Below are 144,179 nucleotides of genomic sequence, written 5' to 3' on the forward strand. Positions count from 1 at the left end.
GTGCATTTGTTGGAGTATATAAGAAATATTGTATACACATATCAAAATTTAATATATACTTTTCTTTTCTCCCAAATGGGTATTTTGCAATATCATTGAATTTGATAATGTCAAAATTTTGTGTTCTCATTCTAAACAAGCATTATACACCATGGTGGATGCTTCCTCCAAAAAAAATTCAAAAAAAATGCCACAAAAGGGGGCATGTTACACAGGTATGAATTTGAGCCAGATGGGGACCCTCGTCTGGCCCAAAAATCATGCCTGCATGTACATGCCCTCTTTTGGGGCATTTTTTAAAAATTGTTAATGGGGGAAGAATCCACCATGGTGTATTAGGTAGTAATATACCATGGGGGATGCTTCCCCCAAAAGAAAAATTTTAAAAAATTCCCTTGAAGGGGGTATGTGCATGCAAGCGTAACTTTGGGCCAGACGGGGGTCCCCATCTAGCCAAATTTTGTGCCTTTGCACACCCTCCCCACCGAGGGCTTTTTTTGAATTTTTTTCTTGGAGGGAAGCATTCCCCATGGTTTAGAAGCCCTAAATAATTCAAAGTATGGATATTTTGATACAAAATCTTTCATGCCCTTGATTGGGCCCTTTTTTTTGAAAACTTCCTTTGATGTGGAAGTCCTAATTTCACTACAAACATGCTAATTTGTCCAAAATATTATTAAAAAAGTAAAAAGTTTTAGAGAGAAGATTAAATTATTACACGAACACTCTGCACAGATCCAAATTATCAAGAAGAATTACAATGTCCAAATGTATTGTATTACTAAAAAATATCTACAAACCATCTTTGCACAAAATAGCTTCTGAAAACTAAAATTGGTGTCCATAGTCAATACAACAACAAAAAATGCTCTCTTGATTAGAGGCTCTTCACTCTTTTGATACTTTTTGATCTCAAGAAGCGTCTTCATTCCAGGATTTCCATGGTGCCTTCGTCTAGGCACTCCTCTACCTCCACCACCTCCACCTCTGCCTCCACCTCCACCACCACCACCTCATCTACTGTTGCGTTTGCCTTTCCCTTTTATGATTCACTTCACTTCTGTGGTAAAGTTTTCCCACCCTATGGATAGTCATGAGTGGCATTGTGTCATGCTGGTCATTGGTGGTTCTCCATTGTTGAGCCAATTGAATCCTTATCCACCTTGCATTTTCTTGTGCTTTGGCCCATTATTCCAATCTACATCTTTCGTGCTCTTGTTCTTTTGGTGTACTTTCTAGCTATTGAGGTGCCTTGGGTTGGTTCACTCTTGCTACTCCACTATGGCTGTCTCTCAGGGTTTGATTATTTCCCATTATCTCCTTCTTCATCCTTTGTGTGTTCATCACTTTCTATCCTCTCCTCTTGATCATGCCTCCTCTTTCGTCTATCTTCGATCATTGCATTGTATACATGTATTGTATACATGTACTAGGATTGGGAATCTTGTTCTTGAATCAGCCAGCCTTCCAGTCTACTTTGTTCTTGCCATATCGGTAATGGTGGGGCTATGGGAGATGTGAAGGTAGAAAGGAATGTACTAGTACAGAAAAGTATTGTGGTACTGAGATAATGAAGATATTTACATTTATATAGAGGTACATTTATTTTACACATCATTATTAATTACCCCTCCCCCCGCCTCTTTCTCATCCGCCACCTTCCCAAAACTCAAAGTTAAGCTCCCTTGTGCTTGTAACAATTATTGCTTGAATGTGTTGGAAGGTAAAAATTAAGTTTTGGGTCCACAAGTACATTATTTAATGCTTCTTTATTAAAAAGAAAATGAGCCAATTAATCAAATGTCCACAAGAAATATTGAAGTGCGATTTTGATGAAATCAATGTACATTTGGTTCAGCGATCCAATGCTTTCAAACATGACTTCTGGTTGCTCTCCAACTTCTATGTTTTTGGGAAGCTTGCGAAGATATCCATGAATGCCTTCTTTCATGCATTTGAGTTTGATGAGTTCTGCTTGGTCTAACTCCGTCTGCAAAGCTTTATTCCTTGCATAGGAGGACCCAATTATACCATGATAGAACCACTCAAACATCTCATGAAGAGCATTACTTCCATTAATCCCACCTCCATGCCATGTACTCTTGAAATAATCACCTTGAGCTCTATAATGAGACTTTTCCATCCCTTGGGCACTCCAAACATTCAACAAACCATATTGGTGAAGAAACCATGGACCATGAGCATAAAGAATGTGTTGCATACATCTGAAAAAACACAAGGTAAACAAGAAAAAGTTAATTGCAATTAAAATTTTGAAAAAGGCAAAGACCAAACACACCATGTAGTGAGTAATGTGGGATTCACACTCCACAAGTCGACATGCTTTGCTCCTTGTTGTCATAGTTGATCTAGTGTTTCTTTGTCGACGATCTTGTGGCCTTGTCATTGACGAGTCGTGGTTTACTCTGGTGTAACTTTGATGTGCAAGGTGCTTTTTCATGGCTTGCTGATGCTATCTTCCAATGGAGCCATGAGAGGGATTTAGAAATAGGATCTTGGATCAAAATTTAAAGGAGCAAAGATTTACGAGGATTAAGGATAGAAAAGGATTAATGGAAGTATGTTTAGGATCAAACAATGAGAAGAAATTGGATTTGGGTGTTGAAAACTGCTTACGGTAGAAGGAGTATGAACGAGGGATTGGAAGATGATTACAATGAGAAGGAGGAGGATAAATTGATCTGGGTGCATAGGCGTGATTTTGGGGGAAGGTTTGGAAGAGTTTTGGGCCATTTGGAAAATTTTCAATTTTTTTTTCTTGGGGGGGGGGTGTACCCGCCGCGAGATACTTTTTGGGAACGTGGACCAACAAAAGATTAAAAAAAGAGTTAAGTTTTTGAGAGTGGTAGGACCTTCCAAGAGGAAGATGGAGGTGCACTTTTGGGGACCACCAAGGGCCTAGGGAGATGTACTTTTTTATCCCCATTTGAGGGTGATGGGACCCTCTATAGGCCTTATTAGTTCTTAATCCCTTTTGCTAATCCACTCCTTATGAGGAACTTTTTAGTCCAAATTCCCCTAATGACTCCACCTTCTTGAAGATGTAGAATTGATTCACATCACTTAGAAGTTGTCAATACTTAAAAGCTTCTACTATGCACTTTGAAGCTTTCTTAAAGTGTTTTGCAAGCATGAGGCAAGAATCCACATCCAAGAACTTGCTGTGCAAATAGTAGATGATAGTGACGATTGCTTTGCCATTCTTCTTTGGATGTTGGGTAATGATACAATAATGTTTTACGGCCAATTTCTCTTCAAAGTGGCTGTGTTTGTGGTCCACATAGCTTTGTACTCCATGATAATCACGATGAGCATGGCGCTAGTGGACACTCTCATCTCAACCTTCATTGTAGATAGAGTGAGATGTAGGAAAATTCTCCTTCACATGATCTCTTTGGCGGCATTAATTATATCCCATGCAAAATCTAAGCAGGACATCCGATTAGTAGGCCAGAGTGATGGTATGCCTCAACATGCTCTTCAAGGTGGCACTTTTGGAAACGTTTGTGTCGATGCTATATGCGTTCAAGTATGGGACCTTCTTCTTTGCCCAAATGGCTAGTAGTGATGGGTGTTTTCACATTGCATTGCATTTTAGAGATGAAGCTTTGCTTAAGCTTTCATGGAGGAATGAAGCCCAAGAACAAATCTTTTCAACTGGTGATCAAGCACTGGGTCATGGTTTCCAAAGTGGTTTTTATGATTGAGTGATGTTTTCAAAATCAAAACTCATTGACTTATAAGTCCTACCAAGTCATGCAAGCAAGTCATACAAGCAAGTCATGAGTGCAAGTCAAGCAAGTTATGATTGATTAGTGTTTTGAAAATAAAAATTCACTGATTTATAAGTGCTACAAGAAAGTTATGAGTGCTCGCACTCTCATCTTCTTTTTTCTTTTCTCTTTCTCAACTATATCCAAGAACTCAAACCTACTTGCGCACAAAAGATGTATTGCCACAATCTTCTAGCGTCCTTGCAACCCAGTAGTAGAGCACCTCAGCAACGCCAACCACAAATGTGAATCAAATGGTACATAGAAGAGGTGGGTAGATCACCTACGAATGGGACCCTCTGAGATCGTATAGCTAGCATTGGATGCCACTCCTTTTGTGATGCATATGAAGCTCTACTGGTGGCAATTCTTGTAGTCTAAAGTGTTACAAACACTCAAAAGCAATCTCACAAGCAGAAACATCCCTTGGACAAATTGGTCATCCCAACAAAAAATAACTGAATTGTGTCAAAACATGTGTTCCTTAGGATATATGGAGAACTCTAATGTGGATGGAACCTATGTGGAAACATGATGAAGAGAATGCTCATGACATGTACCTCAAGTCAATTAGGTTCCAAGATAGATTAGCTTGGACTCATAAACAGAATCTTGAGTGAGAGTGCATTTTTCTCTACTCAACAATACATGATAGGCCTCTTATATAGAGAGTGCCCTTTGAATAGTCAACACTTGTGGGATCATTTAATCCACATCTCTCCTTGTGGATATCCTCAATCCACATCTCCACATCATGTAGTCCACATCCTAGGGTGGCTATTTTAATACATTCCTTATCACATACCTTTGCATCTAATTCATGTGCTCATGGCACCACAACTCTCAACACCTCCCCTTGGTGCCATGATCCTTTGGCTACTGCAAGGTGGTCAGATGTGAGTTACAAGATCAAATCCTCCCCTGGGTGCTTGTAAGAAAATAGTACGCAGCGGAAGATAACAACAAAACGCAAGTACACGATGGAAAGCTGGAGAGAATACAAAAAATTCTGATATACCAAACTGCTGATACAACTGATGGTTGGCTGTCCACCCGTGCGCTCTACAGACAGAGCTTCGATGGTGATCTAGACAGATGCTGGACGGAGGACTATGAGCGTGAAGAACTGGTGATCTGATGATAGGGGGTGGCCACTTATATAGTGTAAGTGGTTGACGGTCGGCCCTGTAATAGGCAGTCGGCCTAATAGACAGTCGGCCTGGAAGACCACCGACCCTTCAGAAAACATGCCGGCAGGCAGATGAAGGATCGCGCATAGGTCATACCGTCGGGCCTGGGGCTACCGGCAGCCCCCGGACCCTGCCGCTGGGGGCTTTGCCCCCAGACCCCCACCGGGGGCCTGCGCCCCCCGGACCCCCTGCTATCGGGGGGGCTATCGCCCCCCCGAACCCCCCCTTTGTGCAGACGGGTATCTACTCTTGGCTCCTAAGCCGTCTCATAACCATCTGGTCTACTCTAAGACCCCTTCCAGTGTCTAAACTGGGGATCCCTCCCAATATCTGATACCCATCATGGCTTCTCCTCATATGGGGGCCTTACAACATTGGGTACACAGAATATTGGTGGGTTACATGAGAGGTGGACATTTGAGCTAACTCTAACAGTGCTTACATGGCTACTCTTAGGTGGTCAGGTTTGATTTACAAACATATGGGCTGAAGGTGGCAAGGTTTTTTCTTCTCAATACATGTTGTTGATGTGGTTGTCTTCTTTGCTTGATGCATGATGCTTTGTTCTTCTATGTGTGGATGCCATGTTCTGTGCTATGGTCATCATCTCATGCAGTTGTGCTTTCGGCATGCTTATGATAGCCATGTGTGCATTCATGCTTTGATTTTCCATTTGTTGCAAAGGTCTTACCAATTGATTTCTTTCAATAATGGCAGTGTCTAATTGCTAACAATGCTTTTGATCTGATAGGCACGTAGAGCTTGAAAAGATGATCACTTTTCCTTTTGGAGCATGTGCAAATTCTTCCTAGATTGAAAGATATGGCTTGTTGAAGTTTCTGTGAAGAAGAGGACCTTGATGATGTGTCACAGGTTGTTTACATGCAACATACAAATTGTGCTTGGCAAGGGTTACAATGCTGAGGTAGCCCTATGCCATGTGGCAAACTTTTAACTCTACTGAGTTAACCTAGGGCTAGATGAACTTAACCATGGTATAACTAAACCAAGCAACCATAAACTTAACCAAGGTTTAACTGAACCACACCATACCCAACCTGATCTGCCATGTGTCCTGTCAAGGGACTACCCATGGCCTAAGGTTCAATCTTTGGAAAAAGGAAAAAGTTTGAAGCTTTCTCCGCGGGAGTTTTGACAACGCGACGCGAAGGAGATGATGGCACCTGGCAATGGAGATGAGGGTCGGCTACTGCTTCGATTGAGATAAAAGTTGTTCTAGATGAGATTGTAGATGCTTTTCTTGAGTAGCTCAGTATCGAGATGACTGGGTGGAGCCTTGGAGCAGAGAGCTTGACATTGAGCCTGCTCCATTGATGGTTGCAGTAGGTTGTTGTAGAGGGCATCTTTGGAGCTGAAAGTCGCGCGTTTAGTTCGCGGTTTGGCTGGTGTATGCTACCATTAGTGGAGACCCATGAAGCTGCAATTCAATGGAGATCTGGCACTTCATAGTCATTGTGGGAGCTTGGAGCCTTGGAGCCTTGGAGCTAGAGGAGAGTGTAGATGTTGCATGGGCAGGAGGTAGTTGAGGGGTAGTTGAGGCTCGTTATGGAGGTGGAAGCCCATCATTTTGGGAGTCCTTGTGTGTAGGAGCTTGTTGCAAAGTTGCGGGTAGGTAGGCCCTTGATGGCACTATTGGTTGAGATTTGGAGCTCAGGAGGAGAAGCCACTGAAGGTGTAGGTCATGAGCTGCTAGTGGCTACAGATATTGGAGCTTTGTGGAGCTTTCGGGTCTGTAGCTCAGGCCCTTTGGCTATGGGATGGCCATTGCATGGAGCACTATATCAGATGTTTTGAAGGTGCTTCATTAATGCAAGGAGAGGCGAGGCATTGAAGATGCTGTAGAGGTGCTGACTGAGACTTTTAGAGCTGGTCGAAAGGTAGGCTTAGTTGCCTTTGTAGATGGGTTGTGGCTGTGGCTATGAGCACAGCCTTAGTCGAGGTCACCCATATGGCAAAAATCGTAGGAGCCTTGTAGAAGTTGCCTATGCTTTAGCTGAAGGCTTTAGAAATTAGAAACTATGTCACTCTCTCTCTCCCTCAAAGGCTCACTAGTACTGAGAGAAATTATAGATCTCTCTTTGTCATAGGTTGAAAATCAGAAACCTCCCTCTCTCTCATAGAATAAGGAACACTCAAGCTCACAATGAGCTGAACGGAAATCCTTCAAATGAACATAATTTTATAAAGCGATGAATGGAAATCTTTCATCACAAAATGAAAGAATGGAAGCACTCAATCTCTTGATCGATCTCTCTCACTTTCATAAGAAGGATGGTGCCTTAGCGAAATGCAAAACCATGCTTTGATACTATGTCAAATCATGTGTTCCTTAGGATCTATGGAGCACTCTAAGGTGGATGGAACCTATGTGGAAACATGATGAAGAGAATGCTCATGACATGTACCTCAAGTCAATTAGGTTCCAAGATAGATTAGCTTGGACCCATAAATAGAATCTTGAGTGAGTGTGCATTTTTCTCTACTCAACAATACATGATAGGCCTCTTATATAGAGAGTGGCCTTTGAATAGTCAACACTTGTGGGATCATTTGATCCACATCTCTCCTTATGGATATCCTCAATCCACATCTCCACATCATGTAGTCCACATCCTAGGGTGGCTACTTTAATACATTCCTTATCACATACCTTTGCCTCTAATTCATGTGCTCATGGCACCACAACTCTCAACAAATTGTCCTTATCCCATTTGTAGCATAAAGGATTTGTCATGGCTACGGTGGACAACTTTGATGGTTACCTCCATCTCCAGTAGATTCAGCTTTCATGACTATCTCCATCCAAACAACAACATACATTAAGCTAGAATGGGCAAATCGATTGTGAACAGGTCCTCCGAGCTCATAAAGCTAGCATTGGATGCCACTTCTTTGGTGATCTAGATTCTTGTAGCCTAAAGTGTTACAAATGATCGAAAGCAAGATCACATGCAGAAACCTCCCCTGGCAAAATCAGTCACCCCAACAAAACATAGGCTACAACGGGATTGTTCTTAGCCCATTAGCATCAGAAAGAATATCTCATGGCTATGGCAGACATTCCATGGTTACCTCCATCTTTAAGACTAGATCCAGATCTCATGATTGCCTCCATCCACACAACAACGAATGGTGAGCTTCCCCACTACCATGGACCAACACCCTCACATCATCGCCTATATTGCCTTTTGTGTCGCATAGACTCTCCTCAATGCCACTACACATCAAGGTGCAGCGGGGGCCAAAGAAGCTAGTTGGAGAGGAGAGATGAAGGTAGAGAGGCAAGAGCAGTAGAGCAGAAAGAAGAACAACTGAGCAAAGGGAGGAGGAAATGAATCTGGCAAGTGCAGGAAGGAGTGGGAAATAAGAAACTGAGAACCTTGAAGTCTCCATAGAAGGAAGAGGAAGCACATGAAGGAGTGTGCAGAAAACCTTAAAGACTCCATCGTGTCATACAGGCAGAGCCACATACTGTGACTTAGTGGAGAAGGCTCAAGAATAGATAGTGGAGAGATGTCAGAGCTCGCTGTGGACCACCAAGCCCACAACTCCCCTTCAAGCCCTTTGGTCCATGCCACAAATGCCACATGTGCTAGTTTTTGAAGGAGGCAAATCTTTGGAAATTTTCCAACCATTGGATCAAGAGTGTGCATCTAAGGGATCGCATGAGGCACTTACTCTCAGCCATACATATCAATATCCATCTAATCATACAAATTAGGCACCTTTTCTTAATGATGGTACATCGAGCTTGTCTCGAAGTGGGGTGTCGACATGCATATTGATCTATTGGCCATTGGATCAAAATAGATCAATGGATTCTATACACCACCTTCAAGATGAATGTCTCCCATCCTCTTCCCAAATCACCCTCCTATTCCCTCCTCCCTACTCCACATGGCTTGTGGCTCCTCTTCTCCTAAAACTCCAGACCTACTCCACGTGGCTCTCTTCCCGAATCTCCCTCCTCCTCCCCAAAGCTCCAAACCTACTCCACATGGCTCCTGCTCAAGTATACCCCAAAACATGTCTTAAAGAAGTAGTTAGATTAGATGCATGTTACACACACACACACACACAAACATGCATGCATGTATGTATGTATGACTTAAGTATCTACTTTCAAGACAATTAATACACCCATGGCTACATATGAATGTTTAACATGTTGTCTCTTAATCTGTCTAACAACCATGGTGCAAGTTGACTCATTCATATAACAAGTGAATTGTGTCTTTGTGCATAATTTTTATGAGATGTAATTTTGATGGTCGCATCTCCTTTTGAAGTTTGTTATTTTAAGGTAACACCAAGTAGATAGCACTTAATAGGATCATTAGGGGAGAAATGGAGTCTCAAAAGAGCCCCATAAGGAATGGATTAAGAAATGGAATAGTCCTAATGAAAGGGCCATGGTAGGGCCCAAAATGTCCTAACAGGCCCCTCACCTAGGTAGGTTACCACAAGTGACCCCACCTCTTACACCTCTTACACAACTCTTACTCCTAGGTGTGACCCATCAAATTCAAAATTCAAAATTCAAATTTTGAATTCCATCCCTCCTCTCTTCTCCCTTCCTCCCTTCCTCCCCCCTCCCTTCCTCCTGAGTTCCTCCCCCTCCCCCTCCTCATTCCCTCCTCCCCCTCCCTCTTCCTCCCCCTCCCTCCTCCTCCTCCCCCCTTCCTCCTCCTCTCCCTCCCTCCTCCTCCATGCTCTCTTGCTCCTCCCTCCTCCTCCATGCTTGCTCCTCCTCCCCTTCCACACCAACTGGTCCTCCCCCTTCCCTCCTCCTCCATGCTTGCTGGTCCTCCCCCTCCATCCCTCCTCTTCAAGTGTTGGTCCTCCCTTGTGTATCCCTCCTCCTCCTCGCCCTCCCCCTTCCTACGTTCTAATCCTTCAAGCCAACTTCTTCACACCTTGTCCTTATCTATGCCTCCTATCTATGCCTCCTCTACACTCCTTCATTAAAGGATGTCTCTAACAAGTACCAGGTTCAGTTAGAGTTGGAGGCTGAATATACAAGCACACGTAGTTTGGGATAGAGGGAAGATTCCAACATCCACAGTTTTTGTTTACAAGGAAATAAGGATCTTGACCTTTGGGTAGAAGGGTCCTTGTATCCTTTAGATCCTACCAACCAAAGGATCCCTCCTTTTCATACAATTCATGATCTAGTTCAGTTTGTTGGAAATGGTCATGCAAGCAAGAAAGATGCACAGAGCCCAACAATGTCTACTTAGATGTTGAGAAACTACAATAAGCAATGGTCAAATTCTATGGCATGAGAGAAGATGGTAAGAGGAAATCCATTACAACATTGCGGTTCATTGCCTATATTGACTTTATCCTAACTATTTCTCTCTTTTGTTGTACATAATGCAATGGCAAGCTCATGCTTGTCATCAAAATGGATGAAGCTCAATTAGAGAGAGTGAGCATCTACATTATGTGAACAAAGCCTTAGCCTTAGTTCAAGGGAACATGGATATAGAACAAGATTTCTCAATTCAATCAAAGAAAGATATATAGTGGCTTGCAGCATTTGAGACCAAAAGAGTGCCACGAGACATTGCATTGGGTTCTAGACATAGAACATGAATCCCATCAATGATTCGAAGATAAGAGTAAGGTCAAACACTGACAGTAGATGGCCCAGGAGCATTTTGAGTTGAATGGCATCTTGCTGGTGATTTCAAAACCCTCATCTGCTTGCATGGTTGTGATACAGGGGCAAATGAAATGTTCACATGCCTCTATTGCATGTGTTCTCAATGTAAGAAAAAGACTGGATTACAATGGGAGAATGGCATTCTCTCTTATACCCAAACGCAAGCTCCCAATCATGACAAGAAGAATACAAAGTGGGATCCCATCTTGCCCATCCCATTGAAGAGAGAGTACATATGTGTACTTTACATGCAGAACTACATGCACTTGATAAGTTGTTGTATTTGCATCTTATTTATGCTTGGAATTTACTTCCATAAGAAGTATCCGCATGGTGCATTGCTGAAGCTGAGAAGCTGCTCTTAGAGATGGGATTCCATGGAGAACATTTCAAATGTAAGGAGGACAAGAAAGTGTTTAGAGCAACAAAAAATCTTCCTACCAAAATGTCCATGGGTGAAGCAATAGCAAGGAGATTCCTCGGGGGGTGTAGTACTAAGAAACCCTATGTATCACATGCATTCAAGGGGTATTTAAAAAACCCCTCAACTAGAAATTTTCACCCAATAAAAATCCCATCTTTACTTATGAACTAAATGGATTTTTTCAAAAATTGAATTAAAAAACCCATCCTATTATTGTAATGCTGTTAAATTTTTTCAATAAGTTGAATTAACATACCCCTCCTTTTGAATGCACGTGGTACACAAAAATTTAGTGAGGTGAACCCCTCGAGGGAGATTCCTATCTGACCACAATCTCAACAAAGGCAAACATACATTGTCTCAAAGCAACTTGGGTTGGGAATACTGGAAAGCACTGTGTGAATGCATGACCAATAAGGCTTCTCATCCTCAAGTAGCAACTTTGAGAGCTAAAGTATGGACAATGGCACATGCATTTATTAAATTTCTTCACCAGGTTCAAATCGGTGAGATGTATTATGGAAGGTTTAGGATGGATGTGAAAGAGTTTATGCAATTAATGGTGACAGCATGGGGGGAGTCACACATCACACATTACATGGTAATCTTGTTCACCATCATGATATTTAGCACTTGCTTTATTCAAGTTGTTTGTTGCTGAAATGATGGTCACCATGTTTGTAGCATATTCTCTATGCACACAGACCATGGTTTGTATAGAATTGGGGCCCTTTGTCCATTTGGAATACGCAAGGCATGGAGAAGTCACAATATAGAGCCTAGGCAGCCTACTTCAAGAACTCAAGGCATGGTGGTGGTGTCACTTGTAGCAATGTATTGCATGAGATGTTCGACTGGTTTTTTAGACTGGTTTTTTAGATGTTCACTAGGTAACAATTTGAAGTCTAAAAAGGCAAAGGCATCAGAACTTGCAAAAGTAGTTCAAATTTAATCAAAGAATAGAAGCTATAGTGCTTGGAAAGAATCCATAGGGAGTCGAGGAGTTGCACATTGGTTGCAAGCTAGAGTGAAATAAAGGAGCATATGGGTCCAACCAAAAATAGAAGCTATGGTGTAACTGTATACAGTTATGAAATGAATATCTTGCTTATGTTGACTACAATTTGTGTACTCACTCTTGGAGTCTTGGGTTTGTGTGAGGTAAGGAGGTTGGGGAAGGTGGGGGTAGGGTGAGGGAAGGGGGCAAGAGTGGGGGGATGGGGGGGAATAGGGGCGACGAAGGGAGCGAGGGTGGAGGGGTTAGGGCGGGGGGCAAGGTGAACCCTAAACATAATTAAAAGGGGTCTAAAAAGATGATGGGCCTATATAAAACATTAAAAAAAACCCTAACTCTCATTATTTGATGGCATGAGTCAAGAACACTATTAGACCCATAGGATGCCATCTCCACCCTTTCTCCTGTGGCTCCACAACTTGCAGGGCATCTGTGCACACAAACCTCTTTGGGTCTGGTGGCACCTAACCTAGCTCTTAAGAGCCCTCCCCCAACTCTTTTGAGCCCTCCCAAGACTCTCGTGAGCCCTTCCCCAACTCTCGTGAGCCCTCCCTCAACTCTGAAGAGTGTGATCCCTCCCCTAGGCCCTCCCCTTTGCATGAGCCTTCTCCTCTACATGAGCCTTCCCCTCCGCATGTGCTTTTTCCCTTGCGTGATTCCTCCCCCAAGTCCCAAGACTATGTGCCCTCCAACAAATCCCATGAGACCTCCCCCAAATCCCATGAGACAACCCCCTACTTCGAGGAGGGTCAAGATGGGTATCGTGGCTCCCCTGATAACTGTCAAGCAACCACCTTCTTATCTTCTTCCCATGAGATACATGTCACCCCTCTCCATGAGAGGAATCCCCCAAATGAGTAGAATGTTTTTGAGAACCTCCCCGATATCAAGAAACTTTCAGAGAGGATTCAACAAACTGCTAATACCATCATTCCTGTCCCATTTATCTACCGTTAGTTCATCAGTCAGTAGCCTTGGATGTTCAAGTGTTTCCAAGACCGTATTAGATAATTCGGGAAAAACCCAATTCCCAGAATGGCAGTTTTGGAAGAAATTGTAGCTCCCCTCAATGAAAAAACAGGAGAAATATGTGAAAATAGACTAGATAGCCATTCATGAAGTGTGAAATATTAACTACATTCTCAAATAATAAATAGAATATCAGTGTCTAAACTACGTTATCATCAACAAAATAATAAACTTTGAAACCCATTTGAGTTAGATTCATCTCGTGATTCATAGTGATGTTCAAAAACACCTTCATAATAGCAAGTCTCTGGAATTTCCATTGATATTGAGACTCGCTTTTGTTGTGAGCATTCTCATTTGAAAATCTCTAAAACACCGTTTAAAAAATGTAGAGTGTAATTAATAACCATGAGTATTGTAATGAAAACGCACAGGCTCTTTAACTTAGTAAGATATGTAGTTGATGGAAAATCAAGATATGTAGTTGAGGAGAATGAATGCAAGATATTTAGTTGATGGAAAATCAATGGGCAATGACAAGCATTTGATGTAATTTAGGTGGCAATGACAATCATTTATTGTGCACTTTCAATGTTTAGACTGACTAGCATTATTGTAACGATAACTTTACATGTCATGTTGATTACTCATTGCAAAGTAAAAAAGTACACTTTAGGATGAAAACATAACAACTTGTTGATACACCATTGAAATCCCTGAAATAAATCATGATTCCAAAGAAACTCTCAATTTCTAGCCCTAAAGAGAATGGCACCGGAAAGAATGGCATGAGAGACACTCCTTCAAAATACATTATGAATGTAGTTATGAACATGTTTGCATATTATTCACACACAACAATTACGCACCAATTTACATAGTTGGCAAGAAAGTAGTAATTCCCATAAGTAATGATTGTATAAAGAAATACAATGTTGTTATTCAAACCTCATAGTCTGCAAATAGCTCCTCTCCTGCATGTATATCATCTATGGATTCAATACAAATGTGACCATATTCTACAATATCTATGTTCATCATGGGGTCATACCAAGGTGGAACATCAAGGGAAAATACATAACAAACATTTGGCTTTACATTGGTATTTCTATTGCTGTTAATAAATCCTGCCACATTGCCATATTGAACATCACCATATTGCCATATTTAATAAAAATATCCTGCGCACATCTTTAGTCTCATCGAGTTGTAGTAAGTACGGCATCAACTCTCTCAGTAGAATATTATCATCCTTGTCTTGTACATCAAACTTTGAAGGAAATATGCAATTTGATGGAGGGCTAATGCAAGCCTTGTATGGGGAGTCATCAACAAGGATCTAGCATCACATCCAAATGCCTTTGAGATTTTTGCTAAAGGGTTTGAACATTGCCTCAACACCAACCTTGTCAGGCCTATTTATCCTCGTCTTACTGTAAGTGTAGCATCCTTGCTAAGACCATATAACAAAGAAAGGGAGGCTCTCATTTGCATAATTTTGCAGCTTTCCTACCATATCAAGTACGTTATACTCCATCGCAGTTGACCAGATACCTACATTAAATCTTTGTAGCAAGATTTTAAGAAATTCTATGCACCTAGGACGAACAACCATATAACTATTTTTGCCATGCATAATAGATGGATGTATTGGAGACTTGAATAGGCAGCGACTTAATAACAGGCCATTCAAGTCTAATATGATTGTTAATCATGGCATATCGAAAGAAATTGTATGTGGATATAGATCCAAATTCTCCTTGAAGTTGCTGGCTTATGACTCATCCAAATTGTCAGGTGCTATGATTTCATACATGTTTGCAACAACAATAAGATTATCTAGTTTTGTCCCCAATGTTGAGACAGTACGTTCATCCATGTTCTCTTCTAAAAGTATAGTATTTGTGATATTCCTTGCAATTTTCTCCATTTTTGGGGTTATGTTTTTGTTGGCTCTTTCATGGTGGGTATTCTATGTTGCAGGGTTCCGAGGCTTTTTGTCACCTACAGATATATTGGGATTGTCGTTGTAGTATATATGTAGCTTAGGACCTCGAGTCGTGTTCCGGTGAGAGACGTAGGCTTAAGTGTGGTGAGTAAACATAATGCAAGCATGTGTAAAAGGCACGTAAACCATTGTTGTTGGGGTAATGAAGGCTTTCGCCTTCATTGGGGGTTGTAGGGTTTAGGAGGAGTTTAAGGGTTCAGAAGGAGGTTCCAGGGTTTAGGAAGAGTTCAAGGGTTCAGAAGGAGGTTCCAGGGTTTAGAAAGAGTTCAGGGTTAGAAAGAGTTCCAGGGTTCAGAAGGAGGTTCCAAGGTTTAGAAGGAGTTCAGGGTTAGGAGGAGGATCCAAGGTTCAGAGTATAGTACATGGTGGAGAACTCGTCTCCCTCGTAGATCATTGAGTTTAAGGGTTTAGGAAAGCATAGGAGTGGGAGAGGAAGAAGGTGTAAGAGCATGGGTGAAGTAAGAGAGAGAGGAGGAAGGAGGAGGAGGGAAGAGGAGGTGGGAGAGGGAGGAGAGAGGAGGAGGAGGAGGAGGAAGGAGGAGGAGGAGGAGGAGGAGGGAGGAGGAGGGAGGAGGAGGAGGAGGAGGAGGAGGGAGAAGGGAGGAGGAGAGGGAGAGGATGGGTTGCAGGGTTGGAGGAGAGGGGAGAAGGGTTGCAAGGTTAGGACATGCTTTTGGACGTGCAGTGCAAGGAAGCATGGACACTTGAGACAAATGCTTGGAATACCAATGTAGACTCAACACAATGCCCCAAGAGTGTGGGCTTCATTCCATTATGGGGTATTTATACAAGTTGGAGAGCTTCCCTCTCTGCATGTAACACAAAGTCGTATCACAAAGTTGTAACACAAAGTTGTGTCACAAAGTCGTAACACATTCTCTCTCTTCATGTAGAAGATGTAACACAAAGTTGTTACACAAAGTTGTTACACAAAGTTGTTACACAAAGTTGTAACATAAACTTGTAACACAAACTTGCAACACAAAGTTGTTACACAAAGTCGTAACATAAAGTTGTGTCTAGAAGTTGTAACACAAAGTTGTAACACCTTCTCTTTCTTCATAAGTTCATGTTGGCACAGTGTCAACATACCCCCGGATCCATTTTATTACCCGTCCTCGGGTTATGGCTTATTGCGATCACGTACCTGGGTTGCCATGTTTTTAGTCCAGTGGCTGTGGAACTTGTGTCATGCCAGACGGTCCTGCTGTAGAGCCTTAGCACCATACAATTTTTGCGCAGTTTCCAGGTAGCCTGTATCCACCATTTGCTCGAACAGAGATATGTGGCGTGCCTCTAAGAAGATCACTCTTTGGTATAGTCTGCTTGTAATCTGAGCATCAATCCGTTCATTGGGATTAAAGCTGAGTGGAGGCAAATGGGAATCAAGGTAGCATGGGACTTCCAGAATTAATGCTAATGTTTTGCAGAATATGGCACTTTGGCGAAGGAAGCGATCAATGTTGCCGCGCATTGTTTGTTCATGCTGCTGAAGTGCTCAGATCATGGCGCCTTGGATAGTCCATTCTACACCAGAGTAGGATTCGATCATTGGCCAATTAATGACTCGATCTTCAGCCAAAGTGTGTATGTTGGCTTCCCATCTTTTACGCCGTGGAACTGCATAGAACTTGGGATGGGTTCTGAGACATGGAGGTGCCCGTAAGTACTCCTTTAAGAAGCTTACATCAAAGAGCTTGGGACGGCGCCAATCAGGTTGTGGATCCAATTTGCTAATCCAAGCTTCACTTATTTGGTGCTGACGAAGATTGGTAGGAAAGTTACCCAGGGTCCATCCACTGCGAGTTTTCATATCAGGATATTTGCTCCAAAATTCCTTGATGGGGTTACTGGGAAGTGGTATCTCATCAAAATCATACTCATCATTGGAACTTGGCATGGGTGTACGAATTGGATTATCCGGATCCTGATATTCAAAATCAAATACTGCATCATTTTCTGCTGATGGCAGCACCAGAAGTGTCGGAGGTGATGACGGGGCCGGGAGAGAAGCAGGGGACATGGGGGAGAAATATGGCTGAGTGATAGTGGCGGAAGGGGGAGCAGAGGGGAGGGGGGGAAGAAATGGGCAAATGGTTTGAGCAGCTTGGTAATCCTCAAGGGTAGGATTAGCAAGGGAGGGGAAAAAGCTAGGTGTGAGGGGCTCGTAAGTTTGGGACTGTTGGGTGAGTTGAAAATGGTGAGAGGCATGAGCAAAGAGACGATGGAGGGAATAGATGTTAGGATGGAGCTCGGGGAAGGTTAAGAGGGTGGCAGCAGCAAGGGGAAGTGAGGTTATGATGTTGGCAGAAAGAGTGGTTAGATATGGGAAGTTGGATGTGAGATAGTCCTTGTCATCGTCCGACACTTCTTTTTGCTGGTGCGATGGGATGATCAGCTGCATGGGTTGGATGCTCGTTATGTCATGCCGTGCAAATAATAGGGATGGCCTTTGCAGCAACGGCAACAAACCTGCAATAACCCTGAGGGGAGGACTACCCATGAGGCAGGCATATGCAATGAAAGCATCTGTCCTGAGAGTTATAAACCCGGCATGTGTAGACAGGCAGAAGATATTCTTCTCATCTTCAGACAAGTCTTGGCAAATGATGTGCAGGGTTTTAATCCCGATGGATCGTTTCCAGTCGATTGTTGGATGAGCAGCTATGATCTTGAGTTGGAGTTGCTTCCATTAGATCAGCACGCGTGCGTGGAGGTGATCTTCCATTTGGAGAGCAGTCACAAGCTCTTCATACACCACGGTTGTGCATTGTAGTGGGCCGTCATTGGTGTTGGCTTCCAATGCCTCATTGTTATGCACTAGCAATTGGAGTTCAAGCTTGGAGATGGCTATTTTTTGGGAGTGCATCTCATTCATCTTTTCTTTGTACTGATGGTAGATGCTGGTGTATGCCTCTTTAAGCTTTTTCATTTGCAAGGTGACCTGTGCCTGTTGAGGGATGTCTTCAGTGGTATTGGACCATTGGTCCAAGAACTGGGCTTGTAAAGTGCTGGCCTCTTGAACAGTAGCAAGTTGGTCTTTTAAGAGTCGGCATTCCCTTGTAAGCTCATCAATGCTAAAGGCACGTACTGCCAAAGATTGTTGCATGTCTTCAAGCTTGTCCTTGCAATCCTGGAGCTCGTCTTCTTTGTGAATGAGAGTGAGTCGAGCTTGTGCCACTTCCTCTGTTTGTTGCGCATGTGCAGTTGTCAGGGAGTTATAGGAGGTCTGTAGGATTGCCATTGCTTCGACTGCCGCAGTCAGCTGTGTTTGACTTTGATGGAGGTTGGAGGTCACATCCCTTACGGCCTTCTCTTGAGCTTGGAGAGCCTGGTTCATGCGCACTTCTTCTACCTCCTTCTCATCTATCTGTGCCCGAAGAGCCTTGACCTCGATGGCGATTGCCTAGAATTGGTCTTCGATTTCTGATGCCGTCTGCCTTTCCAATTCTCTTGCATATGCTTCCTTAGCCAAGCTAGTGAAGAGTTCGGACATTTGGATCATTTGGCTAGCTTGATGCTGGAGAATGACAGATGGTGATGAGGTCTGGCGATATTGCTAATACAAGTGGTGCCCATGTAGCCATCCCGAGGGTTCTGTAGTACTTGGGGGAGGTTGTTCCAATGGCATTTCACTCCCTTGTGGACAATAGTCATACTGCTGATCTGGCACGAGCTCTCCTTGAGGCTCATCGACTGGCATGACGTCGATGGGCGGTTCGAGTGCTGATGTGGTCTCAAGCTCTGGTGCTGATCGTTCCTCAGGTTCGGGTGCCAACCTTGTCTCGAGCTCGGGTGGGTGCTGTTGGGGGAGACTTAGTGGTTGCAATTGTGCACCGAGCTGAAGCATTTCCTGAGGCAATTCTGCAATCCTGCTTTCCAAAATAGGTACTTCTGTTAAGGCATCTGTACTTATCAATGTGATAGCTAGAGCAGTTGATGATGGCTCCCATACTGGTGAGAAGGGTATGTCCAACTCCTCAATTGGCTTTGGAGACTGGGGCAGAGTCATTTCTCTTTGTTGTAGTTCCTTTTTGATGATGATAGCCAATAAGTGCGGAATTTTACATTTCTGGCCTGAAGAACCATCGAGTTTTTTGGTAAAGAAAATGACAAAGTGTTGGACCCAGTCTTGTTTGAGCTTCCTACTCAGCAAAACAAATGTGCGGAGTGGAAGGGAGCGTTCCTTGCCGTTCTTTATTCCCAGGATGGTGGATAGAAATTGTGCTGCTTCCTTGAGATGAGGGTCAAGGATTGTGCGAAGCAAGATGCCATCTCTATGGATCAGGGTACCCTTGGTGAGGAGAGACTGTACTTCAATAAACTTTGCATCCGCAGACCTTTTAGGGTATTCGCCACCTTGCCTTGGCAGAGAGAAAGCCCTTTGAATGACTGTACTGTCGAGGATAATGTTCAGTGGGCTCTGCTGTACAGTGATTGTACCGTACTTGCCATCTGTTGCATTGCTAGAGTAGTAAGAGTGGAGAAAGTCCTTGATGTAGGTGGTCATGATAGGACTATCCTCCAAGGATTTGAGGCTCTCATGCAAATTGCCTAGACCCCGTTGCTCTAAGTAAGATGTTGCTTCCTGGGAAAGAGCATAAGTCGAGGTGGGTGGCCAGACAAGTTCCAATGATTGGGCCTTGTTAACAGTTGTGCACGCCGGCTGTGACTGGGGTGGCATTTGTTCTGCTTGGGCATGCACTGGATCCTCTTCGGAGCTATCGCTTTGGACCACGAACGCCTGTGGTCTCCGTGGTTGAGAGGATGTAGATGGCTGCGAACTCTGGAGGGGGTCCCGTGGTTGAGGCGGTGGGCTCTTTCTGCGCATCCTCTTTAGTGGCGGCATCTTTTCTGAACCTGCATCCATGTACATGTAGTGTACCATTGATCATTACATTGATTGGCATGCCTGTATGACCTTTCTGTGTGTATGTGGGAGAGAGATCCTTTAAAAAAAAAAAAAAAAAAAAAAAAAACATCTTTTGAGAGTGTGGAATGAAAGTGTGTTGTACAATTATTCATGCAATCATCTATGTGTCTAAGCGAAAGCGTGTGAGTGCACGTGACCTAGTAGCTAAGTAGGGACTAACTATATGCTTTTTTTGCTGGGATTTTCATAGGGCAGCTAGAACTCATTCACCAATCCTGAGCTCTAGGTAAAATCGATTGAGGCTACCTATATGTGCGAAGACGTACATATGCAAGTGAGTGCTCGTGATACAATCTAATCCTAACTAAGGAAGACTTGGTTTCACAAATCTTCGTTTTTGTCGGGGATGGCTCGCGTGTTGATGTAGTAGCGCTTCAGTCGGCTCCCGTTTATTGTTGTGTTGAATTGGACTCCATCGAGTGTTTCAAGTAGCACAGCTCCAATGGGATTCATCTTTCGTACTCGGTAGGGTCCTTGACCTAGATACTTCAGTTTTCCCTTTTGTACTTTGGCATTGTATAACAGGACTAAGTCGCCTTCCTTGATGTCTTTAGCTTTCAAATTCCTGTCAAACCATGCCTTTCTTCGACGTTTTTCTGTTGTCATGGCATGATAAGCGACTAGTCTTATCTCTGTATGCTTTTCCAACTGACAGAGCCTTTCTTTCAAGGACTCATGATCACCCATGCGTTCTTGTATTGCGATGCACAGACTTGGTATTATAAATTCAAGTGGAACCACGGCTTCAAGGCCGTACACCAATTGAAAAGGTGTGTTCCCTGTACTGACCTTGAATGTGGTTCTGTATGCCCATAAGGCTACATTTAGTTTCTCTGCCCAATCAGAACGCTGCGGTTCTACTACCTTGGTGAGGATATTGCATATGATTTTGTTTGTGGATTCTGCTAATCCATTCCCTTGGGGGTAGTAGGGTGTGCTTTTTCTATGAATGACCATGAAGCCAGACAAGAGTTCTTGGATTACCTCATTGACAAAATGTGTGCCTCTATCTGACACAATTTCAAGGGGGCATCCGAATCGGGTGATCACATGTTCGTACAAGAATCTTGCTGTGCTTTTGGCATCTGCCTTTCTGACTGCCTTAGCTTCAGCCCATTTTGTAAAGTAATCAGTGGCCACAATGATGTAGCGTGCCTGTGTTCCTTTTGCTGCTGGATGTATGGGACCCACATAATCAATCCCCCATTTTTCAAATGGCTGTTGTGCAACAACTGTAGCTAGAGGATTGAAGTCTTTGTGTTGTGGTTTAATAGTTCGTTGGCATACATCACAGCCTTTTACATATTCATAGGCATCTGCCCATAGTGTTGGCCACCAGTAGCCTGCGAGGAGAACTTTTCTTGCTGTGGCTTCCCCTTGGAAGTGTCCTCCTGCAATGCCTTCATGGACTTCACTCAGGATTGGCAGGATTTCATGAGGCATTACACATCTTCTTAATATCTGGTCCTTGCCCATCTTGTATAGTTGTCCTGCAATGAGTTGATATGGTGCAGCCTTTAGAATCAATTTTCTGGCATCTACTGCTTTCATGTCAGGGGGTGGTCTTCCTGCCATCAAGTACCCAATGATATCTCCACACCATTCTGGAACAGCATCTATTTGAAATAGTGTGGCATCTGGTAAGTCATCTTCTACTCCAGTGGCTTCTTCCCCTGTCTTGACTCGAGACATGTGATCGGCAATGTAGTGTTGGGCACCTTGGCGGACCACAATTTTGAAGTTGAATTCTTGCAGCAAGAGGAGCCATCTGGTTATTCTTCCGGTGGTACACGGACGGTTCACAAGATATAGCAATGCTTGATGGTCGGTGTAGAAGACAAAATCATTTGCGAGAAGATAGTGCCGAAATTTCTTTACACTATACACCATTGCTAGGGCTTCTCTTTCTGTGGTTGTATAGTTGATCTCTGCATCATTGAGTTGTCGACTGGCGAAGTAGACGGGGTAGTCTTTCTTATGTTCACCCGGTTGACAAAGCACACTCCCAATTGCATACTTGGATCCATCAGTATGAACATGAAAATCAATATCCCAATTGGGAGATAGAAGGATGGGTGCTGTGATTAGGCGCCACTTTAAAAGCTCAAAGGCTTGGTCGCACTCTTCGGTCCATAAGAACTCCACTAATAACTTGTAAAGTGGTCTAGCTATCATGGCATACCGCAATATAAATCTTCTATAATAGCCGGCATGTCCCATAAAGACCTGTACACCTTTGGAATTTGTAGGAGGAGGCAATTCCATGATGATTTTGATTTTGTCCATGTCAGTTGCAATCCCATGTTGAGAGACGATGTGTCCTAAAACAACTCCGTGGGTGACCATGAACTAGCATTTTGTTGGATTTAGGGAGATGCCATACTCCCTGCATTTGATTAGTACTTCTTCCAGACATTTGAAGTGGTCCTGTTTGGTTGAATGGATGCACAAATCATCCAAGAACACCTGTAAAAACTTATTCAAGAATGACTTGAAAGCTGTGAACATGACTCGCTGGAATGTGGCGGGGGCATTACAAAGGCCGAATGGCATGACTCTATATGCAAAAATACCCCATTCTGTAGCAAATGCTGTTTTTGATTGGTCTTGAGGAGCAATTTGTACCTGGTTATAGCCACTGAAGCCATCCAAGAAGCTATAAATTTCGGATCCTGCCACCTTTTCCAACACTGTTTTTGTTAAGGGTAGGGGGTAGTGATCCCTAATTGTGGCGGCATTCACATTTTTCAAGTTTACGCATATTCTGAGCTTCTTGTTGCGTTTAGGCACAATGACAATGGGTGAAACCCAATCAGTGTGCTCTATCTCGTAGATGAATCCGGCATCTAGGAGTTTTTCCAGCTCGTCATAAACCATGGTGCCATATTTAGGATTTGTGCGATAAGGTCCACATACCTTAGGGCGAGCACCTTCCCTTATAGGGATCGTGTGAACTGCCACTTCTGGTGAAATTCCTTTCATCTCTTTGTATGACCATGCGAGGCAGTCACGGTATTCCATTAGGAGGTCTTTGAGTTTGATTTCATCTTCTTGACGGAGCTGTTTCCCAATGAAAACCAACTTTTCTTCCTCCCCTTCAAGGGCGAGGTTTATTGTGCGTGTTTTTGCCGGTCCCTCATAGATTGGAGTTTCTCCAATGCTATCGGTTTCTTGAACTTCAGATTCTCTGATTGGTCTTGGCATTGCTATTGGTGCACTTCCACTTGTATAATTCTTAAAGTATTCTGGCACTGCTCGAAGATCGGCCTCTGATGGGGTTGAACTAGCCTGAGATGTGTCATGAGTACTGGGTGGCATAGTTGCATTAAGTAATTTGTTAGGCTCTTCTTTCCTTTCTTTTTCTGAAGTCTCTTGATCGAGCTTCATCCGCACATGCGGCTTATATTTCCGAAACTTCTTACGTTGGGAACTGTGGGGTAACTTTTCCACTGGTAAGGTGTTTCCAAGTAAGGGTTCATGTGCTGCACATACTCCTTCCAGTCCTTCAGGGGACCATTCAAGAGGTGGTGGTTTTGACTTTGAGGGGACTGCCTTTGCAAGATACAATTCCACAATCCGTGTTTGGACTCGTTCGAATTCATTGAAGTGCTCGGCCTTGGCTTTTCTGCGATTTCCTCCGGCAGCTTTCTTGCGGGATCTTCTACTGTTATGCAACTGTGGAGGTTCAACTTTTGGGAGCTCAACTGCCATTAGGGCATGCAGAATGGCTAGGTCATTATCAAAGATTTGATCTTCAATTTCAGCATTTGCAGCCTCTGTTTCAAGATCCCAAGGAAAATCTGAGTCATCATTGGTATGGGTACCTTCTTCAGGTTCATTTTCCCATTCGAGGTCAGCCATAAAGAAAGGCATCTCTAGATCGATTGGTTCTTCATGCGTCGGTGGAGGATCGACCTGTAGTGCGTTAACATCTATCTGTGAGAAGATGGGGTCTAATGAATGGCAGTTGTCGATGGTTGCCAATGTTTGTATCCAGTTATTGACATTGCTTTGTGAGTCACCTGCTATGGCATGCTGTTGCAAGGGATCTGATTTGCTCGAGATTGTCGTGGAAGATGTGTCATCCAATGCTCTAGGAACAATTGGTTTAATAACTCCTGTCCCCACATTCACCCTGACTGCAGTGTCTCGATTTTGGATTGTCAATCTATCCGTTCCCCAGTCATGGAGGACTGATGCTTCCCGTAACCAAGGACGTCCCAGTAAGATTTGATAGGATTTTTTGGGGAGATCCAAGATTGTGAATTGAAGGGAAAAGCGGACTCCTGCGATTTTTGTGGACACGCCATTCACTATTCCCAAGGGTTTAGCCCGTGAATCATCGGCAAGGCGTATGTTGAAATTAGCCTTTTGCATTGGTGGGAGACCCCATTCTTCGTAAAGCTCCTTTGATAGGACATTGACACCTGCTCCACCATCCACTATGGCTTGGATTTCATTATATGCCTTGTGGATCAAAGGCACAGTGATGTTGCGTATGTCATCTTTCTCACCCATCCGCACAGGGATATCATCAATGTCGTTCATAGGTGGAGGGGGAGTTGCGAGTTCAATCCATCCTTTGAAACTCTCCCAGAGATTGGGACAATTTCGTAAGAGGATTCCGATGGGAATGGACACAGGGCAACTCAGGATGCTAGAGAGTGCAGCTCCTTCAAGTTGACGTGGCGGTACATTCTGTTGTGGAGTTTGTTGTTGGAACAAGGGCTCGAGTACAGTATCAATACTTTGTGGGGCCAAGTCATGGAGTGGGTCTTGAGCTTGTTTCTGAGCCTCAAATTGAGCTTGTTCATTTTGGACCCATTGCTGAAGTGCCTGAAAACGAGCCTTTTCCACCTCTGCATTCGGGAATGGAGCTTCTTTTATTCGAGGCTCGGGAGTTGATGTGGATGAACTCGGCTGCTCATTGCTTGGCGGAGGTGGAGGCACTTGTGCTTTCTTTCTCAGAAGTCGCTTCGGTTGGATCGGAATGATAGGGTCCTTCGTAGCCGCTTTCTGTTGGCGTGTAATTACATTGATAGGTTGTGACCTTAGACTTGCTGGACCCAGACTTTGATGGTCCACCCCAATGATGCCGATGGGAACGTCGGGCTTAACCTCTGTTTGTTCTGGGACCTTATTTTTCATGGGACAATCCATACAGGCATGTCCTATGCCACAATCTCTGCAGAGTGGTTGGAAAGTGGCTGGGCTACCGCGATGAGGGCACTCTGCGATTCTATGATTTTCTCCACAACCGTAACACTTGATTGGTGCGCGAAATGTGTTGGGTCGCACTTGATTTGCATAGACTGGTATTAAACCCTCTGCACCTTCGACGTAGTACACTGGGTACTCTGCTTCATACTCAAATAGCGAGTCGACTTCCTCGGCTTGTAATTGATGTATTGGAACTGCCTGAGGAGCTGGATTTGCTGCTCTTGGATACGGTCGTGGATTCGGATTCCTGAGTAGTTGGGGGACTTGTGTCCGAGTGGGTACAGGATTTAGTCTCGGAGCTGGGGGCGCTTGTGCAAGTGCCGGTTGCCTGTATACTGGCATGGGTGCCGCTTGGTATTGTGGTGGTCGAGGTGGATTGTTGCGCATGTTGAAGATGCAACTGGTCTCATCATGGCCGCCGACGACACAGATATGGCACCACAACCGTGGCGGTGGATTTGCTTGTGCATTGATTCTTGCTCTTAGGACTGGGCATTCATTTGCTGTATGATTTGCCAAGCAGTGTGGGCACCAGACATTTTCTCGCCGTGGATATGTTTGAGTTGGCGGCTGAGACAAGTGAAGTTTTTGATCCATGGCCTGCATCATATCTTCTTTCAGCTTCAAGGTCAGGGCCTCGAGGCGATCTTCATTGGATGTTTCGGCAGTGTCCTTTGATTTACCTTTTTTTGAGCGCTTATCTCGTGTATTTGATCTGGCATCATCACTGCTAGTGTTTGAATCGGTCATGCCATCTTCGATGTCAATGGCTGCCGCATGAGCAGCACTGAATGTTTCATAGCTACTTATCTTTTTCATATCCTTGCGGATTTTCTTTCTTAGACCTGCTATGAACCATGCCGTGAGGTACTTTGCATCTGGGCGTGGGTCACATTTGGCGATCAATCTCTTCATCTTTCCCAGGTATGTGCGTACATCTTCCCTCCGGCCTTGTTCGATCTTGCTGAGTTGGAGAGCGGGATCATCTTGTAGCCTTTCCGTTTGAAAGCGACGTTTGAATTCGGTTTGAAGTAGGTCCCATGTGGCACGTTCTTCCACAAGAAGGTCGAGGTACCATTCTGACGCCTCATCAGTTAAGGCCATTGGAAACCAAGCCACCTTAGTTTCATGGGATTGATCACCACCTGCTCGACATGCGGCATCAAAATGTTGGAGGAAGCGAGCAGGGTCTCCCCTACCATTATATTTGGAAAGTTCCAGTTTTCCCAAGGGGCGTCGGCCGTGATTGTTGTGATTTCGTCGATTGAAGAAGTTGTCAGCCTCGGCATCGAGCTCGATGTCCCCATCATGCTCAGGACGACGTCCAGCCATGTTGGGGCGTGGAGGAGTTAAAGGAAGTTGTTGAACCTCAGGGGGGAATTCGGGGTAGAGGATTGGCGAGGGCGGTTGTTGCACTGGAGTTAGTTGCGGATTGGGCGAGCGTTGGAGTCGAAGTCGTTGGCCGGAACGTAACTGCATGCAGATGGTGCGTGATTTGCCAAGGGGATCGCTACCCCAAGGGCGGGCGTGGAGGTGGTGTCGTTAGGAGGGTTAGAGTGATGTTAGTTTGTGGAGGGACTGTCGTGTTAATAATGTGCCTAGGATTGTCCTACGTGTGTAGGCAAATGTGCCGGTGCAGACAGATCGTTAATCAGAGGTCGCGGCGTGAAAATACGAGTGAATTAATGCAAAATGAGGCCCACACGGGGGCGCAAACGAACGTGTTCTAGGGATGCCAAAATGGTGTGCAATGGGCTGGAAAAATACCTCGTAACGTGGTGTTTCCGTGTGTGAAATCTGGGTTCAAACGGGGTTCAATTTGGGTCCCAAACGGATGAGTTTCGAGGGGTTAAAGGAGGGGTAAATTTGGCGTTTGGGGGGGTCCTAATGGTGGTGTGAATGGACTTTAAGTTTAACCGAGGGGTTGAAACCAAGTGACTCTAGTTAGACTAACTAACCTAGATCCTCCCAGTTACTGTAACTGGGAGGTTTAACTAACTATAGTTAGATACTAACTGAAGAGTTAGTCTAACCTAACTGGGGGTTAACTAACCTAACCTCAGTTACTACTAACCTAACCTACGTCAACTAATCTAACCGAGGTTAACTAACTAGTCTGGGGTTAACTAACCTAACTAACCTAACCTAACTGTAGTTAGGACTAACTAACCTAAGGTTAATCGTTTAACCTAACCGAACCTAACCTAGGTTAACCACTAACCTAACTACAGTTACTAACGAACCGGAGGTTAGTTTAGGTTAGGTTTAGTTTTTTTTTTTTTTTTTTTTTTTTTTTTGCTCTGGGGGCTGCCCGACGGCGGCGCCTGGAGAGGAGGGGGGGGGGGGTTTCGCAAGGGGGGGCGCAGGGGGGGGGAAAGGGGAGAGAGGAGAGCAGAGCAGGGGGTGGGGTGCGGTCGCGGGCGCGGGGCGGGAGGCGCGGGCGGGGTGGGTGGTGGCGTGGGGCGTGGAGGGGAGAGCGCAGGGGGGTGAGGGGGTCCGAGGGGGTGGCGGGGGAGGGCGCAAGGGGGGGGGAAGGGGCGTGAGAGGGGGGTGGCGGGGGAGGGCGGCGAGGGGAGAGAGGAGAGCAGAGCAGGGGGTGGGGTGTGGGCGGCGGCGTGGGGCGCCGCCGCGGGGCGGCGGGCGGTTGGCTGCGCGCGGGGTGCGTGGTGGCGCGGGGTGCGTGGTGGCGTGGTTCCGAGGCTTTTTGTCACCTACAGATATATTGGGATTGTCGTTGTAGTATATATGTAGCTTAGGACCTCGAGTCGTGTTCCGGTGAGAGACGTAGGCTTAAGTGTGGTGAGTAAACATAATGCAAGCATGTGTAAAAGGCACGTAAACCATTGTTGTTGGGGTAATGAAGGCTTTCGCCTTCATTGGGGGTTGTAGGGTTTAGGAGGAGTTTAAGGGTTCAGAAGGAGGTTCCAGGGTTTAGGAAGAGTTCAAGGGTTCAGAAGGAGGTTCCAGGGTTTAGAAAGAGTTCAGGGTTAGAAAGAGTTCCAGGGTTCAGAAGGAGGTTCCAAGGTTTAGAAGGAGTTCAGGGTTAGGAGGAGGATCCAAGGTTCAGAGTATAGTACATGGTGGAGAACTCGTCTCCCTCGTAGATCATTGAGTTTAAGGGTTTAGGAAAGCATAGGAGTGGGAGAGGAAGAAGGTGTAAGAGCATGGGTGAAGTAAGAGAGAGAGGAGGAAGGAGGAGGAGGGAAGAGGAGGTGGGAGAGGGAGGAGAGAGGAGGAGGAGGAGGAGGAAGGAGGAGGAGGAGGAGGAGGAGGGAGGAGGAGGGAGGAGGAGGAGGAGGAGGAGGAGGGAGAAGGGAGGAGGAGAGGGAGAGGATGGGTTGCAGGGTTGGAGGAGAGGGGAGAAGGGTTGCAAGGTTAGGACATGCTTTTGGACGTGCAGTGCAAGGAAGCATGGACACTTGAGACAAATGCTTGGAATACCAATGTAGACTCAACACAATGCCCCAAGAGTGTGGGCTTCATTCCATTATGGGGTATTTATACAAGTTGGAGAGCTTCCCTCTCTGCATGTAACACAAAGTCGTATCACAAAGTTGTAACACAAAGTTGTGTCACAAAGTCGTAACACATTCTCTCTCTTCATGTAGAAGATGTAACACAAAGTTGTTACACAAAGTTTTTACACAAAGTTGTTACACAAAGTTGTAACATAAACTTGTAACACAAACTTGCAACACAAAGTTGTTACACAAAGTCGTAACATAAAGTTGTGTCTAGAAGTTGTAACACAAAGTTGTAACACCTTCTCTTTCTTCATAAGTTCATGTTGGCACAGAGTCAACAGTTTTCTTCTATACCTCCTGTATCCATCGCGTAATTGATAGTCCCCATTTTGGGTGGTATGTTGTCCTCTACATTTGATGTCTCCATATCCTTCCATGCATCATTGGTCCCTGTGGAAGTTGAGGAATATAGAAATATTTTGATTCTTTAGAGTGTATTCAACAATGTCGAAGCACAAAAGCATATGAAACTAATAAATAACAATAAAGTATGAACATTATCCATCATCGTTCGCTGATTCCATTGTCTTTTTGGGGAATGGCAAAAGTGCCAATCTCTCTAAAGGTCAATTGAGAATGCAAATAGTGCAACCTTTATCTCTGAACTCATAGAGAGAATGGCAATAGTGCCATTCTTCTCTTGGGGTGGTGCTAGTGCCATTTTACATATAAGGTTATGGAGAATGCCACTAGTGCCTTTTCTATACCCTCATTGGGAGGAGAGAATACTACTAGTGCCTCCCCCCATGTCCCAAAAGAAATGTACAATGCATGATCTGAAAGCATAGATACTGTATTACTTTGGTCCAATAGATTTGTAGAAAGCACCCAAATCAAAACTTTGGTAGCATAGTTAATACTATACAATTTTTAATTTCTGTAATGCTTTCAACTAACATAGATTCAAGAAAGGAACATAACAGTATTACCATTTCTACATAACCACAAAGAGAGAATGGCACTAGTGCCATTCTCCATATGAGGTCACATAAAATGTTAATAGTACCTCTTATGTATAACCCGACATAGGGAGAACGACACTAGTACCATTCCCCATGTCATTATGTCACACAATTTTATCATACCTAATGTTTAATCTCTTTAATATAATGAGAGTATGTGCAATCGAGAAAATCCATAAAAGTCATATTATTTTGAAACTGAATACACAAGGCATAAATGAGTAGCTAAAGACCTTGCTCCAAATCTTCCAATGTAATCTTTGGGATAGCTTCAAGATTTGCTTAGTTAAAGGTCACAAGTCTTCAATGTGATGCTCACCCTCTTTAATTCCTTCATCGATAGGTGAATCAGCTCTATGTGTCTCAAGAGGCCTCTCAATGCTAGACCAAATCTTAATATGGGGATTATTTGATGCATGTGCCACACACATAGCCTCGACCTCTGTCGCCTGTTGGGATGTCTTCACCAATGAGATCACTTTTCTTTTGCTTGACAATTCTTGTAATGCCACACATCCATTAGTAAAGACATCAACAACTTCATGTTCCCTACTACAATAGCACCTGATGCACTCCTTGATGATGCCATGCTTCACAACTGCCTCTTTTTCATACTCATCATCCTCATCAGAATAAAGAATATTGTCCTCAATTATTGTGTATGGCCTTGTGTTTTCTAACATGTGCTCAAATCCAACAAACCCATCATGTGAGCTGACAAATGACAAAAAACAAAAGGTCTCAGAGAAACCCTTTTGTGCACTATCCGATCCATGGATAACACCCACAAACCTTCTATGCCAAAATCGAGCCTCTATCATTGCTTCCTTGAGATTTACCATCTCTATCATTGTCATAAATGATAGCAATACATACTGTGACGGAGTGGCAACGGTCTCCATCAAGCCACAGAGCAACTTCTTGAAGGCATCCGTATCCCAACACATGCCTTTGGCAGATCCCTCTAAGGTGTCAAGCACACACAAGCTGATTGGAAGTTGTCCCTTGGAGTGACGTGTTAGAAAGCTCTCCCCCTCCATCTCCATGTTCACTTGAATAATTGTCCAAGGAAAACAAGACTGTGATGTAGACTTGTTACCCTCTATTGAACTAATCACCCAATCAACATAGATTGATGCGGCTTTTGGGAAATCAGGTGTGGACTTGCCAACTTGCAGCTTCTCTTTGACCCATGACTCACATGAACCCTTGAAGCTCTGATAAACAATTGAATCAATTTTGAAGTAAGTTGCAAGGGCATCCCATGTTTGATGTTGGGGCGAAGGGTGACGTGAGTTGAACTCCTTGATGAGCGCTTCTTTCAGGGCTCTATCATGCTTAATCTCCATTGCCCATTGAGACATTTCAATGGAGTCCTTCTCTTTGCTTGACTTGACCAAGACTATTTCTTTAGACTCAATCTCTGCTTGAAGTGCACGTACATCTTCATCTTCCAATCCTAGCAGACACCTCATATATGTTATTATGGGATTTCGACCCTCAAGATCACCCTGCTTCACCAATGTCAAAATCCTAATCCATTGTTTGTAGATGTCATCATCGTATGTGACCATGTGTGTGTCCTTGGGGTAGCAAAGTTTGTGCCCATCGATACGCTTGCAACTCCTACAAAATTCTATATAAAAAAATCAAAATCATCTTAGACATTCTTCTAATCCAAATCATGATCCAAATCATGTAATAGAGATAATAATGACACTAGTGCGATTCTCCCATTACCATGTCAAAAGCATGACTTGGTAACTAGAAGAATGGCACTAGTGCCATTCTCACATTAGGGAATTGACACTACTATCATTTCTTTTACAAAGCCATAAACATTCTTGAAATAAAAAATGCATACAAAACAAAGTTTATTACTCACATCCCAACTTTGTCGATCTTTATGCCCTTTGACAAGGCCTTGGGCTGGTTTCTTTGGTCATCCGAATGCAATCCACTGTGCCCTTAGGTGTTGTAAGATATCGATATATGGTTGATTTTTCAAAACGGTCTGTGCCTCCATGTTGGCCATTGATGATATCTTACAACTTGCTTCAACTGGTGCATTGACAACAATTCTCGCCTTCCTACATGTATAGAAACCTTTTCGTTGATTGAAGGCTTCTCCATGTGCTTTAGTTATAAACATCCTTGCAGCATAAATCGAATGCTGCCCTGCGAGAATCCAATAATTATACTCCTTTAACTTTTCCACCTTTATCTCTTCCTTGCACATCGGAGTATTTGTGCCTGTGTGGTAAGGCATAAGATATGCACATGTTGCAGGAGGTCGTGCATTCATTTCAAAACTCTTGACCAAGTCACTGACATAGCTAAGGGTCAATGTCCTGTACATATATTGGCTTGGTGCTCTAAAGCAATTCATCACTGGGATCAACACCTCAAACTCCAAACCAAATGGAAAGTACTCTACATACTCCATCAAGCCTGTCATACTTGTGTCCTTCCTTTCCAATTTCTTTTGTAGTCCCTTAAAGTCAACATCTGGTTGGATTTTCTTATACAGGATAATAGTTGCTTCAGATGATTTCTCACCATGTCCTGTTATATGTGTCTCACCACTCCCCATTGCATCACCTCCACTTCCAGTTCCATCAGTGACTATTCCCATACCTCCCTGTTTTCCTACTAAAGTTGTCTCTTTGTCTTTAGCCTCCAGTATATCTCCAATGCTTCTTTTTCCATCTGACCTTATTTCCTTCTCACCTGTTGTTTCCTCCTCACCGGTCTCTCTAGCCTTCTCTTTCAATGTGTTCTGAGACACTTGAGAGCTTGATCCCTCAACATCACTTTTCTTGGTCCTTTTCGAAACTTTTCTACTCTTTTTTATATCTTGCTTTATCCCTTTTGTTACCAAATCAAAGCTTTCTAATATCTGTTTATTGGTATAATTTTTTGGCTCATTAATCCAACCCCTAGATATCATCGTGTCCTCCCCAGTAGCATTCATCCTCGCATGATCAAAACAAGCAGGATCCAATTGATACACATTGCCTCCCAATGTATGAATTTTGAGACAAGGAACGTTGTATTTCTCGGTATCCTCCATCTCTTTAACTTGTCCAACGTCTTCAAAAGTTGTTCCTTGGATGTTCACAAAACAATGCACTTTATGGAGACTTTATGGAGTTCTTGGAGTTCGTTATTGTATATATCCAAAAACCATCCTCTTCCAGAACTAACTCCATCATAAATTGACACATCTCGAACCTTTCTCTTTCCCTTGCTAGCCATTCTTGCAATGTTCTGTTAACAAAAGAACCAAGGACACAATGAAATGTATAATAGAAAATCATAACTGTAGTAGGAAATATTACAACCACAATGCAACTTCTATTAACAAAATAACCAAGGCGAAGCAACTTATATATGCATTATGAAAAACTACACCAACACAGTAAGCAAATATACATAATATCAAAGTTAAGATGGTTATAATAAAGAATGGTATTGGTGCCATTCTCCAACATAATATGATGTTAGAAGAGTGTCACAAATGCCATTGAACACATGGATTGTGAGTTTGTTCAGAATGGCACAAGTGCCATCCTCCGTGAGAGTTTGAGGATAATGCCACTGGTGCCATCCTCCATAATGTTAAGGAGAATGGCAGAAGTTCGATTCATCACATGGCACCACTACCATTCTCCACTGGTGGCATTCTACACAGAGATTGACACAATTCCATATGATCTCTACATAGCAGAGACAGTGATCACTACATAGAAGAATGCACATTTGAGTTTAGGATTCCTTATGCATGTTTTCAGGTCATGGTATGAGATTGGCACCACTACCATTCTCTACTGGTGGCATTCTCCACATAGATTGACACAATTCCATATGATCTCTACACAGAGGAGACAGTGAACACTACATAGAAGAATGCACATGTGAGTTTAGCATTCCTTGTGCATGTTTTTAGGTCATGGTATGAGATTGGCACCACTGCCATTCTCCACTGGTGGCATTCTCCACAGAGATTGACACAAATCCATATGATCTCTGCACATGTGAGTTTAGGCTTCTCAATGCCATTTCTTAGGGCCTAATAAGAGATTGGCACCACTGCCATTCTCCATTTGTACAGATGTTTACCCTACTATTCTAGGAGGGGTATTCCAGTGATCATAGGAGAGTGGTGTCCTATTCCATTCCACATGTGAGTTTGATGATCTCAGTGTCATTATGTAGTTGCCAGCATGAGATTGGCATCACTGCCATTCTCCGCTAGTGGTAGTCTAGAAAAACTAAACCTATAGATTGACATTCCACTAATTTTATTGGCTGCAGTAGGATATAATGGCAAAAGTGCCAATGCACATGTGAGTTTAGGATTCCTTGTGCATGTTTTCAGGTCATGGATACAGATTGGCACCACTGCCATTCTCCACTGGTGGCATTCTCCACAGAGATTGACACAATTCCATATGATCTCTACACAGCGGAGACAGTGATCACTACATAGAAGAATGCACATGTGAGTTTAGGCTTCTCAATGCCATTGCCTAATAACAGATTGGCACCACAACCATTCTCCACTTGTACAAATGTTTACCCTACTATTCTAGGAGGGGTATTCCAGTGATCATAGGAGAGTGGTGTCTGATTCCAAATACACATGTGAGTCTGATGATCTCAGTGTCATTATGTAGGTGCCACCATGAGTTTGGCATCACTGCCATTCTCCACTAGTGGTTGTCTAGACAAACTAAACCTATAGATTGACATTCCAAGGCCTAATAAGAGATTGACACAATTCCATATGATCTCTAACAGCGGAGATAGTGATCACTACATAGAAGAATGCACATGTGAGTTTAGGCTTCTCAATGCCATTTCTTAGGGCCGAATAAGAGATTGGCACCACTGCCATTCTCCACTTGTACAAATGTTTTCCCTACTATTCTAGGAGGGGTATTCCATTGATCATAGGAGAGTGGTGTCCGATTCCAATCCACATGTGAGTCTGATGATCTCAGTGTCATTATGTAGGTGCCACCATGAGTTTGGCATCACTGCTATTGTCTACTAGTGGTAGTCTAGACAAATTAAACCTATATATTGACATTCGAAGGCCTAATAAGAGGTTAACACAATTCCATATGGTCTGTACACAGCGGAGATAGTGATCACTACATAGAAGAATGCACATGTGAGATTAGGCTTCTCAATGCCATTTCTTAGGGCCTAATAAGAGATTGGCATCACTGCCATTCTCCACTAGTGGTAATATAGACAAACTGAACAAAATTAACATTCCACTAATTTTATTGGCTGGAGTAGGATAATGGCAAAAGTGCCAATGCACATGTGAGTTTAGGATTCCTTGTGCATGTTTTCAGGTCATGGTATGAGATTGGCACCACTGCCATTCTCCACTGGTGGCATTCTCCACCGAGATTGACATAATTCTATATGATCTCTACACAGCGGAGACAGTGATCACTACATAGAAAAATGCACATTACCACTAGCGGAGAATGGCAGTAGGATAATGGCAAAAGTGCCAATGCACATGTGAGTTTAGGATTCCTTGTGCATGTTTTCAGGTCATCACTACATAGAAGAATGCACATGTGAGTTTAAGCTTCCCAATGCCATTTCTTAGGGCCTAATAAGAGATTGGCACCATTGCCATTCTCCACTTGTACAAATGTTTACCCTACTATTCTAAGTTTAGGCTTCACAGTGCCATTTTCTAGAGCCTAATAAGAGATTGGCACCACTGCCATTCTCCGCTTGTACAAATGTTTACCCTAATATTCTAGGAGGGGTATTCCAAGGATCATAGGATAATGGTGCCCGATTCCAATCCACATGTGAGTTTGAGGATCTCAGTGTCATTATATAGTTGCCTGCATGAGATTGGCATCACTTCAATTCTCCACTAGTGGCAGTCTAGATAAACTAAACTTGTAGATTGACATTCCACAAATTTTATTGGCTGTAGTAGTATAATGGCAAAAGTGCCAATGCACATGTGAGTGTAGGATTCCTTGTGCCATTTTTAAGGTCTTGGTACACTACCATTCTCCACTGGTGGCATTCTCCACAGAGATTGACACAATTCCATATGATATCTACACAGCGGAGACAGTGATCACTACATAGAAGAATGCACATGTGAGTTTGATGGTCTTAGTGTCATTATGTATTTGCCAGCATGAGATTGGCATCACTGCAATTCTCCAGTAGTGGTAATCCAGACAAACTAAACCTGTAGATTGACATTCCACTATATTTATTGGCTGTAGTAGGATAATGGCAAAAGTTTCAATGCACATGTGAGTTTGATGATCTCATTGTCATTATGTAGTTGCCAACATGAGATTGGCATCTTTGCCATTCTCCACTAGTGGTAGTGCCAATGCACATGTGAGTTTAGGATTCCTTGTGCATGTTTTCAGGTCATGGTATGAGATTGGCACCACTGCCATTCTCCACTGATGGCATTCTCTATAGAGATTGACACAAATCCATATGATCTCTACACAGCGGAGACAGTGATCACTACATAGAAGAATGCACATGTGAGTTTAGGCTTCTCAATGCCATTTATTAGGGCCTAATAAGAGATTGGCACCACTGCCATTCTCCACTTGTACAAATGTTTACCCTACTATTTTAGGAGGGGTATTCCAGTGATCATAGGAGAGTGGTGTCCTATTCCATTACACATGTGAGTTTGATGATCTCAGAGATTGACACAATTCCATATGATCTCTACACAGCGGAGACAGTGATCACTACATAGAAGAATGCACATTACCACTAGCGGAGAATGGCAGTAGGATAATGGCAAAAGTGCCAATGCACATGTGAGTTTAGGATTCCTTGTGCAGGTTTTCAGGTCATGGTATGAGATTGGCACCACTACCATTCTCCACTGGTGGAATTCTCCACAGAGATTGGCACAATTCCATATGATCTCTGCACGTGAGTTTAGGATTATCAATGACATTTGTTAGGGCCTAATAAGAGATTGGCACCACTACCATTCTTCACTTGTACAAATGTTTACCCTACTATTCTAGGAGGGGTATTCCAGTGATCATAGGAGAGTGGTGTCCGATTCCAATCCACATGTGAGTTTGATGATCTCAGAGATTGACACAATTCCATATGATCTCTACACAGCCTCGGGGGGGTCACACATCATATGTAACCCTATCACGTGAGTTCAAAAGAAGGATATTTTTTATTCCTAAAATTTACAGAAATAAATATACATAAGGGACTATTTAAAATAGTTTTGGAAAAAATTTACAGATTTGTATAGAAAAGGGATACATTTTATTAATGAAAAAATTTACAGATAAGGGATTTTAAATATAGGCCTTGAACGCACGTGATATAGAGGGTTTATACATAGTGACCCCCCCGAGTACACAGCAGAGACAGTGATCACTACATAAAAGAATGCACATGTGAGTTTAGGATTCCTTGCGCACCACTGCCATTCTCCACTGGTGGCATTCTATTATGGCAAAACTGCCAATCCACATGTGAGTTTATGATTCCTTGTGCATGTTTTTAGGTCATGGTATGAGATTAGCACCACTGCCATTCTCCACTGGTGGCATTCTCCACAGAGATTCACACGATTCCATATGATATCTACACAGCGGAGACAGTGATAACTACATAGAAGAATGCACATGTGAGTTTAGGCTTCTCAATGCCATTTCTTAGGGCCTAATAAGAGATTGGCACCACTACCATTCTCTTGTACAAATGTTTACCCTACTATTCTAGGAGGGGTATTCCAGTGATCATAGGAGAGTGGTGTTGTTTGATTCCAATCCACATGTGAGTCTGATGATCTCAGTATCATTATGTAGGTGCCACCATGAGTTTGGCATCACTGCCATTCTCCACTAGTGGTTGTCTAGACAAACTAAACCTATAGATTGACATTCCAAGGCCTAATAAGAGATTGACACAATTCCATATGATCTCTACATAGCGGAGATAGTGATCACTACATAGAAGAATGCACATGTGAGTTTAGGCTTCTCAATGCCATTTCTTAGGGCCTAATAAGAGATTGGCACCACTGCCATTCTCCACTTGTACAAATGTTCACCCTTCTATTCTAGGAGGGGTATTCCAATGATCATAGGAGAGTGGTGTCCGATTCCAATCCACATGTGAGTTTGATGAACTCAAAGATTGACACAATTCCATATGATCCCTACACAGCGGAGACAGTGATCTCTACATAGAAGAATGCACATGTGAGTTTAGGATTCCTTGTGCATGTTAGCAGGTCATGGTATGAGATTGGCACCACTACCATTCTCCACTGGTGGCATTCTCCATAGAGATTGACACAATTCGATATGATCTCTACACAGCGGAGACAGTGATCACTACATAGAAGAATGCACATTACCACTAGCAGACAATGGTAGTAGGATAATGGAAAAAGTGCTAATGCACATGTGACTTTAGGATGGCATGTTTCAGGTCATGGTATGAGATTGGCATCATTGCCATTTTCCACTGGTGGCATTCTCCACAGAGATTGACACAATTCCATATGATCTCTATACAATAGAGACAATGATCACTACATAGAAGAATGCACATGTGAGTTTAGGCTTCTCAATGCCATTTCTTAGGGCCTAATGAGAGATTGGCACCGCTGCCATTCTCCACTTGTACAAGTGTTCACCCTACTATTCTAGGAAGGGTATTCTAGTGATCATTGGAGAGTGGCATTCGATTCCAATCCACATGTGAGTTTGATGATCTCAGAGATTGACACAATTCCCCTTCTTCTACATGTGAGTTTAGGATTCCATATGATCTCTACACAGCGGAGACAGTGATCACTACATAGAAGAATGCACATGTGAGTTTAGGATTCCTTGTGCATGTTTTCAGGTCATGGTATGAGATTGGCACCACTACCATTCTCCACTGGTGGCATTCTCCACAGAGATTGACACAATTCCATATGATCTCTGCACATGTGAGTTTAGGCTTCTCAATGCCATTTCTTAGGGCCTAATAAGAGATTGGCACCACTTGTACAAATGTTTACCCTACTATTCTAGGAGGGTTATTCAAGTGATCATAGGAGAGTGGTGTCCTATTCCATTCCACATGTGACTTTGATGATCTCAGTGTCATTATGTAGTTGCCATCGTGAGATTGGCATCACTGCCATTCTCCACATGTGGTAATCTAGACAAACTGAACCTATAGATTGACATTCCACTAATTTTATTAGCTGTAATATGATAATGGCAAAAGTGCCAATGCACATGTGAGATTAGGATTCCCTGTGCATGTTTTCAAGTCATGGTATGAGATTGGCACCACTGCCATTCTCCACTGGTGGCATTCTCCATAGAGATTGACACATATGCATATGATCTTTGCACAGCGGAGATAGTGATCACTACATAGAAGAATGCACATGTGAATTTAGGCTTCTCAATGCCATTTCTTAGGGCCTAATAATAGATTGGCACCACTGCCATTCTCCACTTGTACAAATGTTTACCCTACTATTCTAGGAGGGGTATTCTAGTGATCATAGGAGAGTAGTGTCCGATTCCAATCCACATGTAAGTTTGATGAACTCAGTGTCATTATGTAGGTGCCAGCATGAGTTTGGCATCACTGCCATTCTCCATTAGTGGTAGTCTAGACAAACTAAACCTGTAGATTGACATTCCAGGGCCTAATAAGAGTTTGACACAATTCCATATGATCTCTACATAGTAGAGACAGTGATCACTACATAGAAGAATGCACATGTGAGTTTAGGCTTCTCAATGACATTTCTTAGGGCCTAATAAGAGAGTGGCACCATTGCCATTCTCCACTTGTACAAATGTTCACCCTGCTATTCTAGGAGGGGTTTTCCAGTGATCATAGGAGTGGTGTCCGATTCCAATCCACATGTGAGTTTGATGAACTCAGAGATTGACACAATTCCATATGATCTCTACACAGCGGAGACAGTGATCTCTACATAGAAGAATGCACATGTGAGTTTAGGATTCCTTGTGCATGTTTGCAGGTCATGGTATGAGATTGGCACCACTACCATTCTCCACTGGTGGCATTCTCCACAGAGATTGACACAATTCGATATGATCTCTACACAGCGGAGACAGTGATCACTACATAGAAGAATGCACATGTGAGTTTAGGCTTCTCAATGACATTTCTTAGGGCCTAATAAGAGATTGGCACCACTGCCATTCTCCACTTGTACAAATGTTTATCCTACTATTCTAGGAGGGGTATTCCAGTGATCATAGGAGAGTGGTGTCCGATTCCAATCCACATGTGAGTTGGATGATCTCAGAGATTGACACAATTCCATATGATCTCTACATAGCGGAGACAGTGATCACTACATAGAAGAATGCACATGTGAGTTTAGGATTCCTTGTGCACCACTGCCATTCTCCACTGGTGGCATTCTATAATGGCAAAAGTGCCAATGCACATGTGAGTTCAGGATTCCTTATGCATGTTATTAGGTCATGGTATGAGATTGGCACCAGTGCCATTCTCCACTGGTGGCATTCTCCACAGAGATTGACACAATTGCATATGATCTTTGCACAGCGGAGACAGTGATCACTACATAGAAGAATGCACATGTGAGTTTAGGCTTCTCAATGCCATTTCTTAGGGCCTAATGAGAGATTGGCACCGCTGCCATTCTCCACTTGTACAAGTGTTCACCCTGCTATTCTAGGAAGGGTATTCTAGTGATCATTGGAGAGTGGCATTCGATTCCAATCCACATGTGAGTTTGATGATCTCAGAGATTGACACAATTCCCCTTCTTCTACATGTGAGTTTAGGATTCCATATGATCTCTACACAGCGGAGACAGTGATCACTACATAGAAGAATGCACATGTGAGTTTAGGATTCCTTGTGCATGTTTTCAGGTCATGGTATGAGATTGGCACCACTGCCATTCTCCACTCGTGGCATTCTCCACAGAGATTGACACAATTCCATATGATCTATGCACATGTGAGTTTAGGCTTCGCAATGCCATTTCTTAGGGCCTAATAAGAGATTGGCACCACTTGTACAAATGTTTACTCCACTGGTGGCATTCTCCACAGAGATTGACACAATTCCATATGATCTCTGCACAGCGGAGACAGTGATCACTACATAGAAGAATGCACATGTGAGTTTAGGCTTCTCAATGCCATTTCTTAGGGCCTAATAAGAGATTGGCACCATTTCCATTCTCCACTTGTACAAATGTTCACCCTACTATTCTAGGAGGGGTATTCCAGTGATCATAGGAGAGTGGTGTCCGATTCCAATCCACATGTGAGTTTGATGAACTCAGAGAGTGACACAATTCCATATGATCTCTACACAGTGGAGACAGTGATCTCTACATAGAAGAATGCACACGTGAGTTTAGGATTCCTTGTGCATGTTTGCAAGTCAGAAATTGGCACCACTACCATTCTCCACTGGTGGCATTCTCCACAGAGATTGACACAATTCCATATGATCTCTGCACAGCGGAGAAAGTGATCATTACATAGAAGAATGCACATGTGAGTTTAGGCTTCTCAATGACAAATGTTTACCCTACTATTCTAGGAGGGGTATTCCTGTGATCATAGGAGAGTGGGGTCCGATTCCATTCCACATGTGAGTTTGATGATCTGAGTGTCATTATGTAGGTGCCATCATGAGTTTGGCATCACTACCATTCTCCACTAGTGGTAGTCTAGATAAACTAAACCTATAGATTGACATTCCAAGGCCTAATAAGAGATTGACACAATTCCATATGATCTCTACACTGTGGAGATAGTGATCATTACATAGAAGAATGCACATGTGAGTTTAGGCTTCTCAATGCCATTTCTTAGGGCCTAATAAGAGATTGGCACCACTTCCATTCTCCGCTAGTGGTAATCTAGACAAACTAAACCTATAGATTGACATTCCACTAATTTTATTGGCTGCAGTAGGATAATGGCAAAAGTGCCAATGCACATGTGAGTTTATGATTCCTGGTGCATGTTATCAGGTCATGGTATGAGATTGGCACCACTGCGATTCTCCACTGGTGGCATTCTCCGCAGAGATTGACACAATTCCATATGATCTCTGCACATGTGAGTTTAGACTTCTCAATGCCATTTCTTAGGCCCTAATAAGAGATTGGCACCACTGCCATTCTCCACTAATAAGAGATTGACATTCCACTAATTTTATTGGCATCACTGCCATTCTCCACTAGTGGTAGTCTAGACAAACTAAACCTATAGATTGACATTCCAGGGCCTAATAAGAGATTGACACAATTCCATTTGATCTCTACATAGCGGATACAGTGATCACTACATAGAAGAATGCACATGTGAGTTTAGGCTTCTCAATGCCATTTCTTAGGGCCTAATAAGAGATTGGCACCACTGCCATTCTCTGCTAGTGGTAATCTAGACAAACTAAACCTATAGATTGACATTCCACTAATTTTATTGGCTGCAGTATAATAATGGCAAAAGTGCCAATGCACATGTGAGTTTAGGATTCCTTGTGCATGTTTTCAGGTCATGGTATGAGATTGACACCACTACCATTCTCCACTGGTTGCATTCTCCACAGAGATTGACACAATTCCATATGATCTCTGCACATGTGAGTTTAGACTTCTCAATGCCATTTCTTAGGCCCTAATAAGAGATTGGCACCACTGCCATTCTCCACTAATAAGAGATTGACATTCCACTAATTTTATTGGCATCACTGCCATTATCCACTAGTGGTAGTCTAGACAAACTAAACCTATAGATTGACATTCCAGGGCCTAATAAGAGATTGACACAATTCCATTTGATCTCTACACAGCGGATACAGTGATCACTACATAGAAGAATGCACATGTGAGTTTAGGCTTCTCAATGCCATTTCTTAGGGCCTAATAAGAGATTGGCACCACTGCCATTCTCTGCTAGTGGTAATCTAGAAAAACTAAACCTATAGATTGACATTCCACTAATTTTATTGGCTGCAGTAGGATAATGGCAAAAGTGCCAATGTACATGTGAGTTTAGGATTCCTTGTGCATGTTTTCAGGTCATGGTATGAGATTGGCACCACTACCATTCTCCACTGATGGCATTCTCCACAGATTGACACAATTCCATATGATCTCTGCACATGTGAGTTTAGGCTTCTCCACAGAGATTGACACAATTCCATATGATTTCTACACAGCAGAGACAGTGATCACTACATAGAAGAATGCACATGTGAGTTTAGGATACCTTGTGCACCACTGCCATTCTCCACTAGTGGCATTCCTATAATGGCAAAAGTGCCAATCCACATGTGAGTTTAGGATTCCTTGTGCATGTTTTCAGGTCATGGTATGAGATTGGCACCACTGCCATTCTCCACTGGTGGCATTCTCCACAGAGATTGACACAAATCCATATGATCTCTACACAGCGGAGACAGTGATCACTACATAGAAGAATGCACATGTGAGTTTAGGCTTCTCAATGCCATTTATTAGGGCTTAATAAGAGATTGGCACCACTGCCATTCTCCACTTGTACAAATGTTTATCCTACTATTCTAGGAGGGATATTCCAGTGATCATAGGAGAGTGGTGTCCGATTCCAATCCAAAGGTGAGTTTAGGATTCCATATGATCTCTACACAGTGGGACACTGATCACTACATAGAAGAATGCACATGTGAGTTTAGGATTCCTTGTGCATGTTTTCAGGTCTATGAGATTGGCACCACTGCCATTCTCCATTGGTGGCATTCTCCACAGAGATTGACACAATTCCATATGATCTCTGCACATGTGAGTTTAGGCTGCTCAATGCCATCTCTTAGGGTCTAATAAGAGATTGGCACCACTACCATTCTCCACTTGTACAAATGTTTACCCTACTATTCTAGGAGGGTATTCCAGTGATCATAGGAGAGTGGTGTCCTATTCCATTCCACATGTGAGTTTGATGATCTCAGTGTCTTTATGTAGTTGCCATCATGGGATTGGCATCACTGCCATTCTCTGCTAGTGGTAATCTAGACAAACTGAACCTATAGATTGACATTCCACTAATTTTATTAGCTGCAGTAGGATAATGGCAAAAGTGCCAATGCACATGTGAGTTTAGGATTCCTTGTGCATGTTTTCAGGTCATGGTATGAGATTGGAACCACTGCCATTCTCCACTTGTACAAATGTTTACCCTGCTATTCTAGGACGGGTATTCTAGTGATCATAGGAGAGTGGTGAACATTTGTACACAACGGAGACAGTGATCACTACATAGAAGAATGCACATGTGAGTTTAGGCTTCTCCACTAGTGGTAATCTAGACAAACTAAACCTATAGATTGACATTCCACTAATTTTATTGGCTGCACATGTGAGTTTAGGCTTCACAGTGCCATTTCCTAGGGCCTAATAAGAGATTGGCACCACTGCCATTCTCCGCTAGTACAAATGTTTACCCTAATATTCTAGGAGGGGTATTCCAAGGATCATAGGAGAATGGTGCCCGATTCCAATCCACATGTGAGTCTGAGGATCTCAGTGTCATTATGTAGTTGCCTGCATGTGATTGGCATCAGTTCGATTCTCCACTGGTGGTAGTCTAGATAAACTAAACTTGTAGATTGACATTCCACAAATTTTATTGGGTGCAGTAGTATAATGGCAAAAGTGCCAATGCACATGTGAGTTTAGGATTCCTTGTGCCATTTTTAAGGTCTTGGTATGAGATTGGCACCACTGCCATTCTCCACTGGTGGCATTCTCCACAAAGATTGACACAAATCCATTCTCTAGTGGTGCCAATCTCTTATTAGGCCCTAGAAAATGGCATTGAGAAGCATGCACATGTGAGTTTAGGCTTCTCAATGCCATTTTCTAGGGCCTAATAATAGATTGGCACCCTGCCATTCTCCACTTGTACAAATGTTTACCCTACTATTCTAGGTGGGGTATTCCAGTGATCATAGGAGAATGGTGTCCGATTCCAATCCACATGTGAGTTTGTTGATCTTAGTGTCATTATGTAGGTGCCTGCATGAGATTGGCATCACTGCCATTCTCCACTAGTGGTAATCTAGACAAACTAAACCTATAGATTGACATTCCACTAATTTTATTGGCTGCAGTAGGATAATGGCAAAAGTGTTATTGCACATGTGAGTTTAGGATTCCTTGTGCATGTTTTAGAGAATGGCACCACTGCCATTCTCCACCGGTGGAACATAGAAGAATGGCATATGAGTTTAGGCTTCTCAATGCCATTTTCTAGGGCCCAATAAGAGATTGGCACCACTACCATTCTCCCTTGGTACAGTTGTTTACCCTAATATTATAGGAGGGGTATTCCAACGATCATAGGAGAATGGTGCTAGGTTCCAATACACATGTGAGTTTGGGGATCTAAGTTCCATTATGTAGATCCCAGTGGAAATCTACACAAACTCAACATGTAGATTGGCATTCCATTGATTTTATTGGTAGTGTATCATTGATATTTTTATTTTGGTACCAAATCTTACACAAATCTTGACTAGTTTTGCAAGTCTTTCAATTTATCTCAAGGGATATTGGCACTAGTGTCACTCTCAAGGACTTCTTATGAGGTCTTGGAGAATGGCACTAGTGCCATTCTCCATTTAAAATTAGAATTTCAATCTCTAAATTTGCCATTCAATCATGAAAATCAAAATTGAGATTGAAGTTTAACTTGAAATCAAAATTTGAAAACTAGAATTTAGGTTTTGAAATACAATTTCAAAAGAATAATTTCAATTTGAAATACAAATTGAAATTAAAAATATCAATATGAATTTGAATTTAAATTTAATATTGGAGAGAATGGCATAAGTGCCACTCTATATATCCAAAATTCAAAAGGGAACGATGGCAGGAAGAGCTATATTTCAAAATTTGAATTATTTAGTAGTTTCAAACTATCACTTTTAACTTTCAAATCTACTTTTTAGACAAATCAAGACCTTTTCTCTCATTTTAATTGATGCCTTTCCCTCATTCACTTTCTATTCATTCCAAACAAATTGGAGAGGAGTCTCAGAGTCTCAGAGTTTTACTCACCACAACTCACATGGAGAGTCTTGAGGCAAGAAGGCAACCAACGACTCGACAGTTTGAACTCCACCGGAGCTGTGAAGTTGATGGAGCTGGAAGGAAACAACACAATTGATGCTCAATCAGTTCGGTAGCTTCCTCTTTAATTTTCGGATTTTTTGCTTTCTTTCTTGCAATTTGGCTTCCTCCTCCACCATCGATGTAACAAGATAACAGAAGGGTTGAAAGAAAGAGAGGAGAGATATACCCATGACGGACTCAGACTATTCGATGCTCTTGATCGAAGACTCACTACTACGAACGAAGCGTCGATTACTTGTAGTAGCGATTGGAACAGAAGGCAACCAGATTATCCAATCTTGCAAGAACGAGGCGGGCTGATTTTCTATTCTTTAAGGAGGCGTCCACAAATGAAGCGCTCCTTTGGATTCGCCATAGCCAATTCCTATATCTTATTAAGCTTTCCATAGTTGGATTCGCCATAGCCAACTCCCCGCCATAGCCACTCTTATCTTAGAGTCTATGCTCAGACTCTATGAGAGCCTTGAGGAAAAGATATGCTTGAGGAAAAGCGTCCATGGCAGTCTCGTCGAACACCTTCTTATCGCATCTAAGAACAGCAAAGGGTGCGCTAATCAAATAGCAAAAAATTGCAGCATACGAAAGTTTTGTCAGGGGATTACAGCTAAGAGAACACTTGCATGAAGGCTCAAGCGACTTAAGTACGGCTAAGAGAGCACCTGCATGAAGGCTCAAGCGACTTAACTACAACAAGAATGGTGAGCATGACCAAACGCATAAAGATTTAGGTGGTGAAACACAGGAATTGTTTCCGTTTTTGGGCGAATCCCTTCATATCTTTGGATGCACAGCAATTTCCATATGGACGGGGAAGACAAAACGCAAAGAGACATGAAAAGCGAGCCCAAAACGGGCGAGCTTGAGTAGATGAAGCAAAAGGCAGAAGAAAGGTAAGCTAAAGGGAGGAACCCAAAAAGCAAAGGGGCAAGGAAAGTGGAGACGCACTGGTAGGATTTACTTGTGAGAACTATGCTTAAGGAATCTACACACACAAGGAGATCCACTGTAGCACGGCATGCGAGGCAATCAACATAGGGCAACGAGCGAAATGAAAGAGAAGGTACTAGGGTTTTTCAAATTTTTACCTTCATTAGTTTAACCTTTTGCATTTTGTTAAAAAACAAATTTAACACGTTTAATATATCCTACCTATGCACTTTTTTTTAATGTAACAAAGATAGAGATGTGTCATTGAGCTTCAAGTATACACTTGGGCTCCATAAACCACACAAGGCTCTAGAGCCACCATTCCAAAAGTTGCCAGAGAACTTGCTACTCCAACTAGATAATTGTGGGTCTGAGAACAAAAATAGATACTTGTTTGCATACCTTTCTCTTCTTGTAGCAAGGGGCAATTTCAAGACAGTTCAATTGGGCTTCTTGATGGTAGGGCACACACATGAGGACATTGATGCAATGTTCAGTAGGTTTTCCGAGAGCTTGCGGGTGGGACAAACATTCACTTTCCCGCATCTCATGGATACATTCAAAAAATGTACATCATCTTCACTGGCACCATTTGTTCTTACACGGGTTCCTAACTTCAAGGATTATGTAGATGGCTACCTATGTGATGGGCAAGAAATGCTAGTTGGACATGCAAAGCCATTACAATTTCGATTTTACATGCAAGGTGACATACCAATGATGCAGTACAAGGTGCATCCAAAATCACCGAATTGGATGCCCATTGAAGGGGGAATTGAGCTATGGAAGAAAGATAGTGAGGGTCGATCATTGTTGCCAACAGGTTGTCCGGATATACTGCCAATGGCTGCATTTGTGAGAGATCACTTGCAAGTAATATTAGGGATAAAGGATTACATTAAGTTTTGGGAGAAATGTGCAAGTGGAAAGAATGCATCCTATGAGTCCTACATTAGGCCAGTGATAGACTTTTGGAAAACCATGATCGGTGAGCTCGAATAGGAAAACATCTCAGAGATAGGAGTGTACAGAGAGTTTTGGCCAAGAACACAATCTCCTGATGAGGAGGATGATATAGATGCTTGCATTAACGATTTCCAAGGCTATGAGGAATGGGATGATCACTATTGTGGGCCTCTAAAAGGTAAGCCGAGGGAAGAGTTTAGACCAATGGTGGATGTTAAGCAAGGTGACTTCGTCTTGGTGAGGCCATCAGATCCTATATACCCCATATGGCTTGGGGTTGCCATATCAAGTGCCGAGATGGATGCTGCTTCTCCTAATTTCAAGAAATTATTAATTCAGTATTGGGCACCATCAGTTAAGAGAAAGGGGCTCAGTGATACAGATGCCTATGTTGATTGCTGGAACAAGTATTGGGCAGAGAATAGGTTGGATCCATAGGTATGGGAGTGTATTGATGCAATTATCTGGTCATGGACATCAAAATCCATAAATAGACCCAAGAAGATCAAGATTCCACAGAGCATATGTATCAAAGCACGGGAGAGCTTGCTTGGTATCAGAGCATAGAAAATGGTGTCGATTTTCTCCCTCTTAATCTCCCAAACTTCCATTGTAAGGTGTGTTCTCATGTGATGTTTCTCAATTGTTGTTATCTTGTCAATGGGTATTTGCATATTATTAATATGACAATTTTCAGAAGCTGACCTTCACCAACAATTGCTTTGTTTCTAGTGGAACTCACTATGCATGGTGTTTGTTAACACCACCAACTGGTGTTTATTAACACCTCAAGTAAAATATACATGTTGTCCCTAGACGGTGTTTATTAACATCATCAAATACATGATTTTCAAACTCTGCCACAAATGCTTTGTTCCGATTTTTATACGCAATGAACTGTTTCACAACCAATGAAGTTTTTCATAATCATTGGAATTCCAAATATTAGCTTATTCAATATTGGTAAAATTCCCACAATCAATGGAAATTTTCCCAAATTTAATGAAGCCTTTCCCAATTTTAATGAAATCCACCCAATTTCAAAATTCCCAAAATGCAACTTTTGTCCCACTTTATCTAATACTGTGTTTTCCTTAAGCAAGGCCATTTGATTATGTTGTTTGATTTTGGAATTACATGCCTTGGCTTCTTTGATGGTCTGACATTTCATTCGAGCTACCTCAGCCTTAAGCTCCTTTTCCCTATGGATGGCCTGGAGGGTCTGCAAGGTGAGGTGGACATGTTGGGATATCTCAAGGTGTATGCCTCAGGCACACCTTATGTTTCTATGTGTGAGTGCTAGAGGCACAGTTAGGTGCCCACAAGCACAGTTAGGTGGTGGAAAGCCACATAGGATGATTGAGTGAATCTAGGAGCAGATTGAGGAGATGATTGTGGAGCTCTGAAGTCATCAGTGATGTCAGTGACCTTATATGAGGTGCCTACTTAAGGACCTCTTTCTTCTTCATTCTATAAGCAAGTATTCTGATTTTTTGTCAACTCTACTCTTTCCTTTCAGTGTTCCAACATGGTATCAGAGCCATTTGATCCCCCTTGAGCCCATTTTTGCCACATCATCATCTTCTTCCTCTTCTTCTTCTTCACCATCTCTCCCTCTTCTTCCAAAAATTTGCTTGAGCTTGTTCTCCTCCAATTCTCACCCATTTCCCACGCCCTTCCAGCTGGAGATCCCTCTTGTTAGGGCGAATTTCGGGCTGCAAGCAATTGGAGAATAACCAGCTCTGCTGGTCGCCATTGCACGAAATTCATCGAATCTTCTTCCTGCATTTTCTCTGCACCTGCTCTGTCTTTGTCTAATTCCTTTCAGGGCAAGCTTCTCCATACCTAGAGCTACCTTGTGCTGAAATCTGAGCAGCAATGGCTACATATTGAAGGAGAAAACAGAGAAAAACCAGTCGACTTTGTTCAAGAAGGTGAAGGCGACCTGACGCATATTTTCGCCTCTTCTTCCCAAAGGATCTACTGTGGTATACCGGCTTTCTTTTGCCTTAGAAAGCCCCCTTTCTTTTGCTTTGAAGAGTGTGATATGAGCCCTCCAAGTTCAGCTCTCTAGTTTTGACAGTTTTGACATACTTTTGAAAATGATGCTACATAAAATGCTACTCTAGCATTTCTGGTCTTTTGAAGTTTTCAATAACTTCACTACAAGTATTGCTTCAGTTTTGTTTTGACTTTCTAGACCTAGTTGTGATTGGAAAGTGTTTATTTCATCCACTCCTATGAAGCATGCAAAAAGTAGCATCATTGTTTGAAAACTAGTCACTACTATTTGCTACATCAAGTGCCTATACTTTGGAAGCATTTCAGTTATTTTTGCCTTGTAAGAGAGATAGACACTGCCCAATATTTGGGTTAGACCCTCTCATGGCTACCTTATATAATCTTGAGAAGTTCAATGGAAAGGGATTCCATACATGGCAAATGAAGGTAAAATTTGCATTGATGCGGGAGAACTTATGGGGACTTGTCAAACCTACTCCTACCGCTTCTTCTACGGCCTCAAATGCTGGACAATCTTCAACTCTGACACGACTGGCAAGGGATCCAGCAAGAGAAGAAAAAGCATATGGTATAATTGCTTTAGCTTTGGGTGATGATTACATACATCATATCTCTGACTTGGAGTCTCCATCGGAAGCATGGTAGAAGCTAGACTTGATTTTTGGTGCAAGCTCTCATATATCTAAACTATCACTTAAAATCTCTTTCTTTGAATTAAAGATGGCAAGTGATACTACTTTAGCTGCTCATGTCAACTATATGCGGAGTCTTATGACTCAATTAGCTTCTATCAACTCTCCTATCACCCCTGATGATGCTATGGCAGTGCTACTTAAGAGTATGCCTAAAAGTTTTGATCACATTGTTAGCACTTTGAAGAATCTTCCCAATCCAAACCTTGAAGGCATTATCTCAGCTCTCCAAGAAGAAGAAAGACATATGGAGTTAAGGAAAGGCAATGACACTGCTTATGTTATGAAATTCCAGAAGGGCAAGTATTCTCCTTGCAATCATTGTGGAAAGACAAATCACCTTTCAAAGGACTGCTTCAAAGTTAATCCATGCAAGCATTGTGGCAAGAACAACCATCATGAGAAGTTTTGCAGAGCCAAAGCAAAGACAGAAAATGCAAATCTACTTATAGTTAATGAGCCTCCACAAGATGAGGCATCCTTTGAAGATTATGCATTTTAAACACATCTCTATGTATGCTCCAGATCTCTCTTTTTATGTCAAGGTACTCAGCCTGGATAGTCCTCCAAAATGAATGAAAATAAACTATTGTGTTTTGTGTGTTTTGTACACACCTCTGGTCACCTTATGATGTAGGCCATGTGTATGTTTTGCTCCATGGTACCTCCTGCAGACATTGTGTGCATGTACATACAGGGGAGATAACCATTGGAAGGTCTGTTTGTATCCCTTTCTGTTTACCTTACACCCAAGGGAACCCTTGCTAGCATGAGAACCTAGCCATAGATTTATCCTCGACCACCATGAGATGGCATGAGAAACTATGAGACTAGATGTATCCTTGACATAGCCTGAGGCATTTCCTTGAGGGGGGGTTTGTTGGGATATCTCAAGGTGTATGCCTCAGGCACACCTTATGTTTCTATGTGTGAGTGCTAGAGGCACAGTTAGGACATAGTATCTTTTCAATTTACTCCTGTTGAGGTAGCCATCCATTTCCTCTCCATCCAAGGTAGCCATTTGGCATGCCCCTTGTGGAGTACTCTCCACTAAGTGGTAGGGACCCATGCCTCTATATTTAAGTTTACATTTGGTGTTGCACATGCTATAGAGGATGCGAGATCTACAAAAAATGGCTAACATGGTGGATGGCCTTAATGATGATGTGGAGGAAGAGTTACTATGGGCAAATCTAGATCTTGTGCCTCTGTTCATAGTAGATGTCCAAGAAATCTCGACATAGTACATGATGCCCCAACCTTTTGCAAGCATGGTAACTCCACCATTGTAGGCCATGTCAATGGACAATCTAGCCCCGACCGATTTGGATTTGTGGGATGTGTTTGAGTAGGAAAGGGAGTTCAAGGAATGCATGACATGAGTGACCCTCGTGTCCAAGTTGACAGAGCCATGCAAGAGATCTTTGGGCCATACTTGATGGCATTTATGAGGATCTTCCTAGATGATTTTAGTATGTGTGGTGCATGGTTGAGTCACTTAGAACACTTGTGGCTATGTTTTGAATGCTATCAAGAAGTGCCCTTCAGCCTTACTCGATAAAGTGTGCATTCACAGTTTGTAGTGGGGCAGTTTTCTTGGCCATGTCATTAGTGCAGAGGGCATTACAGTCGACCCAGACAAAGTGGCAGTAATCATGTAGGCACCTACATCATCAAATCGGAAGGAGTGTTTGTGGGTTCTAAGGTAGATCCAGTGGCACAATCGACACTTGTAATTCCTTGCTCACATGGCCCATTAGGAAAAAAGGGAGCTCATTTTGGGGCCTTTTAGTGTTTGCGAAAAATTTCTCTTGACCAATGAGGAGAAGGCCAATGTAATGTAGAAATTCCACAAAAAAAGCAAAAATATGAAAAAGAAAATAGTACTTTATGTTGCTACAAGCATGTGGCATTAATGAAAAGATTTGTTTTGACTCTTTTACGGTTCGCCTGTCCTATCAAGAGATGTGGACCCAAAATCGAAATAGAGCTCCATTTTGAAACCTTCCCACATGGTGACCCAAAACAACCATCCACTGAGCATCCACTTTCTCTTGTTCTCAGGTGCCATTCTCTCTTCAACAATCATTCCTCTACTTTTGCCACCACGAGCCATTCTAGTCTCTCTTTGACAAGCATTCCTCGTTGCATTACTATTGTTGTGATGCTCTTAAGCTTTCAATACAATAAGCTCCTTTCACCTTTTATTCTCTTGTTCTCAGTTTCGTTCAGTTTTGTTAATGTATTACTAGTTTGCTGCATGTTTCTTTAACTTCACAGGTATTAGAGTGAGGATTTCATATGGCAACCAAAAACTTTTGTCATGCCACTAGGAAATGGTATGTTGCTCTACTTGGTGAAGATGTGGATGTACAAATTATCTCTTTGCCACAAAGACCTACCTCACTAATCTCATGTGTAGAAGTTTCCAATATTGTGACTGTGGACAGTAGCTGGAAAAGGATAGTAGTGGCGAAAGGAGATTGGGTGCTAATGCAACCCAACAAGCGGAGAAAGCAACATTCAACTAACACTTTTTGGCTTCTTGGAAGGGTAGAGTGAAATATTTTAGAGTAAAAAAGGAAGACACAAGATGCGTCAGAGAGGTTTGGTTACAACATGTCTACATGCACTGAGAACTTGTATTATGAGATTATCCTACTTATCTTCCACACCATAGACCCAATTGTAAGTGTATTTGTGTAATGAAATAGTTGAAACGAAATAATTGTTGCTTTCTATGATAGACAATATCTTTGTTTTGGTTCAAATACCCCATCATATGAAGAGTGGCAACCAATGCAGTGCATACTAGGATTCTTTGATGCTTTACATGGTGTTATTGAGGACCTACAATACAAAGGTAGAAACTCAACAATGTTGGCTGAATCGGGTATATTTTTTAATGATCACTTTTATCAATTGATGGACAATGCTCACTCACATGGTTTATTAAAAAAGCAAGATCTCACGATGTGGAATATAGTTGATTGGCCAGTCCTTGATGGTAGCATCATAGAATCATATAGAGACAAACTATTTTTGGAAGTATAGCATTCCCTAAAACTAGATATTGCTATGAGGATAGTTATCAATGTGTTCATGCCACTTACAATTTTTGTAGAAATTTTTTAGGATTATCCAGTTAAAGTTTGTAAGCCAATGTTGCCTTTCTTATAGTTTTTGTGGAACTCTTTTAGGACTATCCAGTTAAAGTTTGTAAGACAATGTTGACTTTCAAAGCAAAAGAATATGATGAAATTCCAATTCCAAAAATTTTGGATAATGGTTGGGATAGAATGGTGGCCAACAATGTGTATTATGAGGTTGCTCATAACTCCGTCAACATTAAGTACATGATTGCCTCACAAAACTTTATATTCTCTCTTTACTATAAGCACAATAGGATGTTAGGCACAAAACTTATGGCAATGACCAAGACAAGAGGTCTTTAGGTCCAATAATTGAAATAAATGTTATCGAGAATAACATCCTTCTAACATCCATCTCACTGGGACAATGCTGGACTCTCTCTCAATTACGCAAACGCAATAACATTATTATGGAGACTGAGAACAATATCCGTAAAGAATTTTTATTCATTTTGAACAACAAGAAAGTAAGTTGGTTTCCACCCTGTGTTTCTCCTAAATCGATTCTCTTTACATTTGCATAATACATTTACATATTGTTAAAAATTTATTTTTGAAGATACTTAAAAGGAGAAAAAGCAAAATTCAATGCAAGGACATTGTAAAATAGAACAATTCAGATAATTCAAAGCTATTGACTCCAGGTATTACTTGCAATCCAAAAAAAAAGTTGACATTTAATGTATTAATACAAGATGATTATGAGTTTCATGTGTCTTTTTATTGTTTCTCAAAATCTCTCTCTTGAATTTTTTGTTGTGGAGACTCCTTCTAAGAAGAGTTGTCTTTAGCTTCTTCCACATGCTACTTAGGTTTGTTGCTGATGTACATTGTGCTGCTGTACTTCCTTCGTGGGTACTACCTCCTCATGCATTGACTCCTCATGCTCCTTTGGTGTCCTTGCTTCCTCGTGCATGGGCTCAAGGTCATGCTGCTTTGATTTCTCTGCCTCCTCATGCATACGCTCGGGCTTTTCTAATAGTGGTGCCTAGAAAGGATCAACTGTGGCTTCTCCTTCCTCATCCTTCAAGAATTATTTGAGTAGCTCATCAACACCAACACCTTCTAGAATATCTTCTAGATTGCTAGTGACAGGGACATTTTGAGCCTCTTGTTCAACCTTGAGATCTTCAAGGCCTTTTGAGCCCTCTCCTTTATGGATTGTTTGGTCTAGTGCTAGTGGACAAGGGAAAGAGATCTCTAGCAACTTCAAAATTGTCTTTTCTTTGAAGCTATTTACATATTGAGAGCCAAAACTATCCTCTTTCATCTACAATAAAAACAAAGAATGTTTTTAATATTTTTTGTATCAATGCATTGAATTTAGAACTTCTTAAACAGTATGCAATAAAAGTACTTACAAATTCAGGTTGTATTTCTAAAAAGTATGTGTCCATCATGTATTTTGCACTTATTAGAGTCCTCCATCCATAAGAGAAAGGATCCTCTTGTTGTGGTGTCTGTTTTATCAAAATAGGAAGCCAAGATGTATATTTGACTATGAAGAGTGCAAAAATAAGAGAAAGATTAAGATAAGTGACTACGATTACTGTACCTACAATTGCATTGGTTGAATTGAATCTAACATATTTAAATTTGGATCACGGAATTCTAGTGCATCCATTAGTCTTTTGAGATAGTTGTTGCAATGGGAATGAAGGGCAACAAAATATAAAATTCATACTTTTGCATGTAAAAGCAATAAACACCTATTTCATTAATTTTGGACTTTTTGTGTTGTTTTTGGATGAAGCCCAAAAATCCTTCCCAAATGAAAACTTTACTTTGTGAAAATATCCTTCCCAAATCAAAATTTTACTTTCTGAAAATATTCTTCCCAAATCAAAAGTTCACTTTGTGGCACTATCATATTCACATAAAAATATTGTTTTTTCAATCTATACTTTTGCACCAACATGCAAGAATTTGAAATAATCCTATATTAGAAATTCTAGCTATATCTAAGTTATTTGTTAATTTAAATATTTTTAATATTTTTCCTTGTCGTTTTTCCTTGACATGATAAATTTATAAATCCATGAAAGGAGACTTAAATATTTCATGAAAATAACATTGTCACTCGCAATATGCACAAAATTTTTAAAACTTTTAATAAATAGAAAAAAGACATGATGCCATAAGACCCAAGTTTTGTATTGAACCAAAGAGGTATAATAGCAATTATAGCTATTATTATATGATTACATTGAGAGATGTTGCTCTCAGCTAGAGTCTTTATATCCAAAATGATCTAGATTGAACATATATTTACAATTTAAATTGTTGCTCTTAAAGAGCCTCAATTCGTGCCATCTGCATAATTTGACTCCCCATTGTCTTATTGCTCAATGTCACGATAGTCCCTTGCCAGGTGCCATCTGCATAATTTGACTCCCACTTATCTTGCCAAGCCTTGCCCCTTGGGTGCATTGACTCCCCATTGTCTTATTGCTCAATGCGATAGTCCCTTGCCAGGTGCCATCTGCATTAACTCCCTATTGTCTTGCCAAGCCGTCTTGCCAAGCCTTGACCCTTGGGTGAAATCCAGTGCAAAATACAGGTGCCATCTGCATTAACTCCCACAAGTTATCTTGCCAAGCCTTGCCCCTTGGGTGCATTGACTCCCCATTGTCTTATTGCTCAATGTGATAGTCTCTTGCCAGGTGCCATCTGCATTAACTCCCTATTGTCTTGGCAAGCCTTGACCTTGGGTGACATCCAGTGCATATTTTGACTCTCATTTGACATAGGAGGTGATGACTCTGATTATAATTGTCTTGGATTGGCTTCTTGACCAGTACCCAAATAAAATCCTTCAATGGACTTCAATACAAAGCGTTAATCATGGACATTCTTCATTTGCGCCATCTCCTTCTACTTCCTCCATGGCGAGCATCCTTTAAAATTCGTGTATATGCAAAATAGTTTGCTGTGGTATTTTTATTTTTCCTTCTACCTCATATCCCATGTGCTTCTTTGATTTCTTTGCCCTTGAATGCCAAGACACTATGATTGTCTCCGTCGAAACTTGAGAGACTGCTTCATCATTTGGGACCCACTCCTTCATTATACAATTAGTATACAATGTGTTGTTATCCATATTCTCCTTCCTGCCCTTTGGCTCATACCATACCGCTGTAAATGTTGTAGCTCTCCCTTGGTCATCTCTTTGCACATCAACTACTTTTGTAACCCAAAACTTCACATTCTCATATTCATCATCCGATGGCCGAACCACAACAAAACAATCGACCTCTATATCTACTTGTGGCATAAACTCTTTCTTCTTTGATCCACAATATGGATGTGGGAGTAATGATACAAATTCATTTTCAAAGACTGGAGCTAGGTGCAAATCGTTATGAGCATTTGGCCAAAACATATTGCATTCTTCCTTGACATCCTTTGAGCCTCGCATTCTCTCAAGCTCCTTTATTAAATTTCGGAGAAATTTCGTGTCTTGTTAATTACAGTGGTAGTGTGTTTTCTCCAAGTAGGCTTCGAATCAGGATATCTCCGGAGCATTTCCTCTTTGTATGTAATAAATTCTTTTAATCCTTCTATTTCATAGTTCGACCTCTCATTGAATTCTATAGGAGCCCATGTTGGATACCTTTTCTTGATAGGAATTGAAGTTAAGAGACTATAAGGTTCTTCAGGTTCCCATTTTGTATCATGAGAATACTGTTGCCATTGCATTACGGGCTTTTCATCTTTAAAAAAAAAATGAAAGTAGTGTGGATTGGTATGACCTGTCAATGCATCACCACCCATTTGTATGAAAGGTAGAATGAAGCTCTTCCAATCATACATTCTTTCGAGCCTCTCACATACTGTACTTTCCTTATGACCACCAACTTGCGTACCACATCTTCTTACCAAGTCATCTATTGTCTCCACATCCTTGCATTTAAGCTCCCTTGAGACTGTGCTAAAAACCTGATCGGTATCCTCATGTGTATGCCCAACATACAAAAATCCACATTCGACCTCATTGAAGATTCGATGGGCAACTACCATGGAGCAGAATGCAAACATGAGTACATTCTTATTTTCTCGCCAGCAATTATCAGCTTGTATTCTCAAAGTCGGTGGTAGGCGACCTTTTTTTGCATGTACATTGCGAATTGCCTTCATAATAGATGTTACAACTTGATTGCTATCATGTAGATGCAAGGAATCAATCCATATATCTGCAAAGAACTTAATTCCATGCACTAACACTCCACATATATGTGTCTTTAGAAAGTGCTTTCCTTGTAATTTAGGTGGAGTGGCAACAAAACGAGGCAATGTTGTTGTATTTTGATCCATGCCATCTACAATAAGGCACATGTAGTCATCAGGATGTGAAATAGCTTGCTCCTTCCAAAATGCATATTTTGGTCTGGAATGTCGAATAAGGTTATGATGAGATTTTTGGTTTTTTTTGTATAATTCCCTTTGATTTGGACATGTTGCACTCTCAATCGCTCACTTTAAATCATCACAGACATTGCACTTTGACATTTTTTGCCTCCTTGGGATTTTAACATATCCAAAGTTCTTCTTCCAAAGAGTATACAAAGTATGAGAAGAAGCTACGGCATCCCCTCTTTGCCTTTGCTTTTCTGCAATAGAGTCAAGTACTTCGAGCTTTGTCAAGCCCATTGGAAGGTGCATTTCAGTGATCGCATCACCGTTAGGGAGTTTGGTAGATATATGGGGTTGAGGTAAAGCATTTTCATGTATGAAGTCTTGCAAAATTGCTGCTACCCTGACAGTTGAGATTCTTGATTTGGACCTTCCTCTATTACCGTGAATGCTAAATTTGTTGCCGCCCTTTGCCTTGCTGACTAAATCCCAATATGTACCATGGGATAATCCAATAATATTGCGATATGCCTTATTGCAAATCCTTTTTCCATTTACGATAGGTTTTACCTTTTGTCTTGAACTTAGCTTTTTATTACCATTTTGAAGAAAGCAAGAGCTCTAGACTTGTGAGAAGGTATTCATTTCTTTTGCTTCCTCTTCTTTGCCACACATGTCCTCTACATTCCCTGATGTCTGCAAGATCAATGAAGTGCATACATCTTCGCTTGCAACGTAGATATCCCAATGCATTTAACATGTTCTCCTCCTTCATTACTCTCTTCCTCTTTGGTTGCTTTTGTGGATCTACCTGGATTCGCTTTCTCTTCATGCATATGTATGACCGTTTTCGTTCCTCGTGCACATTGTTATCTGTATTTATGCACTTCTTCTCCTCACATTTGTTTGTAACCAAGCATCCATGATTGGTCGTTGCATCCTTGTCCATATCACAATCAAAGTTAAATATTGAATTATCCTCTATTGATCTCATCCTCGTTTTTAACATACTCTTAGGACCATTCAATGAATTCAATATTCTATGAGAGTATTGAGAACCTTGAAACTCTTCCACTCCTGAGAGAACATCACTCATTGGGATATCTTGCATGGCTTTCACAAATCCATAAGCTTGATTGACACCAGGTTTGTTAATATGCATGAACTCATCCACACTTAACAAGACATTGCTATTGAAACCTTTGCCCTTCTCACTGTGCAAGAATTCATCCACCCCAGATAAGGCTTCGCTTCTAAAATCATTTTGTTTCTCGGAACCAATGAACTCGTCCACTCCAGATAAGATGGCACTTTTATAATTGAGTATATTGAAATCATCCACATTTGAAGTGATAGAGCCTGGCACATGGGCATGCTTTTTAGGTCCTTTGATATTGTAGTATACCTTGTCTTTATCATTGAAAACCATGTGCCTCTTTCTCATGTTTAAAAATTGCATGCTCCATCTCATATTCTTGCCTACCTCATAGTAGGGATCACATAAGGATGTTATGTTATCAACCATACCATCATTAGTGACTTTTAGAATCCTCATCTGTGCAAATGACCATTGCTCCACTTGTTCAAATCCCAATACTTCACCTTCTCCTACAGTCTTATTTGCAAATGATCTCATTTGTAAAATGTCCCCTATAGTAAAATCCAAGGTGGTGGACTTTGTATTCTTGATAATGCCTGTTGCATAAGTCTCATCTTTGTCCCATGCTATAAATGATTTGTTGGATGTATTGTAGGGCATAACATCTCCAAGTGTTTCCATATCTCCACATTCATACTTTAGCTCAACATGTGCGCTAAGAATCTTTGATACAGTAACTGCCACCTTATCTTCGCCAAGTCTTCGAAAGTGGCAAATTGAATTGGGATCACTATCATGGATTGTAGCAAATGCAACTACTTCTCTTTTGCTACATAAAATCACATCCATCCTTGGAACAAAATCTATAGCCATCTCCTTTGTGAGAGTCCTTCGCAAGCAAGCTGCAGTAGCAACAATTACATAAATATTAGTCTCTTTTTAAAAATCTACTCATTTATTATAATTTTTAATTAGTACTTAATTTAGTGGTGGGAGAAGTTATCCGATCGAGTACTCATCAGATGGAAATGCCAAGTTATCCTTTGCATGGTCGATCAAGCATGAAATACTATTTTTGCTCTAGTGTCATGCACATCCGTAAAAAAACACGAGCCTGCTAGGTATGTTATCCAATCAAACACTTATGGGATGGGTGTGCCACTTTGCATGTAAGTCAATTCCACCTAGTTGAAGGTGTGTGCAAAGTATTATACCCATCAGATATGCTTTGCATTGTCGATCAAGCATAAAACACCATTTTTGCCTTAGTGTCATGCACAACCATGAAAAAACATGGTCCTAAGTGTGTTAATCAAACAAGTACTTATTGGATGGGGAGTCCACTTTTCACGCAAGTCTGTTTAAACTAGGTTGAGATGCATGCAAAGTATTGTCACCATCAGATATGCTCTGCATGGTCGATTACGCATTATACAACGTTCTTCCCATAGTAATATGCACATCTGCAAAAAAACACGCCCTTAGGTATGTTATCTAACCAAGTACTACTTATCGGATGGGTGTGCCTCTTTGAGAAAATTTCAATACCACCTAGGTTAAGGCGTAGGAAAAGTATTGTTCCCATCGGATATGCTTTGCATGGTTGATCCAGCATTAAATACTATTTTTGCTCTAGTGTCATGTACATCTGTAAAAAAAACACGCTGCTAGGTGTGTTATCCGATCAAGTACTTATGCGATGGGAATGCCACTTTGCATGTAAGTCAATTCCACCTGGTTGAAGGTGTGTGTAAAGTATTGTGCCCATCGGATATGCTTTGCATTGTCGATCAACAATAAAACACCATTTTTGCCTTTGTGTCATGCACAACCATATAAAAACACGGCCATAGGTGTGTTATTCAAATAAGTACTTATCGGATGGGGGCTCCACTTTGCACGCAAGTCGATTTCAACCACATTGAGGTGCGTGCAAAGTATTGTCACCATTGGATATGCTTTGCATGGTCGATCACACCTTATACACCATTTTTTCCCTAGTGATATGGACATCTGCAAAAAAACATGCCATTAGGTGTGTTATCTAGCCAAGTACTTATTGGATGGGTGTGTCTCATTGAGAACATTTCAATACCACCTAGGTTGAGGTGTACGAAAAGTGTTGTGGCCATCGAATATCCTTTGCATGGTCGATCGAGCATTAAAATACTATATTTGCTCTAGTGTCATGCACATTCGTAAAAAAACACGCTGCTAGGTATGTTATCCGATCAAGCACTTATGGGATGCTTTGCATTGTCGATCAAGCATAAAACATCGTTTTTGCCTTAGTGTCATGCACAACCATGAAAAAACACGGTCCTAGGTGTGTTATTTAAACAAGTACTTATCGGATGGGGGCTCCACTTTGCACGCAAGTCTGTTTCAACTACATTGAGGTGTGTGCAAAGTATTGTCACCATCGGATATGATTTGCATGGTCGATCAAGCATAAAACATCGTTTTTGCCTTAGTGTCATGCACAACCATGAAAAAACACGGTCCTAGGTGTGTTATTCAAACAAGTACTTATCGGATGGGGGACTCCACTTTGCACGCAAGTCTCTTTCAACTACATTGAGGTGTGTGCAAAGTATTGTCACCATCGGATATGCTTTGCATGGTCGATCACGCCTTATACACCATTTTTTCTCTATTGATATGCACATTCGCAAAAAAACACGCCCTTAGGTGTGTTATCTGACCAAGTACTTATCGGATGGGTGTGCCTCTTTGAGAACATTTCAATACCACCTAGGTTAAGGGGTACGACTCGGGGGGGTCACTCATCATATGTAACCCTATCACGTGAGTTCAACAGAAGGATTTTTTTAATTTCTTAAATTTACAGAAATTAATATACATAAGGGACTATTTAAAATAGTTTTGGAAAAAATTTACAGATTTGTATAGAAAAGGGGTACATTTTATTAATGAAATTTTTTACAGATAAGGGACTTTAAATATAGGCTTTGAACGCACGTGATATAGAGGGTTTATACATAGTGACCCCCCCGAGGGGTACGAAAAGTGTTGTGCCGATCAGATATCCTTTGCATGATTGATTGAGCAATAAATACTATTTTTGCTCTAGTGTCATGCACATCTGTAAAAAAACACGCTACTAGGTATGTTATCCGATCAAGCACTTATGGGCTGGGAGTGCCACTTTGCATGTAAGTCAATTCCACCTAGTTGAAGGTGTGTGCAAAGTATTGTGCCCATCGGATATGCTTTGCATTGTCGATCAAGCATAAAATACCGTTTTTTCCTTATTTTCATGCACAGCCAGGAAAAAACACGGTCCTAAGTGTGTTAATCAAACAAGTACTTATCGGATGGGGGCTCTAGTTTGCACGCAAGTCTGTTTCAACTAGGTTGAGATGCGTGCAAAGTATTGTCACCATCGGATATGCTCTGCACGGTCGATTATGCATTATACAACGTTTTTCCCGTAGTGATATGCACATCCGCAAAAAAACATGCCCTTAGGTATGTTATCTGACCAAGTACTTATCGGATGGATGTGCTTCTTTGAGAACATTTCAATACCACCTAGGTTAAGGTGTAGGAAAAGTATTGTGCCCATCGGATATGCTTTGCATGGTCGATTGAGCATTAAATACCATTTTTACCTTAGTGTCATGCACATCCATAAAAAAACACGCTACTAGGTGTGTTATCCGATCAAGTACTTATGCGATAGTGTGCAAAGTATTTTGCCAATCGGATATGCTTTGCATTGTCGATCAAGCATAAAACACCGTTTTTGCCTTTGTGTCATGCACAACCATATAAAAACATGGCCGTAGGTGTGTTATTCAAATAAGTACTTATCGGATGGGTGCTCCACTTTGCACACAAGTCTGTTTCAACTAAGTTAAAATGCATGCAAAGTATTGTCACCATCGGATATGCTTTGCATGGTCGATCATGCATTATACACCATTTTTTCCCTGGTGATATGGACATCTGCAAAAGAACACGACATTAGGTGTGTTATCTGACCAAGTAGTTATCGGATGGGTGTGCCTCATTGAGAACATTTCAATACCACCTAGGTTGAGGTGTACAAAAACTTTTGTGACCATCGGATATCCTTTTCATGGTCGATCGAGCATTAAATACTATTTTTGCTCTAGTGTCATGCACATCCGTAAAAAAAACACGTTGCTAGGTATGTTATCCGATCAAGCAATTATGGGATGGGTGTGCCACTTTGCATGTAAGTCAATTCCACTTAGTTGAAGGTGTGTGCAAAGTATTGTGCCCATCGGATATGCTTTGCATTGTCAATCAAGCATAAAACACCATTTTTGCCTTAGTGTCATGCACAACCATGAAAAAACACGGTCCTAGGTGTGTTATTCAAACAAGTACTCATCGGATGGGGGCTCCACTTTGCACGCAAGTCCTTTTCAACTACTTTGAGGTGTGTGCAAAGTATTGTCACCATCGGATATGATTTGCATGGTCGATCACGCATTATACACCGTTTTTTCCCTAGTGGTATGCACATCTGCAAAAAAACACGCCCTTAGGTGTGTTATCTGACCAAGTACTTATCGGATGGGTGTGCCTCTTTGAGAACATTTCAATACCACCTAGGTTGCAATATAGTAAAAGTATTGTGCCCATCGGATATCCTTTGCATGGTCGATCGAGCATTAAATACTATTTTTGCTCTAGTGTCATGCACATCCGTAAAAAAAACACGCTACTAGGTATGTTATCCGATGAAGCACTTATGGGATGGGTGTGCAACTTTGCATGTAATTCAATTCCACCTAGTTAAAGGTGTGTGCAAAGTATTGTGCTTATCGGATATGCTTTGCATTGCCGATCAAGCATAAAACACCGTTTTTGCCTTAGTGTCATGCACAACCATGAAAAAACATGGTTCTAAGTGTGTTAATCAAACAAGTACTTATTGGATGGGGGCTCCACTTTGCACGCAAGTCCGTTTCAACTAGGTTGAGATGCGTGCAAAGTATTGTTGCCATCAGATATACTCTCCATGGTCAATTACGCATTATACAATGTTTTTCCCGTAGTGATATGCACATTCGCAAAAAAACATGCCCTTAGGTATGCTATCTGACCAAGTACTTATCGGATGGGTGTGCCTCTTTGAGAACATTTCAATACCACCTAGGTTGAGGTATAGGAAAAGTGTTGTACCCATCGGATATGCTTTGCATGCTTGATCGAGCATTAAATACCATTTTTGCCTTAGTGTCATGCACATCCGTAAAAAAACACGCTGCTAGGTGTGTTATCCGATCAAGCACTTATGAGATGGGAATGCCACTTTGCATGTAAGTTAATTCCACCTAGTTGAAGGTGTGTGCAAAGTATTGTGCCCATCCGATATGCTTTGCATTGTTGATCAAGCATAAAACACCGTTTTTGCCTTTGTGTCATGCACAACCATATAAAAACATGGTCCTAGGTGTGTTATTCAAACTAGTACGTATCGGATGGGGGCTCCAATTTGCACACAAGTCCGTTTCAACTAAGTTTAGAAGTGTGCAAAGTATTGTCACCATCGGATATGCTTTGCATGGTCGATCATGCATTATACACCATTTTTTCCCTAGTGATATCCACATCCACAAAAAAACACGCCCTTAGGTGTGTTATCTGACCAAGTACTTATCAAATGGGTGTGCCTCATTGAGAACATTTCAATACCACATAGGTTGAGGTGTACAAAAAGTGTTGTGTCCATCGGATATCCTTTGCATGGTCGATCGAGCATTAAATACTATTTTTGCTCGTGTCATGCACATTCATAAAAAAACATGCTGCTAGGTATGTGATCCGATCAAGAACTTAGGGGATGGGGGTGCCACTTTGCATGTAAGTCAATTCCACCTATTTGAAGGTGTGTGCAAAGTATTGTGCCCATCGAATATGCTTTGCATTGTCGATCAAGCATAAAACACCGTTTTTGCCTTAGTGTCATGCACAACCATGAAAAAACACGGTCCTAGGTGTGTTATTCAAACAAGTACTTATCGGACGGGGGCTCCACTTTGCACGCATGTCCGTTTCAACTACGTTGAGGTGTGTGCAAAGTATTGTGACCATCAGATATGATTTGCATGGTTGATCATGCATTATACACCATTTTTTCCCTAGTGATATGCACATCTGCAAAAAAACACGCCCTTAGGTGTGTTATCTGACCAAGTACTTATCGGATGGGTATACCTCTTTGAGAACATTTTAATACCACCTAGGTTGAGGTGTGTGCAAAGTATTGTCACCATCATCGTTTTTTCCCTAGTGGTATGCACATCCGCAAAAAAACACGCCCTTAGGTGTGTTATCTGACCAAGTACTTATTGCATGGGTGTGCCTCTTTGAGAACATTTAAATACAACCTAGGTTGAGGTGTATGAAAAGTTTTGTGCCCATTGGATATCCTTTGCATGGTCGATCGAGCATTAAATACTATTTTTGCTCTAGTGTCATGCACATCCATAAAAGAACATGCTGCTAGGTATGTTATCCGATCAAGCACTTATGGGATGGGCATGCCACTTTGCATGTAAGTCAATTTCAGCTATTTGAAGGTGTGTGCAAAGTATTGTGCCCATCAGATATGCTTTGCATTGTCGATCAAGCAAAAAACACCGTTTTTGCCTTAGTGTCATGCACAACCATATAAAAACACGGCCGTAGGTGTGTTATTCAAATAAGTACTTATCGGATGGGGGCTCCACTTTGCACGCAAGTCTGTTTCAACTATGTTCAGGTGCGTGCAAAGTATTTTCACCATCGGATATGCTTTGCATGGTCGATAACGCATTATACACCATTTTTTCCCTAGTGATATGCACATTCGCAAAAAAACACGCCCTTAGGTGTGTTATCTGACCAAGTACTTATCGGATGGGTGTGCCTCTTTGAGAACATTTTAATACCACCTAGGTTGAGGTGTACGAAAAGTGTTGTGCCCATCGGATATCCTTTGCATGGTCGATCGAGCATTAAATACTATTTTTGCTCTAGTGTTGACATGCACATCCGTAAAAAATCGTGCGCTGCTAGGTATGTTATCCGATCAAGCACTTATGGGATGGGCATGCCACTTTGTATGTAAGTCAATTCTACCTATTTGAAGGTGTGTGCAAAGTATTGTGCCCATCGAATATGCTTTGCATTGTCAATCAAGCATAAAACCCTGTTTTTGCCTTAGTGTCATGCACAACTATGAAAAAACACGGTCCTAGGTGTGTTATTAAAAAAAGTACTTATCAGATGGGGGCTCCACTTTGCACGCATGTCTGTTTCAACTACTTTGAGGTGTGTGCAAAGTATTGTCACCATCCGATATGATTTGCATGGTCGATCACGCATTATACACCGTTTTTTCCCTAGGGGTATGCACATCCATAAAAAAACACGCCCTTAGGTGTGTTATCTGACCAAGTACTTATCGCATGGGTGTGCCTCTTTGAGAACATTTCAATACCACCTAGGTTGAGGTGTAGGAAAAGTGTTGTGTCCATTGGATATCCTTTGCATGGTCGATCGAGCATTAAATACTATTTTTGCTCTAGTGTCATGCACATCCGTAAAAAAACGTGCGCTGCTAGGTATGTTATCCGATCAAGCACTTATGGGATGGGCATGCCACGTTGCATGTAAGTCAATTCGGCCTTGTTGAAGGTGTGTGCAAATTATTGTGCCCATCGGATATGCTTTGCATTTTTTATCAAGCATAAAACACCGTTTTTGCCTTAGTGTATGAAAAAACACGGTCCTAAGTGTGTTATTCAAACAAGGATGGGGGCTCGACTTTCCACCCAAGTCTGTTTCAACTACCTTAAGGTGCGTGCAAAGTAATGTCACCATCGGATATGATTTGCATGGTCGATCACGCATTAAACACCGTTTTTGGCCTTGGTGTCATGTACAACCGTCAAAAAACACAGCCGTAGGTGTGTTATTCAAATAAGTACTTATCGGATGGGGGCTCCACTTTGGACACAAGTCTGTTTCAACTACGTTGAGGCGCATGCAAAGTATTGTCACCATCGGATATGCTTTGAATGGTTGATCATGCATTATACACCATTTTTTCCCTAGTGATATGGACATGCGCAAAAAAACACGCCATTAGGTGTGTTATCTGACCAAGTACTTATCAGACGGGTGTGCCTCATTGAGAACATTTCAATACCACCTAGGTTGAGGTGTACAAAAAGTGTTGTGACCATCGGATATCCTTTTGATCAAGCATTAAATACTATTTTTGCTCTAGTGTCATGCACATCTGTAAAAAAACATGCTGCTAGGTATGTTATCCGATCAAGCACTTATGGGATGGGCGTGCCACTTTGCATGTAAGTTGATTCCACCTAGTTGAAGGTGTGTGCAAATTATTGTGCCCATCGGATATGCTTTGCATTGTCGATCAAGCATAAAACACCGTTTTTGCCTTAGTGTCATGCACAACCATATAAAAACACGGCCGTAGGTGTGTTATTCAAATAAGTACTTATCGGATGGGGGATCCAATTTGCACACAAGTCTGTTTCAACTAAGTTCAGGTGCGTGCGAAGTATTGTCACCATCGGATATGCTTTGCATGGTCGATCACGCATTATACACCATTTTTTCCCTAGTGATATGCACGTTCGCAAAAAAAGACGCCCTTAGGTGTGTTATCTGACCAAGTACTTATCGGATGGGTGTGCCTCTTTGAGAACATTTCAATACCACCTAGGTGGAGGTGTACGAAAAGTGTTGTGCCCATCGGATATCCTTTGCATGGTCGATCGAGCATTAAATACTATTTTTGCACTAGTGTCATGCACATCTGTAAAAAACACGCTGCTAGGTATGTTATCCGATCAAGCACTTATGGGATGGGCGTGCCACTTTGCATGTATGTCAATTCCACCTATTTGAAGGTGTGTGCAAAGTATTGTGCGTATCGAATATGCTTTGCATTGTCGATCAAGCATAAAACACCGTTTTTGCCTTAGTGTCATGCACAACCATGAAAAAACACGGTCCTAGGTGTGTTATTCAAACAAGTAGTTATCGGGTGGGGGCTCCACTTTGCACGCATGTCTGTTTCAACTACGTTGAGGTGTGTGCAAAGTATTTTCACCATCAGATATTATTTGCATGGTCGATCATGCATTATACACCGTTTTTTCTCTAGTGGTATGCATATCCGCAAAAAAACATGCCCTTAGGTGTGTTATCTGACCAAGTACTTATCGCATGGGTGTGCCTCTTTGAGAAAATTTAAATACCACCTAGGTTGAGTTCTACGAAAAGTGTTGTGCCCATCGGATATCTTTTGCATGGTCGATCGAGCATTAAATACTATTTTTGCTCTAGTGTCATGCACATCCATAAAAAAACACACTCCTAGGTATGTTATCTGATCAAGCACTTATGGGATCGGCATGCCACTTTGCATGTAAGTCAATTCCACTTAGTTGAAGGTGTGTGCAAAGTATTGTGCCCATCGGATATGCTTTGCATTGTCGACCAAGCATAAAACACCGTTTTTGCCTTAGTGTCATGCACAACCATATAAAAACACGGCCGTAGGTGTGTTATTCAAATAAGTACTTATCGGATGGGGGATCCACTTTGCATGCAAGTCTGTTTCAACTACCTTCAGGTGTGTGCAAAGTATTGTCACCATCGGATATGCTTTGCATGGTCGATCACGCATTATACACCATTTTTTCCCTAGTGATATGCACATCCGCAAAAAAACACGCCCTTAGGTGTGTTATTTGACCAAGTACTTATCAGATGGGTGTGCCTCTTTGAGAACATTTCAATACCACCTAGGTTGAGGCGTATGAATAGTGTTGTCCCCATCAGATATCCTTTACATGGTCCATCGAGCATTAAATACTATTTTTGCTCGTGTCATGCACATCCGTAAAAAAACGTGCGCTGCTAGGTATGTTATCCGCCGATCAAGCACTTATGGGATCGGCATGCCACTTTGCATGTAAGTCAATCACACCTAGTTGAAGGTGCGTGCAAGGTATTGTGCCCATCGAATATGCTTTGCATTGTCGATCAAGCATAAAACACTGTTTTTGCCTTAGTGTCATGCACAACCATGAAAAAACATGGTCCTAGGTGTGTTATTCAAACAAGTACTTATCGGATGGGGGCTCCACTTTGTACGCATTTCTGTTTCAACTATGTTGAGGTGTTTGCAAAGTATTGTCACCATCGGATATGATTTGAATGGTCGATCACGCATTATACACCGTTTTTTCCCTAGTGGTATGCACATCTGCAAAAAAACACGCCCTTAGGTGTGTTATCTGACCAAGTACTTATCGCATGTGTGTGCCTCTTTGAGAACATTTCAATACCACCTATGTTGAGGTGTACGAAAAGTGTTGTGGCCATCGGATATCCTTTGCAGGGTTGATCGAGCATTAAATACTATTTTTGCTCGTGTCATGCACATCTGTAAAAAAACACGCTACTAGGTATGTTATCCGATCAAGCACTTATGGGATGGGCATGCCACTTTGCATGTAAGTTGATTCTGCCTTGCTAAAGGTGTGTGCACAGTATTGTGCCCATCGGATATGCTTTGCATTGTTGATCAAGCATAAAACACCGTTTTTGCCTCAATGTCATGCACAACCATGAAAAAACATGGTCCTAAGTGTGTTATTCAAACAAGTACTTATCGGATGGGGGATCGACTTTCCATGCAAGTCCGTTTCATCTACCTTGAGGTGCGTGCAAAGTAATGTCACCACCAGATATGATTTGCATGGTCGATCACGCGCATTATACACCGTTTTTGGCCTTGGTGTCATGTACAACCGTCAAAAAACACGGCCGTAGGTATGTTATTCAAATAAGTACTTATCGGATGGGGGATCCACTTTGTTTGCAAGTCTGTTTCAACTATGTTGAGGTGTGTGCAAAGTATTGTCACCATCGGATATGCTTTGCATGGTCGATCACGCATTATTTACCATTTTTTCCCTAGTGATATGGACATCCGCAAAAAAACATGCCATTAGGTGTGTTATCTGACCAAGTACTTATCAGATGGGTGTGCCTCATTGAGAACATTTCAATACCACCTAGGTGGAGGCATAAGAAAAGTGTTGTGCCCATCGGATATCCTTTGCATGGTCGATCGAGCATTAAATACTATTTTTGCTCTAGTGTCATGCACATACGTAAAAAAACACGTTGCTAGGTATGTTATCTGATTAAGCACTTATGGGATGGGTGTGCCACTTTGCATGTAAGTCGATTCCACCTAGTTGAAGGTGTGTGCAAAGTATTGTGCCCATCGGATATGCTTTGAATTGTCGATCAAGCATAAAACACCGTTTTTGCCTTAGTGTCATGCATAACCATGAAAAAACATGGCCCTAGGTGTGGTATTCAAACAAGCACTTATCAGATGGGGGCTCCACTTTGCACGCAAGTCCGTTTCAACTACATTGAGGTGCATGCAAAGTATTGTCACCATGAGATATGCTTTGCATGGTCGATCACACATTATACACCATTTTTTCCCGAGTGATATGCAATCTCTTGTCTCTCTCCCTCCCTACTCTTCTCTCTCATTTCTCATTCTGTCTCTCCCTTTGGCGGCCACGGCCCCGAAGAGCCCCTCTTCTCTCTCTTAGTTTATGTCTTTCCCTCTCTGCTCTCACCACGTTTCATTCTGATAAACATCTCTCTCTCTCCCTCTCTCTCCCTCTCTCTCTTTCTCTCTCTCTCCCTCTCTCTCTTTCCCTCTCTCTCTCTTTCTCTCTCTCCCTCTCTCTCTTTCTCTCTCTCTCCCTCTCTCTCCCTACTCTCTCCCTCCCTCAAGTAGCCACGGCCCCCAGGAGACCCTCTTCTCTCTCTTAATCTCTCTCCCCCTCTCTCCTCTCTCTTTCTTTCCCTCCCTACTCTTCTCTATAATTTAAGGAGCCCCTCTTCTCTCTGTGAATCTCTCTCTCTCTCTCCCTCTCTCCTCTCTCTGTTTCTCTCCCTCCCTACTCCTCTCATTTCTCATTCTCTCTCTCCCTTTGGCGGCCACAGCTGCCAAGAGCCCCTCTTCTCTCTCTTAATTTCTCTCTTTCCCTCTCTCCTCTCTCCTCTCTCTTTCTCTCCCTTCCTATTCTCTCATTTCTCAAATTTACAAACTCAAATATAAATAAAAAACTAATCAAAATAGAACTCAAAAACTCAAATAAGAAACTAATTTAAAAAGAATTGTAATGCCTTCTAAAAGACCCCCCTCCTCAAAAACTTTAACAATAAACTAATTGAAAAAGAATTGTAAGTAAAGAAAAAGAATTACAAGATGAATTTTAAGAAATAGAACTCAAAAACTTTAACAAGAAACTAATTGAAAAAGAATTGTAAGTAAAGAAAAGGAATTACAAGATGAATGAAAAAGAATGCAAGAACCTAGAAAAAGTGAAAAAAGTAAGGCTCCGCTTATCCTTTCTCTTTCGCTCTTGGTTGCTTCAATGAAATGAGGAGAGAGTTAGAATGAATGAATGGAAAGAAAAGTATATATAAGAAAAACTAGCCCACTCCTCCTATGCATAAATTTGAATTTTCAAAAAAGAGAGGGAAATTTGAATTCATTATAAATTTGAATTCAAATTTGTGTTCAACATTCTTCTCATACTTTCTTCTCGTACGTTCCTTTTGAATTCAAATTTGTGTTCAACATTCTTCTTGATACTTTCTTCAACATTCTTCTTGATACTTTCTTCTCGTAAGTCCTTTTCATTCTTCTCGTAAGTCAAATCTTATTTGTCGCTCTAGCTTGTGATAGTAAGTCAAATCTTATTTGTCGCTCTTGCTTGTGATAGTAATCTTATTTGAGCAAGAATCCTATTTGTCACTCTAGTAAGTCAAATCTTATTTAAGCAAGAATCTTATTTGTCGCTCTTGCTCGTGATAGTTCTACTCTTAGTTGTAAGAATTCAAATTTGTGTTCAACATTCTTCTTGATACTTTCTTCTAGTAAGTACCTTTCATTCTTTTCCTAAGTCAAATCTTAGTTGTCGCTCTTGTAAGAATTCGACCTCTCTCCCTCTACTCCCTTGTTTCTCTCTCCCTCACACACTCTCTCTCTCCCATACCTTCCCCCCACACACTCTCTCTCTCTCTTTCTCTCTCCCTCCCCTCACTCTCTCTCTCACTCCCCTCCCTCCTCTCCCCTCTCTCTCCTTCTGCTCCCTCCTCTCCTCTCCCTCTCTCTCTCCTCTCTCTCCTTCCACTCCCCTCCCTCCCTCCCTCCCTCGACCCCCTGCCCTCCCTCCCTCCCCTCCCCTCCCTTCCCCTCCCCTCCCCTCCCTCTGTCGCCAAAACCCTCCCCCCCTCCCCTCCCGCTCCCCCCTCCCCTTCCCCCTCTGCCCCCCCTCCCACTCCCCCCCTCCCCTTTCCCCTCTGCTCTCCCCATCCCACCCCCCTTCCCCCCTTCCCTAGGGGCCGCCAGCCCCCCCTACCCCCTTTCCCCTCGGCCCCGTCCCACCCCTTCCCCCTCCACCCCCCCTTCCCCCTTCCCCCCTTCCCCAGGGTTGGCGACCGTGGCCCGCCAGCCCCCCCCTCCCCCCTTTCCCCCCCGTCCCACCCCCTTCGCCCTCTGCTCTCCCTGTCCCACCCCCTTCCCCCTCCATCCCCCCTTCCCCAGGGCTGGCGGCTGTGGCCGCCAGCCCCCCCCTACCCCCTTTCCCCCCCTCCCCCTACCCCCTTTCTCCCCTGCCCATGTCCCACCCCCTTCCCCCTCCACCCCCCTTCCCCAGGGGGGATTATGCTTTTTTTACTCTCTTTTGCACGCATGTCTTGTACTAACATATTCATGCACGCGTGCAGGGCTTGTTACAAGTGGGTACCATGCTTGTCCTATTTGTGGACCCGCTCTGAAATCGCTTGCACGCTACTCCAAACACATGAGGAAAAATGTTTATGAAGGTCATGCTCGATACCTTCCGCTCGACCATCTCGCACGTGGAGGTCAGCTTGATCCACCACCATCATATTTGAAAGCAAGTGATTGGATTCAAGCTTGGAGGGAGAATGGAGAGGAACCTCCTCCTGGTATGAAGAGGCTATCGATCTTTCACGAGCTTCCTTATTGGGGTCAGTTACAAATCAATCATCTCTTGGATCCCATGCATATCTTTAAGAATGTGGGGGCTACCATTTGGGCACACTTGGTTGGTTCCAAGGACTCGAGAGGAGTGCGAGAAGACTTGCGTGCTATGAATAGGATGTCTCGTTTGTGGCCCCAAGTGCATGCTTCAGGAAAAGTTGTCCTCCCGAAAGCAACGTGGATCCTCTCTACGAGGGAGGAGGCAGCGATCAAGGCAGACATTGCCTCTTTTCAAACACCGACAGGGTACATGCGTTGCTTGAAAGGAGCATTTTCAAAGGACAATAAGCTTAGTGGCCTCAAGTCCCATGATTGGCACAAGGTCTTACAGGTATTCTAAGTAGAATTAGTGTACCGATAATAGTGATGCATTAGCGTAATTATTATTATGTTATATTGTTGACATGATTTCATTGTTGCTTTGATAGTTCATCCTTCCAATTACAATAAAAGGGTGCTTACAAGAAGATGTTAGAAATGCTATATTCAAGATCTGTGGTATTGTGAGGTATGCTTACTATCAATTCGCATTATGTATTTTCTTCATGGACATGTGAAATAGGTGGATATCTCAAATATCTTACATATCCATGGACATGTGAAATAGGTGGATATCTCAAAAAGAGATCTCTATATCGAGCATCGAGAAGGCTAGGGTGGAATCCATCGAAGCCGTATGCTTGCTTGAGAAGCACTTTCCCTCAAGCATTATGACAACTCAAGTCCACTTGCTTGTGCACATAGTTGATGAGGTGGCTATAGCAGGTACCGTTCATAATCGATGGATGTTTTTTCTCGAGCGGTTTATGAAAACTTTAAAGGGGTTTGTAAGACAAAGAGCAAGACCAGAAGCAAGCATGGCAGAGGGATGGCTTGTGCAAGAGTCATTAGTATATATCATAGAGTTTCTTGCATCCACGGATCCTGATATGCCGCAAGCTTGGCACAACAAGGATGATGATCGCATCATTGGCGAGGTCCCCAAGGAAAAGGGATTGAAAGAAAGATGAGCGAAGAGAAAATGGAGAAATTCAATAAGTTTTGTATCCTCAATAGCCCTGAGATGCAGAAGTGGATTGAGAGATATGAAGTGGCCAAAGCAGAAAGAATAAATGCAAGACGAGATTCAGAGTAATGTACAGGCGATCACAACCATATCCACGAGATCTGGCTCTTCTCCCTACTCACATGTCACTTGATTGGCTACAACTAGCTATACGTAAAGCCGAACGTGATGGAGAGACAATAAACGAGCGCGAGCGGGAGTTATCATCTGGATGTATGGTGCATGTCCCCCCCCCCTCCCCCCCTTCCGCCACCCCCCCCCTCCCCCCTTCCCCCCGCCAGTCCCCCCCCCTCCCCCCCTTCCGCCAGCCCCCCCCCTCCCCCCTTCCGCCCCTCCAGGGGAGACTGTCCCAGTCCCCCCCTCCCCCCCGCCCCCCTTCCCTCCTCCTTTCCCCCCTCTACTCCGCCCCTGCCTCTCCCTCCCTTCCTCCTCCCTTCCCTCCAGCCCCTCCATCCTCTTCTTCTCCTCCCCTCAACCTTTCTCTCTCTAGTTCCTCTCTCTTCAAATTTTTAAAAAAAATCTAGATAAAGAATTAATCATTAAAATTTGCAAGTACCTGGAAAAAGTTTGTAAGTTTTCTCTTTCTTGCTTTCTTGCTCTTCCTTCCTTGCTCTCTTGATCGTCCTTGCTTTCTTGCTTCAATGAATGAAATGAGGGGAGAATGAATGAAGAAGGAAGACTATATATAAGAAAAATTAGGTTTTCCTCCTCCTCTCCTATTGGCTTTCCATTCCTCCCCTCTCTCCTATTGGCTTTTCATTTATCCCCTCTCCCATTGGCTCCCATTACTCCCCCTCTCCCATTGGACCCCCATCCCTCATCCCAATCTTCCATTAGCCCTCCCCCCATCCATCCATTTCTTCTTCCTCCCCATTGCCACCACTCCCATCCCACATTTCCACCACGTCCCATACTCCTCCCATTTCCCAAAATCCCATATTTCCCCATGTCACCCTCCTCTTTTTCATCCCCTATTAATCCCTCACTCATTTCACTCCCTTATTATCCTACTCCCCTATTACCTTCCCCTCTCCCATTCCATTCTTCCCTCCCCACTCTCACTTCCACTTCCCATTACTCACTTGCCATTTGAAAATTATTAATATATTATTATACTATTTTTTATACTTATTATCATATACCCCTATTACTTCCCTCTCCCATTCCACTCCTCCCTCCTCACTCCCACTTCCACTTCCCATTACTCACTTGCTATACACATTTGCAAACTATTAATATATTATTATATTTTTTATATTATTTGCAAACTTACATGTGGGCAAAATCACAGGTGTCAAAGCGATCCTATTGTGGTCATACAACAACTGTGCTTTTATTCAAGGGCATATTTATCCTCATCAACAAGCTTATTTACTCAAGGTATGAAGTGCATAATTTGTGCACTAGGTGTTTACTTTGTTGTATCAAAATTGTTTGCCACACACACACACATATACACATACTGAGAATTTTCTAATATTATCGCATCTACATTTCTCCGATGGGCACAAAACTTTGTACACGCCTCAACCTAGGTCTTATTGACTTGCATACAAAGTGGTGCACCCATCCCATAAGTACTTGTTCGCATAACACACCTCCAAACGTATTTTATGACGATTGTGCATAACACTAGGAACAAAATGTTGTATCATGTGAGATCGACTATGCAAAGCATATCCAATGGACACAAGACTTTGCACGTTCCTCAACCTAGGCAGTATTAACTTGTGTGCAAAGTGGCATCCCCATCCAATAAGTACTTGTTTGAAAAATACACCTACGATCGTGTTTTTTGACCGTTGTATGTGACACCAAGGCCAAAAACGGTATTTAATACTCAATCTACCATGTAAAGCATATCCGATGGGCACAATACTTTGCACGTGCCTCAAAAGAAGTGGTATGGTATTCCATGCAAAGTGGAACGTCCATTCAATAAGTACTTTTTAGAATATCACACCTAGGACCATGTTTTTTATTGGTTGTTGTCCATGACACTAAGGTAAAAACGCTGATTTATGCTTAATCGACAATGCAATGCATATGCGATCATCACACTAATTTGCACACATCTCAACCTAGGTATTATTGACTTACATGCAAAGTGGCGTGCCCATCCCATAAGTACTTAGTCGAATAACACATCTAGGACCGCATTTTTTGACGATTGTGCATGACACTAAGGCCAAAATACTGTTTAATGCTTGTTCAACAATGCAAAGCATATCCGATGGGCACAATACTTTGCACACACCTTCAACTAGGTGGAATTGACTTACATGCAAAGTGGCACTCCCATCCCATAAGTGCTTGATCGGATAACATACCTCGCAGTGTGTTTTTTTACGGATGTGCATGACACTAGAGCAAAAATAGTATTTAATGCTCAACCGACCATGAAAAGGATATCCGATGGGCACAACACTTTTCATACACCTCAACCTAGGTGGTATTGAAATGTTCTCAATGAGGCACAACCATCCGATAAGTACTTGGTCAGATAACACACCTAAGGGCATGTTTTTTTGTGGATGTCCATATCACTAGGGAAAAAATGGTGTACAATGCGTGATGGACCATGCAAAGCATATCAGATGGTGACAATACTTTGCGCGCACCTCAACATAGTTGAAATGGACTTGTGCGCAAAGTGGAGCCCCCATCCGATAAGTACTTGTTTAATTAACACACTTAGGACCGTGTTTTTTCATGGTTGTGCATGACACTAAGGCAAAAACGGTGTTTTATGCTTGATCGACAATGCAAAGCATATCCAATAGGCACAATACTTTGCACACACCTTCAACTAGGTGGAATTGACTTACATGCAAAGTGGCACTCCGATCCCATAAGTGCTTGATCGGATAACATACCTAGCAGCATGTTTTTTTACGAATGTGCATGACACTAGAGCAAAAATAGTATTTATTGCTCGATCGATCATGCAAAGGATATCCGATGGGCACAACACTTTTCGTACACCTTAACCTAGGTGGTATTGGAATGTTCTCAAAGAGGCACACCCATCCGATAAGTACTTGGTCAGATAACATACCTAAGGGTGGAGAGAGAAGAGGAGGGAGGGAGAGAAAGAGAGAGAGGGAGAGAGAGAATGAGAAATGAGAGAGAATAGGGAGGGAGAGAAAGAGAGAGGGAGAGAGACAAGAGATTAAGAGAGAGAAGAGGGGCTCCTTAAATGAGAGAGAAGGGTAGGGAGGGAAAGAAAGAGAGAGCTGAGAGAGGGAGAGAGAGAAGAGAGTCTCCTCACAACAATGAGAGAGAAGAGTAGGGAGGGAAAGAAAGAGAGGGAGGGAGAGGGAGAGAGAGAGAGAGAAGAGAAGAGGGAGACCTAGGGAGAGAGAAAGAGAGAGAGGGAGAGAGAGAGAGAGAGAGAGAGAGAGAGAGAAAGAGAGAGAGGGAGAGAGAGGGAATGAAACTTCTCTAAAGAAAGAGAGGGAGGGAGAGGGAGAGAGAGAGAGAGAGAAGAGAAGAGGGAGACTTAGGGAGAGAGAGAGAGAGAGAGGGAGAGAGGGAGAGAGAGAGAGAGAGAGAGAGAGAGAGAGAGAGAGAGAGAGAGAGAGAGAGAAAGAGAGAGAGGGAGAGAGAGGGAGGAATGAAACTTCTATGCTAGAGGGAGGGAGAGAGTCGGGAGGGAGAGGGAGAGAGAGAGAGAGAAGAGAGGAGGGAGACTTAGGGAGAGAGAAAGAGAGAGAGGGAGAGAGAGAGAGAGAGAGAGAGAGAGAGAGAGAGAGAGAGAAGAGAGGAGGGAGACTTAGGGAGAGAGAGATAAAGAGAGAGGGAGAGAGAATGAAATTTCTAGCGGCCATGGCTCCCAAGAGAGGGAGGTAGAGAGAGAGAGAGAGAGAGAGAGAGAGAGAGAAAGAGAGAGAGAGAGAGAGAGAGAGAGAGAGAATTCTCGCGGCCGTAGCCGCCAAGGGAGGGAGGGAGGGAGGGAGGAAGGCTGAGAGAGATTAAGAGAGAGAATTCAGAGAGAGAGAGAGAGAGAGACATAGAGAGGGAAAGAATGACAAATCCTAGCGGCCAAGAGGATAGAGGTAGGGAGGTAGAGAGGGTAAGAGAGAGAGAGAGAGAGGGAGAGAGAGAGAAGAGGAGAGAGAGAGAGAGAGGAGAGAGATGGAGAGAGAGAAAGAAATAATTACAAATCCTTGGGAGAGAGAGAAAGAATGAAAAATCTTAGCTGCCATGGGAGGGAGAGAAAGAGAGAGTTGAGATAAACTAAGAGAGAGAATAAGTGGGATGAGGATAGAGAGGGAAACACATAAGAGTTGTCAGAGAGAGAGAGAGAGAGATTAAGAGAGAGAATGAGGTGTCTTGACTATGGCTAGAGAGAGATTTAGGAGTAGAGAGAGAGAGAGAGAAAGTAAAGAGAGTTTTATATATTTACATGTTTTATATTATGCTTTTAAAAAATTATAAAAGAGTGAATTTATGGTTTGTTTTAAAGGTGAGATAATATTTTTATATATATTCATCTTTTAAATTGAAAAATGTTAACTTTTCTTTAGATACTTGTTCTTCATTTATCTCACATGCAGGTTTAGCCTCTACATCAAAACCCCTTCTTTTGCATATTTAAGCCTCTTAAACCCCAGCACATTAAGATGAACACAGAAAAAGAAATTATTTATTGCTTTTCTTCGCTTCGACGATTGATTTAGCATAGTTTAGCATAGATTAGATTGCCTTAGAGGAGAGACAATTCTCCAAGTTGCCAATCGAAGTCATGCTCAAATTTTTCTAACTAGTTCCTAATCGTTGTTAGTCCCTTTGCTCACATGCGGTTTAACACTCATAACATGCTATTGAATAAGACCTTTTACCATTTACCAAGAAGTTTATCAGTGGGCAGATTGCATGAGCAGATATCAGTGGACAGATTACATATATCAGTGGACAGATTACATGTCATGGGACATATTGGAGCTTGATGATTATTGGTTATTTTTATTGCATTTGTATAAATATTTAAGCTCCTTTATTGTCATAAAAACCCTTGTAAAGCCTTCTATGCTATTTTTTACATTTATTGTCATATGAAGCACCTTGTAATAAACCCGACCATCTTGACCATTCACTATTTAATGAGTATCAGTGGGATGCATAAGTGGATATCATGTGGGCTGCATAAGTGGATATCAGTGAAACAGTCTTTAGTGTGTAGATTACATCAGTTGGGTATCAGTGCACAGATATCAATGGATGGACAGATTACATGTCATCACGAAGATTGAAGCTTTATGACTAGAGGGAAAATCAATGGATGGATAGATTACATGTCTTCATGAAGATTGAAGCTTTATCACTAGATGACATTTTATATTACTGTAAAGCTTTATTGGCTAAATTTTTTACATTTGTACAAATATTTAAGCCTTGTAAAGCCTTCTAGGCTATTTCCCACATTTATTGCCAATGAAGCCTTGTAAAGCCTTTTGGGCTATTTCCCACATTTATTGTATCAAGGGTTGTATATTGTACTTTACTTGTATGTATCTAAATTCTTCATTATCTTTTCTTGTAGGATTATGGAGCAATCAACTAATGTGGTGGCTATCCTAAATGACTCTGAGATCAGAGAATGGGTTTCTGATGTCACTTTGAATTTCAAAGGAAAGGAATATAGCCCCAATGGCTTTTGTAGGTGGACTCGATATCACATGGGCAGAAGAGCTTGGTTTCTTCATCAAAAGGAAAAGAGACTCTTTCTACTTATGTCAAAAAGGGAGTTCAATGGTGTTAAAGATCCATGGGATGCTACTTTCTTCAAAAAAGATATGACTTCAAGCCTTGTGGTAGGCATAATGATAGAGCCAAAAGAGACCTTTGTGGATATTTTTACAAAGAGTTCAGATCCTGAAGTTGGCAGTATTCATATTGTTGTGTCAAGGAGAGACTCAAAGACCTTTGTGATGCCTCCTCCTCAACCATCAAAGTTTCCAGAGCTGTAAAGTGCATTGGAGACTCTTTTATATACTTGGGAGCAATTTCCTAGTGTGGTGGCAAAAAGGATGGCACATGCAAAGATAATGTTTGAGTACTTTCAAGATGCAGAATATGCTCCTCATATTCAAGGATCTTCACATGAAGGAGATCAAAAAGCTCAGACTTCGATGCAGGGACAAGAAGAACAGGCACACTGTCACAAACGTGTAGAACATGAGCGCAAACTTCTAGAGCAAGAAATGGTGGATGTAACTAAGGATGATGAAACATAAGCCTTGAGTGCACGAGAATTAAAAAAAATTAAAGAAGATCAAGGTCGATCCACTGCAGTTATGCTAGAAGGTCTTGCTAGCAAACCACGACATGAAATGCAAAAGGCTAGTACTGTAAGAGCCACGGTTGCAAGCAGTACAAAAAGACATCGTTCCACTGTAGAGAGAGATAATGTGAATGAAAAACGGTTAAAAGAAGAGAAAGATGAAGAAGACTCAGAACCCGACGCTGAAGATAATCAGGATGAACTCACATCAATAAAAAATCTTAATCTGCATCTTAATAAAGCAATTACAGATGATGATGTGGGATATATCTGGGGTCAAAGGACGTGGTTTGTGAATGCCAAAGATGTGGAAGCTGTAGCTCTCTTTACTAATAGCTGAAGCCTTGATATATCCTATGCAATGCAAATATACGAGGCTTTGAGAGATGGTAAGAAACTTGTAGCAAGCAATGTGGTCTTGCGCCCAATAATGTTTTGTCCAACCAAAAATAGTTTTCTGGATCAAAGAACATTTATAGGGCCTACACATTTCGAGGAAACCTTCAGTCGATTCTTTAAAGACACTCTTAAAAATATTCCACATGAACAAGGTGAAGAAGCACAAGGTGAGAATATGCTAAAGGAAGCAAAGAAGGAATTCCTCCTTCATTGCAGATTCCAGCCCATTGATGGTCAACATTGGGCTTATGCTTGTAATCAGATCGCAAGGGAATCAAAGGAGGTCAAAAGACTCACTCCAGAACAATTTGCAAAGATAAGTTCATTCCATTATTATCCTGCAACAATCTGTATATTCAAGCATGAGATCAAGTATTTGATTGAGGCCGAAAGACTTAATCATTATGTCCATGGAAAGCATAAGATATCCTCAACATCAGAGGTCTTACAGAAGGCAAGGGTTATATGGACAACATTTGGTTCTCCAAATCCTGATTTGAAGTGAAAGGTCACAAAAGCATACGCCGACACACTCATGAACTTATATACTTCTTTGAGTGCAGTTGTGCCTAGGGGAACTCAAGAGCAAGAAGAAAGTATGACAAGCCTCAAGGTGGTGAGGGACAGATATGCCGACTACACTTCTATCATATTTCGTCCTGTTGAAGTGTTCAATGAGATGCTTGAAACGTGCATTGCTTGTGAGCGTGGACAGTTGATCTATGAAGCTCCTTTGTTTATCTCCAGAAAGTCAAAGGTAATGGATAAGGAGTTGATGGCAAGGATGTGGAGGCCTATAAAGTACTTACCTGACAAGTATGCATCCATGGCAGCACAAAAAATTTTAAAGAAAGAATGGTTTTTTGGAAAAAAAGACAAATACCATTGCATGGAAGAATGCATCAATGTACAAGTGAGGCGTGATGCAGTGCATAGTGCCATTAAGTATTTGCTGTCAGAGAAACAAATTCCACTTACTCATTGTAACATTGACTATAATGTGGTGAAGCATATAGCTTCTTTGTCAACACCTAAGGTAAAGCTATGGGCAAACACGTGGATTAAAAAGGATGAAGATGGGTCAGAAATAGTAACCTCTTATATGAGAAAAGAAATCCCACAACAGGTGGTTGCATATGTGGAAAGATTAATCAGCGAGATAAGGATGACGATAGATATGCACCAAAGCTTTCAATTCAATGTAGAGGTTACGGCAGAGTCTAGAAAGCTTGTGAACTTCAGGGGAGTCTCAGAAGATGACTTCTTCAAGAATGAGTCAGCATGGGATAAGCCACAACTATTCTTTATCAATGAAGTTTCTAGTGATGATATCCATAACTTCATTGATAGAATAGTACATACCACCATTAGCAAAGTGGCAATTTGCAACATTGTCATTTTTGTTTATAAAAAAGACAAAGAAGCCATGCAGGTTACTCTAGAGCGAGCATATTCATCAGATTTGAAGATCTATAGTGGTGTTTATGCAGCAAAGAGAGGCAAGAGAGAATGTGTCATAGCAATTCAATCTCTTGAATCATTCTTTTTGTGTATGCGGAGTCCCAACCCTGATCACTCCTTAGAAAAGAACATAAGAGGGAATTCAAATAATTTGAGATTGATGCTAGAAGAGCAAGATATTCCCAGGTCTATACATTATAAAAAAAGCAACTATGGAAGTCCTGCAAAAAGTGGGAGTCTCTTGCTTACCATGATGGAGAATTTGCTACCGGCAGGTTGGGAGGTCACCTTGTGCAGGATGGGATATTTATTTGAGGATCTCCTCAGAAAAGGCAACTCCACAAATATTATTGAAAATAAGCATTTCATGGCTTATTTTCAGCTTCAAGCAGATCTAACCACAGGCTATGAAAAACAGATAGACCACAAGGACACCAATGACGTGGATGATTACCTTGAAGATCATAATGTCCTAGTTGATGATGATGAAAAGATGGACTTACATGACTTGTTCAGAGAGAGGTTGGTGGATGAAGACAAACATGATGATGCCTTCTTTGATAATTATGGCTCGCAGGGTTATGAAAAAAGGCCACTATGACAATACTTAGCGGCATGAACTCTCTATTTCTCAACTAAATACAATTTTTTAAATAAGATTTAAATTTAAAGATAATGAATCTAATCTCTCATATTTGTTTACAGGCAATAGAGGGAGAAGAAATGGATGAAGTCAATACGGAGGCACTCCCTTCTACTTCAACAATGCAACCACCTCTAAATTTGATTGAAGAATCAAATTTAGCTACATTGGATAAAATGGAGAGCTCATTTGAAGTTAGGATCGTTTTGAAATGAGAACCTCAGTATTTGAGCTTTGGTAGAGAGGAGGTTTCAATCCTCTCCAATCCTTTAAAAGAGGTTAATGACAATGTTATCTTGGCCATTCTTAGGTAATGTTTGTTTATTTCTTGCTACTTCAATGAGCTAACATTTGTTTATTTATTCATAGTATAGTTATATATCAGTTTCCTAGTGCAGAATGCAAATCAGTTCTATGAGCTAACGTTTGTTTATTTCTTGGTGCAGTGTAGTTATTTCTCAGCTTCCTAGTGCAGTGCAACATCGTGTCTACATGCTCGATGCTCTCCTTTCTTCTATTCTTAGCTCTCCTCAAAAGACTATAGAAGATGTTTGTACTTGGTTAAGCCCTTTGAATTTAGATGGGGTGCGAGTCATCTTAATGCCTTATCATGAGGTGTAAGTATCAACTCTAACCTTATTTTTACTATTTCTTTGGCAAGTTTGTGTAAAACAATAATCATTTTTATTCTGGTCGTGTAGCTCACATTGGAGTCTGATCTTCTGGGACCTTGAACTCAACCGTTTGTGGTTTGTGAATTCAATGGAAGGCTATCATGCCAACTCCCCAAGGTAATTATTCTCTTAATATTTTTGATACTTTCTTATTTTGTATCTTATGATCATGACATATTAATATATTTAATATGTCATGATGGACAGTGCTGCATATCGGCTAGTATCTGCTATCAGAAAACCACGGAGCAACAAGATCAAGTAGAATTCAAAAGACGTCTGCCAGTGGAGCAAAAAGATGGGCACAGCTGTGGGTGGAGAGTTGCCTACAACTGCATATTGTTTCTTAGAGAGATTTTTGATTTGGAGTTACCAGTCAAAATGGAATCATATACAGAAGCCGATCTGCTAGCATTTCGGGCTGAGAGTATTCACTGTCTAATTACTACCATTGGGAAACAACCTGAAAAATATGACTACATTGTAGCATGTATTAAACCTTATCTTTATACTTGTATGCTTGTTCAAGCCTTTAATTGGGATGTGTAGATCTCATAACTTTTTTATATTTTCCTCCAAGAGGAGAAGAGACTGAGTCTAATGAAAGCATGCTATCTTTATACTTCTATGATTATTTAAACCTTTATTTTTATTTGGGATGTGTAAATCTCATAACTTTTTAAAAATTTCCTCCAAGAGGAGGAGAGACTCACTCTAATGAAAGCATGTATGAAACCTTACTTTTTAAATTTTTGCTCCAAGCAGAGGAGAGACTCACTCTAATGAAAGCATGTATGAAACCTTATCTGCGTGTTTAAGCCTTTATTTGGGATGTGTACATCGCATAACTTTTTTATATTTTTATAGCAGAAGGAGGATGTAGAAGACATAGCAAGTGAAGAAGAATATGATGTAGACTACTCTCTCAATAAGATGAGTCATGAAAATATGAATCTATTGGAGCAGATTGGAAGTTCATTCACCGCTATGTTGTTAATTCGACAACAACCTCATTTTTTTGAATTTGGTGAAGAAGAGATTTCAATCCTCTTGAATCCTAAGAAAGAGGTTAATGTTAAAGTCATTACAACCATCCTCAGGTTTGATGCAGCCTTTTCCTTGGCTTTATACTTTGCTTATTTTGATTAAACCCAAGAAACTAATTCTTTTTTTTAAAATATAGTAATGTTATAGCAAATTTTTCGCAAAATATACAAAGCGTTTCATATATGCTCAATCCTCGTATTTCAGAAGTGCTTAGCAACAAAGAAGAAACCATAGAGGATGTTTGCAAGTGGTTGAAGCACGTTCCTATGAATGACGCACGAGTTATTTTTACAGCATATTATGAGAAGTAAGCATCAAACCCTACTTGTTTTTTCTATTGCATTGCTAGAATTGTCTCAAACATAGTAATTATTCTTTATTGATAATGCAGCTCACATTGGAGTCTGGTAGTCGTGGACATCCTTGCGAAGAAGTGCTTTTTTGCCAACTCAATGATATCCATCCATGGCAATGTGTTAGAGTAAGTATAGACTACACTTGTTATCACTTCTTAACATGTAGATTGATATGCAATGCACATATTCACTGTTGTTATATGTTTTGATGTGCAGATCAGCTCGAAAGTTAGTAGGTGCTATCGACATAATAGTAATGCGGCAATGTGACTTGGCACAACAAATAGAGTATATAACATGTCAGGTATCACATCAAGAGAATAGCCACATCTATAATTGTGGATGGAGGGTGGGCTATTGCTTTTTGGTACTTGGTCAAATTTTTGAGATACAAAATGGCACCACACTGTCAACATATACGGATTTGCATCTCTATGCATTTATAACATGTACCATTCGAGCAATCATTAAGGGCGACATTATGGACCCTCCCACAAGGCAAATAGATAATGGCTCAGAGGAGTGCGAAATGAATGCCGTCAAAGAGTAAAAGGGGATAGAAGACCTCAACTCTACAAACATGGCTTCATTGGAAGAATTGGGAAGCTCTTTTAATGTTAGGGTTATGATTCAACATAGACCTCAGTATCTTGAATTTGGGGGAGAGAAGATTTCAATCCTAATTATTCGTGTAGGGAACATTGGAGTCTGGTGGTTTGGGACCTTGAAGACAACTATTGTTGGTTTGTTAACTCGATTGCAGGCTTTCATGGCTCAGTGCAAACATAAGTATTCTATTAATCTGTTGTTACTTCTATATTATGTACCTTATGTAATAGACACACTAAGTTTTTTTAATATGTCATGATGAGTAGGTCGATTGAGAAGTTGGTATCTGCTATTAGAGAAACAAAACAGTACAAAGACTCGGTAGACTTCCAAAAGTGTTTAGTAGTAGAGCAGGAAGATGGGCATACTTGTGGGTGGAGAGTTGCCTACAACTGCATGTTGATTTTCAAAGAAATTTTCTCACTTAAGACACAAATCTCATCGGAAGACTCTTTGGAGCTCAAATATTCAGAGGAGGATATACAATTGTTTAGGGCTGAAATCATTCGAGACCTAATTGCTACCATTAGAAAACAACGTGCAACTGAAGCAATATTAGAGCTTGCATTTAAGGAAGAGGAGACTGAGTCTACTGTGAAAGCACTACACACTACAGAAGAAGTAGAGACCCAGTGTACACCTACAGCACCATAGCCTCCACTGGAAGCATCAGAAGAGTTGCCACAGCCTCTGCTTGCATTTAAGGAAGAGGATACTGAGTCTACTCCAAAAGCACTACATACTACAGAGACTGAGTGTACATCTAGAGCACCACAGCCTCCATTGGAAGCATTAGAAGAGTTGCCACAGTCTCCACTAGAAGCATCAGAAGAGTTGTGATGCATGCATGATGTTGTGTTTGTATATATGCATGAGGAGCATATTCTCATGATGTTGTTTACTCCATGAATATTATGGTTGACATTTATTTGTTGCAATGTATGAATCATGATGTAGTTTTTGTTGATTATACACCAATTTCTGACTTATTACTTAAGTGGCATTTAGTCATGATATTTATATATTTATTTCATGCACACAATTTTATGATATGAATGTGTGATGATGTGATTATTAGGAAATATAACCTTCTGTGATGAGAATTTTGATATGAATATGTGATGATGTAATATTTGTAATATATTTCATGGAAAAGTATCAATTCCCAATGCTCCACTCACTTAAAGTACAGCATTCCCAATGCTCTACAAGATTTTATTCAGTTGCACAGTCTCCACTCACTTAAAGTAGAGCATTTCCAATGCTTCTCTCACTTTATTCCAACCCTTATCCTTATCATAGCGGACACATCGTGCCTTAGTGCACTTGTAATCTTCCATCGTAGTCCTTCCACAAACACTCTCTTATTTCTTACATCCTAGTCCTTCTGATTAACTTGTATTCATCTTTCACTTTACGTCTTCCCTCACTTTCTATCACTCTTGAAGGAGGGGCAGCTCACTGTGCATCCCTCGCTATTGCTCCCTCACTCTCCTTCTCCCACTTTCCCTCTAAGACAATGACTACTTACTACCCGACTTCATTTACTGAACTCAAATTCTGTCTTAGATCTCTTTTGTATGGACCAATGAAGGGAAAATCATTCAAGGAGGATATGTTACGCACATGGCTGCTTGATTTGAACTCAGCAGAAGAGGTGAATATCCTTAGCTTTCTTTTTTGCTAAGTCTTTTAATCACGTACTTCTTATGCGAACGAGTTAAATTTTCATACAGGATATGGCAATGGCTAGAAGCTGTATTGAAAAAAATGGTGAAGATGAGGAAAGCCAAGAGAGAAAAGAAGAGTTGTTGAATGCTTGCAAGTTGGCGGAAGATTCGAAACAAGTTGTGAGGAGAGTCTGTGAGGAGATCTGCGATGCCAGCCCTGGTTATGCATGGCTTGCAAGTTTAAAGTCTGCTTGTTTTCATGAAGCCAATGCCATAGTAGGCACTTTCGAGGACATATGCTCTCTCTAATGACTTAATAGTCAAGTGATGGAAATTTAATTCCATAGAAATTTAAAGTAACTGTGAAATTTAATTCCATAGACTTATGTGTTTTCTAAAGTAACTGTAAGAGACAAGAAAGACAAAGATGACATCTTCTAGGCTGAGCTAATGGAAGGTGTTTTTTAACACCATATGGCTTTGAGTTATATGATCTACTTCTTGTACAAATGTGTCATGCTTTTTTTTAAATGTACTCTAGTTTTTTTTCTAATTTGATTTTTTAAAATCTTACTTTTTGTCTCTTTTAACAACATGAAGTCCTCTTTTTTTAATGTACTCTAGTTTTAATAACATGTCACGTCATTTTTTCTAATTTGCTTTTTTAAAATCTTACTTTTTGACTCAAAGTTTTGTTTTATAAGAGCCTCTTTTTTTGAAATGCTTTATCCAAAATTATATCACAAAATGAATTTGGACAGTGCACTAGTCCAAAATTAAAGAAATAGGTGTTAATATGGCTAACCTTTCAAGAGAAAACTTGGAAATCACGTTTTACAGCAAAAGTATGGGGAATGACTGACTAACAATTCTAAATCCTGGTGGTTGCCTTTTAAGGAGTTGAAGGTATAGCATAAATTTTGTTGTATGTCTATATGCACCAAACTCTATCCCCATTCACAATGCAATCTATCCCCAGTCACAATGAACTTATTCCCGAATTGAATGTCCAAGGTATATTCCCTCCCATCTCCTCTCATTGCAAATGGCACTTCAAACACAACCTCTTGTTGTGACACATCCATACACTAGTGAATCCTGATGGTAGAAGAAATCAAATTGAAGACTGAAACTATTTCATTCTCCTTAAGCATGCATATGCCATTTTGAGCAACCTTTTATAGCAAGAAAACACCATTCTCGTCATGAAGCATAGCACTACTCTCCATTTCCATCAAAAAGCTCTTTCTTTTATAGAAGAAGCTTCAAAATCTGTGAAAGCAATTGCAGTAGACTCTAGAAGTCACGAAGTATTTACCATGCAATGACCCATAAATAATGCCGAGAAAGGAAGGGAAAGTTTTTGAAGGTGGAGATACCTCACATGCCAAGGAAGTTCAATGTTGCCAAAGCAAAAGGACAAGAATGGCCGAAGCTCACAAAAGTAAGTGGTAGAGGTAGTATTGAATGTGAAATAGGCACATCAAATGCTATGTGGAACTACCCAAGAAAAAATGATGGTTGAACATGGAGGCAAGTGCGAATAGAGCTATGAAACTTGGAGCCAAGTGCTAGAGTAGTGATTCAGTAATGACAGTTCTTAAATTGCATGGCACTCATGAAAGGAGGGGGAATAGTTATAAATGCTATGAAAGGTGGTGGAGTAGTGATATAGCAATGCAAGCTTGAAAAGTGTGTGCCACCAATGAAAGGATGGGGTATACTTTTAAATGCATGTATTCTTCTAAATTTTAAGGGGTTGATTAAAAAACATTTTAAGGGGGTGATTGAAAAACATATTATAATGCATGTCTTGCAAAAGATATATTACAATGTGAAAGATTGATCACATATAACTACATAACTACTAAGGAATATTTATCTAATGATGTAGAAAATGTTATTTTTTAAATCTATGAACTTTGCATTTAAATGAAATTGCCTCAAAACTTAGTGTATGCCTTGCCATGCTTTTGTTTAAATATTATATTTTGATATCATAAATATTTTATTTCAAATTATGAAAAAATATATGAAATTCATTTGCATTGATAATTAATCCAAGACACTTGTAAAATTTAGTATAAATAATTTTCCAGATTGAGACAGATAACATTCCAATATGGATGTGACTACAATGTCCATTTTTTAGATTGAGAGAGATTTCCTGCCGTGCTCGAGCATTGGATTTGAAACCATCAACCTCGAGAAATGCCCATTTCAAATGTGTGATTTCCTACCATGCTGGAGTGGACCTTTGCCATCATTTACATTCTTGCATGCATTTACTCGACCTCTGCCATTCGATACCTTCTTGCTACGACAAATGGTCTTTGGAAACGGTTGGTCTCCAAGTGCTTCCTGGCACCACTTCTCCAGCCACTTCTGCTATCTCCCTCCACTTCTTCTCTCGGTGCCACTTCTACTATCTTTGAGTAAACTACCACTGGCATCCATTTCTACGTTTCCGCCTACCTCAGGAACTATACGTCATTGGAGTCTTCATTGAAGGCATACGTCTCTACCTTCATTGGAGCATGGAGATATGGAGGAGAGGTGAATAGCAAGGACAAAGAGGGAGGTAACAAGAGCTACGAATAGCAAGGCCAGAGAGGGAGGTAAGAACCAAGGTCCTGAGCTCCTAGAGGACCTGCGCCAGCACAAGCCCTCATGAAGCTTGGAGGCCTCCCATTTTTTTGGTTCATTGTGAAGCATGAAATCCGTTCATCTCCAAGGTTCATGGTTCGTTCATGATTGGTTCATCTCCAAGGTTCATGGTTCATTCATGATTCGTTCATCTCCAAGGTTCATGATTCATTCATGAGGATCCGTTTGCCAGCTCCCAAATTCACAGTCACGACTAGTCCCATGGAAGACAGACTTGTAGATTTTTGCTTCATGTAAGAAACAATCACGTAGGAAACGATCATGTAGGGCTCCTCCCATAATCATGTAGGGCTTCTCATAGGAAAAGTTCACGTATGGCTCCTCCCACAAGGAGAACGAAATGTAGATCCAAGCTCTATTGAAGCAAAAAAAGGGAGGCCTCCAAGCTCCGTGAGGGCTTGCGCAGGTCCTCCATGAGCTCGTGGCCTTGCTTCTTACCTTTGTAGCCTTGTTACCATTACGGATTCACCTCTCCACATCTCCATGCTTCACATAGCAAACACTCGGTCTTTAAGCGCCGCTCTGCTACAGTTGTTCATCATAGATGTAATTAACAATTTGATGTAATTAATGCTAGAAAAATAGAAGAATGGAACCATTGTTTTTTGAGGACAATGTGTAGTCGGATGATATCCCAGCCACCACGGACAAATTAATGCCAGTCAATCACACGCAAACGAGAGGCCTGTTCAACAAGAAAGTATTCGAGAAATAATTTGGAAGGGTAAAAAATAGTAAAGAGGCAACACCATTCAAGTGTTCTTTCTTCCTGCACAGCACTTTCTAATGAATGTGCCCTCTCTACTATGCAAACACTATGCATCCTTGATGCCCTCCCCACCCTATTCTACTAGCGGAATAGGGGGAAAGACTTCATTATGATATGAGAGAGACCTTGTATCTCTAACATCCAAGCATGTTGAAGATCACTTGGATGGTCATTCTTGGTGTATCAGCCACATGGATATGTGCAAGTATATTCTTTTGTAGACATCTGCAACTAGATATAGACTGTTGTAACTTCCCATTGCTTCAAATGCTCCAACTGTAAACTCTTTACTTTCATAATTCTCTAGTTGCTATGTCAATAGTTAATCCTTACTTTACTTCAATCAATATCAAGTTGTCATTTTGGATATTGGAGATTTGAATTTGTGGGGGGAATGGGACAGAGGTCCTAGCTCCTTAGGAATTTCTCCTTTTCTAATTTCAATTTGGGTGGAATAGGGTTGTGCATTAGTTTTTTCTCACACTATGGTTTCTCTTTGATGTTCTTATGCTCCTATGTCAATACATGTTCTTGACTTTCTTGAATCTCTCTTTGCAGAGTGTTGGTTGGAATATTGGAAACTGAATTGTTTCTGGTATTAGCCTAAGGTCCAAGATCAGCAGGTATTTCTCTTTTGGTCAGTTGCATTCTTTGATTCATTGTTTATTCAATGGCTTGGTTTTACTCAAAGTACAATAAAAAATGAATGGTGGCTGAGATGGGGTTGAGATCTAATACCCAATTTTCTTTTGTGTATGCTAGAAGTCATGACTAGGTCAGGAAAGAGAAAATCCCCAATAGGTGGACAGGCTGGTGGTAAGAAGAAAAAGACTGCAAAAAAAAAAGAGGAAGCACCAACAACACCATCCCCCACATCTGCTGAAACACAAGCCAAATCTCCAAATGCAGAGGAGGTTGAAGAGATGTCGGTGGAGAAAGAGTCTGCTAGCAAGAAGGATAGTGGAAAGGCTAAGGGTGATATGGAAGGTGATGAATTTGTCCCTGAATCAATGGATAGTAATGTTGGAAGTGATTTTCTTGAGTCCATAACTGTCAATAGAGGAATGGTACCTCCTCGTATCCCTTTGTGCAGATTACTTATCAACCCTAAGGTGAGACAACTTAGGAATGAACTCTCCATTCTCAAGAGAGCATTTGAGATGGAGGGATATGTCCCCACAAAGGGGTCCTTTAATATTTCAGTTGGGATGTTTGATGGGACAACCAAAGAGGTGGATGATGAGATAAGAGCTTCATGGGATAAGCATTGGCATGTTGTGAATGATGAGTTTGAGCATGAGCTTCAACAAACTCTTGCATGGAAATTCCTGTCTTGCAAGATGTCAAGAGAAGAGTCTTGCATTCATACTTATGTTCTTGGAGATGTTGTGTCCTCGGGGGGGTCACTCATCATATGTAACCCTATCACGTGAGTTCAACAAAAGGATATTTTTTATTTCTAAAATTTACAAAAATAAATATACATAAGGGACTATTTAAAATAGTTTTGGAAAAAATTTACAGATTTGTATAGAAAAGGGGTACATTTTATTAATGAAAAATTTATAAATAAGGGATTTGAAAAATAGGCCTTGAATGCACGTGATATAGAGGATTTATACATAGTGACCCCCCCGAGGTTGTGTCCTCCAAATGGTTCCATTCTTGAGATGGGGGCAGGGACAGGACCAGGATTGAGGGCTGCACTCCACTCTCGTCGCCCTTGCTTGGCAATAGACAATGACCTAGAGATATGTACTGGACTACTTCCAGGAGTGGTGGATGCTATTTATGCAGGTGTGGGATTGTCTACACAGCAACATATGCTCATGGACGTCGATGTTAAGGAAGAAGAAATCAATGTTGCTGTGCCATTGGACTAGTGAGTAAAAAATATTGTTCTTTATTTTGAATGAATACCTTTCATTTACGCATGTAAGGGAGTTTTAGAGTTTCATTTTGAAGTGAATTGCCAACTTATGTAGAGAGTATGGCCATGCACATGGAAAGGAACAACAAATCACATAACTATGAGTTGAGGGAGAAGAGGAGATGACAGACTTTATTTGTGGATGACTCCCCCGATGAGAATTAGTTTATGGTTATACTTTATGGTCTACTAGACATTGGTGCTATCTCACATACACGATATTTATTTTTGGCTATCGTTTTGATTCTGAAATTTTGTGACATTATGCGTATGAGACAATAGTTTGGAAAACTTTTTTTGGGTGCACTCTAGTTTATTAATGCACAAGCAGCAGATTCTTTTGGATTTTGGAAACAATCTTGAGCTTCTATTTTGTTGGTTGGCATTATTTAATGTAAGATTCTATGATATGCATTCCTTTTCCTTCATACGTTGTCACTCTTGTTATATTACCTGCATCTGGTAAACTTGTTGCATGTGGTTTGTAAAATATCACTTGGCGGCTTATATATAGATGAGCAAGTTGAAGTGCACACATAGATTTATTGGTCGGATTGGTTCATTGAAATTTAAAATTTAAATTACGCTTGTGGGTTATAATTTTTAGTGTGGAATCATGGATTCATGATTTGGATTTACTGTTGTTTTCGGCTAGGAATATACTAGGCAAAAATTCCACGTCTGGTAAAAGTTTTGTGCAATATGTTCAAACCTTGTTCATGGATGGAATCACATACATGAGTGGCCAACTTAGTTGAACAGTCTACTTTGGGTAGTCTACTTTGGGTGTGAGGAGAATAGAGAAAAAAAATAATGAATTTAAACATATATATGAATGTTCTGAAAGATGATGTATCATTCTAGGGGGGTTGCAAATGACCTTGACCTATTTACATTTTCTTTAAATACTATACATGGAAAGTTTGTACTATTAGAATTGAATAAATATAGTTGGTATTTAACATATGCCACTGTAATAGTGTTTCAATATGTGTAATAGTGTTTCAATATGATTCCTTGAATGAATATACATAGGAATATGTTGCAAAAAGGCTCGCTCGGACTTCTCTGCTCGTGCTTTTCTGCTCAGATACTTGTAAAACCCCCCCTCTCCATCATGCTCTGACATGCTGATCCGTTTTCCAAAATGATCTGCCACAAGTGGCTCAAAAATTCTAGCAACAATACCACTGTCTAAATCAAAATGAAAACAAGGCATGCCACAAGCATGCATAAGAGGGGCTGTACCACAACCCATCTCTAGAACCAGGCCTCCAAGAACACAGAGAAGAGACATAATGCAGCCTACAAAAAAACTACTCCTCTCTAGTCCACCTCATGCTAGCTGAGAAGACATCGGCATGATTGTCCTTGCAGAGGGAGGTATGTAGTGAGTCCAGATTTCTTCACGTGGATCAATCAATACCTGTTGGAAAAGTGGAAAGCTCTCCTCCCAAAAAACTGTTGGATTCTTTTTTGTTCTACATATGAGAGCTAATACTGAAGATTGCATCTAGGAACCACATGGAGAAAAACATGTACAGTATATTGACTTCAACTAGCAAGCATTATAGCATGAAAGAAGGAACTTGCCAATCACACATAAACAAACTGTAAAGAAAAGGTGACTTATCCTCCCAAACATAGCATGCACGGGACTCATGAGGAGACATTTGTCAAAGACCCCAAAGGAGAAACAAAAAAGGACTCAATACAACTGACAAACATAGAATGCATGGAATGGTAGCTTACCTTAACACTTTTACCATGTTCTCTACAAAATCCATATGGAAGCTTGTCATGAATGATCATGCGTCTGACAACCTCCAAGCCCTGGACATATGCAAACCATTCCATCCAACCAATACATTGTCCTACAAGCAATTACTTTTATTTAAAACTAGTAGAATGGAAACACAAAATGTGAAATGTCACTTGTGGTATTGTGCCTTACCTGCCAAAGGACATATGCAAGCCAACCAACCACTATCAGAAAAAGAAGCTGATGCAACTGCAAGCCCATGCCGCACATGGTCCTTGAGCAAGACATTCCAAGTAGGAGTCGGTCCTCTCTCATCAATTGGATAGCCAAATGGAAAATCGAGCAATATAAAATCTAAAGCCCACTTCACCTTCTTACCCATCCTCTTGTTGTCCTAATCTCGAGTAGCCATTGTAATGAAAAAATCATGCAAAATAGCATACTTATCATTTCTTTTAGAGTCAGCAAAGTCTTTGCCCATGGTAATGTAATCACTAACTGCACAAGAAAACAAAGGTGTGATGCCATAGGCCAAGGAAATGTCAGGTGACTGTGATTGATGGAACACATGTATATTGCTTCAAAAGTCTTGAGATTGATTTTCCACCTAAATGAAAATCAATTACAAGCAAAACTAGTGGTAAAAGAACAACTCCATATGTAGAACACCACCACACCCTTACCTGCACTCTCTATGTGATCGATTTCATGATGCCAATCATAAACATATCAATGTAATGTCAAAACGAATTGAAGAAAACAACAACAAACAATCATAGTGTATCTTCCTTAGTTTTTTTGTAGCATGTTCTTGTTTCTGTTTCTCTTTCTTATCTCTCCTTGAGCTTCCCTCCACTTTGTCCTTACTTGCTTCACTGGCATTCTATGAATCATAAGTGTTGTACAAGTCTCTTTCCCACACTAGTACTTGTCCTTTAGGGAAGTCTATCCACCAAGGACAATGTGCTAATTCCCATTGAGAGAGACGATGCATTCCAGGTGGATACATGCATGCAGCATGAGCAGTCTCCACCCAACTCTTGCACAATTTTGGAATGTCAAAGATCCTTTTCTCTGTTGCTAAGTGGGAGAGATTTCTATCAACCAAGAAACAAAAAAAATTTGGATGTTCCAAACCATTAAAAGGTCAAGAAATTAGGTGGAACAACCATCAATGATTGTGTAATTACATGAATCAATAGCACAAACATACATAAATAAAAAATGAACATTGGATTTGAATTGAAAACATACCTATAAACCACCCTATGGGCAGCCATGTCAAACTCAGATAGTCCATCTCCTTTTTTTCCACCCTTATTCTCCATCTTTGTTCCCTTTGATCTTAGCACCACAAACATATGTTTTCTTCCCTCCAGTTTTATATCCTCCATGTATTGTTGCAATGTGTAATCCTTAGGGGTATCCAAAGGAGTGCCCATTGTTGTGATCACCCTCAAATCTTCAAGCACTTTCAATGACTATGTCTCCACCTTCTCCAAAAATATTTCTCTACTAATCCATCAAAAGAGTAAAAGTTGATGTAATTTTATGATAAAAAAGAAGAGTCATGCCATTGGTAAGAAACAAACAAACATCATGAAAGCTAGTTTGTATTGGTAGTAGAAACACACCCTCTGTACTCAAGGTCGCCCACAGGCATGAAGTACATGTCTTGCATAGCTTTAGTGGCTTCTAACAAAAAAAGGAATATATTTTTCTTTTCTAATCTCAAATCAGACTTTGCAATGAGTTGGAGCTTCTCCAATGTCACGCAAGAGTCTGTACCATCATAGTGCAAGGCAAACAAATTTTCCAACCAAGCCTCTCCAAGACCAGGATCTATACAATTCAACACCTATCCAAAGATGACATGTCAGTCACTTAACTTCAAAATAAATGCAAAAGTATAGAAAATTCAATTCACACCTTTCCCATTCTATCAACAATTCTCTTTTGAATTATGGTATGCTGCTTTCCTTCTGCCTCTTCCCTTTGATCTAAAGGCAGCTATGTAGATATTTTGTCCATTGCCTTTTGAAGCTCTGTATTGTACTCCACCTACATCCATAAGTTCCAATTAGAGAAAGAAAATGAGTGATAAAGAAATAAGCATCAATACAAGTGCGACATTCTACCTAGAAGACAAGCCTTGCTAGATAACCTCTTGTCAATGGAAACCATGGCTTCTTCCCTTTACTCTCTTGAGCCCTCCAATTCTCTATTGATTTGACCTCACTCGAAGGAAATGTTCTCATAAACACCAAAGGATCACACTCACAAATGTTGCGTGCATTTATGAGTATGTCCCTCAGACTGGGTTTGATAATGACATGTTCATTCATGCTACAAAACAAAGAGCAAAGTACACAACCCAATCAATAAATGCAAAGTAGCACAAAACACAAATGTCAAGAAGCTTCAAAGAGCACATGTACTTACTAATTCATTCGTTGCAGCCTTGCTAAGAGAGAAATATCACTAATTTTCCTTGGGTCAATTATTGTGCATACCACTCATACATGTCTTTTCTTGTTTGTAGGAAAGCTGTCCTTGATAACACTCATCCATGTAGTGGTCCTATGATTGCCCCTACAATCAAATAGCATCTTTTGTGACATAAAATGAAAGTCAGTGTTAGACATCACATCTCTCTCAGACTCTTCATGCACCTCTCTCCAAGTGGGAGAACAACTCTCCCTCATATCATCTGTCACAAATATCTCCTCTCCATCACTCTTGCAGACAGATACCGTATAAAAGAACTCTTGCATAGCATATCAACCTACACAATGGTATGAGAGGACACTGATCTGAATCAAGCATCCTACATTTGCCAATCACATCACCTCCTCCTTCCACCTGAACTTCACTGTCATCCAAGTCATCCTCCTCCACTCTTGGACCTGTATTTCTTTGAGTTGATGATGTTTCAACCTCTAGACCCACCACACTTTCTGGTTCTTCCATTCCACCTACTAATGATTCAACATTGTGATCTTCTTTTGTTCCTCTTGTTGCCTTTGTAGCATGTGCCACTTGAACTTTTCTTCCTTTTTTTCCTGTCATCGTGAAAAGACAAAAAAATAAGGCATTTTCCAATCATAGTTCTCAAAACCTTTTCAATAAAAACCAAAACAAAATACAAGAAACAACATTTAACAACAAATAGAATATAATGTATGGTAGATTCAAAGGTCTTCTCAAATCTATCCATAAGCTCTAAAAGACATGAGAGTTTATTCACATATATATATGCTAAAGGTTTTGTTTATGAAAACATATGCAATGTTTAAAAAATGCCCATATCTTTAAAAAAATCCATACATATTGTGAGGGCAAAGCCTCAAACAAATCATGAAGTGTGTACAAATCATGAGAGAAAAGCCTCAAACAAATATCTCAAATTATTGACATATATGAATGCAAAGGTGTGTAAACTCACACTTATGAATAAATATCATTTTACATATCTAGACACAAACACATAAGCAGACAAAAAAATAAATTCATATATCTACCAATGCAATTGATTTCCAGTTTAGGGAACATATACCCACTTATGTGCTAAAAGAAAAAGGTTAATCTCTCATGCACACACATTGAATTGATTGAAATAGAACTAATAGAATAAGGAATTCAATTGTTGATGCCAAGACATTAAGATTGCAATACAAATTTCTTGAAGATATCACATGTCCTTGATATAAAATGTTACAAATACACAAATACTTATAGACAAGTGCGTTGATAGAAATACATGCTATTAAAAAAAAAATCATAAGAAGGATATACTTGAAATTATATCTGCAAGTACATGATTACATGCATTGTCAAGACTGAAGAAACAAGGGGTTAAGAATGAAGACACAAGACAAAGCAATGCAGACAATGTATCAACTTGTAGTCCTATCTATACACTTGTATATATGGAATTGCAGTGGTATATATGCATTTCTATGCACTTGTATGTCTACCCCTTACCCTCATGAAAAGACAACCAAAGAGGACAAAAAGGACAACGCATTAACGCGCTGCCCTTTTTGACCTCTCAAGGTGTCTTTTCATGAGGGGTTTAGACTCTAGACACAAAACAAAACCATGCACTAGTGTACATGCACTTGATCTTAGATGCAATAATTTGTAAGCAAGGAGGGTGCTATTGGACTACCCAAGGGGCCAAAATAGACAACGTGTTAATGCGCTGCCTATTTTGGTCCCTCATGCAATCCTAGAGTATAGGCGGGATTGTCTTTGAATTTGACCTTCTTTACCGTGGTCACTACGTAGATGCCTCTGGTCTATAAGATTTCATAAATTTTTTCCTCATCTCTACGCTTGAACATTGGACTTGCATACTATCTCTATGCTTGAACATTGAGCTAGATGAAGCTCGTGTTTTGTGGCAATTTCAAGTACAATGCACGGCAGTGGAAGGTAGGTCGGGTGGATATGGAAATAGGTATGCAGAATGGGTAGGTAGAACTTTGCATGTCATTGTTTCAATACATCTACCCCTATTATTACTTGAATATCTCACATGGGGGGAGGGTCTCGGACTGCCTGGAGCAACAAAAGAGGTAGTGCGCTCTTTTGCTGCCCCAGGCAGTCCAAGAGTCCCTCCCTTGCATGGCTTTTGTTAAAGCTAGGATTTGCTTATGCACGGGATGAGAGGTCTACACAAAGAGTGGGCAAGCCAATTGCTTTAGATTTGATGGCGCACGCCAAAGCGGAGGACAATGCTTCTTTTGTGATATTGCTTGTTGTGGAAAAGAGATTTGAGCTCAAATTGGTGGTCTACAAATCCTTCTAAGGTAGAGATAAGCTACCAGGGAAAAGCAACAAACAGCATGCTTGCTTCTGGCATAGTCATCGGGCGCTGACCGTGAAAGCTCGAGAGTAGTATCACCTAGCCAATCACAGAAGGCATCACCGAAACTTAGAGCAGACTCCTTCAGCACACCCTAGAAGCAACGAGCAATCCGTGAAATCAATGTGAGAAACAAAATAGCGCTCCGATTAGCTCGAAATTGAGCAAGGAGGGAGTGGATAGAGGAGACTGAACGATGAGGAGAGGGACTGACCTTCTCCTGGGCTTGGACGAGGAGAGGATGGGTGACGATCTGGGAGAGAAGGGCGGTGGAGAAGACAAGGCCTTTGCCGAAGAAGGCGTGGGTGAGCTTACCAGAGGAGGAACACATGCAAGTAGCAGACGACAAGGAGGTGGCCGTGGCCATGGAAGCTGCTAATTGAGCCATTGCAGACGCTGCCACCATAGCTGATGATCTCTCACAGAAAAACACTCTCTTTGTTTGTGATAGTTTTGCTTCTACCAATGGTTGGTTGATAAATATGAAATGTCCTTGTTTGGATTAGATGTTAAATGGCTTTCCAAGGAATGTGAGAGCGCACAAGAGAGAGAGAGCTTATGAAATAGCTTTTTTCAAAGCTGCGGAAGGCCTCTCAATCCTCTCAAATAGAGGAAAGACGCACTTCATTTCCAAGATGGTGGGCTTGGGATTGAGAAGCCCATTGTCCTCTCCATTTCCAAGAACTTACTGAGCTCGAATCTTGAGGCTTCAATTTTGAATTTCCCACAACCTTACCAATCGCCAAATCAATTTACTTCACCGCCATCGTTCGAATGTCTTGCATAATTAAAACTACCCGTAAACAAATTCGCACTACCTCTACCCGTTCCAAGAAGAAAAAGACTTGCATCTTAGACCCTCTCCATCACAGCCTCGGTTCAGGCCCAAGCAAATCTCCATCACAACCTCCACTCAACCCCCCCCAAATACCAACTACTCTACAGTCCTCCTGCCTCCAAAATAGGCTACAAACCCCTCTTCGCTACCCTTCTTTGCAACCTCCATGCTACATAGTTTGTACGCACGTCTCGACGCCCGCCATGTGACTCATTTCCAAAATTCCACTATCAAACAGGCGAAGTCCCGAAGAATGAACGGGAAGTGTAAACTTCTCAAGATCCCAGTGTTCTCTAAAAGGCTACGGGTAGCACCAGCAATTCTTCATTCTCCATGCTACATTCTACTCTAGCACGCCTTCCGTCTTCTCAGCCGGGTCGCTATCGCAAAGCAGCACCTTTACCTCACAAACCATCTACGCTCACTACCCATCTCTGCAACTTCCACGTGACTTAATACCATGTCTCCAAGCTCGCCATCTGCCTGATTTCTACCCGCTTTCCCCTATTATACTAAAAACCTTCTGCTTTCCTTGTAAGTGCCGTGGACACCTTTGGCGGCTTCCCCTACCAAAGGCACTGCTCTCTGCCAATACTCATGCAGCAGTCCATTCTGTCGTATCTCTGCATTATGGCAGGAGGTGACATTGCGTATGCTGAGCCTTCTGAATTGCACGCAGGCAAATGAGTTTTCTAAAACGAAGGCTATGGTGCAGTAAGGAGAGCGCTCTTGGAACCATTTGAGCGCTCAGATGGGAGGGAGAGTCTTGGACTCCTTGGGGCAGCAAAAGAGGCTGCCTCTTTTGCTTCCCCAAGCAGCCCCTCCCTTGCATGCTATGGTCATTGAAGTTCACAAAGAGAAAAGAGGAATGCTTACCTCAGAATCTCTTTGCTCCTCGAAGTTCATTGGAGCTCGTTGCCTCTATTGCTGCTGCTCTACTGTCCCTCTCCTTCTCCCTATTTTGTGCCTTTGTTGGAGCTGCTCTGTCGCTCTCCTTCTCCTTCTCGTGTGCCTCTGTTGCTGTTGCTCTGTCCCTCTCCTTCTCCCTCTTTTGTGCCTCTGTTGGAGCTGCATTGCCCTATGTAGGAGTCCCATTCTTGCTGTTGCAACCTTTGCAAGCATGGTGAGGAGCAAGGCTACAAGACCACGTAATGTTGTGACCTCTTGTGTCTTCCACAACACCAGAAATGCATTGGATGAGTGGATCCCTTGCACCTATAGCTTAAATGACTAGACAGTGATGAAAGGATCGACCAAAGGTCCACATAAGCTTCCCAAGAGCAAGAGCTCAGTGACATCCTGCATGAGTGGAAGGGGCACATCTTGAAGTTCAAGTTTAGGAAGAAGGGATGGCTCGCAAAAGTGCAACATGGTTACATGGGAAAAGATATGTGGATTCCTCCATCATTAAATCAACCAATAGGGGCTCTCTGTAGGCTTGCCCACCCACCACCTCAACATACCATTGCCCCACACCTTCTAGCACTCTCATTGGTATACCTCAAATCACTCTCTAATCCCTTGAAATTAGGAAACACTAATTGGAGGCCCTTTTGAGACCCCATTTCTCCCCTAATGTTGGGTGACAGTTTGATGGGTGTTAGCTTGATGGGTCTTTTCTCCATCCATTCAATAGTTTTGATCTACATCTTCTTCCTCATCTTCTTCCTCATCTTCATCTAGACAACACTTTAGACCTTGGCTTGTCTACCACCATCATCCTCGCCTAGCTACACTTGTGCAAAAGCCATGGAGAGAAAGGATACAGGTACTTAAATACACCACAATCTTGATCTACCTTTCCAAGTGTTTTCTTGATGTATCGAGTTCCACGGCATCAGATATTAGGCATTTGCTTCATATTTTGCATGATCAAGACTATTTTCTTTAAGATTTACCTGAATTTGTCTGGACCTAATGTCTTATATGGATCCTGGAGATTAATAGTGTATGGCCAAGGGGTTTTCTTGAAAATGCAATTTGAGTATTATATAGCTTAGGATTACCCCATATCGCATTTATGAGCAAATCCTGTTTCTATTGCTAGAAGTTATGATTTGTATAAATAGAATGCTTTGCTAGAAAACAAGACTTTAGTGTATTTAACTAGAAAGACAATCATATCACATTTATCTACAAACTTTCAAAGGCGGGGAGCTAACCATTTAGGTGAGGCAGTAAGACCAGTCAAGAAGACCATTAACCTCTTAGCTTATACTATAAGGGAGGAGGAATCTCTTGGTAAGAATTTATTTTTCAGTGCTTCTATTTCTTCTTAGCTATATTTGCAGGACTCAAAGTTAATTTTGTATTTCAAGAGAAGAAAGCCCAATGAGAAATGTTCAAATGAAGGTGGACAGTCAGTTGCTAAGGGAAAGGAGAAGGAGGAAATGAAGTCACCCCAACTGCAGCTCCTTGAATTTCTACAAAAGTTAGAATGCCAAATGTGGTATCACAACTACCATGAGATGTTCAATAAGGAGAAGGATTTACAGTCTCTTCTGACATTGCACAAGGATTTTCTTAGAGAGGTGTATGAATCCTTCAACAAGCTGGCAGTTGAAGGATCAAAAGTTGTCACAACAGTAAGACTTTTGTACATATCAAGGACATTGTCGCAAATAGCAGGATGAGGTATCAAATGCACAAGCTCTTTAATAGTTTTGAAGACTGTCACAAGGGAATCTACACTGTACACAAGGGCAATTGCAAGATACTTGAAGAGTCACTTGCATTTGCCATGTATGTACACACTATGCTGATGGATCAATTGAGGACACAAAGGATAGAGATGAGGAAGAGGAAACATAAGATAAGTCAGACCTATGAGAGGTGAAAGAGAAGATCAACCTAAAAGAGGAGAAGCTTGTAGCTACAGCATTGGATCTAGTGGCCTTAAAAAACGAGACCCTAAGAGATGCTGTCCTAGTGGATGATCTTGAGGCTGAAAGCTCCGACCTCAATGTGCCCATTATTCCCTCTTTCAATATTGAGGGAAAAGAGTATGTCTTGTTGTATGACATACAGTGCCTAATTAATTTGAGAGAGGATTATGCAATTGCCCTTATTACACAATCTTGCAGGGTTGACAAGGAAATAAGGATTCATGATGATCCTTTGTTAGAGCTAGAGGACAAATTCAATCCTTCGAAAGAATTTTCCATCTATTTTGAGCAAACCAAAATGTATGAAGAGGTGGATGAGATAATCTTCCAAAAAATCCAAGCACAAATGAAGCTCACAACAAGCTTGGATATCAATCAAAGCTCCGAGGGGAATGAGGGGATGGGTATCTCCTTGTTTAATGATGATATACTTGAGAAAATGAGAATATGAAGGTAAGGCACCTAACGTTCTTGAATTTGGAGTTTAGATATGCAATTTAATGTTTGTTTTAAATATAAGTGTGTTTCCGTATAGCAGTTGTTCTTTGAAGATGACACATTCCTCCTGAGGGTAGCTAGAAGTAGAATTCCTGGGCTTGGTAAACTATCAAGCCTTTCTCATTATATTAAAGACCTATCTACTATAAAGATATTGATTTTTAGCATATTCTAATAGAGAAGGTTCAAGAGCTGGTTACTTTTTGACATATACTGCTTGGGAACTAGCTTGTATTATAAAGGATCCCCTCTCCTTGGAAGGTTATGGAAAGCATAAGCTCATAAGGAATCAAGAGCCTTCTTAGGTGGCCCTTCCTAACAAAATAGATGAAGAGCAAACTGCGACAACAACAACTCAAGAAGGTCGATCCTCACCTCAAGAAAAAAAGGTCTCCAATAAGTGACAAGACAGGTTCCAAGCAAAGTTGGCAAACCATTGGAAGGATAGCTTGTATGGCATTGTATATTGACAAGATGGATCATGGAAGTAGAGTTGAATTGTGAGAACATTGTCATTTTAGAATGTCTTAGTTATGTTTATGTGTATTCGTGAGACAAAAACAATGTACATTTTGACATAGAAATTATATATGTAGTACATTTCAAATATTTCAATGATTGCATACAATGACTTCTTATGAATGAAAGATCCAAGGCATTGTTCATTGCAAAAAAATTTTTGTTACATTTAATGACACCTATTAATGAACAAGGTTTAGCACTTAGCTTCTATCTACCCATTTGTGGTTTATAAATATCTTTGAGTGTCTCCACTAAGCATGTCTTTGTCACAACAAGAGAAAACAACTATAGACGCGCTTGATAGATGCACAAAATAGCGGGCGCATCTATAGGCATTGCTAGAATAGTGAAAATATGGGCGCATCTATCTGTGCATCTATTAGCACATCTCTATTGTGAATTAGATGCGGATTTAGATGCAAATTTGGACACAAAACAGAGAATACAGAAAGTGAGATTTTGGTGTAGGCTGATAAATGCACATCACTACTTTCCAAACACTGCCCATTATTACCAAAGCATATAATTTTAATAAAAATATCAATGCTTTCTGGCAAACCCACATATACAAAAATTAAGTGAGGTGAGGAGAATGAGACAATGTGTAAAATAGTTTTGCCGATATCAATGATGGGCTACGGTTTGATCTCATCCTCAATGAGATCAACCCTTGCAAAACTATCTACTTTAAAATCCAAACCAATGTTGAGATCTACAAATACATTCAGCCCACTACTACTTGTGCTACTCATGTGCTCATCGAAATCAGCATCACCAATGGTAGGCTTATCCTCACGGGGGTAATGGCCTCAATATCTGTATCTCCTATCTCATGATCATTCTCCTCTCTTGTATCACGAACATCATCACCTCCATGGCCATGATCATCCTCCATACGCTCCATATTAGTAAATGTACTATACATCACTTTGGAACGTGGTGTAATAGGTATGACATGCCACCACCTGTTATTATCCACCATTGGTTTTGATAGACAACCTAATTCAAATACAAATACAATTATGTTATTTTCCTTGCATCGAAGGTATTAAATATTTAAAAGTGAGTATTTTTATATGTGTGTAGAATACCTGTTCACATTATTGCGATAGTACTAGTGTGTCCTTCTTACTTTGCCAAAACTATGTGGAGTCAATAGTTACAAAGCCACTTGTATGGCATTTCATTATGGCATTAGGGCCTCTTTCCACCACGTCCTTGAACCACTTTACATCCAAAACATACACAAAGAAGCGTTGAAAGTCAAGCTTAATAATATCTTGGATTATGCCACAATAATCATCCATGGCTCCATTGGCTCCTGCAAAGCTAGCAATGATGCCGCAATCTTGTGTGTTTCTCTTATCATCAATCCGTTGTGTTAAAAAATGCTTTCCCTCACACCATATAGCATTGAACATAGTACATGGCACCAAGACAAAATTAATGAAATAAGCAATCTAAATTGTTGAAAGCTCCTAACTTATGCATAACATTCTATACACTGACCTTGCTCATGCATCCCCTACCATACTCCCATTCTTCCATTGTGATATGCATCCCCTCATCTCTCTCTGCTCTCTCCATTTTGTCAAGTAGCCAATCCACATGAATATCCTTTGGAAGTGCTCTTAGATGTTGAGGGTATGGCACATGAGATCCATGGTGTGTACGAAAGAGGGCCCTTTCTCCTTGTCTTCTTGCCTTTGCATCCTTGTTTCTTGTCACCCATCTTTTCATCACACCCAAAATCTATCCTTAGGCTGTCTTAACTTGCTCATGCCAAAATCATAGTTTTGCTATCCTCACATCAAATGAGGAGAGAATAACGCCCTTAAATTCTAGTCTTATTTTGCTTGCATTTTAACTTGCTCATGTTGAAATCAAAGTCTTTCTATCCTCACATCAAATAGAGAGACAATAACACCCTTAAATTATAGTTGTATTTTTTTTTCTTTCATCATTGAGCTCAAGGATAAGGCTAAGATTTCTATTCCATATTTCAGGTATGGTTACTGTGCAAGGTCAAAAGGAATGCTATTTCCACACCCCAAGAGACAGACAATATCCCAATAGTGCAAGGCTAAACAGAGCTACATTTAGGGTTTTGGAAGGCTACAAGGACAGATAGACTCGTGTATAGTGTACTCCTCAGACGGTAGCACGTGCATCGGTCTCAAGAAGACTCTTGTGTTTTATAGAGCCTAGAGAAAAATCGATGAAAGGAGTGAAAACGGATTGAATAATTAACCTATTAACCACAGACATAAGAAAAAAAAAGAGAGGACACGTGGCAACTTGGAAGAGAAGAGCCTGCCACATGTCACAGAGAAGGAGCTCTTGGATGGAGGCTTAGGGAGGGGAGGAGGTGGAAAGACAAAAGGCAGCTTTAGCAGGAAGGAGGAGATAGAAGGTCAATGAAATAGAGGAGATGGAAGTTCAACTTTGGGAGGATGGAAGGTTAATGGAATGAAAGGAGGAGATCGAAGGTCTTAGAGCCATGCGTTAAGACTTAGCCAAAATTTCAAAAGCCAATCCAAGTATGCAAGGTGAATTGATTAGCAATATTCTATGGGCTAGCTGAGTGAAGAGCTAGCCACCTTCACATGGGGAGTGGTTGAGGATGGTCATGCATCTTTGCCTGTGCAAAGCAAGGGTTCACTACTCGTGCATATTAAGACTGGACACATGTCATATTCAACTTGAGTAATTTCGAAACTTCAAACGGAAGTTTATTGATTCTTGCGTTCGTATGCACACTTAGCGAGTCGAGGAAATGGGAACCAAGTCTATCAGGTAGCCTTCCAAAAACCGGAACATGTAGCTCGGTTCAGCTTGGCACTTTTGGGATATTTTTGGGATATTTTCTTGTTTCTTGGGGTGTAGAAATAGCATTCTTTTGACCTGGCACGGTAGCAATACCTGGAATTTGCAGCAAACTTTTTACAAATATTCCTGCCCTCTTCCTGATTTCGATATGAGATAGGCAAAACTATGACTTCAATCTGACAGAACGAAGATAACGAATGCAAAGTTCTCATGTTCAAAATACACTGGTACTGATTGCTGGATAATGCATGGAAACAGATTGCCAGTTTGTACCACTGTCACCTAGCTAGAGGAAGTAGCTAACTTGGAAGATCCCACGGGTCGTATTTATAGATACGGAGGTATCTGATGAAATCCGTGGGTAGCACTTGACGGCGAGGTTTCCTGATGAGATAAAAGCTAACCAACTCTTCATCGGTGGGGTGAAAGCGAAAACCCGGGAGGATTATCTTCTCGGCGTCTTCAGATCGACTAGATTGGAACTCCATAGCTTCAAGAGGATTCCAAGCCTCCAGAGTCCAAGGAAGTGGTGCCGCGGCCCTGCCGCCTGAGTCCGTCGACTACTCGAGGTACGGATATATCTTCCTCCTCATGTCGAATCAAGAAGGCATATACAGCTAGCACAACGCTATTTTTAAATATATATCCGAGGGAAAAGTCCTCGAATCATTTAACTATACAGATGCACGTAGCGGGAAAAGTACTCCTACTTATGCACGTAGCGGGAAGAGTACTCGAGTACTCCTTCTGTGTTGCATATTGATATTATACAGATATCTGATGCTCGAAGCCGGTGTGTTTATCTGACGGTCCCATATATTTATCATGCTCGTAAGCTTGATGCAAGGGAATGTGGACTCCTTTGGCAGCTAGCATGTTGCTCAGCGTTATACACGCGGTCCTTTGGCAGCTAGCATGTAGCTCAGCGTTATACACGGGACGCTTAGGAGAAAGCATTGACCAGACAAAATATGCTTTGCAAAAAGGTGCTTTAAACAAGAAATGTTTGCGTAATATAAACTAGTTGGAACTGCGGAATGAACTCCAATAGCAATAGCATGCATACTGAGTGCAACAATATGAACTCCATAACTGATTTTGAAACCCGGTCCATATTAAATGCGACCCATCAATCCCAAATTCAGTGATCTCACTAATTTCTTACACCAGAAGTCTGAACTACACCTATGAAATTGTTTTCAAAAAAATTGAGCAGGTTAATTTAACACATGGTTTCAAGAAATGAAGGTAGGACACCTCTGAGACGATTTTTTGAGAGATAAAAAATATCGAGTTTATTGCCTCTAGAAGATCCTTACAGTATGCATAAATATTGAATCAAGACCCGTACATACGACGGAAGTATCGATCCCTTATGAAATAATGGAATAGTTTACATTGTTCCGAACATTTTCTATGGGAGGATAGACACCATATTTATGTGATTAAAATGGGTGCACTTTCGAAATGTATCTTGGAGACCATGAAAACAAGCGATTGAGCATTGTGCATGAGATGTATTGAAATTAATAATCCTATATCAAATGAAACAAATACTAAATAAATCAAACACAATAAGGCGTAAACCTATAAGCACCACACCGAATCGTAACCAATAACTAACACCGAGTCATAAAAAATGACAACAAACGACAACTCAACTCCATTTTTGGAAAAAATCCCAAAAAATGTGCATTTTGTCAAAATTAGAGGGACGGAATACACACTTCATGTCAAACATTTTAAAAAACTAGTACTTTTATGAAAAGAGAATGCATAAAATATTACTTACATTTTACTCTAGAACCCAAAAATGTCTAGTATTATCAATTGAAAAAAGTATTCTCTTCTTTAATTTGAAAAACACAATAATTACAAAGAAGAAGAAACTCCTTCATTCAACTAAGAGAGTCATTAGAGCTTTTGCTTTAAAATACCAATTGTTTTTCGTGCAAGTGCCCATATATTTTTAACTCATGAAATCCATATATAAGGATTTCTACATCCTATAAATCAAACATGTCCACACATCGATGAATTCCATTTTTTTTTCTTTTATCACATTGTTTAAGTATCTCTAGATGATATGTTCCTTGAAGTCCATTGGTTGAAAGAATTTTTTATGAATTGACTTCCACATAAGTAACAATATTGCCCTCATGGATACTTAGTACACATTTCTAGAATACTTTGTTGTACATAGCATGCTATCCACAAATTGATAATTCGTAAAATGATATGACTTTAAGTTCTAATACCATTTGATGAAACACTTTTAGTGCATTGTCTAACAAAACAGCTTTTCTTTTTTATACACAGTTGATCAAATGGTGGAATTTTAATATATTTTGACATTAAGATGGGCAGGTACATATGCCGGAGTACACGACCATAGAAGAGGTTTATTCAAAGCAAGCATGTCTCTAGATTTAGATAAAAGCCCAATGACTCAAATGGTCAAATTGTATATGGTCCTGATTGGTACAATTTATCATTTACTGTGTTTCGGTCTATTGGTTCGATTTAGAGCTCTAGCCTTTGCAAAAATATAGCTTTTAGTTTAAAAAGGCTAGATTTTAAGCATGAGTATGCTAGCAATTGTCTTTTTAAAAAATTCATGAAGTTTTGGATTCTGGAATCCACAATGTTGACAAGTGTGAGCATAATGATTTTTTTGTTTGATAAAAAGTAAAGTTTTCTCAATAGAACAAAAATTTCATATGAAAAAAGATGAATTTCGATTTATGAATGAACAAAAATATTGTTCAAAAAGCTTTGTTACGTAAAACTTTCATCGACATAAAAATTTCCATCGGCGGAATTTTTTTTCGTCGACGGAAATTTCAATCCATCGATGGAATTTTTTTTTCGTTGATGAATTTTGAGATTCCGAAATCCAGTGGGATAATGGAATCCCAAATTTCATTGATGGATTTTTTTTTCCTCTCAAATTTCATCAACGGCACAACAAGACAAAGCAACTATAGGCGCGCTTGATAGACGCGCAAAATAGCAGACGCATCTATAGGTGTAGCTAGAATAAAAAAAATACGGGCATGTCTATGAGTACATCTGTTAGCGAGTTTGCACTATGAATTAGATGCAGATTTAGACGTCTTTATAAACACAGAACAAAGAATGCAAAAAGTGATATTTTGGTGCAGGTTGATAAATGTGCATCACTGCTTTCCAAACATTGCCCATGATTACCAAAGCACATAATTTTAATATAAATATCAATGTTTTTGGAAAACCCACATATACAAAAATTAAGTGAGGTGAGGAGAATGAGACAATATGTAAAATAGTTTTGCCGATATCAATGATGGGCTACGGTTCGATCTCATCCTCAATGAGATCAACCCTTGCAAAACTATCTACTTCAAAATCCAAACCAATGTTGAGATCTACAAATACATTCAGCCCACTACTACTTGTGCTACTCATGTGCTCATCGAAATCAACATCACCAATGGTAGGCTTATCCTCACGGGGGTAATGGCCTTAATATCTGTATCTCCTATCTCATGATCATTCTCCTCTCTTGTATCACGAACATCATCACCTCCATGGCCATGATCATCCTCCATACGCTCCATATTAGTAAACATGTACTATACATCACTTTGGAACATGGCGTAATAGGTATGACATGCCACTAACTATTATTATCCACCATTGGTTGATAGACAACCTAATTCATATACAAATACAATCATGCTCTTTTCCTTGCATCAAAGGTATCAAATATTTAAAAGTGAGTATTTTTATATGTGTGTGCAGTACTTGTTCACATTGTTACGGTAGTACTAGTGTGTCCTTGCTTTGCTAAAACTTTGTGGATTGAATAGTTACAAAGCCACTTGCATGGTGTTTGATTGTTGCATTAGGGCCTCTTCCCACCATGTCCTTAAACCACTTAGATTATGCCGCAACAATCATCCATGGCTCCATTGGCTCCCTCAAAGCTAGCAATGACACTGCAATCTTGTGTGTCTCTCTTATCATCAATATGTTGTGCCCAAAAATGCTTGCCCTCACACCATATAGCATTGAACATAGTACACTACACCAAGGCAAAATCAATTAAATAAGCAATCTAAATTGTTGAAAGCTCTTAACTTATGCATAACATTCTATATACCAACCTTGCTCATGCAGCCTCTAGCATACTCCCATTCTTTGATTGTGATATGCATCCCCTCGTCTCTCTCTACTCTCTCCATTTCGTCAAGTAGCCAATCCACATGAATATCCTTTGGAAGTGCTCTTAGATGTTGAGGGTATGGCACAGAGATCCGTGGTGTGTACGAAAGAGGGCCCTTTCTCCTTGTCTTCTTGCCTTTGCATCCTCGTATCTTGTCATCCATCTTTTCATTACATCACTATTAAGCATGCAATAGAGGTTGATAATATTAAGCAACTCTGTGTCTATTACTTTACTCCACCCTTTCCCTTGAGGCACAATAGAGGTCATCCTTAGGTCTTCATCATCTCTCCATAATCGTGGGAGAGAGCTATCCACATCAACAACAAATTTAGAAATATATACAAGTGACTCTTGTATCAACCAACCCTCGGCCATGCTACCTTCGGGCCTGGCATTTTGCCTCACAAAACCCTTCAATGTCTTCATGAAGTGCTCGAGGAAAAACAACCATCGTGCATGTACAGGTTCGCATATAGCAATCTCATCCACCAAATGCACTATGAGACGTAGTTGGCTTGTGAGAATAGAGGTGGAAAGGTCTCCTCCACTAAGCAAACCACCTCAACTGACATAACTCGAGCATTCTCAAGTGTGGTGGGATCTATTTCCTTTAAGCTCACATACCTAGAAAGGAAAAAGTACACGACAATAGCAATATGAAAACCTTGCATTTGATACAAAACCTAGGTGGTATTAACATGTTCTCAAAGAGGCACACCGATCAATGACATGATCGATGGGAGGAATGCCATGACATGAGCTCTGCAATGGATTTGCACTTGAACATATGTTGGATGCAAGGGATTATGGGAAAATGTCGTAGAACCTTACGAGGCACATCCAAAGTTTTGAGATGTGCTCTATATCTTGCCTCTCCACAAGTAGGACACTCTCTTGCATCCTTATGTGGTCCAGAAAACAGAACACAATCATTGACGCATGCATGGATGCACTTGTAATCTAATCCTCTAAGACAGGTCACATGTTGCCTTGCCATATCTCTTGAGGTAGGTAATTTATTCTCCCTTGGAAGCATTTTATACAATAGCCTGCACGTGAAGACCATAAATGAGAAAAAGCATTCGAGTAATTGATCCACTAGCATAATTCACCATGTTTGCAAAATAGACTTTAAAGCTTCCTTGAGTAATGCATTCAAACTTGCATTGCTCCATCCATAGATGATATGTGAGTTTAGTAACTCAAGGGAGGCACGTAGAATAGAGAATGTGCACCCCTCAAATAGTGGAGTAGATGATGCAGTAAAAAGATCGTCCTGCTCCATGCTATCATCCCTACCTAAGGATTGATGGACATATAAATCCCACACCATATCATTAAACACCTTCTCTTCCACAGTGTCATGAGGTAATGGCGGAGGGCTACTATCACCATCAGTCCATGCATCCGTAACGATCCCTCCTAAAGATCCCACTTCATATCGTCGATGTGTCACCTCCTCATGATGAGCATACGGCAACATATGCGGGTGTGGCATTGCAGCCTGTATCAAATTAAAAAAGGATCATATATCAAATACATGAATACCCATAGGTATCTTAGTCAACCTTAATGCTTTAACACTCACCATGTTTATGGTTGCATCCCATTCTCTGTACTTTGAAATGTGATTGAGTGTAATTCTACGTGCACGATATATGTTTCCTCGACATTGATCACATATACAATTTATTTTTGCTCCAACCACATTTTGCAATGGTGGGTACAGAGGGATTCATCCTCATTGGAGCTACTTGTTGAAGATGAAGACATCCTACATATAAACAACCCGAAAAATGTATTCTTGCATGAGTGGTAAATGTAAAAACTCTGTGTAGCATCTAAAACCACGTCTAGCACTGCATCTGTACTACGGAACACGTCTGTAGGTGTGTCTAAAACACAGTTTAGATGCGCATATAGATGTGTAGACTGCGAACTAATTTTTAAACCTACTTTTAGCGTGCTTGCTTTCCTTCACATACTTTGAGCGTCGTGCGACTTGCTTTCCTATTAGCACACATAGCTCTAAGCATCCACACTCATCTCCAAGCACCCACACTCATCTCCAGGCTTACACATTCATCCCCAAGGATATGAGAGAAGAGGGTGAACAAGGAAGAGAAGAAGGAGAAATTGCTTTGAAGAAGGACAAGAAGCTTCTATACCTCTATCCAAGGTAAGTCTCTTGGTGGTTGGTCTTCTTTGGAAGTTGCTCTTCTTGGATTTATCCTTTGTTGTATGCAGGGAAGGGATGTTTTTGGTACTAGCTGTGTTGTTCTTTTTGGGGTTGGGCGCATGTCCTTTTTAGATTTTCTTAACAAGGCGTGTGTCAAAGCGCGTCTAAAGATGCCTCTAAAAGCACATCTAACTTTTTGGAAAACAGGCAATTGTGCCTGTAGATGCACTGTTAGACGTGTCTATACATGCACTTTGATAGTTTCTTATGTTTTCTTATGTTTTATTCCCTTTCCCCTTCCCCTTCCCATTCCCCTTCCTTCTCTTTCCTTTCTCCTTTGCATGCATGTTTAAGTTGAATTTTCAATGCCTGAAGCATTCGTGAGGAAATGAGGGATTGCATGAATGATGGAAATAAGTGATTGCATGAGGGCAGGTCCAAGAAAGAGTAAAACTCGACTGAGGCATGAGGGCGGGATAAAGAAAGAGGACGTGCATGATGGAGCATTCTTTTTCTCTCTTTTTTCTCCTCTTTGTTCCTCTCTTTTCCCCTCTCTTTTCCTCTATTCTCTCCTCTCTTTCGTTTTCTTTTTTCCTCTCTTTTTCTCTCTTCCTCTCTTTCCTTCTCTCTTTTTCTCTCTTTTATCCTCTCTTTTTCTCTCTTTCTTCTTCTCTCCTTTCCTCTCTTTCCCCCTCTCTTTTCGGCTCTCTTTTCCTCTCTTTTCTCCTCTCTTTTCTTCTCTCTTTTCCTCTCTTTCCCCCTCTCTTTTCCCCTCTCTTTTCGTCTCTTTTCTCCTCTCTTTTTCTGTCTTTTTTCTCCTCTCTTTTCTCCTCTCTTTTCCTCTCTTTTCTCCTCTCTTTCCTTCTCTTTTTTCCTCTCTCTTTTTTCCTCTATTTCCTTCTCTCTTTTCCTCTCTTGTTTCCCCTCTCTTTTCCCCTCTCTTTTCCCCTCTCTTCCCCTCTCCGTTCCTCTCTTTTCTCCTCTCTTTCCTGCTCTCTTTTCCTCTCTTTTCCCCTCTCTTTTCTCCTCTCTTTTCGTCTCTTTTACTCTCTTATCTCCTCTCTTTTTTCTCCTCTCTTTCCTCCTCTCTTTTCCTCTCTTTTCTCCTCTCTTTATTCTCTTTTTTCCTCTCTTTTTCTCTCTTTTCTCCTCTGTTTCCTTCTCTCTTTTCCTCTCTTTCCCCCTCTCTTTTCCCCTCTCTTTTCCTCTCTTTCCTCCTCTCTTTTCTTCTCTCTTTTTCCCCACGTGAAGCTTCAATAGCCTGACATTAAGCAAGCAGATATAGACTTTTGTTACTCTAATTCAAAGAATGCAGGAGTCTGTAAATGCTTGCTCAATGTCAGGCTGTCACTCTATTTTTTCTTTTGCATGATGGAAAGAGGGCATGCTCGAGGGTAATCTACTTCTTTTCTTTGCTTCAGTTCATCATTTGGCAAGGAAGCTCTTCAGCCTTGCCTGATCTTCAGGATGCCCTCTTTCGGAGTTATATAACATTTTGGGGCACCCTCCCACTTCTGGGGAGTTATACACAGACATGATGGGTACTCTAAACACCCCCCAAGAGTCAGCAGTACAAACTCCAAACCACCCCAACCCCACACCAGTTGAGATTACTCTAGTGGTGTCAAGACAGCCTAGCAGGCTATAGAGTCATGCCCCTTCTGCCCAATCATCACGAGTCCTTTATCCCCTGTGGTCCAGTGTCCCTTCTTGATCATCAAGAGTTACTTCTCTAATTATGAGTGGCCAGTGTTCTAGCTCGACACGACAGGATAGAAGGCATAGTAGTAGGGAGAGTGGTGGGGGATGCATGGCATAGTGCTTTGGGGGGATAATGGTGGGGGTGGGGATGATTCAGATGATGTAGATGTGCCACAGGGTGATTCTATGACATCACTCAGTCAGGAGGCATCTTGATGGATGCACGAGGGAAGGAAATCATGGCCTTCATGCACTCTGTAATTGCTAACAACTATAGAGATTGCTTTATTCATTACAAAGATCAGCCAAAAAAGTTGGCTGATGAGCCCATTGTTGCTGTTCGCTCTACGTATCCAAATTCCCTAATGTTCAGCTCATATATTTACAGGCAAAGTCAAAGACTATTATTATACTTGCCAATAAAAGATCTTCGCTTAAGAGGCAAGCATTAGTCGAGATTGCCAAAAGAGAGGGAGGACAACCACCAAGGGGCCAGCCCCACACTGCTCACAAGGATGAGTGGAAGAAAGCAATGAGGGCAGTGAAGGTGGACACTAGTCTGCAGCATGTAGAGGCACGAAGGATCCAAATGGAGCAATATGAAAATGTGTATTTTGGAGCAAGGGGTGTTCAATCATGGGAGGTCCAATTTGTGAGTATCGATCTCAAATTATATTATGTTTATATGGTTTATTGGGAGATTGTTTCTTTGTACTAACCCCTCGAAAAATTATGTCATCTTGCAGCTTGATATCGTGGGCAGGTACCCTACTCCTGTTGAGACAACCTACCACCACCACCATCATAAAGGAGATACATAGAGGTACTTCTATGATGTTGGGTTGATTACTGAGGAGCAGTATATCTGGGCTACTAGAGTGCTGTCCTAGGTATTTAAAAGTAATTAAATAATGTCGATCTTGTAAATAAAGATTTGAATTTTCATACATTGATACTATTGTCCTTCATTTACAGGGCCTTAGGGCTGATCAAGAGGAAGAAGATGAGGAAAAAGGGAGAGAAGAAGGGAGCGAGGATGCAGAGAACTTAGATTAGCTATAGAAGTAGTGCTAGCTACTCTTTTTTGTACTTGAAGCCATTGGCTTGGCTTCGTGCCTCTCTTGCATATACACTCCTCTTATTTTTTGTACTTGAAGCCACAGGACGTGGCTCAGCTTCGTGCTATATGTACATATAAGCACTTTTTGGGATATGATTTAATATACACTCCTTTTATTTTTTTGGCTTTCAATTTCCTTATGCAACGTTTTATTAACAATGAATGCATGTTTTGGAGTTGTAATATTTTATTCGAAATTGTAATCGTCGGCTATAGACGTGCTTGGAATCATGCTAATTAAAATGCAATTGGATGTAAGAATTCAATTGCACAATGTGGAAACCACATAGCATACACAACATACACAACATTCTCTCCAACCACACAGAATTTTACTTTTATTAAAAAAATAAAATCTACAAAGCATCTATAACTGTACGTGTCTTTATGTTTTTTTTAAATTTCTATAGAGCATCTAAAAGCTCGTCTATAGGTGCATCTGTCTGTTATATAGACGCGAGTTTATAGACGTGCTAATAGACACGCCAGTAAGTTTCTTTTTTAGTTAAGGAAACGCGTCTATGTGCGCGTCTATGGGTGCTTTGTGTTTTGTGGGAAAAAAAAACAAGTCGATGAAATTTGGGATTCCAAAATCCCAATGGCTTTTAGAATCCGAGAATTCATCAATGGAAAAAAATTCCGTTGACGAAAATTTTTCGTCGATGAAAGTTTTATGTGATGAAATGTTTTTCCTTATAATAGAATGATATTTGCATTCACTCATGTTAGAAGTTTTCCTTTTTTTAAATAAAAATCTTGTTTCATTGACAAGTTTTTTTATTCATTCAACTTTATCACAACAACAAAGTGGATTCTAGAATCTAGATTTACAAAACAGTCACCCTGGCATATCGCGAGTGGAGCTCGATATCTCAACACTCCCCCATTTTAAAAAGGACAACAGTTTTCATCTTTATGATTTATATTTAGATCAAAATAAAGTAAACCACTAAATTGTACTACTCACAATCATCTAAAATTTGACCGTTCAGATTATTGATTTTCTTTCTACATCTATCAAAATATTTTCTTTCAACAAGACTCTTCTTTGTCTATGGATGACATATACCTACTTATCATAACACCATATATCACTACAAGGCATAGGCCATTTTTCGACGAAAATACCGACGCTTTTTACATAAATTTTTTTTTTCACGGGTGCAAACGTCGCTATAAGTGTCGCTAAAAGCATCGGAAAAGGACCGTCGCTATAAAGCGTCGCTATATAGCGACATCGGCAATCATCGCTATATAGCGACGATGCAAACGTCGCTATATAGCGACACTATTAATCGTCACTATATAGCGACACTGGTAAACGTCGCTATATAGCGACGATTAACAGAAGTAAAAAAAAAGGGTTAGTGGGGCTAAATAGGGCTTCCTTTTGGCCCTGTTTAGCCCCACTAATCCTTTTTTTTTTTGTAATTACAAAAGAAAGTTTTTTATAATAAAATTTCCCTTGCCTGCAGGGTGATACAAAATTGTTCTTGTGAAATGATGAGTAACAAAAGCATATACATGTCGGACATATACAACAGTATTTGTAACAAAATTACCCTTTCGAAAGGGCGATACAAAATTGCTCAAACGAGCGGATATACAAAATGCTACTACCACTATTACTCATCCGAATCTGAATCATCCTCGTCTTGTTGGCCTGTTCCTTGGTCCTCGACACCTGTGTCTTCTCCTTGTCCTTGCCACCTGCATCTGATCCTTGGCCCTGTTGATCGCTCGCCTCCGATGATGGGACGCTTGAGCTTTGACCCTAAGAGTGAACCATATAAATCAAAAATTAGATTGGAACTTAAATTAAAAAGTAAGATTACAAGTAGGAGTAAACTTATACCGTGCGAGCAGCCACCTCAGCCCAATCGACCGTCGCTCCCATTGCCTCTTGCTCAATGAACCACAGCTTTGTTCCTATCCGAAATGCGCGTCGCGTCTCTGCATCTCTAGGAAAACGACCCATCGCAGCTTGCTGTGGATCCAATTTACGAGAGTTAGAGTTAGCTAAAGTGCATGTAATATGTAGTAAAACAAATAGAACAATACATTAAATGAGAAGAAGTAAACTTACCACGGTTGCCTCGAACGCATACCGTCTGCCTGCACCAAAGTGCGAAGTACTTATGACGTCCAGCTGTCTCTTCGTAGCCCTCCTGTGACCCTCGAACATTTCGGGATGGTCCCTATGTTGCTTCTTGAAGTACTTCCAATCAGCTTTGTCTGCCCAGCTGGGTTTAGCCAACCCCTTTGTGATGGAAGTACACAAGGTTGATCTACGATGCTTCAGGACCAAACCCATGTGCTCTCGCATATAATCGTCATTAAACTCCACATTTGGAGGATGAGGGTATCTTTGATTTAACTCATCGATCACCGCCTGCTTCTTTTGGGCATCTTGATACCGCCAATCGGTATTTATGCCGCTCTTGAAGTGATGACTCATCAACCTCCTCATGGCAGCCATCACTGCTTTGCCCTTTTTATCTTCTATTATCTCTCCGACAGATGTGATTTGATAGGAGAGATCCCCTGATGAGTAAGGGGGACTAATGGTAGTAGAGTCTGAAGGAGTGGAAGCTGCGCGAGCACTTCCGGAGCGAGGAGTAGCAGTGGGAGTAGGAGAGGGAAAGGGACCTGACTAATACTATGTCTCCGGACCAAGTGGAGACCTAAAGGAGCGTGAGTGTGCTGACTCATCTGAGGTCCTCTGAGAGAGCAGAGAGAAGAATCTCGTTGCCTCCTCATCGCTCATCTACGCTACAAACTCGTCGGGACTCCCGACAAAGCCATGTGCAGCTAACAAAGGAGTTTCCCGAGGGGTAGTCGCAGTGCTACGTGGAAGAGGAGTCGGACCAGGGTAGTCGTAGTGCTAGGTCCGAGAGGAGTCGGCAGACCAGGGGTAGTCCTCGAGGTAGTCGCCTGAGAGGAATCAAAGTCCTCTGGAGCATATAGATCGTGAGCTCTCCTCCTGCGAGGCTGTCCATACTCGACGGATGAGCAACGTGATCCCATGTCTAACATAGACACAAACACGAAAACAGAAAACAAAAAAACAGACATAAGCATAGGCATAGGCATAGGCATAGGCAAGAAGGAAGAAGAGGGAAAGGAAAGAAGAGGGAAAGAAGAGGGAAAGGAAAGAAGAGGAAAAGGAAAGAGAAGAGGAAGAAAAGGGAAATAGAGAATGAGCTTATGCGGAAATAGAGAAGGAGTCTATTTCCGCATAAGCTCATGCATAAGCATGAGCTTATGCGGAAATAGAGAAGGAGAGAAGGGGGAAATAGAGAAGGGGGAAATGAGAGAAGGGGGAAATAGAGAAGGGGGATAGAGATGAGGGGGAATGAGAGAAGCATAAGCATAAGCTTATGCAGAAATAGAGAATGAGCTTATGTGGAAATAGAGAATGAGAGAAGCATAAGCATGAGCTTATGCTTCTCTCATTCTCTATTTCCGCAATAGCTCATGCATAAGCATAAGCTTATGCGAAATAGAGAAGGGGGAAATAGAGAAGTGGGAAAGAGATGAGGGGGAATGAGAGAAGCATAAGCATAAGCTTATGCAGAAATAGAGAATGAGCTTATGCGGAAATAGAGAATGAGAGAAGCATAAGCATAAGCTTCTCTCATTCTCTATTTCGGCATAAGCTCATGCATAAGCATAAGCTTATGCAGAAATAGAGAAATAAAGAAGGGGGGAACTTAAGCATAAGCTCATGCTTATGCTCATGCATGAGCATGAGCTTATGCGAATGAGAGAAGGGGGAAAGAGATGAGGGGGAATGAGAGAAGCATAAGCATAAGCTTATGCAGAAATAGAGAATGAGCTTATGTGGAAATAGAGAAGGAGAGAAGCATAAGCTCATTCTCTATTTCCGCATAAGCTCATGCATAACTTCTCTCCTTCTCTATTTCCGCATAAGCTCATGCTTATGCATGAGCTTATGCGGAAATAGAGAATGAGAGAAGCATAAGCTCATTCTCTTTCCCCCTTCTCTATTTCCCCCTTCTCTCCTTCTCTATTTCTGCCTTCTCTATTTCCCCCTTCTCTCCTTCTCTATTTCCGCATAAGCTCATGCTTATTCTGCATGAGCTTATGCGGAAATAGAGAAGGAGAGAAGGGGGAAATAGAGAAGGCAGAAATAGAGAAGGAGAGAAGGGGGAAATAGAGAAGGGGGAAAGAGAATGAGCTTATGCTTCTCTCATTCTCTATTTCTGCATAAGCTCATGCATAAGCATGAGCTTATGTGGAAATAGAGGAGGAGAGAAGCCTAAGCATGAGCTTATGCATAGAGAAGGAGAGAAGGAGGTTATGCTTCTCTCCTTCTCTATTTCCGCATAAGCATAGAGAAGGAGAGAAGGAGCTCATGCTTCTCTCCTTCTCTATTTCCGCATAAGCTCATGCATAAGCATGAGCTTATGCAGAAATAGAGAATGAGCTTATGTGGAAATAGAGAATGAGCATATGCGGAAATAGAGAATGAGAGAAGCTTATGTGGAAATAGAGAATGAGAGAAGCTTATGCGGAAATAGAGAATGAGCTTATGTGGAAATAGAGAAGGAGAGAAGCATAAGCATGAGCTTATGCTTCTCTCATTCTCTATTTCCGCATAAGCTCATGCATAAGCATAAGCTTATGCGGAAATAGAGAAATAAAGAAGGGGGAAACTTAAGCATAAGCTCATGCTCATGCATGAGCATAAGCATGAGCTTATGCTCATGCATGAGCATGAGCTTATGCTTCTCTCATTATCTATTTCCACATAAGCTCGCTTATGAGCTTATGCGGAAATAGAGAAGGAGCATATGCGGAAATAGAGAAAGAGAGAAGCATAAGCATGAGCTTATGCTTCTCTCATTCTCTATTTCCGCATAAGCTCATGCATAAGCATAAGCTTATGCGGAAATAGAGAAATAAAGAAGGGAGAAACTTAAGCATAAGCTCATGCTCATGCATGAGCATAAGCATGAGCTTATGCTTATGCTAATGCTTAAGCATAAGCATTAGCATAAGCATAAGCTCATGCTTATGCTCATGCATGAGCATGAGCTTATGCGAATGAGAGAAGGGGGAAATAGAGAAGGGGGAAAGAGAGAAGGGGGAATGAGAGAAGCATAAGCATAAGAGAATAAGAGGGAAAGGAAATAGAGAATAAGAGGGATGCGGAAAGAGAGAAGGGAAAAGAGATGAGGGGGAAATAGAGAAGGGGGAAAGAGAGAATAAGAGAAGAGGGAAAAAAGAGAATAAGAGAAGGGGGAAGAAGGAAAGAGTTTGAGGGGAAGAGAGGGTTCCTACGCCCATCACTGCAGCTAGCACTTAAGGCGCTAGCTACAGGCCAATGCAAATAACAAAAATAATAAATGGAAAAAAGAGGAAGCACTTACTCGAAATAGTATGTCCTGCTCGGTGTAGTGGACTGGCCCTACAAAAGAGAGAAAACAACCTATTTTTTCAAATAAGATGTTAGTAGAAGGAGGAGATTACAAAAGCAACTTCTTGAAGGGAGGAGATTGAGGAGACAAGGAAAGGAGGAGATTGAGGAGACAAGGAGAAAGAGAAGGAAGAGAAATATAGAAAAAAGAGGTGAGTTTTCTTTCTTTCTTCAAATCTCATTTTTTGTTTCAATCCTTTCAAAACAAGCATGAAAACTAGTTTATAGGTTTAGCAATACAAGAAGAAACACTTACAAAACTAAAGCTAACAAACAAACAACCTACATTGTTGAAACAAACTCACCTCTTGAAGAACTTCCTTTCAAGAAACCAAAGAGGGAAAAGGATAGAGAGGGAGTACAAGAGGTAGGAGAAGGGTGAGGAGTGGAATATAGAGTGGGAGGTTGCTTGAAATAGGTGGGAGGTCGTCGAAAATAGGTGGGAGGAGATATTGGATTGCTTACTTGAGAGATTAGGGAATAGTTTGAACAAAACGCCACGCATTTAGTGTTTGGGGTTTTAACCCACAGCGTCGCTATATAGCGACGCTTATTTGTCGCTATATAGTGGCGTTTTTAATTAAAAACGTCGCTATATAGCGATGGAGCAGAGAAAAAAGTCGCTATATAGCGACGCTTACTGTCACTTTTTTGATGTGGCATCAAAAGAAGCTCAAACATGCTATTTTATAATTGTCAATATCTCCTCTTCATGCTTATGTTGTAATTTTGTAAGTGTAGATGGAAGGGACAAGTGGATGCTCGTCCGATGATGTGCCAACGCCCGGGAGCACGAAGTGGCTTACGGAGAGGTTATACTGTCATTGCACTCATTGCAAGCGAGAAGTATGACATCAACGTCGTATTATCATGCGCCACTTGCGGATGTATGGGGAGGAGCCAGAACCAGTACCCCCCGTTGGTGTTGCACATGTTGATGGATCATCAGTGAGTCAAAGCTATTTAAGTTTGCAATCTTATTGTATACCAGGAAATAGAAGATCTTATATTTACACGAAATCTTAAAACAAGATGAGGAGGGTGACGAGGGTACACATATACCTTCTCACTTTCAGCAAGACTATAGTCTCCCAGATGACGACGAGGGTATGGTCGACATGATGGATTCCATTTTTAGGGGCACTACATCCCACGTACACGTGATGTCAGAGTCTGAGGTCAAAATGTGAGAGTTGCAATCAACATAATTGTACGAGGGTGCGAGGATGTCTAAACTACGTGCTTGTCTCTCAATCTTGAATCTACAAGTACAGTATGGGTGGTCGGATACAAGTGTCTCGGCCTTAATGAGGTTAGCCCTTGCATTAATTTGACTCATTATTTGGATATTGTTTGTTTTGAGAATCATCATTTGGATAGTGTCTTTGTCATAGGTTGCTCCAGAAGATGTTGCCTGCACCAAATACCATGCCCGCATCAAGAGATGAAGCGAAAAAGATGCTAACAATGGTGGGTATGGATTATGATACCATCCATGCTTGCCATAATGATTGTATTCTCTTTCGTTGTGAGCATGGAGATTTGGCTAGTTGTCCAAAGTGTGGGGAACAATGATATAGAGATGACTTGTAGGGTGAGCGGATACCGGTAAAGGTCTTAAGACACTTTCCCATCATTGCAAGAATACAACACATGTTTCGATGCAAATCCATAGTGGAGTTGATGACATGGCATGCATCTCATCAGTCCACTGATCACACATTGAGGATTCCCGCAGATTGTGCAGCTTGGAAGCACATAGATAATCAGTGGCTAGACTTTGCGAGGGAGCCATGCAACTTACATCTTGGGCTAGCCATGGACGGCATGAATCCTTTCGGGTTACGCTCGACATCTTTGTCGACATGGCCCATAGTCGTGGTGAATTACAATATCCCACCATGGCTAACAATAAAAAAGGGACACCTCATGCTTGCACTACTTGTGCCAGGAAAGTACAAGGCAAAAAACATGGACGTGTACATGGCACCTTTGATAGAGGAGTTACAGATATTATGGAGAGGAGTGGAGGTCTTTGATATTTCCAGAGCTCCTAGACATACCAATGATATTTTGGTCAGGGGTATCTTGATGTGGACCATGCATGACTACCCAGGATATGGAGAGTGCGCAGGTACGTGGTTGTGTCTTTACATGTACAATGAGGGATTATGCTTTTTTTACTCTCTTTTGCACGCATGTCTTGTACTAACACATTCATGCATGCGTGCAGGACTTGTTACAAGTGGTTACCATGCTTGTCCTGTTTGTGGACCGGCTCTGAAATCGCTTGCACGCTACTCCAAACATATGAGGAAAAATGTTTATGAAGGTCATGCTCGATACCTTCCACTCGACCATCTCGCACGTGGAGGTCAGCTTGATCCACCACCATCATATTTGAAGGCAAGTGATTGGATTCAAGCTTGGAGGGTGAATGGAGAGGAACCTCCTCCTGGTATGAAGAGGCTATCGATCTTTCACGAGCTTCCTTATTGGGGTCAGTTACAAATCAATCATCTCTTGGATCCCATGCATATCTTCAAGAATGTGGGGGCTACTATTTGGGCACACTTGGTTGGTTCCAAGGACTCGAGAGGAGTGCAAGAAGACTTGCGTGCTATGAATAGGATGTCTCGTTTGTGGCCCCAAGTGCTGCCGAAAGCAACGTGGATCCTCTCTATGAGGGAGGAGGCAGCGGTCAAGGCAGACATTGCCTTTTTTCAAACACCGACAGGGTACATGCGTTGTTTGAAAGGAGCATTTTCAAAGGACAATAAGCTTAGTGGCCTCAAGTCCCATGATTGGATAATCGTGATGTGTTAGCGTAATTATTATTATGTTATATTGTTGACATGACTTCATTGTTGCTTTGATAGTTCATCCTCCCAATTACAATAAAAGGGTGCTTACAAGAAGATGTTAGAAATGCTATATTCAAGGTCTGTGGTATTGTGAGTATGCTTACTATCAAATCGCATTATGTATTTTCTTCATGGACATGTGAAATAGGTGGATATCTCAAATATCTTACATATGCATGGACATGTGAAATAGGTGGATATCTCAAAAGAGATCTCTATATCAAGCATCGAGAAGGCTAGGGTGGAACCCATCGAAGCCGTATGCTTGCTTGAGAAGCACTTTCCCTCGAGCATTATGACAACTCAAGTCCACTTGCTTGTGCACATAGTTGATGAGGTGGCTATAGCAGGTACCGTTCATAGTCGATGGATGTTTTTTCTCGAGCGGTTTATGAAAACTTTAAAGGGGTTTGTAAGACAAAGAGCAAGACTGGAAGCAAGCATGGCAGAGGGATGGCTTGTGCAAGAGTCATTAGTATATATCATAGAGTTTCTTGCATCCACGGATCCTGATATGTCGCAAGCTTGGCACAAGTATGATGATCACATCATTGGTGAGGTTCCCCAAGGAAAAGGGATTGAAAGAAAGATGAGCAAAGAGCAAATGAAGAAATTCAATAAGTTTTGTATCCTCAATAGCCCTGAGATGCAGAAGTGGATTGAGAGATATGAAGTGGCCAAAGCAGAAAGAATAAATGCAAGGACAAGATTCAGAGTAATGTACAGGCGATCACAACCATATCCACGAGATTTGGCTCTTCTCCCTACTCACATGTCACTTGATTGGCTCCAACTGGCTCTACGTAAAGCCAAATGTGATGGAGAGATAATAAACGAGCGTGAGCGAGAGTTATCATCTGGATGTATGATGGATGTAAGTTTCTTACCTCTTGACGTAATTAAGTAATTATTTGTGGCAATATATGCTATAAAATAGATGCATCTTCATTGTTTTAATGATGCTCTTTTACAGTACAAAAAGTACAGTGCATTATGGTCATATGGACGACATTTTCACGTGGAACGCATCGATTCAAAGAGAGTCACGTATGATTGTGGAGTCATGGCTAACTTCACACAAGATAGCCGAGCAAGTGCTTCGGATACCAATCTTCTCTCCTCACAGTTGGATTATTGAGTTGGATTATTGTGGAACCATATGCGACATCTATGAAATTGATTTCAGACGATTTACTATTTTCATTCTTGATGTAAAATGGTTTAGAACTACTTACAACGGTCCCCATGCGACAGTGAGAAAAGATAGTAGCGGTCTCTTTGCAATAGACTCCACCAAACATTGGACCGATGAAAGTGATACTTTTGTTCTTCCCGAGCACTGTGAGCAGGTGCATACTAATGATTTAATTAGTCGAATCTTTCGTTTTTAAAGTCCATTGATACATGTACTTGAGCATAATTTCATATATATAATTGACGACATTTGGCACCCATCTTCAATATAGGTGGTTTTTCATCCGGATCATTCTGATCCAAGATGGTGGTACGTGATCCAAGTTGCACCACGAAGTAAGCAAATTTTTGAAGATCGAGATGTTGATATGGAGATGCCACTACCAATGCCAGATCCAATTGATGAATCTAGCGAAGAAGATGTAGATCACCATATGAGCCAAGAGGAAGATGTGCATAATGACATCGCACGGGAGGAGGATGGAGATCACGATATTGACGAAGAAGACAACAATAATCAAGATCAATCACCACACTTAAGCTTTATTGAAGAAGATGATCAAATACTTTTAGGTGAACGTACGATGCTAGAGTACGATGATGATATAGGAGATCAACTCGGTATAGAGTTGGAGATAGACTTGGTTGGTGCCTTAGACTTGGCTCAAGATGAAACAGTTGATGTAAATGCTCTTATTTGATTTTTCTCATCTCAAACTTGGACATGAATATATGAGCTTCAAAGGCTTGATGTACATGCTCTCATTTTTTTATTCTCTATGAGCTCAAATATGTATGAAAATTTAAAAAAATTTGTCATTGGAAAAAACTAACTTTTAAGGCCTATTAAAAAAAAAAACCTCTCTGTAAAAATGCCGCTATAATATTTTGTATCAGTGTCGCTATATAGCGACTTTTAGCAACAGTCGCTATATAACGACAATTTAGGAAACCTGCTTTTCATATCGATGATTGACACTAAGCGGGCGCTAAACGTCGGTACATAAACGTCGCAATAGGATCCATGTGTAGTAGTGTATATTCTCTAATTCAATGATAAGGATGAACTTCAATGATTGGGATGAAGTTTTTGTAGAAGAAAAAGCACATTTTTATAATTCTAAGTAAGTAATGTATTATACTTTACGTAGACATCCATAGTTTCAAAGAATATTAGATCATATCATTGATCTTGTTTTTTTCAATTTGTTATTTGATGTGAAAAGTAGAAACTTTTTCATCTTTCAATTAGCAATATGTACATTTTTCAAAAGAAGTTTGAAACTATGCTTATTTTGTAAAAGTTATGAAAATAGTTCTCATTAATGTCTCCAAAAGATTGTAAAATTAATCAATATTTAAGACTAGTGAAAAATTATAATAGCCTGTTGCAAACGACAACTCATGACTCGTCGCTTTTCATGAGTTGCTGTTAACTATGTAAACAATTACATGATTGATACAATCATTCCATTCGGTGTATTATCTCTACATGTGTTCGATTTCTGAATGGTATCAATAGTACCTTAGCAGCCCCATACAACCAAGTTAGCAAAACTTGCCAAATCATGATGACTGATTGCAACAATCAGTCATGATTGACCAACAAACCTGAATGTATAAGGTAGACAAGTTGAATGACACCAACTACCAACCATGGCGCATGACTACGGAACTCTTGGTGGAGAAACTCGATCTTCTAAAGGTTGTTGATGGCACAGAAGCAATGCCTGACCCAAATGATCCAACAAAGGCACAAGAACTCATCGCCTAGACACAAAAAGACCTCAACACACGGCTTGAGATTTTCTTGTGTATAGAAGATCAACAAAAACAATTGGTCAGAATGCTCTCCAGTGCATCTGAGATTTGGCTTTAATTGAAACATGAGCATAAAGATCTCTCCTCCCAAATCTTGAATGGGAAAAAGTTAATAAACAACTAAGTTTCTCCAAACTTGGTGCATAGAAATGGATGACCTATCAATCTCTGGTCTCATGCTCACACCCTTTCTCCAAGCCATATGCCTCTTAATAGCCCTACCTTCATCTTGGCAAGCATTTATCTTGACTCAATCATCCAAAGCCAATCTCACAGTAGCTATGCTAACTCCCACAATTATGCAAGAAAATGCCATGCGCGGCTCACATTCGTCCTCTTCCTAAAAATTATGACATTACATTAGCAATGTACACAATTCATGATCGCGATACAATAGTTTTCAAAATTCCAAATCAATCAACACATCATAATTCATAGATTCAAAATTTTCGATTGGTAAAACCACGTAGCAAGAACCATGACACCTACAACTGTTGGTTCAATAAATTCAGCTAAACAATGCTATGCATCTGTGTGCCTATGACTCTGATAGTCCTAGACATTCCACTAGTGATGTCAACTACACCTCCAATTTGTTAGAGACCTCCCTGGGTGAGAATGCTTATCTCGCCTTCTTTGCATCAGACTCTGATAATGAACTCCAATGTACTTAGATTCTTGATACGAGTGTTGCCTACCATTTGACATTAAGGTCAGAATGGCTTCATCACTATTAAACAACTAACAAACCCCATTGAAATTCGATTCGAAGACAATAGTATTCAGAATGCAATTGGTGCATCACACTCTAACAATGAACTCCAAGGAAGCCAACTACTCAGGAAAGAAATTTATACTTTATAGTTTCAGTTGTAACTCTATATATATGGGTGTTCATCACGTTTTCAAAAGACACATCGAATCGCCACAAGTTCTGATTTAAAGAGGGAAAGATAGGTCAAGTTTCAAATTCCAAATAATTGCAATTCTCAGGATCTGCTATTGCCTCATGGAAAAGGCTAAAGATTTGATTGATACACGATGCTTTTCTTATCCTAGTGGACATGGCATAATGAAAAACCGGAAAGTCAGAGATCAAATATCCATGATTCTAGAGATCACTGAGCTCCCTTATTGTCACCACATTTGTTCTAGTGCAGTTGTCATACCCGATCTATCTATCCTATGAATAGCTGCACTTATCCTAGCAGTATTAGTTGAAAAGATAGCACATTCTTTTGGATCAAGTAATGACAGCGTAACATTTTTATTACACACTCTTGTTTTGGATCACTGCATGATAAGAGTGTTAATGTTTTGGCTATCAATTCTATGAGTAACCTGACCTCTCGGGGGTGTCACTATGTATAAATCCTCCATACCACGTGCGTTCAAGGCATATTTTTAAAATCCCTTATCTGTATAAAATTTTCATTAATAAAATGTACCCCTTTTCTATACAAATCTGTAAATTTTTTCCAAAACTTTTTTAAATAGACCCTTATGTATATTTATTTCTGTAAATTTTAGAAATAAAAAATATCCTTTTGTTGAACTCACGTGATAGGGTTACATATGATGAGTGACCCCCCCGAGCCTAACGTGTCTATGACGGTCTAGAGATCCACTCCACCGGGTCTCAAAGTTGCGATCATCTAATGCATATGTGCGATCACATATTACGATCATCTAATGCATCTGCGCAACTACACCATCACCATTATCACCATCATCTTGAATGGATGATGCTAGAGCCCTACAAATGCACCCACACCGGCACTGTTATCTCGGCATGGCATAATGAAAAACCGGAAAGTCAGAGATCAAATATCCATGATTCTAGAGATCACTGAGCTCCCTTATTGTCACCACATTTGTTCTAGTGCAGTTGTCATACCCGATCTATCTATCCTATGAATAGCTGCACTTATCCTAGCAGTATTAGTTGAAAAGATAGCACATTCTTTTGGATCAAGTAATGACAGCGTAACATTTTTATTACACACTCTTGTTTTGGATCACTGCATGATAAGAGTGTTAATGTTTTGGCTATCAATTCTATGAGTAACCTGACCTCTCGGGGGTGTCACTATGTATAAATCCTCCATACCACGTGCGTTCAAGGCATATTTTTAAAATCCCTTATCTGTATAAAATTTTCATTAATAAAATGTACCCCTTTTCTATACAAATCTGTAAATTTTTTCCAAAACTTTTTTAAATAGACCCTTATGTATATTTATTTCTGTAAATTTTAGAAATAAAAAATATCCTTTTGTTGAACTCACGTGATAGGGTTACATATGATGAGTGACCCCCCCGAGCCTAACCTGTCTATGACGGTCTAGAGATCCACTCCACCGGGTCTCAAAGTTGCGATCATCTAATGCATATGTGCGATCACATATTACGATCATCTAATGCATCTGCGCAACTACACCATCACCATTATCACCATCATCTTGAATGGATGATGCTAGAGCCCTACAAATGCACCCACACCGGCACTGTTATCTCGGCATGGCATAATGAAAAACCGGAAAGTCAGAGATCAAATATCCATGATTCTAGAGATCACTGAGCTCCCTTATTGTCACCACATTTGTTCTAGTGCAGTTGTCATACCCGATCTATCTATCCTATGAATAGCTACACTTATCCTAGCAGTATTAGTTGAAAAGATAGCACATTCTTTTGGATCAAGTAATGACAGCGTAACATTTTTATTACACACTCTTGTTTTGGATCACTGCATGATAAGAGTGTTAATGTTTTGGCTATCAATTCTATGAGTAACCTGACCTGTCTATGACGGTCTAGAGATCCACTCCACCGGGTCTCAAAGTTGCGATCATCTAATGCATATGTGCGATCACATATTACGATCATCTAATGCATCTGCGCAACTACACCATCACCATTATCACCATCATCTTGAATGGATGATGCTAGAGCCCTACAAATGCACCCACACCGGCACTGTTATCTCGGCATGGAAGACACAACTTTTGATAGAGAAGCTAATTGAGCGGCCATGGTAGATAGAAGTCTCTCCTTCATTTAATCACTCTCAGTCTAGTTTTTGTGTCTCTCTCTATCACAACACACAAACCTCCCTATTTGTGAGAAAGAAAAAATTTCCGTTGACAAAATTTGGGATTCCAGAATGAGAGTGCTCTCAATGGAAGCAAGAACGGAAGAGGGAGAGAGAGAAACAGAGAGAGCCACACAAGTTTTGGTGGGTGTAGAACACCCTAATTTTCTTTTTCATTCATTTATATATGTGTTTGAGTATTGTACATAACTGGGGTAAAGGCACAGTGACCTTTAACCCCCACAACCTCCCACTTAAAGGACAATGTTCCTTTAAGGGAGAACAACCAGTGAGCATACTATCCAATGCCCATCAATACATGACAATACTCAAACCGCTGAGACTAGGTAGACTCTTTGTCAGCATATCTGCAGGGTTATCATCTGTATGAACCTTGACAAGCTCTATGCGCTTGTCCTCAAGTACCTCCCTGATGAAATGGTACCTGACCTCAATGTGTTTGGTCTTTGCATGAAAGACCAGATTTCTGTGCTAGCTGAATAGCACTCATGGAATCACTATGCAATGTCGGTACACCTATATGAATCCCCAAATCTCCCACTAGCCGATCAAGCCATATAGCCTCCTTGCAACCCTCTGTGGCTGCAACATACTCAACCTCTGTGGTAGACAAAGAAACGCACTTCTGTATGCGAGACATCCACGACACTGCACCACCTGCAAAGGTGAACACATAACCAAAAGTGGATCTCCTACTATCCACATGCCCTGCATAGTCTGAATTTGTGTACCCAAGTACACACATGTCTCCTCTACCAAAGCAGATGCACATCTCCTTGGTTCCCTTCATGTACCTCATGATGCACTTAACTGCCTCCCAATGCCTCTTTCCTAGATTAGCCATATACTGGCTAACAACTCCCAGTGCAAATGCAATGTTTGGTCTACTAGCTATCATAGCATACATAAGACTCACAACTGCTGATGCATAAGCAACCTTGGCCATCGTGGCCCTTTCCTCGTCTAATTTGGGACTATCTATATGACTCAGTTTCACATATGGAGGCAATGGAGTACTCACTGCCTTCCCCCCCTCCATATTGAAACACTGCAATACTTTTGTAACATACTCTTTTTGTGAAAGCCAAAGGAGTTTCCTACTCCGATCACGCGTGATGCGCATACCAAGAATATGACCTTCAAATCCCAAATCCTTCATATCAAAGGCCTCATGCAAATTGGCCCTTTAATGCATCTAGCTCATAAGTATTCTTGCTAGCCAATAGCATATCATCCACATATAGTGCCAAGATTATTAGGCTATTATCCTTAGCCCTTTTAGTGTAGAGGCAGTGATCAATTTCACTCCTTCTAAAAACCTGGGACTGAATGAAAGCATCAAACTTCTGATACCATTCTCTAGGCGCTTGCTTAAGACCATAGAGACTCTTCTTCAGCTTGCAAACTAAATGCTCTTTGACCTTTTCTTCAAAGCCTTCCGGCTGCACCATGTAAATTTCCTCATGCAAATCCCCATGCAAGAAAGCTGTCTTGACATCCATCTGCATAAGCTCCATATCCTCTGATGCCACTAGACCAATCATGCATCTAAGTGTGGTCATCTTCACAACCGGAGAGAATATTTCATCAAAGTCCACACCCTTCTCTTGCTTGAACCCTTTAGCGACCAAACAGGCCTTGTACCTAGGCATATCATCACTTGTGACCTTCATTTTGTAGACCCATTTACATGGCAATGCTTTCTTTCCATGTGGCAAAGAAACCAAGTCCCAAGTCTTATTCTTCATAAATGAACTCATCTTTGATTGCATAGCATACTCCCACTTGCATCGATCCTCGTGCATCATAGCCTCTCTGTAGCAAGAAGGCTCCCCGCAATTAGTAAGCATCACATAGTCTACCCCTGGAACAAACTTATCAGGTGGTCTAAGCACTCTAGATGATCTTCTCAAGGGCATTTCAGCTTGCTTTCCCACCTACATATCAGCCACATTTGGCTCATCATTTCCACCAATATATGATCCATCATCTACCCTTGATTGTATACCTATGGGAGTACTTGGTGGTACCATTTCTTGCACATTTGGTGCATGGACAGCTTGCTGTCTATCAACATATGCAGGTGGATTCACATCCTGGAAAGTGATTCTCCTCATTTCCACATCCCTCATGGGTGCGTTATGCATCTTCTTCTCATTGAAGACTACATCATGGCTGCATATGATCTTCTTTGCTTTTGGATCCCAACTTAGGATCTAGCTTCTTTTGAAGTTCTTTTGGCACATGTGCATATGCCTCACACCCAAATATACGCAAATGAGAGTAAGAGGGCTTCTTGCCACTCCATGCCTCTTCAGGAATACCCCATCCAAACTCTTACTAGGTGATCTATTGATCACATGCACTGCAGTCTTCATTGCCTCAGCCCAAAAACCACCAGAAAAACTTGCATTGGAAAGCATGCATTGCAACCTTTCTTGAATGGTACGGTTCATCTTTTCTGCAACTGGATTTTGCTCTGGAGTATGAGGGGATGTGAGCTCCCTCTTAATCCCACGTGTATCATAGAAATGCTAAAAGGCATGAGAGAGATACTCTCCACCATTATTAGTCTGTAGGCATTTAAGCATTCTACCTGACTGATTCTCAACCAAGGCAGCCATTTCTGAAATACCTGGAACACATCACTCTTCCGAGCTATAGCATAAGCCCACAGTTTCCTAGTTGCATCATCAATGAATGTCACATAGTATTCAGCCCCGCCTAATGACCGTGTAGGCATGGGACCACATACGTTTGAATGCACCAAATCAAGCTTTTCAAACTCTTTCTTTCCCCTTATTTTATGGGCTGATTTAGTCTGCTTCCCATAGAGACAGTGCTCACAAAATTCAAAATCAGAGAAACTCAAATGCGGTACATAACCCAAACGGCATAAGAGTTTCATTCCATTCTGGCTCATGTGCCCCAACCTACAATGCAACAAAGAAGTGCTTAGCTGCTCGGTTATTGCAACAACATGTTCAAATACCCTTGATACATGTAAGGGATACAAAGTCCCACACTTGGCACCCCTAGCCAAAAGCATAGAGCCCTTTTGAATTTTCCAACTTTGAAAGCCAAAAGTGGTGTGAAAACCAACATCATCTAGCTGACCCACTGAAATAAGACTCTTGGTCAACTTAGGAACATGTCTCACATGTTTCAAAATAGATGCAGACCCATTTGCAAAAGAAAACTTAATGTCACCTACTCCCACTATGTCACATGCATAGTCATTTCCAAGATGCACACAACCTGTCTTTCCACTATCATAAGTGGAGAACCATTCCGTATGGGGAGTAACATGGAATGAAGCACCAGAATCCAAAATCCAATCTTGGGAATATGCATCATTTGAAGTGGTAAGCAACTCTGCAGATAAACTAGAGATGAAGAGAATGTCATTGTCACTATCATGTGTGACTGCATTGATCTCCTCGATGTTCACTTTTCCTTTGTCCTCCCTTGGACTCTCTTCCTTTTGATTTGCACCCCAATTTTCATTCTTTTTCTTATCCTTTTTCTCTCTTTTCAGCTTGTAGCAATCCTTTTTCATATGGCCCTTCTTGCCACAATGGTAACACTTAATGTTCCGTGCTCTGGATTTGCTACGAGACTTCCCTCTTTCTTGGGACTTCCCCCTGAACTGTGATCTGTCCCTTTGCACATTTAAGGCTGCATCCTACTTGTTGCCGTCCATAGACTTCTGTCTAATCTCCTCGGCCAACAAGCTACCCACAACATCATCAAATTTCAGTACTCCACCAGGTGCAGAGTTATTGATAGCTGTACGGAACGTATCCCATGAGGATGGCAATGAACATAAGAGAAATATTGCCTTAGTCTCCACATCAAAATTCATCTTCTGGCCGAAAATAATATTGAATTCATTCAAGTGAGAAGCAATGGAGACCCCTTCCTTCATCTGCAGCTCAAACAACCTCTTCATGAGGTAAACTTTATTAGAGGCAGTTTCCTTTTCATAAGTGGCACACCGTTTCTTCCACAAATCTTCCGTAGTCTGCTCATTTACTACTATGAAATAAACTGACTCTGCAAGATGAATTCTAATAGTAGATTTTGCTAATGCATCCAACTCATTCCATTCATCCTCAGCCATATTTGCAGGCTTAGCTTCAATCCTTGCCAAGGGTTTAATCTACTTCTTTTGAATAAGCACATCCCTTATTTGTTCTTTCCACAAAGAAAAGTTTGTCCCATCAAACCTTTTAATGCTGAAAAACTCCTTTTTAGACATGGAAGAGGATGCCATGATGTAAATAAAGCAAAATCCCAAATGCTAGTGCCTATAAGAGAGAATCACACCAAATACCAAGTGCACCCAAATGTGTATGCCAAAATAGAGTGAAATATCACCAAAACTCAAAGCTCAAAGCATCAAAGGATGCATCTGACTCATGTGCATATACTATGCATCCATATGAGCAAATATGGCCCAAAAGAAAATGCCAACTGCAATGGCAATACAAAATGCCAATAAGTGCCAAATGACTCAAGCATAAACACCGTCCACTGGCATATGCATCAATAATATCTCATCCAAGAGAGCATAGCACTATCAGTGCATCACCTGCAATGTGTCAAAGCTGTCCCTTAGCATAAAATAGCATCCATGTGCAAAGCGTCCATAAAAATATCATTCCACAAGGCAATTTGGGCCTATCATCACATCCAATAAGGACCGCAATGCATCCAAATGTCCTATAAATCATCCACTGCAACCCAATGCACACCATGGATGAGTGCACACACTGCTCAAACTACAACCAGAGTGATCTGCATAAGGTATGCTCAAGAAATCATGGTCCTACGGTAATGACCGCTACTAAAAAATAGAACCTGAGATGCCTCAAAACATGGGTGCCATTGCATAATCAGACTCAGTAAGAAAATCTACAAATATCTCTCTTCTGTCGAAACTCCAAAATCCCAACCAATGAGTGAGAAATGGGAGTCAACACTTATCCACTGCCATGTGGCATAAATCTAAGGTTTTAAAACCTTAGAATGAAAAATGCATGATAGAGAGACGAAATCGAATACACAGAGATCTATAACTCTGAAAATCCTCCACCAAGTCGTGTAAGAATTGAGAAGTAGGGGTTTTTGTGTGTCCGAAATGCAACGGGATAGACGGTTTTGGAAACCGTGGTCTCAATCACTAGGTCCAACACCAAACGTTTTTGAAAACAGAGCTGTTTGTAAACTCCACCGGAGTGCAAATGATGAGAAACATAGAAGTTTTAGGACTCCTGAGTCCACCGAAAGTGACAGATCTGCAAATGGTTACTCTAAACTTGAGTTCCAACACCTGGGCAAAAAAACGCAAAAACTGACACAGTGAGTCAGAAATCCAATGAAATGATCCCAGATTCAAGAATGAAGGTGTTTCCAAGCTCTTGAAGTGAAGTGGATACCAAAAGCAAGCAATAGTTGCCTCTACAAGTCAATACGAAGTCTCTGTCATCGAACGGAATAGGGAAAAGCTCAAAAAACGACTTTTAGCAGGCTCTCAAAACCACTTTGCAAAACTAAAGTGACTTTTCCAAAGGTTCCTCCAAGGTCTCTGCACACTCAGATGGAAGTAAAGTCACCCACAAAGCTTCCCACAGAGCTTCTCCTTCCTCCCACAGAGCTGCTGAGCTTCAAGCATTCATGCACGCTCAGCTAGATCACCTGGGCTCTGATACCAATTGCGAGTGCTCTCAATGGAAGCAAGAACGGAAGAGGGAGAGAGAGAAATAGAGAGAGCCACACAAGTTTTGGTGGGTGCAGAACACCCTAATCTTCTTTTTCATTCATTTATATATGTGTTTGAGTATTGTACATAACCGGGGTAAAGGCATAGTGACCTTTAACCCCCACATAGAATGCCACTGGATTCTGGAATCCCAAAATTCATCAAAGGAAAGAAATTCCGTTGACAGATTGAAATTTTCGTCGATGGGAAAAATTTTCCACTGACGGATATTATTTGTCGATGAAAGTTTTACGTGACTAAGTTTTTTGAATGATATATTTGTTCATTCATAAATCGAAATTCATCTTTTTTCATATGAAAATTCTATTCTATTGACAAAAATTTACTTTTTTTCAGAAAAAAAAACCATTATGTTCACGCTTGTCAACATAGTGGATTCCAAAATCCAAAACTTCATGAATTTTTCAAAAAGACAATTGCTACACATGCTTCCAAATCTAGCCTTTTTAAACTAAAAGCTATATTTTTGCAAAGGCTAGAGCTATGAATCGAACCAATAGACCGAAACATAGTAAATGATAAATTGCACTAATCAAGACCATTTACAATTTGATCATTTGAGTCATTGGGCTTTTATCTAAATCTAGAGACATACTTTCTTTGAATAAACCTCTTCTATGGTCGTGGACTCGATATATACCTACCCATCTTAATGTCAAAATATATTAAAATTCAACCATTTGATCAACTATGTATAAAAAAGAAAAATTGTTTTGTTAGACAATGCACTAAAAGTGTTTCTTATAAATTGTATTAGATCTTAAAGTCACATAATTTTATGAATTATCAATTTATGGATAGCATGCTATGAACAACAAGTATTCTAGAAATGTGTACTTATCCATGAGGGCAATGTTGTTACTTATGTGGATGTCAATTCATAAAAAATTCTTTGAACCAATGGACTTCAGGGAACATATCATCTAGAGGTGCTTAAACAATGCGATAAAAGAAATAAATGGAATTCATTGATGTGTGAACATACTTGATTTATAGGATGTAGAAATCCTTCTATATGGATTTGAGTTAAAAATATATGGGCACTTGCACGAAAAACAATTAGTATTTTAAAACAAAAGCTCTAAAAACTCCCTTAGTTGAATGAAGGAGTTTCTTCTTATTTGTAATTTGTCGTGTTTTTCAATTAAAGAAGAGAACACTTTTTTCAATTGATAATACTAGACATTTTTGGATTCTAGAGTAAAATGTAAGTAATATTTTATGCATTCTTTTTTCATAAAAGTACTAGTTTTTAAAAGTGTTTGACATGAAGTGTATATTTTGTCCCTCTAATTTTGACAAAATATATTTTGTCCATCTTAATGTCAAAATATATTAAAATTCAACCATTTGATCAACTGTGTATAAAAAAGAAAAGTTGTTTTGTTAGGCAATGCACTAAAAGTGTTTCATATAAATTGTATTAGATCTTAAAGTCACATAATTTTATGAATTATCAATTTATGGATAGCATGCTATGTACAACAAGTATTCTAGAAATGTGTACTTATCCATGAGGGCGATGTTGTTACTTATGTGGATGTCAATTCATAAAAAAATTTTCAACCAATGGACTTTAGGGAACATATCATCTAGAGGTGCTTAAACAATGCAATAAAAGAAATAAATGGAATTCATCGATGTGTGAACATGCTTGATTTATAGGATGTAGAAATCTTTGTATATGGATTTAAGTTAAAAATATATGGGCACATGCATGCAAAACAATTGGTCTTTTAGAGCAAAATCTCTAAAAACTCTCTTAGTTGAATGAAGGAGTTTCTTCTTCTTTGTAATTTGTCGTGGTTTTCAAATTAAAGAGAAGAGAACACTTTTTTCAATTGATAATGCTAGACATTTTTGGATTCTAGAGTAAAATGTAAGTAATATTTTATGCATTCTTTTTTCATAAAAGTACTAGTTTTTTAAAATGTTTGACCTGAAGTGTATATTTCATCCCTCTAAATGCACATGTTTGACAAAATGCACATTTTTTGGGATTTTTTCCAAAAATGGAGTTGACTTGTCATTTGCATAATTATGTTGTTGTTTTTAATGACTCAGTATTAAAAGCATATACACACTGAAGTATATACAACCTTGTTTGTAACGAAATTTCCCTTTCGAAAAGGGTGATACAAAATCACTCAAATGAGTTGACATATAAAAGCATATACATGACTAAGTATATACAAACTACTACTAATACTACTACTACTACTACTGCTCATTGGGATCGTTGTCGTCATCGTCGTCGCACTGGCCTGATCCCTGGTCCTCATGAGCTATGATTGATCCTTAGCCCTCGTTGAAGCCGTTTGAGATAAATCCCTCGAGACCTGCCTCCTTGTCATCACTGCTCACCTTTGCTAATGGGATGTTCAAGCTTGCACCCTGAGAGTGAAAGCATATTAATTGGAGATAAGATTAGAACTTAAAGAATAAAACAATTTAAAAAGTGAGATTACAAGTAGGAGTAGACTTATACCGAGTGAGAAGCCACCTTAGGCCAAATCGACTATCGCTCCCTGTGCCTCCATCTCAATAAACCACGGCTTTGCTCCTATGTGGAATGCACATCTCATCTCTTCATTTGTGGAAAGGTGATCCATTGCAGCTTGCTATGGACCCAAATTATGAGAGTTAGATAAAGTACATGCAATATGCAATAAAACAAATAGAACAATAAAGAAAATGAGAAGAACTAGACCTACCACCCATGCATCAAACACGGCTATTCTGCCACTGCCAAGATGCAAAGTACCTAGGCTATGCAGTCATCTCCTCGTAGCCCTCCTCTGAGTGTCAAACTTTTGGGGTGGGTCTCTGTACTCCTCCTTCAAAACTTCTAGTTAGATTTATCCACCCAGCTAGGTTTAGTCTTCCTGTATGCAATGGAAGTTTGCAAGGTGGACCTATGATGCTTCAAGATAGCACACATGCACTCTCGCATGTAATTGTCATTGAACTCCCAATTGGAGGGGCTAGGGTATTGTCTTTCAGTTCCTCAATGACTACCTTCTTCTTTTCATCATCTTGGTACTGCTAGTCAATATTTATGCCACTCTTGAAGTGGTGGCTCATCAACCACCTCATGGTAGCCATCACTTCTGAGCCCTTTTTATTTTCTATTATCTCTCCACCTCGAGTGACTTCATAGTATAGGTCCTTGGGTGGGAAAGGGAGAGTGGGAGTGGCAATAGAAGAGCTAGAGTGACGGGTGGTATTGTTGTGAGCCCTTATGGAGCGAGGAGTAGTAGAGTGACTGGGAGTGGGAGAGGGCAAGGGACGTGACTGGTATTGGGTCTCATGACCAAGTGGAGAACTATAGGGATGTGAGTGTGCTGACTCGTCTACATCCCCTGAGTCACCATAGCAGCCTTGACCCTTCCTATTCTTCCTTCCCTTATAATGGGTATGCCCAAGTGATGACCCCTCTGTTGGAGGGGCTAGAGGGGATGGCCGTCGATTAGGTGTAGCCATCATCGATGGCTTTGATCTACTCTCGAGGGGTGTAGGAGAGGGAATAACTGAGGTCCTTTGGGATAGAAGTAAGAAGAATCTCGCTACCTCCACATTGCTCATCTGTGCAACAAACTCGTCCGGACTCCCAACAAAGCCATGGGCTGCTAGCAAAGGAGTTCCTCAAGGGATAGTTGCAGTGCTAGGCATGAGAGGAGTCATCCCAAGGGTAGTCGTAGGGGTAGGCCCCTGAGGAGTCAGGTGAGTGGAATCAAAGTCCTCTGGAGAGCACAGATCATGTTGTTTCCTCCTACAAGGGGTTTCATACTTAAAGCATGTGCGACTTGATGCCATGTCTAATTTGGGAGGATTGAACAAATGCAGAAACAAACAAACATGAAACACAAGAGCGGGTAAGAAGCGGAAAGACAATTAATTACTTAAGACAATTATGAAATTCAAACTCAAATTCAATTTAACAAAACTATGAAAAGACAATTAATTACTTAAGACAATTATGAAAGGACATCCACGCAAAAAGGACAATTATTTACATAAGATAATTATGAAAAGCCAATTATGAAAGGATAAGTATTTATGAAAGACAAGTGGAATCCAAGAAGGTTTTCATATATATAAAAATTGCAAAAAATACTATTGTTAAACAAGAGTTCTCGTATACAAAAAGAGAGCATAAAAAATAGTATGCTTAAGCAAAATCTATCTCTAAAAGAGACATTCTCCAAAAATGCTAAAATAGTGGAGGAAGTCTACTGCTCTATATTACTATCCGAGGTTCTTTCCTCCTTGTCACTGCTAGGTGGATACAGTCGGGACCTCATCTTCCACTTCTTCTAATATGAGGTCATACTCTTCATGGATTACTTACTTGTAGTCCATGAACATCTCTACACAACCCATTATGTCCTTTATACAATCATCTTTGTAGGTCCAGGGGTCGTGGCAGTCTCTCCAAAACCTACGGAGATCTTTAGGTTGTTTTGTGCTTGCCTCAATTGTTTTTGCTGCTCCACGTGCCTTCAGTTAGGACCCAACCCAAGCGCATGCACTTGGATGTTATACTTTACCCAATCTTTATCGTGTGCAATCTTCTCTACTACATGGTGCATTGTGGTCATATGGATTATATTTTTGCATGGAATGCATTGATTCAAAGAGAGTCACATATGATTGTGGAGTTATGGCTAACTTCACAAAGGATAGCGGAGCAACTGCTTCAGGTACCAATCTTCTCTCCTCGTAGTTGGATTATTGTGGGACCATATGCAAAATCTATGAAATTGATTTTAGATGATTTAGTATTTTCATTCTTGATGTAAAATGGCTTAGAACTATTTACAACGATCCCCATGAGACAGTGAGGAAAGACAGGAATGGTTTCTTTGTGATAGACTCCACCAAAGTTTGGACTGATGAAAGTGATACTTTTGTTATTCACGAGCATTGTGAGTATGTGCATACTAATGATTTAATTAATCAAATACTTTCGTTTTAAAGATCAATTGGTACATGTACTTAAGCATAAATTCATATAATTGATGGAATTTGACATCCATCTACAATATAGGTGGTATTTCATCCAAATCATTTTGAGCCAAGATGGTGGTACGTGATCCAAGTTGCACCACAAAGTAAAAAGATTTTTGAAGATAGAGATGTAGATATGGAGATGCCACTACCAATGTTGGATCCAATTAATCTAGATGGATCTAGCAAAGAAGATTAAGATCATAATATGATCCAAGAGGAAGATCATAATATGAGCCAAGCTGAACATCGTACGGGAGGAAGATGGAGATCATGATATTGAGGAAGAAGATGACGATCAAGAATCACACGCCTTTATTCAAGAAGATCAAGTCTTAGGTGAATGTACGATGCCAGAGTACGATGATGATATAGGAGATTAACTCAAAATAGAGTTGGAGATAGTCTTGTTTAGCGCACTGGACTTGCAAGCTCAGGATGAAACCGTTGATGTTAATGCTCTTGATTGATTGTTTGGAGCCATCTCATTCCTATTCTAATAGGTAGACAACCACATTCATAATAATCCAATTATGTTGGGAGGGGGCAAGACAATTGGACGATTTATCTCTCTTGAGGTCTAGCAAGCTTGCAGGCCATGCTACTTACATGTTGCAAGTTAGACCTAAAATGCTACAACACGTTCAAAACTTTTTCGATGATTGTGAAGTCTATTGAGTTATCTATAATCCTTAATTTGACAACACTTGCTAGCTCCAAAGAGGACCGAAGGAGCAACGGTGTCACACAACTACATCACAATGTTAGTTGGCAATCTTTGGAAATGTGATATCTGGCTTCAAGAATTCCGAGGTTCAATGGCAAGAATGTTATCACATTTCTTGAGAGATCCCAATAGAACAATGCCATGATGTAGAGGTGACAGTCCGAAGAGTGTGGCTACCTATTTGTGGGCATTTGCTAATAGTAAGGTTGAGATGATAGCATAGCCTATAGACTTGGTTGAAGCTATTGCAAATGTTGAGAATAATGTTATGATGCTAGGTGGTAAACAATGGAGATGTGAAGTAGTCCATTAAAAATGCAGTGGTTCTCGCTCAAGAATGAGGTTGCATTTCTTGGGTTATGTGCGTAGAGACATTGCAAAATGCAAGGGACCAGGAGTTGAGGCTAGGGTTGCTTCCATTTTCACTATTACACATGGATCTTATTCCGACACTTAAGCATCGATGTTTAGCATGCAGTGCGCTAACATAAGGTGGGTAAATAGCAACCTTTGGTTGGTATATAGCGACCTTTGTCAAACGTTGGTATATAGCAACCTTTGTAAAATGTTGGTATATAGCGGCATTTACCAGACTCGTAAATGGTGGGTATATAGCAACATTTACTATACTTGTAAAAGGTCATTATTCAATGATTTTGAGACACTTTTCTATAGCGATTTTTTACAAAGAGTGTTTTCCCTGATATCGACCTTTAAAGAGAGTTTTTTCCAATGACAAATTTTTTTTCTTTTCATACATGTTTGATCCTTTGAAAGAATAAAAGTACCAGAGCATGTACATGAAGTTTGAAGCTCATATATTCATGTCCAAGTTTGAGATGAAAAAAATCAATCAAGAGCATTTACATCAGTGGCTACATCATCTTGAGCCAAGCCAGCGCACCAAACAAGTCTATCTCCACCTCTATATCCAGTTGATCTCCTATATCATCATCATAATCTCGCATCGTACGTTCACCTAAGACTTGATGTTCTTCAATAAATTTGGGTGATTCTTGATGATCATCATCTTCTTCCTCAATATCGTGATCTCCATCTTCCTCCCGTATGATGTCATTATGCGCATCTTCCTCTTGTCTCATATTGTGATCTTCATCTTCTTCTCTAGATCTATCTGGATCAATTGGATCTGGCATTGGTAGTGGCATATCCATATCTACATCTCTATCTTCAAAAAATTTCTTACTTCGTGGTGCAACTTGGATCACGTACCACCATCTTATATTAGAATGATTTGGTTGAAAAACAACCTATATTGAAGATGGCTGTCAAATGCCATCAATTGTATGATTTTATGCTTAAGTGCATGTACCAATTTATCTTTAAAAATGAAAGCTTCAACTAATTAAATCATTAGTATGCACATGCTCACAATGCGCGGGAAGAACAAAAGTATCACTTCCATCACTACAAAGTTTGATCAAGTCTATCGCAAAGAAACCACTACTGTCTTTCCTCACTATCGCATGGGGACCATTGTAAATAGTTCTAAACCATTTTACATCAAGAATGGAAAGACTAAATGTATTATATTAATTTCTTGGATTTTGCGTATGGTCCCACAATAATCCAAGTGTGAGGAGAGAAGATTGGTATCCAAAGCACTTACTCAGCCATCTTGTGTGAAGTTAGCCATGACTCCACAATCATATGTGACTCTCTTTGAATCAATGCGTTCCATGCAAAAATGTCATCCATATGATCATAATGCATTATAGTACTCTTTGTACTGTGAAAGAGCATCATTGAAACAGTGAGGATGTATCTATTTTATAGCGTATATTGCCACAAATAATTACTTAATTATGTCAAGAGGTAAGAAACTTACATGCATCATACATCTAGATGATAACTCTTGATCACACTCGATTATTATCTCTCCATCGTGTTTGGCTTTACGTAGAGCCAGTTGTAGTCAA

This window comes from Dipteris shenzhenensis, chromosome 10 (assembly GCF_047967505.1).
Source record: "Dipteris shenzhenensis isolate YYH24624 ecotype China chromosome 10, Dip_SZ_1.0, whole genome shotgun sequence".
Lineage (NCBI taxonomy): Eukaryota > Viridiplantae > Streptophyta > Polypodiopsida > Gleicheniales > Dipteridaceae > Dipteris > Dipteris shenzhenensis.